We start from the raw sequence: 124,232 nt of genomic DNA on the forward strand, positions 1-124,232 counted from the left end.
ATACGTAATTTTCTCAGTGGTGAATTAGAAACTTAATTTACTTAAGTTTTGAATAGATAAAGATGAGTAGTGAGCCATGTTCAATAATGATAATAGTGTTCTACAAATATCAACCGAACATGTTTGAGTCTGCAAACATTTGACTTCCGTTTGGTAAAAATAAGAATAAAATATTTGTTTCCGATAAAAAGACTTCAGAAAATAGGGTGGGTAGATCAGGATTTTATTATATTTTACATTTTATTTATTTTTAATTACTCCAACCTAAAGACAAGATACTCATTGGACACAATACTTATGTACCAGTTGATGAGGTGTAAAAAATAATAATTTAGAAATAGACAAATACAATATGTAGACTGTACAAACATAGGGTTTAATAACAACATTGCAACAAAGTTACATTAATCTTATAAGTTTTCCAAAACTTTCCAAGACATCACCATGATGTTTGCCTTTCAGTTTCTTTGCAATATGGAACTTAAATTTAATTTCAATTTACACTAATATAAGGAATACTACTTCCTGATATACAGTGAGTTGTGGATATTCCACTTACCCACAGAATTAACAGGTGGATGGGTTTTTCTGTGTAAAACACAATATTCTTAGCAAGCAAAAGACACCCTAGTCCAAGGACCAAGAGCTAGCAAAAGACTACCTAGTCTAAGGACCAAGAGCTAGCAAAAGACTCCCTAGTCTAATGACCAAGAGCTAGCACAAGGCTCCCTAGTCTAAGGACCAAGAGCTAGCAAAAGACTCCCTAGTCCAAGGACCAAGAACTAGCACAAGACTCCCTAGTCCAAGAGCTAGCAAAGACTCCCTAATCCAATGACCAAGAGCTAGCAAAAGACTCCCTAGTCCAAGGACTAAGAGCTAGCACAAGACTCCCTAGTCCAAGGACCAAGAGCTAGCAAAAGACTCCCTAGTCTAAGGACCAAGAGCTAGCAAAAGACTCCCTAGTCTAAGGACCAAGAGCTTGCACATTAATATTCTTTAAAGACAAATGTATACATCTCTGAACTCAGGGTGCTGAATGTAGAATGCAGCCATTTGACCCTTATTTTTTGACTGAAATATAGACTTTTGACCCCAAGATTTTGAATTTTTGTAGCATTTGTGGTTGTAATTTTAATCTGCCAGGGTACAACTGTACCCATTACTTGCAAGTGATACACATTGGTTTATATGAAAATCCTTCAAGATAAAAAGAAATTTAAAATTACAATTGTCCTTTTACTGCTTGGACTCCCTAAGTTGTTCGTAACCATAGGCAACTTTCAACACTGTACTTTCATCAAAGTGTTTTCCAATGATCATCATGCCAACAGGAAGAGGTTTGTATTGAGAGTATCCCACGTTGATTGTGAGAGCCGGATGACCTGTAACATTAGTTGCCCAGGTATTGGATCCCATACTATGACATGAAAAGAGCAGTTCTATAAAATATAAGAGATTTGTACAGTTAACTTATGTACAAGAAAATCATAATTGATGACTCTGTGTCTCGCAGTGTCATGGAAGAAATATCAGCTCTGGTTTGCGAGAATAAATCTAGATCTTGATATGCAGAATTGAAAACGTGATAAATCTCATGCAAGACTTTACTCCAGTTACTATTAAATCTTGGAGTAATTTTTGAAAAATGTCTGCAGATTCAGGGGAAGCACAAAAATAATCCTCTCTATTTTACTGAAGACAACTGTAGAGTTAATCATGAACAAGGAAATGACATCTAAATAAAAAGAAAATACTAAATAAAAAGAACAGTAACTGCCATAAATAGTAGACTGAGTGACAGGTTTGTTGACAATTAAAAAAAAATAATTTGCATTATCACACCACTTTAGACAAACTGTACTGACCAGAAAAATTTTTTTTTTCCTAACCAGAGAAGAATAGAAGTTATTCTGGATACACTGGTAAAGAAACTAAACAACCAAAACAAATGTTTTATCTATCACAAATTTTTTGATTTACTACATGCTCACTGCTCCCTGTGTTTAAACACTCATCATACCACATGCTCACTGCTCCCTGTGTTTAAACTCTCATAATACCTTTCAATGACGAGTCCTTAGATGGAAAATTGGCAGGTGGATGTGGAATGGTAGGCATCACAAGAACATCAAATCTCTCAAGTGCTTGGTTGTATTCTTTTGTTAGCACACTGGCCAAGTTTCGACATTTTGCATAAATTCCAAAGCCACATTCACGTTCCAGATATTCAGCATGAAGTAATTGAGACTGAAAAGTTGAAATGAAATCAACAAAGAAGTGATAGTAAGATTGGCTAGATAAAAAGAATCTGGATCATTGGCGTAAACCACAGCCTCTTTTACGACACTGTTGAAGACGCACTGACAAGATTCGCAGTGTCGTGGAAGAAATATCAGCTCTGGTTTGCGAGAATAAATCTAGATCTTGATATGCAGAATTGAAAACGTGATAAAACTCTTATTTTTTCTTACATATTTCATATTCCACTGATGGTAATAAACATTCAGAGATGTAATACTGATATTCTGCAATGAGATGAAATGTGTCTATGGCAAGGATATTCCCTGAACAATGAATGACGGACAAGTTTCAATCTGGTGTTTCTAAGCAGTTATATTTAATATATGTGATGTAAAATCATGAAGTGACTCGCCAGAACCCAAGGGGATAAAAATGTCTTTATTTCCTGGAGTGGTGTTCTACTTTAATCATTATTACACAATAGTTTTAAGTATAAAGTATTCGCCAGTCTGATTATTGTCCAATTATTAGGAAACCCACCTTGACAGTAAACGGTAAAGTACTGCCTCGTTTCTCAAAAGTTTTAAACATTGCTTCTACCAAACTAGTTGGTTGATATCCTTTGTTGCCAACGGAAACACCTGATATACAACCAAATTTAAATTAGTGTTGTGATTGACTGATCAAGGGAAACATCTAAAACAGTCAATTTTAAAGCAGTGTTGGAGTGAAGTTTTCAAATGATTGTTTGTTCTGCAGCAGTTCATAACTTGAACATGTCTTGCTATGAAAACCAAACTCGTAATGAAGTGTGTGTGTGTGTGTGTGTGTGTGTGTGTGTGTGATGGGGGGGGGGGGGGGGCACATCATACAACTATATATAAAAACCAACCTCAACATCAGCCGGAACTTGTAATGAACAATTAGAGATCTGTATGTAATGATTCGTATCTGTCAATAAACCATTAACACAACATCCTGACATCTGTATCAGATGACTACTGAACTCTGTGAGAGCCACATACTCATTCATATTAACCCTTTCAGGACTAGAAACTTTCCCGCCAAAATGTTTGAACAAAAATTCTTGTTTCTCTGTAATTTTTGCAAAAAGATCAACTTTATTTTAGACCAGAATTCAAGAAAGATTACTTCCCAATGAAGTAATATTCTTAAATTTTAGAAAATGTTCTTACAATCAAGTTTCTATTTATTCCAATGTCGTCTCTAGGAATGAAAGGGTTAACTAGATCTTGTAAATGTGTTTTTATAAACTAATTTACAAACCTGTCATAAATGGAGTCTTCATTCCGCCTGCCAGGATTCCATTTGCTATGACTTCACTCACTGAAAGAGATATTCAAATTCCATCTTGTAAGTTATAGGGTAACGTAAGTGTATAACATAAAGCATTCATGAGCTTTCAAGAATTGATTTTATCAGTTTACTTGATGCTTGATTCTATGAAAGAGAAATTACTACGCTGGTAATTGAGCCTTCGGTTTTCTAAGACAGACACAAACTCAAAACCATTGTTGCAACATGTTGATACAACAGTGATAAGATATTGAATGGACATTGTTTTAACTACATACACATGTACAGATTTATTGCTGTTCAAAATTAGTTAAAACCAAATTTATATGCCATTAAAATGATGAAAACATTATCGAGAGCTTCTGACTAGAATCTCAAGCCTCTTTCATTTACAGACACTACAGTGTGTAGATGAGACATTTTGAATTCATTATGCCATAATCTGGTTACCAGAAAAACAAAAGATCAGAGAGTTTGACCACTAGGAACACTTTTCAGAAGCAGCCTTTGTACCGCAAATGCAGATAGGGACTGACAACAAGTTTGCTTTCATCAATTACCTTTATGCATTGGTATTGAAGTCATTTCTACTGTAGCACCAATCTTAGTTAATTGACTCACAGCTTCTTTCACCTTCTTATCAACACCACTCTCATCAGATACAGGGGTATCAAAGCCTTCTACTACAACACCAATCTTTACACCAGTCAAATCTTTTGATAACTGAAAAACATAAAGTGACCCTATTTCTTTTAAAGTTTCATTACTTTTTCATAGCAACAACAGGTCGGTCAATTAAAAAATCAAAAAGTAAACAAAATAAAAAATCATTTTCTTCATGTTTCTCTACCTTTTCTTTTCCTTTACCGGATTCCTAGTCACAACAACCCCTTTCCCAGCTTCTCTATACACTTGGTATGTTCTCAGACCCAAGTCTTCAATAACTACCATCATGACTGTAGATGACATTGAGTCTACACACTTGCTTACTATTGCCAGAGAGGGCAGGTGTAAAAAAAAAATTATTTTGATGTCAGGCCTGAAAATTTGAGTCGGTCAGGTAATGAAAAACAGCAAAATGCAGAGTCACCCTTACATAAGAAACATTACAACTCATTATGCCATGGGCCAGTTATCAAAAAAACAAAAGATTGCATAGTTTGGCCACTAGGTGCGCTGTTCAAAAACAGACTTTAGACCACAAGTGAGGGCCATAATCATAATAATAGTTGAGTACCATAGTCTGATTAGTCACCTTTGAAAAAAAATTATCATTTCTCAGAGTTTCAAGATAACAGCTGATGGCAAATTAAACCAGTTACAAATGTTCGCTAGATTTACTCCAAACCAAGTAATATTCAAGTACTTCGGACAGTTTTAGACTAACATTCATGACTGCATCATAATACTGCCATGTGCTTTAACAGCCATCATTTTTCGTACTTTGTCTTGGAGAAGCACAGAAATTTTGAACTTTTACTCAGGACAAGTCATGTTGTCAAGGCTTTAATATACAATCTTGTTATCTTACCTGTTTAGTATATTCTGGTACTGTAATACCATGTCTCTGCCGGGGGTCTAAATCATCATCATATCCTGCAAGCACCTGAAAATATGAATTACAAAAAATATTAGTAAATTTTCATCTTCCAGACATTTCACAAACAAGTCTTCATCAAAGACATTGACCCCCCACCCCCCAACATATTATTTGATGTTTACTGAGTTTTGTTGAAATTATTATAATTACGAAATTATACGGTATGAAATTAGCCTATGTGTATTTGAGACAGAGGTGGACACGGACGGTTGGAACCCAACGTAGTAGCTTGTCTTGTGACCAACAGCTGTTTGTCACTCAGTTCTCTTCTTCGACTCAAAGCAACAAGCCCCTTACATCACTTGTATTCAAAGACTAATTTTTACTAATTACCAGACTGGTATATTGTGTTCATGTACAAGACGGAATTTTAGTCACCACTTATTTTTACTAATTACCAGATTATCATATTGTGTTCATGTACAAGAGTGCATTTTAGTCACTACTTATTTAGGCGTTTTATTTTTCCAGCAAAATAAGCGAAAATAAGTTTTTAGCGAAAATTTCCATGTTTACAGTAATATCTAGTACTTTGTTACATGTACTTTAAATATAACAGAAATCATAACTTCTCACCTCCAACATTAGAGCACAATCATAGGCATTCCGAGTAATGGGTCCAACATGATCTAATGTGTCCTCAATAGACAGGATACCAGTGTACGGTACCAAACCCCATGTTGGTTTCAAACCTACCAAACCACATGCAGCAGCTGGGTTACGTATGGAGCCACCTTGATCACAACCTAATGCCATGTCAACAGCTCCAGATGCCACCTGTAAATATCACATGATATTAAAAGTCAATTTAAATATTAAATTAGACAGGTTTGTATGATGTATTTACGTGTACATGTGTTCTATACGTGTAGCTTCATAGTCATATAACACCCTGCATTGTTGTAACCCCTTTAGTGTTCAGTACGCTTGCAAAAACAGCATGACAGGAACAAGCCATTAGCCAAGCAAGTGGACTTGTTATCAAAGAGTACCAATATTTACAAATGTGATGATGGGCTCTTACATAACACAAGTAAACAGCTGTAAGATCATTTCTCAGGAGTAAATCAAATGAGGCAAAGCTATTCTCTGTGTTATATCAGTTGTTATCAATTTTATTAGGCTATTATAAGTAATGCTGCAAACAGCTTAAGAGATGCAAACAAAGTTTATGACACCCGAGTTCACCAGGCAAACTCTCGGGATTGTAGCACTTGGACCGCGAATGGCTTGAGACTGTCACGGGAAAGTCATTTCTACCAACCCTTCATCATTGCGACCCCTTCAGTGTTTATACGCTTGCGAAAACAGGAAAGTCGTTTCTACCAACCCTGCATCATTCCGACCCCCTTCAGAATAGAGCTATAAATATTGACAAATCTGGTTCCAAGAGTCCTTCTGTACACTGTGAGATGTTTTATCACGTCACCTTACCAAGACTGCACTTCCACTACTGGAGCCTCCAGCCATTCTCTCTTCATCATGTGGGTTTGTTACCACGCCATTGACAGATGTGAAACTACCACCAGATACACATAAATTCTCACATGTTGATTTACCAATGATACAACCACCTGAAAAGTTTACCAAAATCAATTGACCAAACCAACCAATCAATCAATAATCAATCAACCAAATGATCAATAATGATCAATAATAAATTTACTGTGTTACTTTGATGTTTTACTCATGGAACATGACATTTTACACACACTCTGACTTCAAATGCAACAGAAAATACACAGTCTCTGTGCCATTATAGGTCCATGCCACTACCAGGGTTAGCAATTGTAAAGCATTGTGAGGACAGTGTTGTACTAAAAATAATATCACAATAACATTAAACTTAAATGTACATGTTATGGATTTGACTATATAATGTGAAATCTGCTTTGAACACTACGTTATCTTCAAACATTACGTCGAGTCAATCTCGTTACTCAAGGCATTAAAGGTGGTTCAACCCCATGCTGGGTGAGGCGCAAACGGCGCATGTCAGTTAGTAATCCATCACAAATTGACAGACTGTCGTCAACGCTCATTAATATTCATTGTTACAGCTGGACTGATACGATATGCAAATGTCCAACCGAACTCAACCTCCAGTCTGCTTAAACTAAAATCATGTGGGGGACGTGACAACGTCATCATGTTTATATGAACGCTGTAACCCGAGGAGCACAGAATTCTATGTAAGAGTAGCGACATTGACTAGACGTAATGTGTGAAGACAACATAGTGTAAAATCAGAATACGGCCGTCAGGAACTTTTACAAATATCTTATAAGCTAGATGCAGCTAAATTTGCCTGTACCTGCGTCCAATATCCTTGTAACAACAGTGGCATCGTAATCCGGTGTATAGCCATCAAAGAGGTGACTACCATTACGTAATGGTACACCAGCTACAGGTATGTTGTCTTTAATGGCTATAGTTTTACCAACAAGTTTACCAGAAGTGGCACCTTGTATATCACAACGCCAACACCTGGGGAAAGAAATCTACATTTTACTAACAAGTTTACCAGATGTGGCACCTTGTATATCACAACGCCAACACCTGGGGAAAGAAATCTACAGTTTTACCAACAAGTTTACCAGAAGTGGCACCTTGTATATCACAACGCCAACACCTGGGGAAAGAAATCTATAGCTTTAACAATAAATTTACATATTACACTAAAAGTTAGCAAATCCCATTATTTAAATACTATTGATGCGTTGTCTTGACAACAGTAAATGTTATTTATATATGCTTACCATCCATTTTTGGGGTTTTCTGTCGGATTTGGTGGATAACCTGATGTTCTTGGATATCTCTGAGGTAGTTTAGGTTCTGGTAATTGTTTAAGTACATCATACGTGTCTAATGTTGAACAGACCGCATCTGTGGATACAAAATGTATGTAGTGGGAAGAATGTCATGTCAAGTGAAATGTAAATTTACAAAGTACAGTCCAAATTAAACGAATATTAAAAGTGCACACATTGTTTGTATTTATTTATTTATTTATTTATTTATTTATTTATTTATTTATTTATGTACGTACGTACGTACATACGTACGTACGTACGTACGTACGTACGTACGTACGTATGCATGCATGTCTGTGTGTGTATGCATACACGTATGTATGTATGTATGTATGTATGTATGTATGTCTGTCTGTCTGTATGTATGTATGTATGTCTGTGTGTGTATGTATATATGTATGTCTGTCTGTCTGTCTGTGTGTATGCATATATGTAAGTATGTATGTATGTATGTATGTATGTCTGTCTGTCTGTGTATGTATGTGTGTATGTATGTATGTATGTATGTATGTATGTATGTATGTATGTATGTATGTATGTATGTATGTATGTATGTATGTATGTATGTATGTATGTATGTATGTATGTATGTATGTATGTATGTATGTATGTATGTGTTCTACACTATGTTCTGTTCAATGAACTTTACCTTGGTACTCTTTCAATTCACTTTCTTCAATCGTAAAACCAATTCTTTTGGCCATTTGACTCAATTCATCACATGAGGGCGCCCTAACAGCAGAACCCCATTTGCGACCTGTTAAATTGAACAAATAAAAGGTGATATATATAGTCATACCCTAAAAAAGTTCTGTTCATGAAAATAAACCTAAATTAAACAATTCTAGTAAAACGTCAATGCATACCTACCACACAATCTGATTAAAATCCGATGTAGATGTTGACTAATTGTTCATTGTTATTTTACATCGGTATGCTTGAATTGACCTTCGTATTACACGCTTGTGTTTTGGTCCTAATACGTAGAGGAGGCGTATCAGGACCAAAACATTATGTAACAGAAGGTAAATTCAAGCAAAAATACTGATATAAAATATCAACAAACGATTAGCCGACATCTACATCAGATTTTAATCAGATTGGTCGACCCTACCTCATGTATTACAACTGTCTTCTGGTCTTGTTATCATAAAATTGTTTCATGTATCGATAATTCAAATACATACCCCAATCGTCATCCATATGACCTCTTTAACATAATTTATTATGCCATACATAATTTCAATGAGCAAGATCCATTAGTGTACATAAAACTGGGCTGTTCAAATTTTATTGACAATTAAGTCACCCTCAAGTCATGTTGACCCTCAGGGGTCATATTCAAGACTAGAGAACTGGAGAAGAAAGTTAATAATTGCTAACTATACCTTTTCTTTTTACATTTGCTGCCATCTTGAATCTCCTACTGGTTTAAACAAAAGTTTTAATGCATCAGAACTCAGAAATCTGAGATCGAGGGACAATGTCAGAATCGAGTCCCAACTTACTCCATTGCAAACTGGACTACATTTTCATTAGAGAGACATCATAGAGAATGAATATATACATGTATAGTAACTCACTGCTTGAAATTAACTTTTTTCTATGGTAGTTCCAGTGGGCTACCAATTTCCGAAATTAGTTGCCCAGGATGGAGACCACTGAGTATAATCCACATTATTCCTGAACTAAAAACAGAGTTCCTCTATTCAAAATTGGTTTCTTATTAAAATACTTTCATGTTTGTAAATCTTCCATCCTTTACATCATCACATAATTAGTGGTAGCCTGAATGGGCTATCTGCAGCTGCAAATATTACACTATGATGGTAGTATGTGGATTATATAACTGTTAAATTTCAAGCCCCGGCTGTAGACCAGGAGGCTACAACTCCTTCGAATTCACAGCAGTATGGATAGGTGTTGCAGGTTGATTTATCAGAAATGACTATGATATAAAGTTGTTGTTACAAACGTGTATGAATTTCGCATTTCACTTGAGCACCCCCCACCCCACCACCACCATATAAATGATATATTCGACAATATCTGCTGAGTACACTTTCGTTTATCCACGTGTTGAATATAATGTTTACAAGTAAGATTACACAATTTTCTGGTTTGACCAATTACAATACTCACTGGAATCATCCGCTTTCAAGATAACACTATCATATATTTCCAATTCCTGGATGGATTCATAGCTAAGTTCAATAAAAGTTTTGCTTGGAATGTACGAGGAGACCCCCTAGCGGCGAGTATCTAGAAATTTATACATCAAGGGCGAATGCATAATCTGGCCGTTGGTGGCGTCCTACGCTTGCATTCCTAATAGACATCAATGGCACTCGACACAAATCGATGGGCTCTTTCTCATGTGTATATTTTTATCGGTGGTGAAATAGAAACTTAATTTATATAAATTTGAATAAATAAAGATGAGTAGTGAGCCTTGTTTAATAATAATAATGTTTAACACATCAACCGAACATGTTTTAGTCTGCAAACATTTGTCACTTAAATATGATTAATTAATGTACAAAATATAATTAATATACACATTAAAATAATTATTTGCAATGGATTGTGCATAACACACACAGACACACGCATGCACATGCAAACAAACGCAGATACATTGTTTAACGCTTATATATAAAAACTATTTTGTTTCCTATTATCTGCATGTATAATGTGGTGTGTGTGTCACATAGAGTTGGAGTTGATAGGCTTCAAGGTCTTTATCCTACAAACATCTGTAAATATTATCATTGTAGAGGTTGTATAACACTACATTTAAACACAAAGCCAAACAAAAGTCTGATCCTTATACACTGATTTATTTACAATGTTTAAACATCTCAAATATTGAAATAACAATTTGTCATATTCCAGACGTGACTGATGAAGGTCTAAAAACCATTTTGTGCATTTTGTAATGAACATGAATCGGGTCAGTCATCACTGTGTCATTGCAATGCAGTTGAATATGGGTGATCTGGGGATAAATGTTGGATCTGAGCAAGGGTTAACATACCGTTAAATATTGCCAGCTGTGATCATTTTGAACAGATGGCAATAATGTATTGAAGAATTGAAAGTATTTGATATCGCTAGACATTATTTGTTTGACCTTTGACATTTATTTTTTGTATATTCCCCGAGCTTTCAAATTACTAAAATCTCACAGATTCTGTGTCGCTCCTTTCGCCCGTGCTTCACACTTACTAGGCAACCCAAACCGGAACATAAAATGTGTATGATACGCAGTTTTCGGCAACACTTCGATATTTCTGTTGAAAGTGTTCACCTATTAGCTGTATTGAAATTGTTTACCAACAGGAATATTTGGAAAAAGAATCTAAAACCAGTGATCTTTCTCAAAGATAAGTCAAATGGAAACCAATGAAACGAGTATAGTTTCCATTTGTTTACATTTTATTAAAAAAACAACATATTTTATAAAAATACTTTATTCAAGTAGAATGTGAACAAAGCTGGCTGTGTTAAGCAATTCAACCACACTCTATACACACTTACCCCCATCAAGTTCTGACAACCACAACTACCATCATCACCCCCACCACCAGTAACCCCCATGCTGAATTTGACTTCCTTGGTAAAAATAAAAATAAAATATTTGTTTCCGATAACAAGACTTCAGAAAATAGGGTAGGTAGATCAGGATTTTATTTTATTTTACATCTTATTTATTTTTACTTTCTTCGACCCAAAGACAAGATACTCGTTGGTCACAATACTTCTGTACCAGTTGATGAGGTGTAAAAAAATAATAATTCAGAAGTAGACAAACACAATATGTAGACTGTACAAACATAGGATTTACTAGCAACATTGCAACAAAGTTACATTAATCTTATAGGTTTTCCAAAACTTTCCAAGACATCATCAAGATTATTTACCTTTCAGTTTCTTTACAATATGGAACTTAAATTTAATTTCAATTTACACTAATATAAGGAATACTACTTCCTGATATCCAGTGAGTTGTGGATATTCCACTTACCCATAGAATTATCAGGGTTTTTTTTATTTGCTTGTGATTCTCTCCAGAGAATCTGTGCAAATAATATTCTTAGATAGCAAAAGACTCCCTAGTCCAAGGACCGAGAGCTAGCACAAGACTCCCTAGTACAAGGACCAAGAGCTTGCAAAAGACTCCCTAGTCCAAGGACCAAGAGTTAGCACAAGACTCCCTAGTCCAAGGACCAAGAGCTAGCAAAAGACTCCTTAGTCCAAGGACCTAGAGCTAGCAAAAGACTCCCTAGTCCAAGGACCAAGAGCTAGCAAAAGACTCCCTAGTCCAAGGACCAAGAGCTAGCAAAAGACTCCCTAGTCTAAGGACCAATAGCTAGCAAAAGACTCCCTAGTTCAAGGACCAAGAGCTAGCACAAGACTCCCTAGTTCAAGGGCCAAGAGCTGGCACAAGACTCCCTAGTTCAAGGACCAAGAGCTTGCAAAAAACTCCCTAGTCAAAGGACCAAGAGCTAGCAAAAGACTCCCTAGTCCAAGGACCAAGAGCTAGCAAAAGACTCCCTAGTCTAAGGACCGAGAGCTAGCAAAAGACTCCCTAGTCCAAGGACCAAGAGCTAGCAAAAGACTCCCTAGTCTAAGGACCAAGAGCTAGCACATCAATATTCTTTAAAGACAAATGTATACATCTTTTGACCCTTATTTTTTGACCTCAAGATTTTGAATTTTTGTAGTGTTTGTGGTTGTAATTTTAATCTGCCAGGGTTCATCTGTACCCATTACCCATTCAAGTTACTCCCAACTCCCCCCTCCAAGATTATTTGCAAGTTGTGGTTTATATAAAAATCTTTCAAGATCCAAGAAATCTAAAAATAACAATTGTCCTATTATTTCTTGGACTCCCTAAGTTGTTCATAACTATAGGCAACTTTCAACACTGTGCTTTCATCAAAGTGTTTTCCAATGATCATCATGCCAACAGGCAGTGCATCTGGCAATGTAGAGTATCCCACGTTGATTGTGAGAGCGGGATGACCTGTGACATTAGTTGCCTGGGTATTGGCTCCAATACTGTGACATGACAAGCGCAGTTCTATAAAATATAAGAGATTTGTACAGTTAACTTATGTACAAGAAAATTATAATTGATGAATTCATGTAGAGCATGCAAGACGTTATTCCAGTTATTATTAAACCTTGGAGTAATTTTTGAAAAAAAGTTTGCAGATCCGAGGGAAACACAAAACTAACCTCCCCTACTTCAGTGAAGAGCAGAGCCAATCATGAACAAGCAAATGACATCTGCCCCACATACACACTTACTCTAAAGTACTAAATAAAAAGAACTGTAACTGAGTGACAGGTTTGTTGAGATTTATAAAAAAAAAAAAAAAAAAAAAAAAAAAAAAATTCACATTGCCGCACCACTTTAGACAAAATGAATTGACCAGAAACAATTCTTTTTTTTTTGCCTAATCAGAGAAGAATAGAAGTTACTCTTTACTTGTTTAATTAGACAGGAAAAGAAACTAAACAATTGAAAAATTAGTTTTTTCTATCACAACTTTTTTGATTTACCACATGCTCTCTGCTCCCTGTGTTAAAACCCTCAAAATACCTTTCAATGACGAGTCTTTAGATGGAAACTTGGCAGGTGGATGTGGAATGGTAGGCATCACAAGAACATCAAATCTCTCAAGTGCTTGGTTGTATTCTTTTGTCAGCACACTGGCCAAGTTTCGACATTTTGCATAAATTCCAAAGCCACATTCACGTTCCAGACATTCAGCATGAAGTAATTGAGTCTGAAAAGTTGAAATGAATCAACAAATTGAAAGTAAGATTGGTTAGATAGAATCCCCGTCGTAAACCACCGCCTCTTTTACGACAGTGTCGAAAACAGAATGTCAATATACACAGTGTAGTGGAAGAAATATCAGCTTGAGTGTGTGAAAATAAATCTAGATTGTGATACGCAGAATTTAAAACATGTGATAAATGTCTTATTTTTTCTTACATATTTCATCTTCTACTGATGTTAATAAACATTTAGAGATGTAATACTGATATTCTAGCACAAGACAAAATGTGTCTATGGCAAGGATATTCACTGAACAATGAATGATGAACAAGTTTCAATTTGGTATTCTGAAAAATCATGAAATGACTCTCCAGAACCAACAGAAGATAAAAATGTCTTTATTTCCTAGAATGGTGTTCTATTTTAATCACCATAACACTATAGTTTTGCTATAAGGCCTAATAAAAAAAAATCATGTTCCGATTACGCTCAATTTTAGAATAGGTAGCTTTTTTATTTTATTTTATTTTTATTTCTTCAATTGTGAATGTCAATTTCAGGTAGTTATGTGTTTTCCAAATGGTCTCTGTGAAATTAGTTTCTTCTCATCAGAACATTATAGAATCAAGCCATTTGCTAAGGAAGTGGGGTTTCTTATCTTTCTTATCACTGAATAATGTTTGTTGGCAATATTTACAAATGTGATAAAGCACTATTACATAACACATCAGGCAAAGCTACGCTCAATATCTAAGTGTGAAGCCCCTAATGTCATATCAGTTGTTATCAGTTTTACTGACCCATTATCAGTGACATTGCAAATAGCTTTAGAGATGTAAATAAGTTTTATGACACCCGACTTGCTGGCTCACCAAGTCGGGAAAGTTGCACTTGAACTGCTAATGCAAAGAATCTGTCATGTGTACAGCCATTACAGATTGGGAAGAACAGTTTTATATTGTCCTTTTAAGTTGATTTCAGTTTCCATGTCCAATATTTCTGGCAAGACTTTGCAATTTTTATGATTTTATTAATTTTTTCCTTGAATATGTAAAAAAAAAAAGTTTAGGGTCGGCAGTGAAACACTAGGTGGGGGTCAGGTAACCAGAACAGGGCCTAAAAGAAAATATGAAATTTTTCCCAGTCTGATTATTGTCCAATTATTAGGAAACCCACCTTGACAGTAAACGGTAAAGCACTGCCTCGTTTCTCAAAAGATTTAAACATTGCTTCTACCAAACTAGTTGGTTGATATCCTTTGTTGCCAACGGAAACACCTGAAACACAGTCAAATAAGTGTTATGATTGAATGATCAAGGGAAACACTGAAATATAGTCAATTTTAAAGCAGTGTTGTAATCAAGTGACCAAAACAATTTGCTGTTCTATTTAAGTGTAGTAGTTGCCCTATTCACAAATATGTCTTGCTATGAAAACCAAACCAGTAACGAAGTGTTTGCATATGTGTGTGCATGTGTATGTGTGTGTGTGTGTGTGTGTGTGGGGGGGGGGAGGGGGTGGGGGAATGGTACATAATACAACAAGTATAAAAACCAAACTCAACATCGACCGGAACTTTTATGAACAATTAGAGATCTGTATGTTATGCTTTGTATTTATCAACAGACAATTAACGTGACATCTGTGTCAGATGACTACAGTAACTGCACTTTGAGAGAGAGCCACATACTCATTCATATTAGCCTGGATGCCAACATTGTTTCTAACTAAACCAAAGTTCCTCAATCAGCACAAAAAATTGTTCATCCACTCAGTGAACCCCAGCTGTTATAGTGATGTAAACAGTGTATAAGTAGTATACTGAGCTGACAAATGTACCATATATGGACATTACATAACTGCCCCAATAAACACTAACTTTATGAGGGACACGTAATTGATTAACAAAGACATGATGGTAATGACTGTGTGGGTGGCTGTGGATAAATTTTAAATTGCATCTCATGCATCTTATGACTTCTCGAACAACGACTTTGACTATACAGTGAGTGAAAGTGTAAATGGTAACGATACTGTATAGGAACTACACTGTGTAAGTGGAGGTGTAAATGGTAACGATACTGTATAAGAACTAGACTGTGAGTGGAGGTGTAAATGGTAATGATACTGTATATGAACTAGACTATGTGAGTGGAGGTGTAAATGGTAACAATACTGTATAAGAACTAGACTATGTGAGTGGAGGTGTAAATGGTAACAATACTGTATAAGAACTAGACTATGTGAGTGGAGGTGTAAATGGTAACAATACTGTATAAGAACTAGACTACATTCATATTAACTAGATCTTGTAAATGTGTTTTTATTGACTAATTTTCAAACCTGTCATAAACGGAGTCTTCATTCCACCTGTGATGATCCCACGTGCTATGAGTTTACTCACTGAAAGAGATATTTAAATTCCATCTTATAGGGATTCAAATCAGTTGTTTACCTTCCCTGTTTGTAACAGGTTCTGTTCATCCATGGTCTGAAGTCGGCCGTTGTAACATCGATCTCTGTGACGAGTAATTTGATTGGATCAACTAATGGATAAACTTAACAAAACTACATACACATGTACAGATTTATTTTTGTTCAAAACCAATTTTATGCAATTAGAATCATGAAAACATTATCGAGACGTTCTGACTAGAATCTCTAGCCTTTTTTCATTTACTGACACTAGTATGTAGATGAGACATTTCGAATTCATTATGCTATAATCTGGTTATCAGAAAAACAAAAGATTGTACAGTTTGACCACTAGGGGCACTGTTTAGAAGCGCTGAGTCTTTGTTCCACAAAAAGGCAGATAGGGACTGAATACAAGTTTGCTTTCATCAATTACCTTTATGCATTGGTATTGAAGTCATCTCTACTGTAGCACCAATCTTAGTTAATTGACTCACAGCTTCTTTCACCTTCGTATCAACACTGCTGTCAGATACAGGGGTATTAAAGCCTTCTTCTACAACACCAATCTTGATACCTGTCAAATCTTTTGATAACTGAAAAACAAAATTAGACTCACCCTATTTTTAAAAATGTTTCTCATTTGGCCAAAAAAAAAAAGAATTCTTTCTGGTCAGCATGCGCATCACTCAAATACCCTTACTAGAGAGGGTGCTGTTCCACAAAATGTTAAGGGCAGGTGAAAATTTGAGTTGGTCAAGTAATGTGAAACAGAAAAAAAATAGAGTCACTCAAAAATCACAACTCATTATACAATAAAAACAAAAGATTGTGTAGCTTGGCCACTGGGAGCGCTGTTCAGAAGCAGCCTTTGGACCAAAGGAAAGGCCATAATCATGATACTATAGTTGCGTACCATAGTCACCTTTGCAAAAAAGAAATCATAATTTCCCAAGAGTTTCAAGATAACAGCTGATGGCAAATTAAACCAGTTAAAAAATTCTGCCAGATTTACTTCAAACCAAGTAATTAATACTCAGATATTTTAAATGTTACAGAAAATGTTCATGACTGAATCATGAAATGCTATGTGCTTTAACAGCCATTATTTTCCTATTTTGTCTTAGAGAAGCACAGAAATTTTGAACAAATCATGTTGTCAAAGATTTAATATACAATCTTGTTATCTTACCTGTTTAGTATATTCTGGTACTGTAATACCATGTCTCTGCCGGGGGTCTAAATCATCATCATATCCTGCAAGCACCTGAAAATATGAATTACAAACATTTTTTTTTGTAAATTTTCATCTTCCCCAATATTTCATAAACAAGTCTTCACCGAAGGCATAGCCCCCCCCCCTTCCCCAACATATTATTTGATGTTTACTGAAAGTTTGGTCGAAATTAGCCCATATGTATTTGAGATAGAGGTGGACATGGACAGACAGATGGACAGATAGACAGATGGACAGATGGGACCCAACATAGCAGTCCCCATTGGCTTTCGACGTTTGGGGCTAAGTACACTTGTGACCAAAACCTGTTTGTCACTCAATTTGTTTCTTCAACTCAAAATTACAAGCCCCTTACGACACTTATATTCTACTTTTCTGAAAGAAAAGAAAAATTGGGGAATACTGTAAACCTAGATATTTTTACAACTTGAAATTTTGCAATTTTTCAGTCTTTTAGCAAGTTTTCAAAGACTAACTTTCACTACTTAGCAGACTGGTACTAGTATATTGTATTCATGTACAAGAAGGCATTTTAGTCAATATTTATTTTTACTAATTACTTGACTGGTATATTGTATTCATGTACAAGAAGGCATTTTAGTCACTACTTATTTTTACTAATTACCAGCAGACTGGTACATTGTGTCCATGTACAAGAAGGCATTTTAGTCACTACTTATTTTTACTAATTACTTGACTGGTACATTGTATTCATGTACAAGAAGGTATTTTAGTCACTACTTATTTTTACTAAATACCAGACTGGTATATTGTGTTCATGTACAAGGCGGCATTTTAGCCACTACTTATGTTTTACTAATTACCAGACTGGTACATTGTGTTTATGTACAAGAAGGCATTTTATTCACTACTTATTTTTACTAAATACCAGACTGGTACATTGTGTTCATGTACAAGAAGGCATTTTAGTCACTACTTATTTTTACTAATTACCAGACTGGTACATTGTGTTCATGTACAAGAAGGCATTTTATTCACTACTTATTTTTACTAAATACCAGACTGGTACATTGTGTTCATGTACAAGAAGGCATTTTAGTCACTATTTATTTTTACTAATTACCAGACTGGTACATTGTGTTCATGTACAAGAAGGCATTTTAGTCACTACTTATTTTTACTAATTACCAGACTGGTACATTGTGTTCATGTACAAGAAGGTATTTTAGTCACTATTTATTTTTACTAATTACCAGACTGGTACATGTGTGTTCATGTACAAGAAGGCATTTTAGTCACTACTAATTTTTACTAATTACCAGACTGGTACATTGTGTTCATGTACAAGAAGGCATTTAGACACTACTTATTTTAACTAATTACCAGACTGGTACATTGTGTTCATGTACAAGAAGGCATTTTAGTCACTACATATTTTTACTAATTACCAGACTGGTACATTGTGTTCATGTACAAGAAGGCATTTTAGTCACTACTTATTTTAACTAATTACCAGACTGGTACATTGTGTTCATGTACAAGAAGGCATTTTAGTCACTACTTATTTTCACTAATTACCAGACTGGTACATTGTGTTCATGTACAAGAAGGCATTTTAGTCACTACTTATTTTTACTAATTACCAGACTGGTACATTGTGTTCATGTACAAGAAGGCATTTCAGCCACTACTTATTTTAACTAATTACCAGACTGGTACATTGTGTTCATGTACAAGAAGGCATTTTAGTCACTACTTATTTTAACTAATTACCAGACTGGTACATTGTGTTCATGTACAAGAAGGCATTTTAGTCACTACTTATGTTTTACTAATTACCAGACTTGTACATTGTGTTCATTTACAAGAAGGTATTTTAGTCACTACTTATTTTTTAATTTTATCTTTTCAACGAAATATGTAAAACTTTACAGATTTACACTACTATCTAATGACCTACTATTAGCACTTTACTACATGTCCTTTAGTATATAACATAAATCCTAACTTCTCACCTCCAACATTAGAGCACAATCATAGACATTCCGAGTGATAGGTCCAACATGATCTAATGTCTCCTCCATAGACAGGATACCAGTGTACGGTACCAAACCCCATGTTGGTTTCAAACCTACCAAACCACATGCAGCAGCTGGCATACGTATGGAGCCACCTTGATCACAACCTAATGCCAAGTCAACAGCTCCAGATGCCACCTGTAAATATCACATGATATTAAAAGTCCAAGTAAAATATTAATGTATGGTTGTCTTCTGAACTTAAACCTTATAGTACCTTTATTAATTGTCATCATTCTCAAAAATGACGGAGTGTTTGTGGGGTTCTCTAACCATTATGTAATCTGATAATGGTGAAAGATACATTCACTTTGACTTATTTTTTGAACACGGCAGAACCAGTGACTTAGACACACATTATCGTCACATAGACATGTGTTGTCATGACATAGACATGCATTGTTGTGATGTAGAACGACCAGAGTATATATTCCATATTTTTTGTTCAACTTGGCTCATGCATGGTATAATACATTTAACAGTTCAATATACTCACTGAAATGCAATGAAAGTTGATATTTTTTGAAACACCTGAACAATTGCAGAAAATGGCTGATGTCCAGTGATTATACATCACTTTCCATTGCACCAGTGAGCTAGGGAGTCTTGTATTATGTTAATTTCTTATGCCTACAAGAGACTATCCCTGGAACAGAAGACCTGCAAGCACACCGTGACAAAGACTCCCTAATTCAGTGTACAATTGTGCAAACAGAATGATCAATGCGAACAGATCAAATTTATTGTTCAGATAATTTCAGACTCAGTGCTTCATTGCATTAGGTTGTACTCTTTCCATATGATGATCTCGAGAAGAAAAAAATGGAGAATAAAAAATGGAAAACGCCGGTTTTTGAAATCGTCTAAACAGCTGAACATAAATCACATGACAAGACTGATGTCATCATTTGGCTATTTGTTATGCTTACGAAAGACGGGAAAGTGATTTCTACCAACCCTGCATCATTGCGACCCCCTTCAGAAAAGAGCTATAAAAAATAACAAATCTCAGTGGTTCAAAGAGGAGTTCTATACAATGTGAGATGTTTTATCACATCACCTTACCAAGACTGCACTTCCGCTACTGGAGCCTCCAGCCATTCTCTCTTCATCATGTGGGTTTGTTACCACGCCATTGACAGATGTGAAACTACCACCAGAAAAACATAAATTCTCACATGTTGATTTACCAATGATACAACCACCTGAAAAGTTTACCAAAATCAATCAATCAATCAATCAATCAATCAATCAATCAATCAATCAATCAATCAATCAATTAAATAAATTTAACTGAAGGGTGACTTTGACGTTTCACTCATGGCATATTTTGTACACTCTCAGACTTCAAATACAAGAGAAAGTATAAATGGCCCTTGTGCCATTTTAGGTCTATGCCAGGGTCAATAATTTAAAGTATTTTGGTGACAAAGTTCTATACACTTCATGCATTTGCTTGAATGAAGTGAGCCAAGGAAAGACTTCATGCAAAGACAAAGTAGGTAAAAACAACGAAATACAACTGGTACAAAACAACAATGGGTGCCTATGATGTTGAGTCACAGTACCCTTTTATCAGTTTATTTATATCTGTGGAGGTTATAATATAACACAACAGTTGTACTTGATTGTTATAGTATTCTAATCAGCAAACTAGAGTTATTGGAATCCTGGCTGTGGTTTTTTATACTTTGATAAGTTACTGCCACTTATGGTACATACATGTATGTCTTTGCATGAAACTTCTTTTATTCACACAAGCAAGCAAATGCACCGGTGTTTTTTCATGGGTTGTAATTAACACACGGGTTGTATTAAACTAACATTAACAATTTGAATGCAGCTAAATTTGCTTGTACCTGCGTCCAATATCCTTGTAACAACAGTAGCATCGTAATCCGGTGTATAGCCATCAAAGAGGTGACTACCATTACGTAACGGTACACCAGCTACAGGTATGTTATCTTTAATGGCTACAGTTTTACCAACAAGTTTACCAGAATTGGCACCTTTTATATCACAACGCCAACACCTGGGGGAAAAAATCTACAGTTTTACTAACAAGTTTATCAGACGTAGCACCTTGTAATCACAATGCCAACACCATGAGAATGAAATAAGTTCATGACAACTATAATACATTGGTAGTTGCAAGGGGCATTGTTCATGGTTGCTATACATACATATGTGTTTCCCTTGCAATGCTTATTCACTTGACTACCCCTAAATGGTGATAATACCCACAACTCTCTTTATCATTATTTTCTGGGAGAACCCTGGAAATATTTGCATATATATTTAAAGTGTACGACATTATAGGAAATTTTTATTTTATTTTATTTTTTTTATCAATCCTTCATTCATTAGTCAATTTTCCGATTCCAAGATGCATTGCGCGAGAAGACGTCACTTATGTTGTTACATTTAGTCTTGTTTTGTCTTTATTACGTTTGAAATAACATTTTCATCAGAAAATGATGGTAAGACATGTTGACCTCTTTAATTATGGGTGATTTTATAGAACAAAGAGTGAACGCCATCGATGACGGAGTGGGATTTTATGGGTAAACCCAGGGTACCGTCATGTGACAACCATCCCCCTGAGTAGCATGTGCAAACCTCTCCACGCATACAGAATACATGGCATTGTATGGAGAGACGCGCAATGCATCTTGGAACCGGCAACAGGTCTATTGTCATATCAGACACCAGAATTTGAAGCTAAAGTCATACAGAATGACAAAATATCTGAATAAATAAGTACATGATAAATAACTTAATAAGATAGTGAAGTGAAAATAACTAAATAGTCATAAATAAATTATTTGTTTCTTTCGCGAAATTGAAATGCTAAATAAAGATACATGGCAAGATTTCTTTATGTGTGTGTTATATTTGGTCTTCATGAGTGTTACAAATTTGTCATAGTGTGTCTATAATAAATTGCTGGGATGAATTGCTGTCTTATGTCTGTGTATCAATCAATCAATCAATCAATCAATCAATCAATCAATCAATCAATCAATCAATCAATCAAGAGAATTTGTATAGCGCCAAATCCAATACGACGTAATGTGCTATGGCTCTGAGCAGGAACAATCATTGATCAATGTAAAAAGTTAAAGAAACCTCTTGCAAACAGATATGTCTTGATGTCCTTCTTGAATTTATCGACAGTTGACGAAGAACGAAGTTCAAGTGGTATACTGTTCCATAAGACTTGCGCTGCTCGCGAGAACGCACACTCACCGTATGACTTTGTATGACTACGGGGTACATGAAATAGACTTTTGTTAATTGAGCAAAGTGAACGAGATGCAGGTTTAGTATATAGGGACAACAGAGTAAGAAGAGGTGGTATTCGTCTTCAAGTGCTGTTTTACAATGTTCACAGAATCTCTGGTCTTTCTGTGTTTTACATATCTTGCCTGTTTCTATGTGCAGATTATAAGTAGAAATTCTGAATTTACAAAATACATTTCGTAGATGCGATCTGTCTGTATTTGATAAATAGCTCTCCATGCCAAGGGACGTAACGTCTTAAATGTAAGTGTTGGACTCTATCTATCAGTGCATCAATATACGTTGTGAAAATATGTTATAAGAAATACATGTTTGTCTCTGACCCCTGCAGGAAATATATGCATACTTATCAGATTAAGGACACAGTCTACCCCTGATTTTAATAAATGTACTGCGTCATCTACTTTTACGGGTAATGTAAGTGATGTAAAATCATGAAATGACTCTCCATAACCAAAAGTTTACAAAAGTGCCTTATTTCCTTCAGTGCATGGCTTCTCTTTTTTAATACCAATCATAAAACACCGTCTAAATCTTCAAGTTGATCAGCCACCATCGACCTTGCAGAGAATTACATGGTACGACTCTAAAAGTTAGCAAATCCCATGATTTAAAAACTACTGATGCGTTGCCTTGACAACAGTAAATGTTATTCAAATATACTTACCATCCATTATTTGGGTTTTCTGTCGGATTCGGTGGAAATCCTGATGTTCTTGGATATCTCTGAGGTAGTTTAGGTTCTGGTAGTTGTTTCAGTACATCATACGTGTCTAATGTTGAACAGACTGCATCTGTGGATACAAAATTTATGCAGTGAGAAGAATGTCATGTCAAGTGAAATGAGAATTTACAAAGTACAGTCCAAATTAAATGACTTTTGAAAAGTGCATGTATTGCTTGTATTTCAGTCTTTCTTTCCTTCTTTTTTCTTTCTTTACTTACATGTATATGTCTGTCTGTCTGTCTGTCTGTCTATGTGTGTGTATGTGTGTATGTATGTATGTATGTATGTATGTATGTATGTATGTATGTATGTATGTATGTATGTCTGTCTATATGTGTTTGTATGTGTATATATGTATGTATGTATGTATGTATGTATGTATGTATGTATGTATGTATGTATGTATGTATGTATGTATGTATGTATGGACATGTGTGTGTGTGTGTGTCTGTGTGTGTATGTATGTATGTATGTATATATGTATGTATATATGTATGTATGTATGTATGTATGCATGTATGTATGGACATGTGTGTGTGTGTGTGTGTGTGTGTGTGTGTGTGTGTGTGTGTGTGTGTGTGTGTGTGTGTGTGTTTGAAAAAACAAAAATACCAAGAGATACCATGATGGTATATACAACAAACTTGCGGACTTTCTAAATACTTCTATCCAGGTTAACCACCTGAAGATTGCCGATGAAGTTTCAATTTTTATTGTATAATTCAGTTGTACTACGTACACCATACCTTGGTACTCTTTCAATTCACTTTCTTCAATCGTAAAACCAATTTTTTTGGCCATTTGACTCAGTTCATCACACGAGGGCGCCCTAACAGTGGAACCCCATCTGTGACCTGTTAAATTCAACAATAAAAGGAACTATGTATTTCATATATACTTATGAAAAAAAAGTCATACCCTAAAAAGGCTATGTTCATAAAATAAACCAAGATCAGATAATTCTAGTACAATGTTAATGTCAATGCTTATCACATAGATTACAATATTGTCTTCTGGTATTATTACGATAAAATTGTTTTATAAAATTAAAAATCCAAAATAAATATCCTAATTTTCATCCATATTGCCTCTTTCAACTAACTATATGCCTCACATCTTTAATAGTTCAATGATAAAGATTTAGTGTACATAAAAGTTAAAACTTTATTCAAATTTTATCACCCTCAAACCATGTTGACCTCAGGACGGTTCATATTAAAACTGGAGAAGAAAGTGAATATTAATTACTATTAAAGTTTACCTTTTGTTTTTTCACTTGCTGCCATCTTGAATCAACTACAGGTTTAAAACAAAGAAAACTTTTGATGCATTAGAACTCTGCGATACATGATATCTGAAGTGTCATTTGAACTGTATGACTCATGAGATCGAGGGACAACGTCAGAATCGCGTCCGGACTTAATTATGCACGCGAGTCAATGTAATGCCCAAGGGACCCCACCTCGGGCGATACGCGACAAATGTGGGGGATTAGACCGTGTTTGTCATGAAACAATGCCCGAGGGGGTGGGGCAATTGCTTCATATTGACCTCCCTAGTCATTTTCACGGACGTAAAAGAGACTTGGTTGTGTGTCAGTCAGAATTTTTGAATGCCCCACCCATTAGGGGTGGGGAAATGTTGGGAGTTTTACTTGTTTTAGGTGGGGATTTTCCAGAATGTCTTGCCCCAGGGGGTGGGGCATTTGACAAATTTTATAAGACTAATTTCCAAATCCCCCACTATGCCCCGAGGTGGGGGTGGGGGTGGGGGGTTGACATTAACTCGTGCATTAATCCGTCTACAAGCGCTAAGTAGGACCATATTTTATGTAGTTGCGTCCTACGCTTGACAACTTGCTGCCATCTCATCTATGCTTTACGTAAACATTGCATCTCTTGTTTGTATTAAGTAAACAATGAAGTAATGAGTGTTACGAACGTTTGGAGTGTACACTCAATGCTACACAAAAGAATAGCCCTAACACTCGACTGGACCAAATACATGTATTACCTATTTTCCCTACTTTGCATATCAAAGATTATAGTCTATGGATAATTTAAAAAACCTGGTAACTGCACGCATACAGATGATACTAGTAACTATAGAATAGACTACTAGTACTACAAATACAACTCCTTCACTGCAGTATGAATGTGTCACAGATTGAATTACCGGAAATTGGTTTGTTTTGATAAACTCTTGGTGTTACCATTGATGTTACAAACGTGTAAGAATTTCACTCTCGTACCAAACACTCATATCATGCAACATTCGACAATATCTGCTGTGTACACTGCCGTTATCCACGTGTTGAATGTTTAAAAGTGAGATTACACAATTTTCTGGTTTGCCCAAAATACAATACTCACTGTATCGTGCACTTTCAAGAGAATCCTTTTCAGCTGCCAGCCAGCCGCACTTCTAAGTAACTTGTACAACTTACAAGGCCAAGGAAAGTGAAAGGATAGCCCCCAGCGGCGAATATTTCGATTTGCAAACGCAGAACTGGTCGTTTGTGGCGCTACGCTTGATAACTTGCTGCCATCTCATCTATACTTTACGTAAACGGCATCTCTTGTTTGTATTAAGTAAACAATGAAGTATTTATGAGTGTTACGAACGTTTGGAGTGTACACTCAATGCTATACACAAAAGAATAGCACTCACACTCTGGACCAAATATTACGTATTTTCCCTACTTTGCATATCAAGGATAAGATCATTAAAAAAAACCCTGGAACTACACGCATACAGATGATAACACACCTGCACATGATATCAAACACACCTGGTAACTATGCACGCGATATCAAACACACCTGGTAACTATGCACGCGATATCAAACACACCTGGTAACTATATGTACATGATATTAAACACACCTGGTAACTATATGCACACGATATCAAACACACCTAGTAACTATGCACACGATATCAAACACACCTGGTAACTATGCACACGATATCAAACACACCTGGTAACTATGCACATGATATCAAACACACCTGGTAACTATGCACATGATATCAAACACACCTGGTAACTATGCAAAAAACAAATTAAGGAAATGCAACTTATCTAAAACAAATTAGGGGTAGACCATTCGATATCCTGGGGAAGGCTTGGAAGATTGGTGGAGAGTTATTTTTTTCCCCACCTGCTTGCCTGTGAATTATTCAGTGTTTTTTTCCATTGGTCCGACAAAAAGTCAGTGACCCCCGTGAATAAAGTTTCATAGCATCTGACAGTAAGCTGTAGAGAGAAGAGCTTTGAGACTGGGATATGTCCACCTATTGTGTGAGTGTGTCTGAATGGGGAGGTGGGGGGTTTCTAGGTGATCTCCCCCTAGAAGCTCTGGAGGATTTTTACTCAAAAAAACCAATTTTCAGGCTATTCACAGACACTTTCAGACAATAATTTGCAAGCTTTACAAGACGGCTCTAACATGTAAAAAGCAACTACATAAGGTTGAAACATTTTTGAAATAAAGTTTCATAGCATCTTGACAATAAGAGGTGGAGGAAAGAACTTTGATTAGACTGGGACATGTCTACCTCTTATGGGGGGGTCCTAGGGGGTCTCCCCCTAGAAGCTCTGGAGGATTTTTACTCTCAAAGCCAATTTTCAGGCTATTCACAGACACTTTCAGACAATAATTTGCAAGCTTTACAAGACAGCTCTAACATGTAAAAAGCAACTACATAAGGTTGAAACATTATTTAAATAAAGTTTCATAGCATCTTGACAGTAAGAGGTGGGGGAAAGAACTTTGATTTGAGACTGAAACATGTGTACATCTTATGGGGTCCTAGAAACTTTTGAAGTTTTTTAAACCAATTTTGGTGAATCTTATTGATGGTTTAACGAATGAGTGGCCTCTGGGGTGATGGAGTCCAGGGGGTTTCCCCCTGGCAGATCTGCAGTTTGTTGTTTCTATTTAGGCAATTTTTAGGTTATTCATAGCCTCCAAGCTTCGAAAAGCTGAAGTAAATAGAACTTTTTAGATATGTGTAACATTGGTATAGGGGCATTGATATTGCATGTACAGTAAAGTCACTGATGTGTTAGAGCACTATAGGCGGTAATACCTAGTGTACAATAGAAACTTGAATTTGAGTTGTAGTGTCCGAAATAGGAAGTATATTCATACTGAAGAGAATAGAATGAAGAACTTTGACTTGTGGACATCTCCCTTTCAAATTACATGCACACACACACACACACATACATTGGTATAACGTTAGTTCCCTTACTGGAGTAAACACACACACACACAATCATTGGTATAACATTAGCTCATTAGTGCCCTTACTGGAGTAAACACACACACACACACACACACACACAAGCATTGGTATAACAGTTCCCTTACTGGAGTAAACACACAAATGGTCAAGACTTCAAAGTTCAATTGGTGACTGTTTTTTTTTATTTCAAGGCACACACAGACAAGTCAAAAACTCTTCCAGTGTCAAAGGTCACAGTTCAAAGCTGAAAGTATCTAAGTACATACAAAAAGACCAAAATAATGTTCAATAATTCTATTAGCTGATAAGTTCTCAGTTTTACATTTTATCCCAGTAACTGTATATTATTTTAAAAGAATTCTACCAATATAAATCATTGTGTAGTTTGTTTTTATTTTTCCCTATCCATTCTACATTTTTAGCAGCCCCTTGTCTGTTACTTTATAGGCTGCCATCACTTCTAACTATAGCAGTACCCATCTATCGCTATGAGGTGGGCATTTGTTTGTACACAAATTACGACAAGTTGGGCAAAAACAGGATTATTATTTCTTTAGAGACTGAGTTTACAACCATCACTTCCAACTTCCGATGTCTGCATACCGGTTTTGTTTCTGTTTACGTGTATCTCAAATTTTGAGAGCAAGTGTAGTTAATTACACATCTAGAAGCAAGCTAGGGAGTTATTGAGGTTATGTTAGGAATATGGATATGACTGGACTCCCTAGTTTAACCCAAATTTATATATAAGAACTTCGCGAGCAAGTGCAGAACAATGGACTGACTGTATAATAATTACACATTTAGAAGAAGCAAGCTAGGGAGTTATTAAGGTTATGCCAGGAATATGGCTATAACTAGACTCCCTACTATAACCCCAATTTGTTTCTAGCAAAATTTTGCGAGCAAGTGTACAGGTATTTAAGAGGCCTGACTCTATAAAAATTAGACATCTGGAAACAGGCTAGGGAGTTATTGAGGTATGGCAGGGCTAGTGAATAGTGCCAGACTCCCTAAGATTATCCAAATTTGTATCTATTCTATTGGCCACAAGAGGGCACTGTTCTACACTGGCTCCAGTTGACTTTCAGGGAGGGAATTTATAAGATGTATTCTTATGAGTGTCTCATAAATATTCATATATGTTAATTTTGATATATGTTCATCGGCAGCTATTGGTTATTATTAATCCATAGAACTCCATCCTAAGTCTCAGAATACCTGTCTTACTTCCAAGTACACAGTTCAGATATATTCCAGAAGTTTTCCAGTCATTTTCCAGAAATTTTAGATTCATTGCATGTCATTTTCCAGGAGCAATTTTCTATACCTCTGTTATTTCTTTTAATTTTGATGACAAGTCTACTTGTCATGAGGTAAGAATTTGTAACAATTTTCATCATCACGAAAATGTCATTTTCCAGTAGCATCCAGGAGTATATTACATTTTTTAAAGACTTTCCATGAGTGGTGAGCAGTTTAGAGAGTTCCATGGATTTTCCAGGATTAGTGTAAAATTCCATGAGTTTCACAGATTATCCAGGTGTGTGAAATTCCAGGATTTTCAATAGATATGTTGTGAATCTGCGAAACTGTAATATTGCCATTAATTGTCGTACGACCACAGTTTGCCACTTCTTGTCTTTGCGCGTCCTGTACGCGGTTTCTCCTGTGTCTGCGTTTGTGGCACACGAACACTTCTACGAGTCACTCTCCTTGTTCGCTGTTCAGTGGCAGCTTCTGGTACTGGAGATATGAAGTTGATTGGGCTGTCAGATGGCAGGGCAACTGGCCTACGAGACCTGTATGACATCAGAATCAAAATACAGAGTGAATACAGAGAAATATATATTAAAGCATATTCACTAAGGTTTGGGAACCCTGGTAACAGAAATTGGGAAACATGGTGAAACTGACATAGTTTCCAATACACTGTACCATAATTTCGGGGAACCCCTCTAAAATGACTGGGGAATTCAGGAAGATTTTAAAATCTGCCTCACCATTTCTTCACCTTAGGGCACGAACTAAGATCATACATTTGTGAATGGATATTTTTACTGCATATTACAACTGCCAACACCAGACCGTTGACGAACGCAACCTGTTACAAACAAGGATAGTAAACAACTGAATTGGACTAATAACACTTGGCACAGCATGTTGGCACAGCAGAGACTTGTATTACATTTCATGGTTTGATAAGAACAGTTTTATGGCTTCTTTGCATGTATATGAAATCGCTAAGGGAAATTCAGATTTGTTTGTGAATGTGAACTATTACATAAAGAGGCCATACAACTGTTCTTATCAAACGATGGAACGTAATACTTGTCTCTCTGTATTTCCATCATGCTGTGACAAGAGTTCTTAATCCAATCCATTTGTTTACTTTCCGTGGTTCCGTTTGTCAACAGTCTGATGTCAGCAGTTGTATCCCTAGTAGTAAAAACTGCTCAGAAATCTGTTGCTACGGTTTTATCTGGTTTTAATTATTCAATTGTACAAAGTAATACTTTTAATGTTTGTCAGTTTGTCTATTTGTACTTTCGATGAAGTTTTGAGAAAAAAGACTGTATTTATCATGTAGTCCTATCGTTTCAATTATTGTGTCAAATATGATTTTGTCTCAGAGTATATTGTGGAATGTTTTGTGTAAGAGGATTTTTTAACTTCCTCCATTGTATATATTATTCTTTTCTTTACTTTCATTTAATTCTATATCTGGATAATTTTTTGTCTGAAATAAAAAACATAAATAATAATAATAATAAAAGAAATATGACCTATTTTCTAATACAATGATCTTGTAACCATACCAACAATATCAACTAGAAATTACAATGAGTAACACTGAAGTGAAGCACTTTCTCTATGTGCTACACTCATTTATAGCATTCATATTACAATGAGTAACACTGAAGTAAAGCACTTTCTCTATGTGCTACACTCATTTATAGCATTCATATCAAGTGTAAAAGTATACTGTTTCTATTGGTTTATTTACAAGCCTAGCATGTGGCCTTTCTAATGTGGTCAATTAGCAACTGAAACAGTATACTGTTACACTTGATATGGATGCTATAAACGATTGTGGTGTACTATTCAAAAAATGCTTTACTTTGGTGTTATGGGTTGTATTAGCAAATGAAACAGCATACTTTTACACTTGATGTGGATGCTATAAACGATTGTAGTACATACAGAAAATGCTTTACTTTGGTGTTATGGGTTGTAATGAAAACTACTATTGTTACCTGGTAACTCTTTTTGTTGTTGGAGCTGTACTTTTTCGTTCCCGTTTTGGAGGTTCGGTAGTTTTGGGTATCAGACGAGGTGATGCATCCGAAGCCAATGATTGGTCGGGTGTTAACAGCTGTTTCTGTTTCCTTCTCATTTGTGAGCGTGTCAATGGTGGTGAAAAGACAAACCTAGGAGTGGCAGTGCTGGGTGTTGGTGTTGGTGGCGCTGTAACACAAAGAGGACAATTATGGCATATTGTGATCGGTCAAAGGATTTGGTCTCAGTGCAGTTGGTGTCGAAAATAGCATCCTGTCTCAGAACGTTACTCAACATAAATAAGACTCCAAAATCAATTACATTCCCACTGTGTTCACACAATAAAACTGCTCCTATCTATCTACTAAAACAACAACTGTGGCAATAACAATTTCCAAGAAGGCAGAATAAGATTGTAGTTTGGTGCACACAAATTAAAAAAAAAACAAACTATTTTTTCACATTTTGGCGCAATTTTATTTCGGCCGATAAATAATGTTTTATAACAGTGTACTCATGGCCACACAACAGTACGTGTAAATGTCTTTGTTGTACTTTAGTACAAGTAGCAATTCACCATTGAATGTGGTTAAATTTTTATGCACATTTATTTTGGCACAAAATTTGTTTCAGCTCATTAACATAAATAAGGTTAAGAGCTAAAATGCATACTACAAACCAGAAAGACTAGAATTTCAATTATGTGGCACAATGTTTTTTACATCTTATACAACATTCTTTGTTACAAAAAAATACTGGCACTGATAGCACACACACACACACACACACACACACACACGCGAAACGTTATATTTTATGTGAATGCAAATAAACATCTGTTTTTGAATCGTCCCTTTTTTCATCCGACAGTGATGTTGCTTTGTGTTCATTCACAGTTAGATACAATGTATCATTTCTATGGTTGTGCGCTATCAGTGTCTGTATTTTCTTTCTGTAATTCATAAAAAAAAAATATTGTATGACACCTAAAAATCATCCCTAAACTGAAATGCTATAGTCGCTCTAGTTTAGTAGTATGTTCACAGTACTACTACATGCAATCGACACACTGTGATTACTATCCATACCTTCATCTTGTGGCTTTGTGACTGTCATAGGTTCTGAGAAGGTGAACGACATCGGTTCGTCTTCCGAATCATCAGCTCTCTGTTTTATTGCCACGTCTTCTGAACTTGAGGCCGTACCTAAATCACTTGTGTATACAGAATCCGAGGTTGCAGCATATACTGAATCCGACGTTGCAGCGTATCCTGTAGCTGACGATGCAGCTGAGTCAGAGACTTCTTTGATAGGAGTGTCTACAGAGGGCGCTATTGTAGTGTCCTCAATAGATGGGGAGGGTTCCTTCACAATTGGCTTCACTTCAGTATCTGCTTTCTCTCTCTTATCAACACACTTCCGTTGTCTTTGTGTTCTGTTTGTAGATTTAAGTGACGCTTTGAATGCATCGGCAAATGAAGGAGTCCGTGTGTCCATTGGTTGCCTCATTGCCAAACCAGGTGTGGTTTGAACACCTGTTTCATTCACAACACTCTCAGACGGTATGCCTGGGGGTGATGGTGATCTTCGTAATGGTGTTACTATGGGAATACTCTCATCTTCTGGTTCTGTTGCTATGGGCAACTGGGGATATATAGATGAGGTCTGTGTTGCTATGGTAGGAATTTGTGGTGTACTTTCGTCTGGTACAATCTCTTCAGCAACCATATCTTCTGGTAGTTTTTCTTCTCCTGGTTCTATTTCTGGTTCTGGTTGTGTTTCTGGTTCTGGTTCTATTTCTGGTTCTGGTTCAACATCAGGTTCTACGACAGAAACTAATTTAACAGATTCCATGGCCGATTCCTGAGCTTCTCTCTGTTCTGTGATATTAAAAGTGTCTCCTTCCACAAACTCTTTTTCTGGAGACGGCTCCTTGACAGCAGATGGTTGCATCACAGCACACACGTTAATTTCTTCCTGACCTATCTCAGTGGGTTGCTGTACTGCCAGTGAACCATCCATCACTGTCAAACCCATCGTCGGTTCATCATCTTGGCTCAAACCAACACCTTGTTCTTTGTCTGGGGATGGCTCCTTGTCGAGTACCGTCACTTCTTCTGATGCCCGTACCCTCTCTGGTGTTTGTTCTATCTGAGGTGATGTAAACAATCGTTGTGGTAAAACTTCAGGTTCTAACGACTCTCTCTCCTCTCTAGCATCTGTTTCCATGGAGACATCATCATCAATAACTTCAACCATGATAGCTTCCCCTACAAATAAACAAAAGGAATTACGATGTAGTACACTTTTTAGAAAGTATATGGGACCATGCGAGTATTAAATTTTAATACATTCTCCACCAGGTATGAATGCCCCGCCCCATACATGTTATTGCTATACAGCTTCTTTGTGTTATTACTATGGAAAATGTGCTATGGGCAAACAAAAACTACTACTATGGAAAATGTGCTATGGGCAAACTAATATTATCATTATGCAAAATGTGCTGTCAGCTGGATATGGCACTTCCTGTTTATACTGTACTAAAAACTGTATAATTTGATAAGTCAATATGTGACACATTAATGAACAAGTCATTGAAAATGACATAGTCCCCGCTATGATTGGGTTTTAAGGAACTGGCAGTTTATGTTGTCATTTTCAAACCTGGTTAATGTTGTTTGGCCTCATATGATTGTTTTTGATATCACTACTCTGTTCAAGCATGTCTGAGTTATGGCTTTGGACATGAAAACTGCGCCAACAAAATGGCTGCCAGGCAGCCATATCGGATTGTATCACGTCGAAAATGGATATGCACATGTATGTCACAGAACACTGTCCTAATAGCAACTTTGAATGAGATCTGTTCAAGCATGTCTGAGTTATGGCTTTGGACATGGAAAATTTGAAAACAAAATGGCTGCCAGGCAGCCATATTGGATCGTATCACGACAACAAGGAATATGCACATGTATGTCATAGAACACTGTCCTATTACCAACTTTGAATGAGATCTGTTCAAGCATGTCTGAGTTATGGCTTTGGACATGGCAAATTCACAAACAAAATGGCTGCCAGGCAGCCATATTGGATCGTATCAAGACAACAATGAATATGCACATGAATGTCATATAACACTGTCCTAATAGCAACTCTGAATGAGATCTGTTCACGCATGTCTGAGTTATAGTTTTGGACAGGGAAAATTCGCAAACAAAATGGCTGCTAGGCGGCCATATTGGAACGTATCATAAAACAAATTGACGTGCATATGTATGTCATAGTATGTTGCCCCTGTACTAAGTTTGAAAAAAATCAGTCCAGGCATCTCCAAGAAACGGCTGTAGATGGATGGACGCACAGACAGACGGAACCCAATCCATAAGTCCCTGTTCGGACTTCGTCCGGCGGGGACTAATAAACAAACAAAACAAACACACAAACAACAACAACAAGTGGTTGATACGGTGCCACTATACCACTAGAGGGTGCTGATTCCTGGACCTGTTCATTACCTTTACTTCTTTGTTCAACGGCATCTTCTTCCTCCATCTGTTCCAGCACTAGTTTAGAGCTGTTGTCAGTGCGATGGAAATCAAACGTGATTTCATCATCAACTGCCATTATTTCATGACTATCATCCAATCTCAGTTCCAATGACTCATCACCACTCTCATTCTTAGCCAATGGGCTTTCAGCTTGCTCAGAGTCTTTATCCAATGAGATTTCTTCTTGTATACTTTCTTCAACCAATGGCATTTCTGCTTCATCGGATACACCAGGAATAACACTAAAATGGCAAAATATGAGAGGGGATTTTTTTTTTTGAAATTCCAAAAACTTATCCATGGTGATGATAGCAAAAGGAAACACTTCCAAATAATTAACCATTTCAGCCTAGAAAAATTTGCAACACCCTGCCTGGACTGTTGATGACTAGCATTGAAATTCAGAGGTTAGAAATACTCACAGATCTCATGGAGAGACAAACCTATAATTAACTACTGGCACCCAAATTATAAAACAAAATGTTTTACCTGATTTCTTCATCTGGAGATGGCGTGACATCTTTAGTACCTTCAGCAAATCTAATATGTCTTGGTGACTCTACTTTCTCAGGCTCTGCCAAACCTTTATGTTTCAAACAAGTGAAGAAAATATTTAGGAAAATTATGGCCACGAAAATCCCATTCTTTTGTCACATGATTACAGTGATGAGTCATGTGACCAACTCAGAATATCAGACTGGTCAACTAGTCCACAGGTGTGGATGAGAGCTTTAGTTTTGCTTTCACTAAAACACCAATTGTGTGTAGAGTTTCAAAATTTTATTAAAGTTTTATGTTGAAAATCACAAATTAGGTTTTTGAGATCAGAATGGCAATAAACTGTCACTTAGGAAAGGCAACAAGAAGGTGCTATGTATGTGTTATTACTTGGAAGATAATGAATTCAAAGTTGTGTGCACAAGTTAACAAGGATATGAATTTATCAAAGTTTTTGCTTGAAGGGTAACTAGAGTGAGACTGGTTTTACTATGCAACATTTCTCCTCATGCTTATGAAGTCCAGTAAAGTCATTTTGACCGACCCTGCAGCATACAACCTCTCAAATATAAAGTTACAGAGCTCGTCTACTAGCAGGATTTGACAATTGTTTAGAGTTATTTTCAAAGAAGTTGCACAGAGCAGGGTCACACACACACACACACACACACACACACACACACACACACTCTCTCTCTCTCTCTTTGTCTGTTCCTGTCTGTCTATCCCTGTCTGTCACTCTCTCTTTGTCTGTCTGTCTGTCTGTATGTCTGTCTGTCTGTGTCTGTCTCACCCTCTCCCTGTCTCTCTCTCTTTCTCACTCTCTCTCGCTCTCTCCCCCCTCCCCCTCTCTCTTTCTCACTCTCTCTCACACCCCCTCCCCCCCCCCCCTCTCTCTCTCTCTCTCTCTCTCTCTCTCTCTCTCTCTCTCTCTCTCTCTCTCTCTCTCTCTCTCTCTCTCTCTCTCTCTCTCTCTCTCTCTCTCTCTCTCTCTCTCTCTCTCTCTCTCACTCACTATATTTTACTGTCTTGAAGTCAACAAAAACTTGCAAAATGTGACAGCAACTGAGGCTCTAACGGAGAAATTGCATAACAATGAAAAATGGTAACATGGAGTGACAAAGTAATGATACTAACCAAAAGTGATTCTTTTAGGTTTAGCTTGCAATTTAGGTGGTGTTTCCAGTTTGAGATTCCCAGCAAAGCCAACTACAAGAATAAAAGTCAGTGCACGATGTTCAGATTGAGATGTAGTGTGTGTCATTACATAATGTAGCAGTGATTACGTACACCTGTGTGAACATGTAGTATTTGCACAGCAGAGCAATAATGAAACCGTTATTGCATACCAGTATGTAAATGATATGCAAATGAGTGCATGACAGTTCCTTGCACACAAAATGTGTGACCACAGAGTTCTTGATCCAGTGTGCATGGATACTAGTGGTATTCCAATATTTGCACGACAGAGCAAGTATTGCATACCAATATGAAATATATGGTTAATTGATGTACACAACCACAGTTACAACAACTAAATGTATACAGTGCTAGTATTCAACACTCACCAGATAACTGTTTTGGTTTCATTTGTGCACCATCTATCTTTGGGCTAGAGGGTCTTTGTGTTTCTTTGGCTGGGCTAGGGGATCTGCGTATCGTCTTCTTTACTTTTAGAATAGACTGCGGTGTTTGCTGTGGTATGGCTTTCTCAGCTCTCCTGAAACTTCCCACAGTTCTCTGCAATAACAACACACAACAGTAGTGCAATGATTGGCAATATTAAGGTAGATTGTGCCTTGCAAACCAAATTCTTGAATTCTCTCCAAACTATGCCATATGGGAAGTTTGTTCTTGGCCCTTTTGAAATAATAAAAGAAATTTTGGGTCCACCATCTTGTTTTCAACGAAACTGAATATTTTCTATTTTCATAGAGTTAGCACAGTCATCGGCAGCCATATTGGATTCTTAATTTTGATAAAATTTGATCTTTATTTAAAAAATATGGAGTTTTTTTTATTTTAAATTTAACTGGGAAAACTTGGCCCAGAACAATAGAATGATCCTATGTAATTCTCATGATTTCACTGATAGGATAACACTAACATGATAACCTGGGATTGAAACCCTGGCCTTTAAGTCTCCACTGATAAGATAACACTAATGTGAGAACCTGGGATTGAAACCCTGGCCATTATATCAATATAAGCATCACAGTGTTTAACTATCCCACAATGAATGAAATAATATTCTTAACTTGTGACATGACTTACTCGTTTTACTGGTGGAGTTTGTAGTAGAGACAGAGCTGCAGCACCACGATAATCTACTGTATGTCTGAAATGGATATCAAAATGAAATCACAAAAAGGTGAATACATCTTACCATCATTTTAATAAAGAAACTGTGATTTAAAAAGTAGTGGACAAAGTAAATCAAATCATATTTGGAAATTGAGGAGTATGTAAGGATCCTGAAATTGACAAAGTGCATGGATATTTGCATATTTGTTGTATGTAAATGATTGATCACTTTGCCATTTTTCACATAGTGCTTGATCGAACATTTTTTGTGCACAGTTTCACACTCAGTTTGCATTTTTTTTACAAAGTGCTCGTCGGGCACTTTTCCGCACACTTACATACCTGAATTGAGATACCACTTTGGCAGAGCGCCCTCTGTGGTTAAAACAGGAAGACACCAGACTCCCTGCATTACTTAATTATGGTCAAACAGAGCATCACCTTTCTAATCTTACATACATAAAGATGTGGCTGATTTTTATCCTAACTCTGCTGACATTGGGGAGTTCGAACCCAGAATGCAATGGTTCAAGGCACACATGTAAACGTCTCGGCCATCGGTGATATTAACTACAAACCTGACATCTAACACTGACTGTCTCAACTTCACAAAATATGACGCAGTGTATCGAGAGTCCAAATTCACATTTTCTTACCTTTTCATTCTATCAATCATAGTTGTAGGTGTTAGTAGATCTGTTACTGTCATCTGATGTGGTGATCCAAATGATTTGTGTTTGGTGGGTGAGGTGACTTTTAACTGCGGGGTGTCTTCAGGGTAGGAGACGGTGGGATATACCAGACTACGATTCTCACTGTTTATGACGTAGATAAAACATGAATTATTGATAAACAGTTCTTTCATATAATTGTTGATAAAAATGTGAAAAAATATTAATTTCTTGCAATTCATCACATACTGAGAAATATGGGATACCAAATTTTGGTACATCATGCACGAGACATTGCAATGCATCAGTGGTGTATAATATTAGTGATGTGACAACACAGCAACTGAAGCACATCTTACCTTGGTATTCCTTTACTCTGTGGAGTAAGCGGTGTACCAACAAACGGTTCTGATTCTGCTATACCCGATGTTATATTTGACAGCCTGTAGGAGACAACAAACACACCAACAAACAAACAAAGTAAGCAACTGTTGTACCATAAACTATTAGGAAAAGTGTAGATAATGTCTGCTGATCATTCACCAAAATACTAGAATCACTTCAAACTTAAAGATCATAAAAGTGTAATGGTAAACTGAATTTCTCTATGAAAGAAAGTCCTGAGTGCTTATACCCTAACAGTGTAAAACAGCTCTCATGAATATTCATGATGCAACTTGAATACATTATTTCTGCTGACTCCCATGATGCAATAGCCAACAGCAAAGATACCCTATAAAGGCACAAGATCAACTTGATGTTTCTCTGAAATCGCAAGTAATTGTAGGTGGTGTAAGATCATGAAATGATTCTCCAGAACCGATAGTTTATGAAAATGACTTCATTTCCTGAGTGGCGTTCCCCTCTAAGTATTAGGTGACATCAACATAACAGCTCTCATATGTATAGTGTATAACTGTCCATGTCTAAGCTTATTAAAAAATTGACACACTTTTGACAACCACGTATCATGATGTGACCCAAGCACACTATACTGTACCTTTTTTTGGTAGGAGTTTCATCTACCCTTGGCCTTGACCTTGCTTCTGAAATCTTGTCTAGTACTGCATTTAGCATTGTGGCATATGAGATGGGTTGACCACTGTGTACTCTGTGTACCACTGTTGATAATGGCTTTGGTCGTATCACTGTATACACAGACAAGAGAAGAAATTTACACTGCTGAAGTCATGTGTGACGTTCACCTATTTTCCGTTCAAGGATTAAATAACAATAGCTAGTCCAATTTTTTCTGTTTAATTTGTTTTTAATGAAATAACTTGAAAAGTTGTTCTAGACACATTTTAAAAAGCTCTTTGAAACCATCACTGGATTGGTGACAACAACTAAATTCTTAGACTTCATTCTCCGTAAGTTTGGCGCCCTCTTGTGACAATTCTTTCTAAAAAGTCAACTGAAAATGGTGCATTGTGGGATAACCATTTTGTTTCAGCAGATCAATAAATTGACAAAGTCTCAAGTAAACTGTATTGAATTGTACTTTCTGTCTGCGTACATCACCAATGGTTGGATAACTGAAATAGTGTTTTACCTTCTCTCCGTGTCACTGTTAGTTGTTTTAGTTTCTGTTCAGGTCCAAACGCCATCTTTCTCTGTACTTGTGGTAGTAGTCTGGCGTAACTGTCAACAATGGCGTTTCTAGCTGACGCTCTATCCCTGGCTCTGCCGTCACTTTCACTCTACAAACACAAACACAATGACCATGATTGATGAACTGTTTACCAAAACGGTAAAATTCACTACAACTAGGCATGAAATAAGTGAACATAGCACAGGCACAAAAATTACTGTTGATGGACTCTAAGTTCATCATTACAGAGGAACACTTTGACTGAAAGAGTCTATTTTTACTTGAAAAATGAAGCGCAATCTTTCACTTATATCTTGTCAGAGGGTGTCACAACAACGTGCAGGTTCATCAGGGGGTGTCACAACAATTGAGCTGGTTCATCAGGGGGTGTCACAACAATGAGCTGGTTCATCAGGGGGTGTTCACAGCAATGAGCTGGTTCATCAGGGGGTGTCACAACAATTGAGCTGGTTCTTCAGGGGGTGTCACAACAATGAGCTGGTATAATTTGAAGGTTGATCCATTTAAGAAAGTCAAACCTAAATCGAGACATAGGCAGCAAAATCTCAGCTTTATCTCTCTGACTTCCGTCATGTATCACAAGGGAGACAATCACATATGACATCATCCCAGTGTTGTACACGACTGATGAACGATGAGAAGTCATCCAAAATTTGGGATTCATTCTCCAAAAAGTTTTTGACTTTTTAAAATTTTGAAATTTTAATTTGACTTCTTGGTTTATCCATTGAATTGTACTGCATTTATGAGACTTTTTTACTGATTGAAACATATATGCATTTCACACATCAGACGATGACGACGACAAATTGGCAGCGAAAATTCAGGATTCGTTACCAAAATATACTCTGTGAGTAGCAATTTTTTTTTCTTTCACTTACCATGAGACTATGTTTTAGACTTTCATTCATCCTGATAGCCTCTACGTATCTAGCTCTCTGTAAGTGATGCATTACTAGTAATTCCTTGGAGTTGGCTTCTGTACTCTCCTTCAAATAACTACTCAGTGCAGACTCCTCTAACTGACTAAACGGCAGTTTCAATAAATTATCCACAGTCTTGGCTAGAATAGAAAAATAAAATCTTGTTGAATTTTTAAACCATGAGTTGGTTTCTGCCAGTGACTCGTACAGAAATTGCTTTGACATACTTTCTTTTACAATACATTTTAAAATGCAGCAGTCGTCAAATTCTCATGTGAACTTTGGGTCCATGCTACAAATCCTAGATAGTAACTAGGGGCAATGAAAAAACACAGAATGGGATGGATAGATGAATGAATGAATTTCGTTTCACCAGATAACTAAACTAAGCTCCACTTTCAAAGAACATACATATGATACAAATATACAAAATGAATACAAAAGAAATACACAATTGTTATCTGATGTGGACCATGGAAAAAGTTCAGCGGAACTAGTCTTGTCCATGGCCTGTAAAATGTTCTAAATTTCAAATCAATAAGAGTTTGCATAGTGATAGCTATGTAACACATAATCAACAAACAAAGCACCTCATCCAGACATGCATATAGGACGACCTTTGAACTCTAAGTTACCTGGTAGCAGTTATCATTTCAAAATGACATCATTGCAATGTTCCAAGAAAGATATCACATGACCAACTTTGCTGAGTTCCAAGAAAGAGATAACATGACTTACTTTGCTGAGCTCCAAGAAAGAGGTGGTGTAGTAATTCTTCAGCGTTGTCTTGGTCTCTGTACTGTCTTTGGAATAGGAAAGCTTCTGCTGTCAGTCTGAAAACCGATATTAAATACAAAATATTATACTTCGTTAATATACTATATACTTTTATGTTCCCAGTCTCATATCAATTTCTTCTTAACATCTACATTTTTCACCCCACTTTAATACATACATACCATACATGCTTTTATCTGATTGTAAGTTTCCCTGTCTGTGTGTGTGTGTGTGTGTGTGTGTGTGTGTGTGTGTGTATCTATCTGTTTGTCTGTCTGTCTGTCTATCGTTAAACTTGAATATTCACCCTTTTGTGAGTAAGACAGTCAGATATAACTTGACATCGTCCAGATTTTCCAACGCAGGTTGTTTTGTTCTGATGTACTGCAAGGCCTTCTCTGAATGTCCCTGGTAAAGGAAGGCTTTTATCACTCGACTGTGTTGCCATGGCGCTAGGGCAGTGGTTATCATTGGGTCTAGTAACATGGTCAGTGCTTCCTGGAAAAACAAAACAAAAGAACATCACAGATTCAAGTCTCGGTAATATGCTTGATAAACTAACACTCTCCTCATCGAATATATATGAAAATTAATATTAAAAACAAAAGAACATCATTGAATCAACTCTAGGTGATATAATTGTTACACTAAACACTCCCCATCAAATAAATATGAAAATTACTATAAAAAACAAAAGAACATTACAGATTCAACTCTAGGTGTCATAATTGTTACACTAAATGTTCTCATCATCAAAACTTACAAAATGTTACTGCAATATACTGTACATGTGCAGTGTCTTATTGGTTTCCGCATGGTTGCATCAAACAGAGCCAATGAACGGTAACATATGGCATGAAACGGACGGTACAGAAGTTCAGAATAAATACTGGAGTGAAATGTGATTGTACACATGTGAATTGAAAGCAGTAATATATACAATGATGTATAAGGATAAGGAATTAAGAGAATTGAACCCTGTTCACGGATGACCATGGGATAAAAACGGTTGCAAAAATCATTTTATCGTTGATTAATTTGGCTTCTACTATAACCCTGAGGGCAGTATTCGAACATTCTGCTGGCAGGATAAAACTCATCACTGATTATTGAGTTTAATTTCTTCATGGTGAAATCGATAAAAATAGATTCAAGGTATAACAACTGACCTCAAAGTGTTTGTGATCCAGTAACCAAAAACCTTGAATTAGTTTGATCACTCTCAAAGGAAGACAAAACGACTTGGGAAACTTCTTCATTCGTTCAACGTCAATGACCTGTTGTAGGAGAAGAAATAAAAGTGACAGAAAATGATAAATAATTGATTTAGGATTTATTTCAAGTTCAATCATTACATGCATAAATTTAAGAAATTGCATGCTTTGTAATTTTATTTGAAAGGGTAGTAAGCTTCAGCAGATTCTTTCCAGCTACTAGCATCAATGGCAATGGCCTGACATCATCAAAAGCTCACCAAATGGCAAAACCAAATGATAGCTATCTTTGTTTGTTTTGCATAACTTCCTACTGTGCTGAATACAGCCTATAACTATCTAACTGTCCTACAAACCCTAAGACAAAGTCCAGAATTTAACAACTTAAAAGTTATCAGTGTTTGCAAACCTTAGCATATACACTAAAAACTTTTCATATTTGATATATAGGGGTAAAGTTCAATGACTAGAATAGCTGACCTGGTCTTGCTTGCTTCCAGCTATATCAAGGAGTAGGTATGTCACTATACAGTGTTCCATCAATAGATCTCCACCCTCCAGTAAGTACATGTCTAGAACGGCCTGAAAATAACAGAATAAATACAACAATGAAATTCTCAAAATTAACTTATGATATGTAGAGTTTGGGGGAAAGTATCGGTTTCTTGTGTTTTAATAAGTTTATGGCACTGGAAAAACTGTTCTAATAAAACCAAAAATGTTTATCAACTTGGTAGATCAAATGACTTGCACCGGTTAAAATGCACAGGCAATTTAAGTTTTTAGCACTGAGCTGATCATACCGCCACCTAGTGGTCAGCTTGAGGTTAACAATACTTTTTTCTTATGTAAACAATTGTAAGTAAAGTTCAAAGGTTAAAAGTCAAAGGTAACAATAATTGTGTCTTACATGTAGACTAGGTGGTGGGTATCTTCCTGTACCACCTTCTTCTTTCAACCACAGACTATACAGTGGTTGTCCCAGCTGTGATACTATGCCATCTATTAGGAGTATATCACTATCACAGGATGGACTAGAATGAAAGAATGACAAAATGAAAGTTCTAGAGGAACAAACGTAAGGCGGATTTAATCTTAGCAGTATTTCATTATGCTCAGGGACCCCAGAAAAGTCCTTTTCAGTAACCCTGTATTGTATCACCTCTCCCAAAATGGATTTTGAAAATTGGCATATCTGACTCGCACGAACAGTTCTGAGGAGAGACAGTTTGTGGAGCTAGTTTTATGAGTAAAATGCAATACTTTGCATCATCAAGTCAAGAGTAGTTGAAACACTGCAATGTTTATAAATGGTACTGCAGTAGGGTTTGATCTTCTGGAAGTGAGTTTCTATGGATAGGGTTGAAATTGAAGGGAGCAGAAAGTGAGCTGCAACTAAGACGTTTTTTGAAACTATTTTGTCAGATATGACTTTAATACATCCTGAAGAGTATTGAATTTCTTGTGGGTAAACATATTTGTGTAACAGTATACACAATATGGTACACACAATATATCCTATCAAATTAATTTTTGGGTCTACACCTAAATATCAGCAACACAATGAATCTCAATTTCAACTTATTACTATAAATATACCACTGATTGACATGTACATTGTCTTACTTTCTGTCTGATTGAAAAAAAAGAAAACCCCGGTTACAACTATTTATACTGGATAATTCTACTAAATAGATAAATAAAAATCTTTACTTATACTGGATAATTCTTTAAGTATATAAACACTTATCTCCGAAGAAGTTCAGTGAGGGGCATCCCTCATGGGTTCAGTGTTAATGCAGGAGGAAACCGGAGTACCCGGAGAAAACCTGTGCTGTTCAGTAGTCAAACTGAACGACACTCTTCTTATTTACAGCGTTGTAAATTTAATCAAACCCTGAATGGGTTCAAACCCCGACTGTAGTGGTAAGAGGCAAGTGGTTTAACCACTCACAAACAAACAACCCTTCAGTGTAGTCATCGATGAGTTGACATAGGATGAGTTCATGTGGGATAAATCAAACTTAGAACAAAGTGATCAGACATCAACTCACCCACATAACCGTTGTAGTTCTCCTCGTCTGTTAGTATAAATTTTTCCAAGACGTGTACAAGGATAACAAAACTGATCGATTTGTACATCAAGGTCATCTAGAAACCAAGAGATAAAAAACAATACTTCACTGATAAAATCAAATGAATTTTTAACAAACAATATAATTGAAATTCATTTTTAGACAAATATTATAAATGAAATTTGAACATTATTTCACAACCATAATATTTCAAGTCTAATATTGTACAACCTATTAAACATTGATGATGTATTTTCAAGATATACTGCCCTCTGTGTCAAGTCCTTGAAATACTTTCTTTTTTCCCCATCATAACAAGTGAAGTTTTCAGATATGCAGACAAAAACATGAGAATCTCACAAAGCCAAACACTGACAAAAATCGCCCTAATTTGCATATAATTTGCATGCAATAATGTTTTCGTTATTGCACTGCAGTGTAAATACCACGACTGGTAGTCTGTTAATACATAAGGTGTAAGTAATCACTGCTACATATGTAATTAATTAATAATTGTCTAAAATGAAACTGTTTACACAGAGGAACTAATCCTACCTGGATATTCTGGTAGTAGATTATTTCTAATAAACCACAGGATAACTTGTAGATGTTGACAGATAAGTGTTACTACATGTAATTTGGTCTCTAGGTCTCTCAATCCTGTCAACAAATGATATATACATGATATTTAGAATTATCTGTACACTATACTCCATATGGCAAGTACCACATGTCAGTAATACCACACACACACACACACACACACACACACACACACACACACACACACACATACACATAGAGCGACAGACAGACAGACAGAATGACTGACAGACAGACAGCAAGACAGACAGACAGACAGACACACACACACACACACACACACACACACACACCCACCAAAACACATACATGCATACAATATTACATACCCACATACTTCTAAACACAGAGATAGACAAACAGATAGACATACCCCTGGTATACATACATACATACATACATACATACATACATACATACATACATACATACATACATACATACATACATACATACATACATACATACATACATACATACATACATACAAACAAACAAACAGAAACACCCCTCTCTGTATTCAACATGCACACTTCCATCTTGTTTTTACTTTACATATACATTTTGATAACCAGTTTAAATTGGAGTCTGTGATTGAGTGGTACTTTGAGCTCACACCCACCACTCAAGAACCTCACACACCTGGCGACCCTTGACCTTTTATCTAGTCATATTTCAACAGCCCTCCTTGAAATTGTCCAAGTATGGGTATAATTTATGGATTTACTTAACTTATACAGAAACCAGAGTTCATATTTTTGTCATTACCCTTTAGATTGGTAGCTGTATTGTAGTTAGAGGGTTTGACGAGGTCAAAGAACTTTGTTCGTTTTCCCACCACACCTATCTTACACATTTGTCTACATCCATCGAACAGAGATATGAAAATCATCATTAAAAGCACAAACTTCATCTAGCTAGTGTTTAGATTTTCCACAAAAAGTGTTCGCGTTCTCAGCAGGTCTGTATTTTCTTTGTTGTTTCAAGCCTATATGATTGCTTGCCAACAATGGAGACAAATCTACATAACAATAGCAGTAAGTTTAAATCACAATAACTAAATTTACATAACAATTGTGTGCATGTGTTATGTAAATTTGGATTCATTGTTATACAGATTTATCTATATTGTTGTTTACTAAATTTCTTGTGTGTCAATCCTTATTTTGAGATGACAGCAGTATTTGGGTCTCAGACCTTTTTTCATTATTTTGCTTAAAAACGCAATCTTCAGGGCCAAGAAACGAGGCTGGACACAATCCAACCGTTATTTATAATACCCTGTACTTTTATTGAATCATAAATAGTTGTAGATGGTGTCTATAATAAAACAATTTTTATGGGGCAAAAAACTATAAAGTCAAAAATCAAAGGTGAAATTCTATGAATTCAGAAAGTAATAAAATAAATGATAAAAAGCTAGGATAAAAACTTTGGGATCTACAGGGGATGTCATTATTATCATTATTGTCCGGTAGCCATTTTGTGTTCCACTACATAGAATTATTTTCCATGTAATTCATGTAGATTGTTGTACATCGTCAAAAAAATGAACAAATATAAAGAAAAAATCCAAAAGAATATCATGCATTCACTGATGTGTCTCATTTAATTTTATGATTCGTGAAAATAAAATATATGATTAGTTTTGATTTTATTCAGGTACTATCAATTAACAATGAATTTTTCCATAAGAGCAGGAAATGAAATAAGTCCCTCATAGTATAACCTGTTCCCCCTTTTTATGAATGGAACATCCCATACAGAATTGAATATAAAACATTTGCTGTTGAACAAACACAGTGAGTGTGCTACACTGATGTGAGTTATTTAATTTGTGTTGGCTTCATTACGTCTAACATTTCATTGTGAACACCGTAAAAACCACTTCACTCTGCTTTACACCTCTGCCACATTAGGCAGCAAATTCTTAATTTCCCAACTAAAGATCTCGTTATTGTGTACGAGTGACGGACATTTTGACACTATGGATCAGTTGGTTCACTGTGGTCTAGATATTGCTGTACATTGTGTAAGTCTATGAAGATAACACAAGACAAGTCTAAAACTGAGTGTAGGTGAGTCATATCTCCTTTTATTTCACAAATTGTTCTAATTTCCTTACGAATATTTTATGCTTCATTTCTGATGACAATTCCAAATTCAATTATTTTTCTCCAAATGTGATGGAATTCAACACACACACACACCTCTTGTCAGATAGCAAAGAAACCATTTCATTCTCTGTCTCAGTCTTTCATTACACAGAAGAGGCAAGCAATGGATACAAATTGAATGTATTCATTTTGGTGCATGAAAAATTTAGCTGACACAATTTTTCACACATTTTTCTCCACTATATTTTGGTGGATGAAAATTATTGAGCATAGTGTGCATCATTTTATGTACGTATGGCTAAAACATTTATCACCAAAATGAATACCTCACAGTACATGGGGATAGGACTTCACTAATGTTGTTTGTAATTTTGATATACCTGACTACATATGTGCAATGAAAGCATTTGTGTAACAAAATTTTATAAATATTCAGGAGAACCGATTTCCTGATTGTGTGTATGCTGTACAGTTGAACATCACAAGACAATCCCTGCTGATATCCATGGTTAGTCTGCTGCAAATCCTTAGACTGACCTCCGTGTCAAATTACTCTATTTCTACCACACAATAAGTAATAAAACTTATATTGATTTTATATCATTACAGTAAATTACTATTATCACCCCATTACATTTTTACAACCACACATCAATTTAAAATCAATAGAGTTATATACTATATGATAGCACCACAAAGGTTTACACACTGCAATATAATTTTCTGTATATTTTCAGATTTTTTCTCTGAAAACATCATTGATCATCTGAGCCAGTGTAATTTATATGTTCAGAATACTAAGAATTTAGAAAGAAAGATATTTAGCAAAGATATTTAGAAAGATATTTATAGCAAGATATTTAGCAAGATATTTATAGCAAGATATTTAGAAAGATATTTAGCAAGATATTTAGCAAGATATTTATAGCAAGATATTTAGTAAGATATTTAGAAAGATATTTAGAAAGATATTTAGTAAGATATTTAGAAAGATATTTAGCAACATATTTAGAAAGATATTTAGTAAGATATTTAGTAAGATATTTAGCAAGATATTTAGAAAGATATTTAGCAAGATATTTAGAAAGATATTTAGCAACATATTTAGAAAGATATCTAGAAAGATATTTAGTAAGATATTTAGAAAGATATCTAGAAAGATATTTAGTAAGATATTTAGAAAGATATTTAGCAAGATATTTAGAAAGATATTTAGCAACATATTTAGAAAGATATTTAGTAAGATATTTAGAAAGATATCTAGAAAGATATTTAGTAAGATATTTAGTAAGATATTTCGAAAGATATTTAGAAAGATATCTAGAAAGATATTTAGCAACATATTTAGAAAGATATCTAGAAAGATATTTAGTAAGATATTTAGTAAGATATTTAGAAAGATATCTAGAAAGATATTTAGTAAGATATTTAGTAAGATATTTCGAAAGATATTTAGAAAGATATCTAGAAAGATATTTAGCAACATATTTAGAAAGATATCTAGAAAGATATTTAGAAAGATATTTAGTAAGATATTTAGAAAGATATTTAGAAAGATATTTCTTGAAAATATGTGATCCATAAAATTTAGGTCAAACATATCCAGTGATTTTGTTAAGGGTGGTAAGTAGATAAAATCTACCTGAGTTCCCCTGTCATTTTACCAGGGTTCCCTACCAGTGTTTTTGTTAAGGGTGGTAAGTAGGTAAAATCTACCTGAGTTCCCCTGTCATTTTACCAGGGTTCCCTACCAGTGTTGTTGTTAAGGGTGGTAAGTAGGTAAAATCTACCTGAGTTCCCCAGTCATTTTACCAGGGTTCCCTACCAGTGTTTTTGTTAAGGGTGGTAAGTAGGTAAAATCTACCTGAGTTCCCCTGTCATTTTACCAAGGTTCCCCACTAATATTATGGTATACTAGAGTATGGGACACTATGCCAGTGTTACCGGATTTCACCTTCCTGTTACCAGGGTTCCCAGTCCTTAGCAAAAACACTGATATCGGACTACACCTTATCAGTATATATAATATTTTGTGAGGATTAAATAGGAATTGATTATAAAATAAACTTTAAATATACATTTAGTAATTGCATTTGATCGGAGAGACAATTAAAATGACACAAACTGTAGAAATGATTCTAGGCTATGACATATTCATAATTATATTTGTGTATTTGAAAGAGTGTCTGAAGAGGTATATTTGCTATGTATGGTTGTTGTTTGACGGAGTGGTTGTCATGACAACAAGCTATTTGAATAAGATGTTCATTAGAAAACTTTTAAAGATGACCTGTATCAAGTGTCTGTGATCAGTGTAAAGATTTACAGGTGAATACAGAATGATGATGTTGTCATTTAAGTTGTCATGGTAACAACAGCACAAGGTTTGACTATAGTAGATGTATAGAGGATTAATAGTGTGAGGTAAAGTAGTTTAGAAATATTTGTGAATGTCTAGTAATCACCAGTATGTGGTGTGTATCATCATCGTTGTCGTCGTTGTCATCGTCGTCAGCGTTGTCGTCATCAACATCGTCATCATCATCATCATCATCATCATCATCACCACCACCACCACCACCACTACCATCATCACTGTCATCACCACATCAAATAAAAAAGCTCAAGTAGCTACAACACTTTGTTCTTGTTCATGAATTGTTTTATCCATTCAAAAATAAACTCAACCTTCCCAGGAATTGATTCAATTCTTCTAATTAGCTGAATTAACCGTCTACCTGTGTTGACTTTATGACAATCTTTAGACAGCATTGTCGTTACACTTAGTATGACAGACTGCTAATACACATGATATTCATGCTAGAGAGAACAAGGTTGACTTTTTCTCAGTACCTGCAATAGTATTTTACCTAATACTAGAGGGTTAAAATAGAACAAGAAGGTTGACTTATTCTCAGTACCTGCAATAATATTTTACCTCATACTAGAGGGTCAAAATAGAACAAGAAGGTTGACTTATTCTCAGTACCTGTAATAGCATTTTACCTCATGCTAGAGGGTCAAAATAGAACAAGAAGGTTGACTTATTCTCAGTACCTGCAATAACATTTTACCTCATGCTAGAGGGTCAAAATAGAACAAGAAGGTTGACTTATTCTCAGTACCTGTAATAGCATTTTACCTCATACTAGAGGGTCAAAATAGAACAAGAAGGTTGACTTATTCTCAGTACCTGTAATAGCATTTTACCTCATGCTAGAGGGTCAAAATAGAACAAGAAGGTTGACTTATTCTCAGTACCTGTAATAGCATTTTACCTCATGCTAGAGGGTCAAAATAGAACAAGAAGGTTGACTTATTCTCAGTACCTACAATAGCATTTTACCTCATGCTAGAGGGTCAAAATAGAACAAGAAGGTTGACTTATTCTCAGTACCTGCAATAGCATTTTACCTCATGCTAGAGGGTCAAAATAGAACAAGAAGGTTGACTTATTCTCAGTACCTGCAATAGCATTTTACCTCATACTAGAGGGTTAAAATAGAACAAGAAGGTTGACTTATTCTCAGTTCCTGCAATAGCATTTTACCTCATGATAGAGGGTCAAAATAGAACAAGAAGGTTGACTTATTCTCAGTTCCTGCAATAACATTTTACTTCATGCTAGAGGGTCAAAATAGAACAAGAAGGTTGACTTATTCTCATGTGCACCTAGAGTACTGTATGTGAAATGCATCAGAGCGGAAATTATGATGTCGACCATGAAATTGAACATTCATTATTTTTATCATGCGCCTAGGGAGTAATATTCTATTTCAGGTACTGAAAATTGAGAATTGATGTTCAAACATCAATGGACATATTTTCTGTAAATAAGAAGGATTCCAACAGTAATTGCCAGTATCAATAAACAATGGATTTGGGTAGGGTGGAAATGACATACATACATCAGGTATTTAAAGAGTCCGTGGAAAGAATGAGATGTCTAGAAATAACATGTCGGAATGTCATCAAACGAGGACAATGATGACAAAATGGCATTCACAATGTCCTTGTTACACCATTATACTTTAATTGTTGGTAAAAGGGCGTTTGTTAGAAGGGTGCAATGTACCATAGAGTGAGGTTATTCTAAATGTACCCAAGACGTTTCCTTATACAGAAATGGTTCCTTTTCATGAAATGTATATTTTACAATCTAAATAACACAGCTGTTGAAGTGACCTACATCAAACACACCACATCACAGGCACACATCAGTGGAGTCTTTGATTTGGTGCGTTGCCATGGGATACACCGCCTGTGTCGACAATACTTTGTTTATGATTCAGTTACAAGCAACATTCACACTTTACTGTACTGGCACTAGTCCAGACATGGTGTGACGAGTGCTCCTTGTTACGTCCTATCAATTCGTCACACTATGACACAGGTGTGTATGCAGTAGTCTTGCTACCGGCGGTGAGTAGATAGACTAGTACCTTCTCTTCAATTTTGATTCCATTTACTGATTTGTAGTAACTATTCAAGTAAAAACGACTGGATTTTTGCCATTATTGGTAAAACTTCAGAAGTAAGTCACAAATTTAAAGATCTAACAAATATCCTGTAGGGTCAACTAGAGGGACAAGGTTTACAGAAATCCTTCAGAACCGTACAGCACATACAAGCTAGATATTTTAGCCACTAGAAAATATTATCATTTTGTCGTTGTCAGTTCTCAGAGAGTTATTTTTACTTGTTACCAGACTGGTACATTGTGTTCATGTACAAGAAGCAGGGCTTGAAATTAACAGTAGTCCTGTGTCCACAGACTACCAATTCTTGTCATGGGGCTACCATAATTTGCAGCTGGTAGCTCATTCAGGCTTCCACTGATTATGCAATGGATGGAAGATTTACAGACATAAAAGTATTTTAATAACAAACATATTTCCAATAGAGGAACTCTGTTTTCAGTTCAGGAATATGGGCTACAGGTCACAATCTCTGGGCTACCACTTCCAGAAATTGGTAGCCCACATGGACTACCAAAGAAAAAAAGTTCATTTCAAGCCTTGAAAAAGGCAGGAAGTACAGTCTAGAATACTAACTATCACCGAAAAAAAAAGGGTTGAAAAAAAAATGACAATGCTAAGTGCAATACTTCTTGCCATACTGTTCCATCTATACATGTGTCCTACATCTTAAAATGATGTAATTACATTTTGACAATGATTTTACAATGTCTTTACAGTAAAGATTAATCGATTCCTTCAAATCACCTTACTGAAAGGGACTTCCGTTATTCTGTTCCATTGCTTAGATCACATTGCAATCACATATAAATCTCCCAGTATGGTGTCTTTGTGCGGTGAAGTCGTTGGAATGCGACTCAAAAGATGGTGTGTCTATGCCTACTTTGCAACACACAATAGCACTAGGTAGAAGTACATACAAATCTCCTTACAAGTCGAACTTATTTAACAGCCGCTGAAAGACGCAGTCACACCCACAACATCAATTACACTGTATATATGCTTGTCGACTTCCAGGCTTTAAAAGTGATCATGATTGAGACTATATAACGGTGGCAAGTCAAATAGGGGAATATTTTGTGGAGTGACGTGCAGTGTGCCCTCTCATGATAGCCACATTTTGTTGTTGTGTGCCAAAACGAGAAAACTTGGATTTCTTGTGAGTCTCCACATAGATACGGGAACACCAAATTTTGGTGTGTCACTAGAAATTGTGTGCGTGAGTGGCACATCAAATTTGCCTAGAGGGCACACTGGTGATGTGATTGGTACACATAGATATCCGGAGAATAATCCCCCATAATCTCAATATCTCCTTAAAGACCCAAAATCCGATCCCAGATTTTCCTATTAGCGGTACTTTATTAATGGAGTCGTAAGGATTACATGGCTCACTCTTTTTTTTCGGGATTAAATTTTTCTACAGCTCTGCCTGACAATTGTTTTTTACACCTAAATGTCATTCTTATCTCAACTAGTCCTTGAAGCGAGGGGAGGGGGAGGGGAAGGGAGGGGGGTCAGATAGGGGATTAACTTGGAGGCATTTCATCAGCTTTAACTCTGTTTATTATATATTGATTTATTTATCATTTGACAACCTAGAGGACACCACACTTGAAACAAAGTCTTTCAAAACAAAATAATTCATATTTTTGTGATAAAACTGACAACTTTGTGAATTGAGGGTCAAAGTCCATTGACACACTTGGCACTCCCAGTGACAAGCTTGTACACTCCCCTAAAAATAATGGTCAAGGCATAAATAATCTACATAACAAAAGAAAACATTAGTATGTAAATTTGATCATTCCATTTTAAAGAAACCAGGGGGGCAGAGGGGTGCATTTTATAACACCATGTTTGGTGGGGTGTCATACTTGCATTTTATACCATAAACTCAAACAAGCATCAGCTACGGGAGGAGTGTACAATTGTAATGAAACTTTAAGAAAATACAAGAACAGTTTCAAATGGTATTTTGATCTTTAGAATCATCTAAAACAAGCTCTGTAAGTATTCACATCTTTATTTTGTCCTTGTTGTAAACATCTGTCTTAAACTATTCTGTGTAATATTCTGCTACCTGATATACACCTATGTATAATCAGCTACTGACAGAATTCTCAAGCTTTCTCATTTATATGCAATGCTGACTTCACAATGCTAGATGCGACCAAATCAATACATATGAGAAATGTATACAAGTTTGAACCAATCTCAGTTATTGCAGTTTTCCCAAAAAAGTTATGGTACGACGTATGGAAATCTGTGTAAATTTTATCAGCTCCAAACCATAACCCTCACGACACTTATTGGGGGTTCTCAACACTTAGCAAATTCACCAATCTCAAATTGTGTACCTTATATTTAGTTTGGATGCCAACGAGGTGTAAATTATTACGATACCGTATAGGGAACCTTGGGGGTGGTACTGGTGACCAGCTCTGGTGGGGTGTGTGGCCAATGCTGGAAACCCCGGGCCCCATTTTAGACCCAGTTTGACCAAAAATCAATATGGTAACCCCATTTTAGACCATTACAGGTTTTCAAAAGATGAAAGTTTAGACCTAAATACATTTTCCTTAGGTGGCAACATTTTGGGACAATTAATGGTAGTTATGATTTGGTAAAGGACAATGGACCATATTTTAGAACAAGCAAAATTGAAAATACTGCAAAGACCCAATTTTAGACTCTTCAGCTCAAAAAACGCAGACCCCATTTTAGACCAAAGGGCTAGAAAACGCACCCCAGAGGGCAGCACATATACATAAATTATACTCAAATAAGGGGAGTAAACCCCCCCCCCCTCCCCGATAGGGACAAGACTACAATCAATATTTCAACTGAACCAAATACAGTGCCCTCAAATTGTGTACCTTATATTCACCTGAAGTAAAATGGTTTAAAAAATCACATACTTCAAGCACGCTGTAATTTTCCGCTCATTTTTCAGTTTGCTCTACAGTCACAGACATGAAGTGTCAGATTCATGACACAGTTAGTGTATTGATATAGCTAACACTTCACAGACATAAATTATGGCATAAATACACAATTATAAATGACTTCACAGTTTCCACTAACACCAATTGAAGATGTTAATGGACCAATTGTTGACTTCAATTCCATTTATACCATGTACAGTCAGCTAACTCTAGGCAACTGTCAAGTATGTTCAATCCTTGTCATAAATTTCTGTTTCCCTGTTATAGTTACGAGGCAAATATTCTGTTATTGAATCTGTTAAATTCTCTGTACCTGAAAATAGAATATTATGCGTATCATAAAAATAATGAACATTGGCTTTCGTGATTAGCACTATAAAGTCCACTCCACATGTTTCACATGTATTACTATAGGCGTGCACGAGAAGTAGTCAATATTCTTCTTGTTCTATTTTGACCCTCTAGCATGAGGAAAAATGTTATTGCAGGTACTGAGAGTAGGTCAACCTTCTTGTTCTATTTTGACCCTCTAGTATGAGGTAAAATACTATTACAGGTACTGAGAATAAGTCAACCTTATTCTGTTTTGACCCTCTTGCATGAGGTAAAATGCTATTGTAGGTACTGAGAATAAGTCAACCTTCTTGTTCTATTTTGACCCTCTAGTATGAGGTAAAATGCTATTACAGGTACTGAGAATAAGTCGACCTTCTTGTTCTATTTTGACCCTCTAGCATGAGGTAAACTGCTATTACAGGTACCTAGAATAAGTCAACCTTCTTGTTCTATTTTGACCCTCTTGTATGAGGTAAAATGTTATTGCAGGTACTGAGAATAAGTCAACCTTCTTGTTCTATTTTGACCCTCTAGTATGAGGTAAAATGCTATTGCAGGTACCAAGAATAAGTCAACCTTCTTGTGCTATTTTGACTCTCTAGCATGAGGTAAAATGTTATTACAGGAACTGAGAATAAGTCCACCTTCTTGTTCTATTTTGACCGTCTAGCATGAGGTAAAATGCTACTGCAGGTACTGAGAATAATCAACCTTCTTGTTCTATTTTGACCCTCTAGCATGAGGTAAAATGCTATTACAGGTACTGAGAATAAGTCAACCTTCTTGTTCTATTTTGACCCTCTAGCATGAGGTAAAATGTTATTACAGGAACTGAGAATAAGTCCACCTTCTTGTTCTATTTTGACCGTCTAGCATGAGGTAAATGCTACTGCAGGTACTGAGAATAATCAACCTTCTTGTTCTATTTTGACCCTCTAGCATGAGGTAAAATGCTATTACAGGTACTGAGAATAAGTCAACCTTCTTGTTCTATTTTGACCCTCTAGCATGAGGTAAAATGCTATTACAGGTACTGAGAATAAGTCAACCTTCTTGTTCTATTTTGACCCTCTAGTATGAGGTAAAATGTTATTACAGGTACTGAGAATAAGTCAACCTTCTTGTTCTATTTTGACCCTCTAGCATGAGGTAAAATGCTGTTGTAGGTACTGAGAATAAGTCAACCTTCTTGTTCTATTTTGACCCTCTAACATGATGTAAAATGCTATTGCAGGTACCTAGAATTTGAGGTGGATCTTTCCGAATATAATAAGCCATGTTCTTTTTCATGGCTCAGAAACTGGATGGTTAATAGAGTTTGTCTTATAAACTGCTGGAACATCACCCACTTGTGTAATCTATCACATTGAAGACTAATAGATTTAGTTTGCGTCTATTTAGTAAACTGACGGCTGGATTACCAGTGTCGTATTGAATTTAAAAAAAACTGACTACCAAGCCGAGAATTTGGAATATGAGCCCCTGTTCAGTAAATGTTGATTCTTTCTTAGGACATTGTCTGTGTATAATGTAAACCTCGTATGTGCAGACTGATATAATGAAAGTGTAAATAAAGTACAGCTGTGCGGTGAAAATACTTGAAAACACTTTTCTTTTTTAGTTTGATGTGTGTGTTCTGACACTCCCTTTCAGTATATAAAATGTCTGCTGACTGGTTTGTTCAAAACAAGGTCACCTGAGTGGCACACAAAGGTCACTTGAGGACATCCTTGATGACATCACAGGTTTACATCAATGATAGAGCCATTGAGCAAACAGGATTCTGGTTGCTATGAGAACACTTTCCATTGTTGGTTGCTATGGTTAAACAGCTTCACATACTCTTGGTATTTCTTAAATATGGAGTGCAGTTACTTAATTTTGTACAAGAAGTGAAGTTGTCTCGACTTAATGTGTCATGAAAAGTGGCAATTCATAATACTGTTTGCTTTTAGTTTTAACGGCCAGGGTTTCAGTCCCAGGTTTTTGCATAAGTGTTTTTTTATCAGCTGAGCCATGAGATTAAATAGGATTTATTCTGTTCCAGACCAACTCTTTCTGTAGCTCTGAAAAAAACTGTTTTTCAAACTTAAATGTTAATCCTAATCTGAGCTGGGCCTTTAGACTCCAATCCATAGAATAAATAAATAAGTAAATAAATAATCTTTATTTACACTGGATAGTTCTTTAAACACTCGTCTCCAAAGAAGGCCAATGAGGGCCATCCCTCATGGGTTCAGTGTTAATGCAGGAGGAAACCAGAGTACCCGGGGAAAACTTGTGTTGTTCGTTAGAGTCAAACTGAACGACACTCTTCTTACTTACAGCGTGGTAAATTTAATCAAACCCTGAATGGGTTCGAACCCTGTCCGTAGTGGTAAGAGGTAAGTGGTTTAACCACTCGGCCACCGACAACCCCAAAGAAGGAAAAGATATACACTGATCCGGTTTTCTTATCTAGCATTCAATGACAAAATGAAAACCAATCTCTCCATTCATGTCTTGACTAGGTGTGTTTATAACTGACAGGCCATATGAAGTCATGTGTAAATCCTTCTAGCAATGACAATAGAAACAAACAATTGAAAGTTTTGATCTAACGGTCTGATGTCGGTAGTTGTACATGTAAAGGTTATGAAGTTGTCATATATCTTATACTCGCCTATTGTGTGATACATGCATACATGATACAGTGACACTGATAAGTGATAGACCACTGAATTTAGCTCAGCTGCAGGGCAGCATAAAATGAACAACAACATATGCACTGCTGAATTCAGATAAACGATGTCACTGCATACAGTGAACACACTGAATTCAGCCCAGCCAAGCGATGTCGCTGCATGAGTGGAGAACTTATACGCATTAGATCAAAGACCACACTTATATACTACCACACTTGACAGCATAGAATTTACAGAACTAATAAACACCTGAGTAACAAAAGAATCACTGTTTTGTAAAGACTTTTACTCATTTATCACACGGTTTGTACAGAACAGGACAGCTATCGGACAGTACATGTTTATGGACTTTAATGCTGTGTGCCATCAATGGTACAAGTTGTTTCCTGAGAAGTTCTGTGTGTGTGATTTCACAGTGTAAACAGAAGGTATTACCCTGGTATTTGAGCCTTCAAGTTTACTAAGGTAGACACAAACTAAAACTATTGTCGTAACATGTTGATACAACTGCATGTGGTGAGCTATTTGAATGGACATTCATAGTCTCAATTGGGAGTTCAAGTTCCAAACTTGCATTGTACTGTTTTGGGACTTCCCATGTTTACACTATGTCGATCGCAGGGTGATTAGAATGGCATAACAGAGGAACTGCTATCACCCACTTGTGTAAACTACCACATTGAAGAAGAATATATTTAGTTTGTGTCCAGTTTTGAAAACCTGAAGGCTGAATTACCAGTGTTGTATCGTACACAGTACAAAGAAAGTATGTCCTCTGTTGACATTCCGTTAGATTTGATAGGATGTTGTTCTCATACTACCGTCACCATGTCATGTTTCTACAATCCATAACATCACATGTAAAATATGACCAAGTTGTTGTAACTGGAACAAATTTTTTCTTGACTTTTTTTATATATTTGTTGGATTTTCCGATGCATATACAGTCATCTAGATCAAACCCTATCAACAAGTTAAAATTTGTTGACAAATAAGTCAGTGGAGGTGTTCTTTTTTACACATGGACATCAAGTCAGTGTACACAAGTACCATCAGCAATGACAGTAAGGAAGTCATTCAGTCACCAAATCATTGATATTAACCTGTATTGTTGTTACTTGAAATTTAATTTTAACACTTAGGTGTGTCATAAAAATAATGATCATTCAATTTCTTGATTGACACTCTGCTCCAAATGCTACACATGTGTTGCTATAGCAATAACCTTTGAACTATAACCTATAACCTTTGTAAAGTCAACCTTCTTGTTCTATTTTGACCCTCTAGCGCGAGGTAAAATGATATTAGAGGTACTGAGAATAAGTCAACCTTCTTGTTCTATTTTGACCCTCTAGCATGAGATAAAATGCTATTACAGGTTTTGAGAATTAGTCAACCTTCTTGTTCTATTTTGGCCATCTAGTATGACATAAAATGCTATTATAGGTACCGAGAATAAGTCAACCTTCTTGTTCTATTTTGACCATCTAGCGCGAGGTAAAATGCTATTACAGGTACTGAGAATAAGTCAACCTTCTTGTTCTATTTTGACTCCCTAGTATGAGATAAAATACTATTACAGGTACCGAGAATTGTAGTGAAATTACAATTTGACTGTGTGGGTTTAGAAATTTGGATTCACTGACTGACTTGTTAGTTGATGTCTTTTTGAACAGTTTCCAAGAGATATTGAACATAAATGTGTAACTGTATATTGAACATAAAGGAAGGTAGTAACAGGTACTAGTAATCCATTGACTGGTCACACCTAGTAATGAAAGATTTACTGAAATTGTACACTCCATTAAATCAGTGATCTCACAGCCTGGTGTCATGACAAACTATTAACTATACTGGTAATCTGTTAATCATGAACTGGTATTTCATAGTGGGTGTAAGTATGTCAAGTTTAGTGGAGTGTATTGGGTCCATTTAACTGTAATGCATGCCGAAATTGTTGTAAAACAGAAAGGTAGCTACAGATAAGAAGTCTGATATACTTTCCAGGACCAGAATAGCCTAGAGTCAAGTCATGTGGGGACTTTGTCTATCACCCCTCCCTAGTAGCCTAGAGTCAAGTCATGTGGGGATTTTGTCTATCACTCCTCCCTAGTAGCCTAGAGTCAAGTCATGTGGGGACTTTGTCTATCATCCCTCCCCAGTAGCCTAGAGTCAAGTCGTATGGGGACTTTGTCTATCACCCCTTCCTAGTAGCCTAGAGTCAAGTCATGTGGGGACTTTGTCTATCACCCCTCCCTAGTAGCCTAGAGTCAAGTCGTATGGGGACTTTGTCTATCATCCCTCCCCAGTAGCCTAGAGTCAAGTCATGTGGGGACTTTGTCTATCACCCCTTCTCAGTAGCCTAGAGTCAAGTCATGTGGGGACTTTGTCTATCATCCCTCCCCAGTAGCCTAGAGTCAAGTCATGTGGGGACTTTGTCTATCACCCTTCCCTAGTAGCCTAGAGTCAAGTCGTATGGGGACTTTGTCTATCACTCCTCCCTAGTAACTTAGAGTTAAGTCATTTGGGGACTTTGTCTATCACTCCTTCCTCGTAACTTAGAGTTAAGGTATGTGTGGATTTTGGCAGCCATCCTCTGGGGAGGGGGCGATACACAAAGTCCACACAGGCTAGGTCCAGTACAAAGAAACACTGTATAGTGCATACAAAATATATCTCCAAACTGGAAGTAGAAAAACATGGACTGAAATCAAAGATGGTTACATTGCCAGGCTGTTGGCATGGTGATGAACATCCTGGACGTCACAAGAAGGGAATGTATCGATTCTAAATGTCAGAGAAAATGTACCAAGTGAATTATTAGCTTTGTCACAATCAGTACATAGATGGCGGCATTATACTCTCATAGTGACATTGGTACATAGCTTGGTAACGGCGGAATGTGTATCGGACAAACAAAATGAACAACATACAGATACCGAACACAGACGAAATCAACGCAATGCTGATTAGAAACTATAGAATTCGAATACACGTGCAAAATTAATAAACATGAAATTAATCAAGTGGTAAAACTTTGATAGTCTTAGGGAGCCCTAAACACACAGATTTCTTATTTACTGAAGAGTTATGTAGGCTTAAATTGTAGTCAGTGTGGTTTGCAGTAAGACAGGTCTATCCATTGGTATTTGGAAATGAACAATAATCGATTCTCTGTACCGGGATATCTGGTAGGTCTGAAAACCATGGTAGCAAATTATTTTTTTTTTCTGTTAATTTTAGTTTTGGTTTTGCTAAATGTTTGTGTTAGTGCACTTGTGAAGGAGTGTACATGATGATTGCTGAGTGTTCAAACTATGCATCCACAAATTTATAATTTGACGAATGACGGAAATGAGCCGACTGGTGATTCATAGTTTTTCTACAGAGACCACAAACCAATACATACAATACCGTCATTGCATAGTAGACAGGTATTTCAATGAACTTGAACTGTTGAACCATTTCCAGTTAAGAATTACACTTTTTATTCATCAAAGTCAACAGAAATATTGGAAAGTTACAGTTAGCAGGCAAAAACCCAAAATCTGTTCTTTTCTACTTGAGATGAAATGGCATGAAATGTCTATTAAAGTGGTCATATGGATGAGAATTTGGTATTTATTTTGAATTTTGAATTGATAAATTAATTTTATCATGGCTTCCTACTTGAAAAATCATTGTGAAACAATATTGACAAAGTCTGTGTTTGTAACTCAATGAATTGGACAAGAAGTAATAAATGTGAAAAAAGTTGAAAAATGTGTAAAAAGTTTGTTATTGTACGTACAATAACAAACTTTTTACACATTTTTCAGCTTTTTGCTGAAAAATGAGTTACAAACACAGAATTTGTCAACGTTGTTTCACATTGATTTTTCAAGTAGGAAGCCATTTCAGAATTTTTTATAAATTTATATTTGCATATTAGAGTTTTTTTTTTTTGTAAAGGCTTTTAGATCCTAAAATAAGAGAAGTAAAGATTTTAAAGATTCCTATCACTGGGTGTTATAAGATTTTTTGAAGCAGACATGCACTGCAGTGTATGAGAAACTGAGATGAAGCTAAAAATGTGATTGCGCCATCTAGTGACCAACAGTATTATCTTGAAAGGGAAGTGGCTGAAACTAAAATAAATTCATCAAGAAGGGTGTTTAAGTCTAAGTTCTGGGTAGTTTCATTTCCATAGTTACACCACTGCAATAGATATCATGAATATGAAAAAAAAAGTAACCTCCATTGAAATATTTGAAAGTTGAATTCAAGTACACACAACTGTAGTCTGTTAGGTATGCCATGTTAGGGCGCCCTCACACATTGGTCAACCCATTTCAGATAGGTAGAGCAGACTGGAGAGGGCGGAGTGATACGATGTGATGTATCTTACATTCTAATACTGCTTCAATTGTTTATTTTCCTACTAATAAACAACATGATTACTTAACTGTTCCTACATCTTGTATATTTGGGTTGGAAATTGTCTGTTTTTTTTTCTAAATGTCAGAGAAAATGTATCAAGTGAATTATTAGCTTTGTCACAATCAGTGCATAGATGGCGGCATTATACTCTTAGAGTGACATTGGTACATAACTTGGTAACGATGGAATGTGTATCGGACAAACGAAATGAACAGCATACAGATACCGAACACAGACGAAATCAACGCAATGCTGATTAGAAACTATAGAATTCAAATACACGTGCAAATTTAATAAACATGAAATTAATCAAGTGGTAAAACTTTGATAGTCTTAGGGAGCCCTAAACACACAGATTTCTTATTTACAGAAGAGTTATGTAGGCTTAAATTGTAGTCAGGATGGTCTGCGGTAAGACAGGTCTATCCATTGGTATTTGGAAATGAACAATAATCGATTCTCTGTACCGGTATATCTGGTAGGTCTGAAAACCATGGTAGCAAATTATTTTTTTTTCTCTCTCTTAATTTTAGTTTTTGTTTTGCTAAATGTTTGTGTTATTGTACTTGTGATGGAGTGTACATGATGATTGCTGAGAGCCTGAGTGTTCAAACTATGCATCCACAAATTTATAATTTGACGAACGGCGGAAATAAGCCGACTGGTGATTCATAGTTTTTCTACAGAGACCACAAACCAATACACACAGTACCGTCATTGAATAGTAGACGGGTATTTCAACGAACTTGAACTGTTGAACCATTTCCAGTTAAGAATTACACTTTTTATTCATCAAAATCAACAGAAATATAGGAAAGTTACAGTTAGCAGGCAAAAACCCAAAATCTGTTCTTTTCTGCTTGAGATGAAATGATATGTCTATTAAAGGGGTCATATGGATGAGAATTTGGTATTAATTTTGAATTTTAAATTGATAAATTAATTTTATCATGGCTTCCTACTTGAAAAATCATTGTGAAACAATATTGACAAAGTCTGTGTTTGTAACTCAATGAATTGGACAAGAAGTAATAAACGTGAAAAAAGTTGAAAAATGTATAAAAAGTTTGTTATTGTATGTACAATAACAAACTTTTTACACATTTTTCAGCTTTTTGCTGAAAAATGAGTTACAAACACAGAATTTGTCAACGTTGTTTCACATTGATTTTTCAAGTAGGAAGCCATGTCAGAATTTTTTATAAATTAAAAATCAAAAATAAATACCAAATCCTCGTCCATATGTCCACTTCAAAGGAGCTTTTGTATTATCATATATAAAGTTATGGTGTCGTATTTATACAAGAATTACATCGGCTTAATTTGTATTTAGTCTAGTGATCTGTGGGAGGTGGGTCTTTACCTTGGTATTTTCAAATGATCAATAATAGATTTTCTATTTACAAAAAGATTTAGGGCAAAAGAAAAAGAAGAAAAGAATTGTTTCTGGTCTGGATATTTTGTCTAAAGTGGTGCAACGATTTTTTCTTTTCTTTTTTGTTCTCACCAAACCTGTTACTTATTCTACTACATGTATTTATGTCACATTACTATTACTTTTATTTAGTACTTTAGAGCACGTGTGTATGTGGGGTAGATGTCATTTTCTTGTTCATGATTGGCTCTGTAGTTGTCTTCACTGAAGTAGGGAGGGTTATTTTTTTGTTTCCCCACAGATAATTGAACTATTTACACATGGACATCAATTCAGTGTACACAGTACCACTATTGACTAGTAGACAGGCAATTCAGCTAATCAGAATAATTGGCGGGTGTGGGGAAAACATAGAAAAGATATAGTTACTTGTTCTTTAACGATGTATTTTGTAAATCTGGAATCTATTTTTCCTGGGTGAATCCAGGGACAAAACAACAAGAAATATCCGACTTGTGTAATGTATAAAGTCAAAATTGAACTTTAAATTTGTACAATGCATTTTATTCACGTGTAAAGTCATGGCATTTATCAACAGTCTGGGGGATATGAATGGTATCTTTGGTTTGTTAGATATTTGCTTACAGTGGTATGTGTGATACAATATAATGAAGCATTGTGTACAAAATGTACAAGAGATCAAATTTTATATGGTGGTTTCTGAACTCTGAGCATAAATTATTCATCAAGTTATATTTCAGCTATACTGAACAAACAATTTATACTCGTTGAGTTCAGAACAACAAAACGACACGATTCCGGTGTAACGACACAAACGTTTTCGGTACGACAAATTGTGTTTTGGAGACATCACAATTTTGGTTCTTATTCGAAATTTCAAACAGTGACATGTATTGATTGTAAGACTTACAGCATTGGGAACATTTTTAGCCGTATTGCATGTTGCTATGTTAGAAGTGACAATGGCAACAGTACGACAGGTAAAAAGTATACTTGGGTGAATTGAATTGTAGTTTCTTTGTTGTTTTCACACAACAGACAACATACAGCTAAAACTTTGACAGTCGTTAGATGGATAATTAGTTATAAGAATAATCACCTGTGTTTGTTCGGACGTTAAGTAGGTAAAAATATACTGGAGTTCGCCAGGTGTTTCACCCGGGTTCCCCATCAAATGGAGTGCAAAGTGTAGAAATATATGCTAATTTGACCTGATTTCTCCCCTCTGTTAAGTGTGACCAGGGTTACCAAACCTTAGCATATACACTGACCATTGTTAATTTTCTGTTGTTTTCTTTCAGCAGGTATTCTGGAGAGTTGTCGTCATGGTGATGAAATACACAGAGCTGAGTTGTCGGCCATCTTGTGAGAAACAATATTAGTTTCATGATATATGCTGCAATTCGGACATAAGTTTTTACATTATCATAAAACAGCTGGATGTCTGTGTTACAACTATACAACCAGGAATTTCAAATTTTGACATTACATTGGAGCACATTCTTCAGGGATATTTTCGCACTTAATGAGTCTGATACTACTTTTTGAGATGGGTAACAATGTACAGAATACCATCATGACAGCATGTGGATTTCACAGCCTAGCAATACTGCCCTCAGTGTTCATTTTTGTAACACTCTTTGTTTCTGCCACAACTGCTACATGTCCAACATCATGTACCTGTAATGCCACTAGTGATGCTGTAGTAGTGAACTGCCAAAGTCAGAACCTGACCTCAATTCCTACGTCACTGCCTGCAAACACCACCCATCTATATTTACGTGATAATCACATCACAAATCTGCAGAACCTGAAGACTTATACGGCTTCGCTTGTTGTTCTTGATCTCAGCTGGAACAGAGTGAGAGATATCCCAATGGGGATTTTTAAACCTGGTTTATCCGATTCCAATCTTGTGTTACTAGATTTGAGCTACAACAGTCTGCAATCAATCCCTGAACATTCGTTTGCCTACTTACATAATTTGAAAATACTGGATCTAAGCGGTAACCGAATTGAATTGATACTAACGAAATCTTTCAACGACCTCTCAAATATTCATGAGCTGCGTCTCCATGACAACAAGATCTCCTGGACTAATATGGCATTTACGGGGATGACGACGTTACAAGTTCTTGATCTGAGTACAAATGCAGTATTCGGGATAACCGTTAATATATTTGAAGATCTGTACAATCTGACTAAGCTTTCACTGCAACGAAACGTCATTTCAACAGTGGGCGAGGACGCCTTTCACTCACTCGCGAACCTAGCAACAGTAGATCTTAGCTATAATCCATTCACTGAGCTGCCAAGAACATTGTTTGATGAACTCCATAATTTAGAGTATCTACAAATGAGTGCCGACAGTCTTGTTCCTACGGCAACTGTCGCAGCGAAACAAAACTACGAAAACCAATGGTTTGAGGCCATCATTAGGTTGGGAAAGACTTTACAAGACAACTCCTATTTCAGAAATGAGAATGGGAATTTCACTCAACAGAAAGTTGGAATTAAGTTTATCGAAAATATCAACACTATTACCACACATAAAGCTGTATCAAATACAGAATTCGTGACGGAGGACACGTCTCGTGGTTTGATACGACATCATGCTAAATTTTATGACAAATCTTTAACGGATGGTAATTAATACAAACACACTGTATATTTGAATAATACTGTGCGACAATTATTTTAATGTTCGAGAAATAACGAGTATTGTTCCACAAAAAGTACAATCTGATGAACTAATGTCAGAGATTCTGGTTGATTTTCTTCTTAAAGTTGACAGTTTAATCATAGGATTTTTGTAATACAATCCCGTGTTCTCTGCTTTAGTATTTTCTTATAAGTGGCGGCATAAAGATTAAAATTTTGGAATTCGTTATGTTTAGTATTCACAGACTTACAAATGTGAGATTTACTCTGCAGGGACATAAAGTAGTAAAACTAATAACCTGAATTTGGGACTTCATTCACAACTGCATTTTTGTCATAGATCACATACCAAAGTCATCCAATATTAGCATAGCCTTCATTTATTCCAATCATTTAGCAGCAACCCTGAACTTTAACCCTGGAAACCCTCCTTATCTAAGAAACTAAATACACTTTAATACATAATCAAATGGAATTTTGTGTCAGACACAAAAGATATGTCGACTCTAAACCCCCCTTTGTACCTAACATAAATTTAACCCGACTCAGAGTGGACATTAACTGTTCACATTTTTTTTTATGTTACGTAAGACTAGAGTCGATTCACAGTCGACTAAACTAGCTCAGTGAGAACTCCCTAAGTTATGATGCACAGAATTGCAGCACTCCGTCGATCAGACCAGGCTAAATTTTGTACAAAGACATACACCTACTTTGCTACATTTATATGTTATCAATTTGTTTGCAGCAGTTTATGTCTCATACTCTGAACGGAAACACTGTAAAAACCCTTCACAGCTGACGATAAATATCATTTTTACAAAATTTGGTCCAGCTATAATTCCAATGCTCCATAACTCGTATTTTATCATTTCAAAATTTGTTTTTTGTTTTAAGTTGTGGTTGGGCCAAAATCTTAGTTCAATTACCATGACTACCTTTTTAACAATTTTGTGAAAATGTAAAATTTGTAACAAGCTTTAAAGCCACTAAGCAGCTGATCGTAAACTCATTTACACATGTGGTCATTAACTTTTTCAAATATTATGTTATACATATTTGCACAGTGTTTGATGTGTCATGTACGCATAGCATATTAGTAACTTTGAAGTACACATTTTTGCATTTTTTCCTGTTAATGTTAACAAGTTTGAATATCAAATGTAAATTTTTTTTTTTTAAATAATAAAATGTGGTTTGGAATAATTATTCGTGTATTTCTTATTTTTCTTTGCATATTAGAGTTTTTTTGTAAAGGTTTCTAGATCCTAAAATGGGAGAAGTAAATTACTTTTTAAAGATTCCAATCGCTGGGTGTTATAACATGTTTTGATTCATGGCAAGCAAACATGCACCTGCAGTGTATGAAATTAAGCTTAAAATGTGATGGCGCCCTCTTGTGACCAACAGTAATATCTTGAAACGGAACTGGAACTAAAAATAATTCAAGGATGTTTTTCCATAGTTATGCCACTGCACTAGATACCATGTCCAGGAATGTGAAAAAAAAAGTAACCTCCATTGAAATATTTGAAAGTTGAATTCAAATACACACAACTGTAGTCTGTTAGGTATGCCATGTTAGGGCGCCCTCACACATTGGTCAACCCATTTCAGATAGATAGAGCAGGCCGATGTGGGCAGAGCAATACAACATATCTAATACAACTGCTTCAATTGTTTAATTTCCTTCTAATAAACAACATGATTACATGCCTGTTCCTACATCTTGTTTATTTGGGGTTGGAAGTTGCCTGGTTTTTTTTTTTTTTAATGTCACATGCTATGTATTACAGGGAAACACTACTCCTGGAAATAGAGACATTTTCATAAACTATGGGTTCTAGAGAATCATTTCATGATTTTACATCACCTACAATTACTTGCGATTTCAGAGAAACATCAAGTTGCTTTCATGCCTTTTAATATAGGGTATCCCTGCTATGGGCTATTGCATCATGGGAGTTTGCACAAATAACGTAATCAACGGTTGAACAGTGAATATTCATAACTGTTTTACACTGAAGTGTATAGCATTTCTGTACTCATGAATATTCAGTGTGCAACCACTGTCATACATTTCTGCTGACTGATTCATTTCATGTTTTTTATATCATTTATGTAACTCATGGTTGCCAACAAACACCTCAATGAAACTTGTTCCTCATCCATTGTTCATAGGAGGTCATTGCTATGGACACATAATGCCTCATGAATGGGGGTCACCAGATATGCATATGTAATAGCAGAAAATGAATATTCATGATTGTTTTGATTAGGGAGTAAGAACTTTGAGTCATGAATATTTATATGGACTAAAAAAAAATTTTGTTATTAGTATCAGACTTTATTCAAACTTGAAAGACTGTTGAGCCAAAGACTTTTCTCACACAGTTTTCAGATAAAACGAACAAAAGCAACATGGCCAACAATACATTTGCAGTTGAATGAATTCAGAAACACTTTTGAGCTACTTGTATTCACAAAACCAAGCATGATTAGCCAACAAAAAATGGAGCATTGACGGACAAAAGATAAACACAACCCCAACAGCACAACACGTTAACCCATCGGCATTCAACTGTAAACAGTAGACCAGTTTTTAATTTCACCATGTATGACATCAGCATGAAAACACCAGAATCAAAGGTAGTAGTGTTAAGTTTCATCTTGGTTTACAAATACCAAATTACTTGATACCTGTATTGTATGATACAGCAGTGGCAATCGAGGTTTCGACTCACTAAGATAGACACAAACTAAAACTACTGTTATTCGATGTGGTAGATTACACAAGTGGCACCTTGGTTGTGTGGATATAATCACCTAATTGTAAGATAGTGTAAACAAATTTGAAGTCCCCAAAATGTACACCTCAAAATCATGGAAGTCATCAGAAATGCCACCCTATTGTGAGTACATACAACTAAATCAATGTTCATTCAACAGCTTATCACAAGGAATCTGATTAAAATCTAATGCGATGAAAGCGGCTAGATGTCTTTATTTACCTCTATTTCCATTGTTTTGTGACGTTTGTTTTGTTCTGAGCTTTCACCACATTAGATTTTTGATCAGACTATATCACAATGTTCCAGCAATAGTTTTAGTTTATGTCTATCTTATTCTTAGTTGGCCGAAACCTCTACTGCCACTGTTGTATCATTTACCCAGGCAGCGTTTACCAAAGCTTTGTTTGATAATATATAACTTTGTGTTACACTGGATTGGAGATTGTTTAACTGTTAAATGGTAAATTATGAGATTGTCTCTTTCCTAACAATGGCTGGTCTATAAATAATTTTGATGACAGATAACAAGGTAGGGTTTCTACTTGTTCAAAATATTTCTTTCCATATACAAAGTTTTGTGTAGTTTCTCTCTTTGTGTTTCACAGTGGTTGTCTGTTTGTTTGCATCTCTGCCAGTGTTTGTGTCTGTCTGTCTGTCTGTCTGTCTGTCTGTCTGTCTGTCTGCCTCTCTGTCTGTCTCTCTCTATCTCTCTCTCTCTATCATCAATATTTACTTATTTTTTATCATAGCGGATAACAGCTGTGAGTTGTGGAACTCTGCTATTCAAAAGGGATTTTATCTTCACGAAATCCTTACAGAAAACACAGATTATTCTGGACTATACTAGTCTAGAGGCTATCCATGTTCTGAATGCTTCCCCACAAAGATTCAAATCTACAGATAGCCTCTAGACATGGACTACATATTTGTCATACCTTTACAGCCACTAGTCACTACATACTGGGTATGTAAGCCTAAACCGGACATAAAGACAGTGACAGATATCCCTATTTTAAATTCTAGTTTACATCTGATAAAGAAAACTTTATGTGCTACAGGGGCTATAAGGCCATTTTTGAGAGTATTAGTACACTTTTTCTGTCTGGACTACAGTAATAAGATTCTTCATGAAAGAAATATTTTGCTGTAGTTTTTTTTTTAAATACATGTAGTGGAGTTTTAGGGACGGTATTTGTGAAACGCTAGTCAAAAAACAGATTGGGAAGTGTCGGCTCAATGAAAACAGCTGCCAACAACGCTTAAACCTTTGATGTTATTCCATGAGAATGTTTACTATGTTGAGTACCTAATAAAGTGATGACCCAGGATTGAAGCATAGGCCTTTAAGCCTTTGAAGGTCATGTCATTACAGTAACAAAGTAAGTGGATGTTGTTCCTTCTGGACATAAAGAATTTGAAGATTTTCAAATTGAAAGGGATTAAGCCAAGTGTGTGACATGAATATAAATCATGTTGTCATCCATTGTAAGAAAGATGAACTGAAAGGTTTCTGAAAACTTGGGGGGCAAATAAACAGGAAATGTGTATTGTAATGTGTGACCTTTCAACTTTGCATCATTAGCATATGACATCACAAATATGCAAATGAGTATACTTGTGAGTGACAGTTTGTAGAAAATGGTGACATGTGAAGTGTGTGAAAACAGAAGAAGGTTACTACAGAAGCCAGGTGTGACACGAAATGTCAAACCCCTGTCTAAAATGCCTTTATAACTGTTCAAACAAAACCAGAAGGTGATTTTAAATGACATTGAAGACATGCATCGGCTTCAACATTATACAAGGTTTTTACGTAAGTATTTTCATTCGAGGAAAAAACCTCACAGACGCCATTTTTGCAACTTTAAAGGGACATAGTCTGCAACTTGTAAGTATTTTTTGTCATTTTTGTTTCTAAATAAAATGTTATTTAAATTTTACCCTTCACTGTCACTTGTTTTACATGATTATTAGTAATCACTGGCAAAACTCCCACCATTTTAACCGCTGCTTTGTCATACTTTATTCTCAAAATGATGAAATTCTAAGTCTTTTATATTAAACTGCATTATCACAGCAGTTTATACAGTAAGAGTTTTGCCAATGGCTGCTGGTTTTTAGACAAGTGATAGTGAATGATAAAATATTACAAACATTTTTGGAAACAAAAATAACGAAAAATACTCAAAGAGTTGCTGAACATGTGCCTTTAATGTATCACACAACATCTGTAATTACAAATTACTGTGTAGTCTGCTGAATGTTATTTTTGCCTATCTTTGACAAAATATCACAACATTTTGACAAAACTTAATGTTTTTTTCTTTGTGCTGGTTTGGTATAGTCTAGGGACTAGCTACAAGAATGTCTTGAACAAGATTGTAAATGTGTGTAGTAAAGTAGTGGGCGAAAAGCAGACTAATCTGAATGAATTATTTACATCTCATGTACAGAATAAAAGCTAGGAAAATGATAAATGAAAAAGACCTTGTTTAATATGTCTCAACACTTTGAACTTCTGCCATCAGGGAGACAATTTCGCGTCCCAAAATTCAGAACTACTCAGAACCAAATCAAAATTTTATGCTCACTTCAATCAGAATATTAAACCAAACTAGATGATTTTAAATTTTTTAGAAAGATTTTTACTCTAAATTGCTTTATTTTATCAATATACAGAGGTCTACGCAGGGTAATATTTAGAAGATTGTCATGGTAATTTGTAGTGTGTATTTAATTTTGGGAGTCTTTTAAAGTTCGTATTTCGTTTTTTAAGACATAAACTATGTGTATATTTTTAAATTGTATCTTTATTTATATTTCAATATGTCTTTAATGTATGGAACCATGTCACTGTAATTTATCTTAAGAGCGATAATAAAAGTTTTCTTGTATCTTGTTTTGTGTTTAACAAGAAATTCATTTCAGTGACAATTTTCTGTTCTCAGACTGTAACACCATACCACAGTAATCTCAACCTACGGTACACCATGTCATGAGATGTAACTAGGTCATGCTAACCATAACACTGACAAGTATTCAAATAGAATATTCAATCATCTCTACCTGCTGTGTTTGTTAATTTTGAAAACGATATCTAATCGCTCTCTGAATAAATTTAATTTTTATTTCAAAGCATAAATACCCTACTACATAAATACTCAGGGGCCACATAAAAAATAAAAATTGTTTCTCAAAACCAGATGTGCAATTTGTGTACTTCTTTTTCAATATTTGAGTTAGAGTCAGTTGCTACTTTGAATGTAAACTTAATTTTTTATTTATCATGACATGTTTCCTACAAATACGGCTCTGGTAGTCCGACCCTCGTTTTTTTTAGATAGATGCAAACTAAATCTATTGTTCTTCAATGTGGTAGTTTACACAAGTGTTGTGCGATTCTAATCACCCTGTGATCAACATAGTGTAAACATTGGAAGTCCCAAAACAACACTGCAAGTTCATGTAACACTAAATAAACAAGTTTTCAGAGACGCCTCCCTACTGAGACTATAATTAAACCAACGGCTAGTCAATAGCTAATCAATGTTGTATCAAAATGTTGTGACAATAGTTTTAGTTTGTGTCTACCATAGAAAACCAAATGTTTAACTACCAGGATAATAAAATAGTTACAAAAACACCAAACAATTTGAAATTTGACAACGCAGTCTATTGTTCGCTTTTCAACAAAATCTTGTACCTTTATCATATAATGATACACTAAACGACAGAAAACTTGCCATTTGCGGACCAAAGCTACGGAACTCAATTCCTGGAGAACTAACGATGACAGCTGACATTGAATGTCTGGAACGCGAACTAAAAAGTCACCTTTTTAAACAATATTATATAACTGTACTGATGTAGCACCATGTGCGTTTTACTAAGATGTCATTTTAGCCTTTTTTGTAATTATTGTAACTAGTTTGTTGATTTTAGCTCGTTTTGTCCGATTGCTTTACCATTCTTTTTAAATCTATTGTACGTATGGTTCTTTTGAAATATCAAAAAATTAGAAAAGGTGCTTTAGAAAATAAATAAATAAACTTCAACTTTTACTGTGAAAGACTCAGTTCTGGTCGATTTACGTAACCACTCGCTACCCAAATAAGCATAAACAACAAACAGGTTCTTTCTGGTTAGATCTTTTAATGTCACGTCATTTTGGTACAACTTTGCAATCTTTTTATTTGCTTTGTTTTTCTAAGTATTCACTACTGGAACACTTTGTGTCAGACTATGAGTTATAGCCCCTTTTCAGCCACATTACCAGCACAATGGATCGACCTTATAATGAGAAACAGTTGGGTCAAACCATTGTTCCATGAATGAAGGGGTGCTGGCATAGAAATGTTAGAAATTTATTTACACGTTCCAGAAATTCATTTGTGACTTGAATAATGATAAACACAGACCGATACTTTCATAAAATAAAATAAACTGAAAAAGATATGTACACAACTTCACTCGTTTCTCAAAAAATTCCTATAATACACACTGTACATTGCCTGGAATACAACAATGTGACCTTTGACCTTGTTTAATACAACTACCTGACCTTTGAACTAGCTTCTTACCACATACCAGACCTCCCCTAGGCATAGATAAATATGGGGATTTGTTGAAAACACAACTCATCAGAAGGCCCTTTAACTTACTGATAATTTCTCCACTTTCCATTTTCATGTCTTTACACCTCCATCTCATTTGGTATACAAATACAAATATCAAATAACTTATGTAGTCTGCTGCTTTCACAGGGACAGTTAGGAAGTGAAATGAAAAGCATGAGATGTTTTAGCTACCTTTGAACAGTAGACTGTTGGATTTGTGAAGTAAACATCCAGACATGACTGCTTCTCACATCACAGCTCAACTAAAGGTAAATTACTAGTTCAAAATTCTTATTTTTCTGTAACTTTTTCACACATGTTAACTAAATTTCGGACAGAAACCATGCGTATATGATGACAATACTCAAAAATCATTTCCAAATAACTGTTAACAGTTACATTGTTAAATTTATGTTCAATTCTCATGTGTCACATTAATGTCTAATTTTCATGTATACATGTAAATTTATGTTCAATTCTCATGTGTCACATTAATGTCTAATTTTCATTTATACATGGTTAAATTTATGTTCAATTGTCATGTGTCACATTAATGTCTAATTTTCATGTATACATGTACATTTATGTTCAATTCTCATGTGTCACATTAATGTCTAATTTTCATGTATACATGGTTAAATTTATGTTCAATTGTCATGTGTCACATTAATGTCTAATTTTCATGTATACATGGTTAATAATAATGTTTGATTATATTTGGTGGAACTGGTATTTGATAATGACACTACCCCAGTAGTTTTATTTCTATAATGTTAGTTCTGCTTTTTTTTTTTATAGATTAATTCATGTTGATATTACTGCGGAAAACATACTATCGGAAAACTGAGATAGATATTAACTAAATGTATTGTTGATGGATGTAGTAGATTGCCATATAGTTGTGCATTGGTTTTTGGGAATAAAATCCTTTTGTAATCAAGACAGCATAAATACTGAATGACGTTGAACGTGTGACCACTTTAGAAAATCTTGCTCTCAGAAATGTTACCCACCAGTGTGTAATTGATAATAATGCAAATTTTTAATGCACCGTTTCTCCTGAGAGCTCAAGACCCCATCGACACAGTGCTGTTTTCAAATGAAAGGGAAAATGCAACTGTTTTGTTGTGTTTGCATCTATAATTTACACACAGAAAACAAAAATACACAAGAAAATGATAATTTTCTAAGCATAATTACATCAACTTTCATTGATAACTTATATCAACATGTTACAACAACAGTGGATGATTTATTTGCAGTATTTACACACAGACACTAAGGCAAGCCAATATCATCATAAAAAATTTCAAATCATTGGTGTTTTTAATGTGCATTTTGGTGTAGACAACAGGTGTAAACACAACAAAATATTTGCGTTTTCGTTTAAAATGCTATTGCATAGATCTAAAGCATGAGGGTCCGTATTTTCAAAGCATGTTGCTCAGACAATATAGTAACCATAGTGATTTTATTACCAAGTGAAAATGTCAAAAAAACGATAGGAAATGAACTATATTCATTATTATAATCTCCATAGTGGTCTATTTACAAGTAAATGAAGTCTAAATCCTACAATACTATAAATACTGCACAGCCGGTATCAAATCAATGCTCCGAACAGCAAGATACCATAACAATAAATATTTTCATATTTCATCTGCAGAAAATGAGTACCAAAACAGACTACTGTAAGTCTTCAATTAATTTTGTACCTAAGTGGGCTTCTTCAAGAAGTTTACCTAATAAAATATCAAACAATTTACATATGGATATTTTTCACAAAAATATGTCAATTTGGAAGGTTCAGTACAAATGGTATTGATTTCATCATGGTCTGTTATGCTACTTATATATATGAATTTGTGGAGTTTTGTAACCTTTGGGAACAGTTACCATGGTAACTGTAATAACTACAATATTTAGCTATGAAATATAACATGACATCTATCAAGTAAAACCCCACAGGAGTACATCAATGTATTATATCTTGTTACTAGATACAAAGTTCAACAAGATAAATGAATGGAATTATCATTTACTTAACCCCTTCAATACTGAAAACATTCCCGCTAAAATTGTGTGGACAAAATTCTTGTTTTATGTAAGTTTTTGGCATATATCAACTTCATTTTAGACTGGGATTAAAGAAATGTTACTTCCTAATAAAGTAATATTATTGTAATTATGAAAATATTCATATAAATTGGGTCCCCATATTATTTAAAACTTGTCTCTAATCATGAAAGGGTTAAACCTATTGTGGATTAAAAAAATAGACAATGACAGATGTAAGTCCTTCATGATGATGAAGGGGACGATGAGGACTGTACTATTTTCTCCTAGCCTGTTTCCATGGAAACTGATCATACTTTTCTCTTGGGCAAAGATTCATTTAATAGAAAACAGGGTTTATTATTAAAAGGACACAGGCTAAGCCATTCATTTATTCATTTGTTCATTCATTCATTCATTTAGCTTTACTACAGATAACGACATTGATTCTATTCAAAATACAGTTCAATTTTTCAGGTAGTCATAAAACACAGTCAGATACAGGATTGATTCTATTCAAACTGCAGACTTACATTGTAGTTTTCAATAGCTATACAACAGTCACACACAATAATTGATTTCGTTACTGTAACAGCTGTTCAAAATTCAGTTTTTTCCAGAAAAAATAATGGAATATTCCTAGCTTACTAGTGATTTAATATTTTATTAACATATATATGTGAAATATCCATACAAGTGACACAGTTTATTTTTTTAAATGTTTTTCTCACCGTAATTAACACCTTTAAATGATAGGAGAGTTGGTCAGTTAAAAATAATTTTACTATAAAAAGTATGTGTGTATGTGTGTGTGTGTGTGTGTGTGTGTATGTGTATGTGTATGTGTGTGTGTGTGTGTGTGCGTGCATGTGTGTATGTGTGCATGTGTATGCGTGTGTGTGTATGTGTGTGTGTATGTGTGTGTGTACCGTGTGTGTATGTGTATATGTGTATGTATGTATGTGTGTGTGTATGTGCTTGTACCGTATGTGTATGTGTGTGTGCATGTATGTGTATGTGTATGTATGTGTGTGTGTATGTATGTGTATGTGTATGTATGTGTGTGTGTATGTGTGTGTGCGTATGTGCGTGTATGTGCGTTTGTATGTGTGTGTGTGTGTGTGTACATATTGGTGATATTTTCTGTTCAGAATAATACTGTTAATAGTCTAGGTGACTTGGGGGTGTATAATTTTTTCCCCTAGTTTGTTTCCATGGCAACTGATCATACTCTGCCAATGACAATGAAAGTGAGAAGGAAACTATGAACCCTTTGTTTTATAAAAGGTGCCACATTTGAACGATAACAATAATTTTGTCTGGCACATTGTGATTTGAGATTGAAGTAACTAACAGAATTAGATTTAGAATTTGTAAAGTCATGTTTAGTAATCTCATCATCCACAAAAGTTTTATTTATAAGCAGTCATTTTGTAAACAAATACAGAATACGTCATATCCCAGTTATCAGAAAGACAAAAGATTTCCTGGTTTGACCACCGAGGTGCTCTTTGCAGGCCATTTTGGGACAAGAAGTTCAGGTCAGAGTATTGTAGCACAAAAGACAACAGATGTAAAGTTATCACTTATTTTCTGTATTTTGTTCCGCTGTACTTTTTCCAAGCAACTACAAACTGTGAAGCTCCTGGGTGAAAAAAAAGGTTCGATTTTTTTCACTGTTTCTTTCATTGCCCTATAATCAGAGGGCATGACGAAAATTATAGCCCTTAGCACTTTGCAAATATCTGAGGGTATCTTGTGATGCCTTCAGCTTACCTGTGAGATGGCCTGAAATTCAAATTCAGTAACTGAAATATTGCGCTTTCGTTCTTATTGCATTGGAAACTGGAAGTGGGAAGTGTTAGTGTTAGATTTTTATTGACTGATGAAACAAACAAGTCATGAAAGGGCGTTCAATACATTTTCATACGACAAACATTTCCATAGCTCCGACCAAAAAAATACCTATATTGTGATCCCCTAAGTTACTTCTTAAGAGTTTGTGATTCCTTAGGTTACTGCTTTAAAAGCATTTGGCCAAAGCCAGTCACACGGCATATATATTCATGCACAAGATTTGGATAACACTGCATGCACCTGTCTTGATGCTGTAGTTAATATTACGTAAACACGATCTGCAAGTAAGTAGTAACTGTGTGTTATGTTTTTAGTGAACGTTGAACGTTCAAATTATCTGTGTTCAAATTCACTGCTAACCGCACTAGATAAGAGAGATACTAAATAATCATCGAGAGTACTGAAACATCTCCACTTCAGACTAAAGGTAGGTTTGAACCCTTTTAGAAGTATTAAATGTCACATCTTATGTCATCTACAGTAAACAGAATTCAATGCAGTTACTTACGGACTCAAAAGGTGAGGGGTGTCAATTTCACTTAGTGTTGAAGCTAAACACACATTACATAGCGCAGATAAAAGCAATGTATTCCTTTCAATGAAATCATAGACAGTGGAGAGAAACATTGTTTAATAAGAGATATTTCTTATGATTAAATATATTAACGAACAGTTTTCTGTAGACATATATTCTCATTTTTCAGTATTTCTTTATAGCTAGATTTAATAACTGTAAGCCATATACTTTTGTGTTATTTTCATCAAAATGAGATTAAATATAGATTAAAATTCTGTGCCTAATTATGTGTCATATCACATTAGATCTTATCTCACTGATAAACCTGCTCTTTGTGCACTAAGGACTACTATACATTCACTGTGCCCTTTAACTTCAGTAAATTTACCACACCACTGACGCACACAATTTCTAATGGCGCACCAAAATTTGGTGTTCCCCTATCTCTTGCTATGTTTTGACTCACAAGGAGTCCCAGTTTGTATCATTTTGACTCACAACAACAACATTTGGCTATAATTAGTGGGCACACTGTACACATCCTGAAATCTAAAGCTAAATCACATGATGATCATGACTGTATATTTTACTAGCCTATATGTAGTCTTGAACTTGAAGGACTATCGCTACAGCACTATTTTAGCTATCCTGATGGAGGAGTGAAAATTCAACGAATCAAAATAGCAGTTAGGACAGCTGAAATAGTGTAGTATGTGTTAGTCCTTCAAGACTACAGGTGGGTAGTCTAGCACTATCCAAGCACTCATGTAACCCCCTCAGGCCTCCCCCTCCCCAGAGCATACACACTGACACTCCCTACTCACCACAGGTTTATATAATATTTAATTTACTTCCATACACTCTCCAAGTACAAACACACTACCAATAGTAACACACACATACAAACATCACAAACCCCCCCTGCAACCCCGTTCCCCCATCCCCAGAGTACACACACTGACACTTGCTACTCATCAGAGATTTCTCTAATACTAGTACAGCTACTTCGATACACTTACCCAACACAAGCACGTCACCTAACTTAACAATAGTAACACATTTCCCACGTACAGAAACACCGAACTAGTAAAAATCACTATACAAGAACTTAATGCGTAAATTACTGACAATTTCCTAGCCTTAGAATCTTGTTCAATAACGTATTCACTGACATAAAACAGGATACGGTTTACATTCAAACTCTCACAAAAGCTGTTTTTTACCAGATGGGACTAATTTAGAAACTCAATTGATTCATTCCAATTTGTCAATTGTGCAAACAGAATACATACATTTATGTACCTTTGTATTTGTCACCGAAATTAAACAAACGCAAGCAATGATTGACAAACAGAATACATACATTTAAAGATTTATGTGTATTTGAATTTTTTTCCAAAATTAAACACACAGAAGGAATGATTGACAGCCAGAAACAGTATATTATAAATGGATTTTTTTTGCTTAAAAATAAGTTTTTATGCTAATTGATTTGCATACACGTCATTGATTTTAACAGTTTATCGATATTAGTTTCCATGACAACAACTTGATGATTGAAATGAAAGTAGTAACTTGATGGCATTTTGTTCACATGCTGCCATGCAATGAGAATGACTAAATTGTATAACTGGAACCTGAAGTCTTTGTGCATATTGTCTTGTATTATTTAGCACTGCTACAATGTAATATTCAATCTTATAAATAAAGTGACAGTTTCAACTCTGATGAAAGGACTAAGAGGAATTCTACGCTGCGAATAAATGAATATTTATAATCCCTGATTTGCATAAACTGTTTTTAATTAAGACATTCAGATTTGTAAGTTTTTTAATACATTCTTGCCGAACATAATATTAATCATTTAAAACTGTATTAAGGTAATGTTTAATTAAGCGGCGGGGCATGACGTCTCATTAGCTCTGTTAGAGCTATTTGTCATGTCCTTCACTATTGTAACTTTAGTGTATGTAAATGTATCTTTAGCATTCATACATTAGTGAAAATAAAGCAAACAATACAATACAAAATTCTTGTTTATAACATGATCAAATCACATACAGCTTACACTTGGGTGACAAGAATATTCTCATTAATAATTGGTGAACTGCAAATATCATGTCTTGATATCTGTTTACATTATTTGGATCAACATATCTTATCAAATACACACAAGGTTTACTTCTATTTGTTCATATCACATGAGTGTATGTACAACCAGTGAAAAAACACTGGTGCATTTACTTGAGTGACGTGAGCCAAGGAAAGACTTCATGCAAAGACAAAATTAGGTAAAAACAACAATGCAACTGATACAAACATAACAGGGAGTGCCTATCATGTAGGGTCACGCAATGTTTTTATCAGTTTGTTTATATCTGTGGAAGTTATAATGTAACAGTAACATGCATATTCAATTGTTATAACATGTAGCATTCTATCGGTAAACAGAGTTACGGGATCTGATCTCCTCTTGTGTATATACTTTGATAAGTTACAGACACTAACTACAAATGTATATCTTTATATGAACCTTGTCTCATTCCTGCTTACTACAATCAAGCAAATGCACCAGTGTTTTTTCACAGGTTGTATATTCACTATTTGTCTTGAAAACCAGAGTAATATATTTCAGTCCTCAATATTTACTTGGAATGTATCCTTGAATGTGTTCATCTGGTTGGAAAAATCACAGTCATAAATAGCTCTTGTTGCATGACTAAGGGTTAATGCTACACCTGTTTGGGTTGGCAGGCTTCGTTAAATTTCCATTTGCTGGATTTACTGTTGGGCAGTACTTAGTACATGTATGTGACTGGAATCCATGCTGTCCTGTTCTAGGTATGTTACAAAGAAGACATTCCATAACATTGACATTAGCTTAGGCTCTCACTGTGGTTGATACAAAGCGCTATGTTCGAAAAGAGCTCGATCGCAGACAACAATGTTATCGTTATTGTTTGGTTGTTCTTTTTCTTTCAATTTCAACGTTGAGTGTTATATTGTAAGACGGATTCTGATTGGCTACTCGTAAGTAAAAGATTGGGTTTGGGAAAACCTATGGTACTGTGTCAGATGTATGTAACGAGTGCTCACAAAAGAACAAATGACAGTAAACGTAACAGCCAAAATGAAACTGCGCGTGTACACTACATCGGATTTTAATCAGATTGATTCAACACCTGCTAATAATACTTTTGACATTTGCCCACCTGTTATGTCCCTTTAAATTAAACTCATATTACAATTTCAAATAGTAATGGCTGATCCCACTTGGATAAGTTAAAGTCATCATGTAAAATCTTTCCCTTTGTCATATAGCCCAGAGACTTGTCTGTTTTCAACATATTTGGCTTGTCTGGTGAATGACATTTTCAAGACTGAGACAGTCACAGCAAGTCTCTGGGTTAGGCTGATCATACAGCTCTAATCTCAGTCATATCACATGATTAGCGATGCCACTGATGTCATCTGACACTGCGGAATAGATTTAAAACCTAGAAGAGTTCGCAGCCTGTTTTATGGCTGATGCTTCTCATGAAAGTAAAATATTAAATTCAAATGTCGAAGCAAATATACCACTGAGATTTGGCTCAAAAACCATCATTCAGCAGAATAAGTTACAGCCAGATAACTTTGTTTCTACGCTAAAGTGATTGTTAATGTTGAGAGGACAAAGCTGAAATCAACCAAGTGAAAGATCTATGCTATTTCAGAGGCAGAAATTCAGATGAAGTCAGAATTGGATTTTACTCAAATGTACAAGCGTTTGTTAACGATCACTTTTCTTTTGTTTCAGATTAATTATTCATGATGACACTCAGGTCAGAGTTCAAATATGTTGGGCTGTATCTCCTCATTTTCCAGTGGTTTATAACAAGTTGTATGCCGTGTCCACCACAGTGTTCCTGTGATATGACATCCCAAGTCAAATTGGTTAACTGTAGTAATCAGGGAATGAACACTATCCCGGGAAATGTTCCTGGCGCGACAACGATCCTGAACTTGTCAGAAAATGTTATCACAGAAATCCTTCAAGATGAATTAAACTTACTTTCGAAGCTGGAAACCATCGATTTTAGTGAAAACATTCTTGATAATATAGAAGAAGGTTCGTTGACAGATACTCTGATAAACGCCGATTTTAGCCACAATAAGTTAGCCACTCTGTCATCAATGGTGTTCCAAGATAGCATAAATTTACAAACTCTGGACATTAGCACAAACCAACTCACTTCCCTGGCAACGTCCCTGTTTTTTGGCCTGACTGACTTAAGAATACTAAATCTCCATGGCAACAGCATAAACAGTCTACATGATGAGTTGTTCAGCTCTCTTACATCACTAGAAGTTTTAGATTTGAGTGCTAACGAAATATTAATGTTAGAGAAAAAAACATTACTAAGCCTGCAAAATTTATCTCAACTAAGATTTGAACACAACAGATTAGTGATATTAGCAGCCGACATTTTTAAAAATTTGCAAAACCTGACACTTCTAGATTTAAGCTTCAATGATATTGAAGTTGTTGAAGACTTAGCGTTCAATGGGTTAGTTAATTTGAAAATTTTGAATCTCAATGGCAACCGACTCACTAGTTACAATAACTGTTTCAAGGTCCCCAACAGCCTCTTCCCAGGACTTTTAAATCTTCAAGAGTTACGTATTAACAGTAATGAAGTGTCGTCAATTGGAAATTACGTTTTCGAGAACTTAGAAAGCCTCACACTCTTGGACATAAGCGGCAATGGAATGTCGCAGCTTGAGAGGTACTCATTTACAGGATTAAAATCCATGGAAACGCTTTACCTGAGTTACAACAGTTTCGTACAACTGCCGAGACACATTTTTGATGAGTTAGGGAGTCTGATGTATCTGGAACTAGGAACTACAGATCTGATGATGATTGCCGACAATTCCGATGAGGATGACAATAACCAATGGATTGAAGTGATAAGAAAAATGCGGAAAGTTATTTCACCTGGAGATTACAGTGAACGAATCACATTTGCAGAAAAAGTTGGAATTCAATACTCAGAACTTTGACCTCTGACCTTAGCTAATAAGCTGACCTCTGACCTTTGGTTGCTGATATGACTTCCCCAATTTTGTCTTTGATTTGACCTCCGACCTTATCTAGTCACTGAAATGACTATGGCCTTTGTCACTGAACTGACCCGAGAGCAAAACTTGATGCATATAAAATTAACTAAAGTTATTTTATTATTTATTTAACAAATTTAATACATGAATTTATATTTCAGCATTTTTCCTCTGAAGTTTCATTGATGGATAATTCTGTCTCCATTAATGATACAAAATACACCACTGAGGGCGCTCTTCACACTGAATCGCTATCAAACAGAATACTAACTGCCCATTTACTGTCAACCATCTACTTTTTTAAAACAGACACATGTGCTAAATAATTTATGAAGAATAAATGTTGCTTAAAAAAAGTAAATTTCTTTGACTGGTGTTAGTTAATTTGTCATGAAAATACTAGTATAACACTATGGTCCCTTTTTCTATTGAAACCAGCCACATTCAATACATTGAAGAGTATGAGAGTCCGTTTACAGGTGATGACTTTGCAACACTATTCAATGCAAATTTTATCTTGTGAGCATAATTTTAATGACCCATGTACTGTCAGGTATGATTGCCAATCACTGTACATATGTTACATTTTCATTCAAGTTGTTAAAAAGTAGCCAAGTTTTCCATGCCAACTGGCATGCAAGCATATGTACACTTATATATTCACACATACATACATACATACATACATACATACATACGTACGTACATACATACATACATACATACATACACACACACACACACACACACACACATACATACATACACACATACAGATACACATACATACATACATACATACATACATACATACATACATACATACACACACACACATACATACATACATACATACATACATACACACATACAGATACACATACATACATACATACATACATACATACACACATACATACATACATACATACATACATACATACACACATACAGATACACATACATACATACATACATACATACATACACACACACAGATACACATACATATATTACAATACAGACACATAAACACACACACACGGTGACACATGTGTACACACACATACATACATACATACATACATACGTGCATGTCTGCACACACACATTCATGCATGCATACACACACACACACACAAACACACACACACACACACACACACACACACACACATATACACACAAACACTTACAAGTTACATACAAAACCATCATCACTATAGTCCACACAACTTACCTTGTTCAGTGGTGGTCCCTGATTGGTCCAACAATGCCTGGAAAATGAGCACCATATGACTCAAATGCACTGCATGCTGGTTACATAATGACAAGGTCTGCTTGTCAAGGTGAGTGCCATACCCATCATACAGTGGTGTACATATTCTGTCCAGAGATTCCTTGATAGTGGCTACCTTATTCCAAGCCCAATCCAAGATAGACCGTAGAGTACATCCGGAAGGAAATCCTAGAATGGAAAAGTTCAAAAATTCAGCGTGATGAATGGGATATTCTTTTTGCTATAATTTTTACACATCTGGCCAGACTACATAATATGCATTATTACTATGGAAACAAGTTAGTGATGACGAAATCAGACACAGACAAAAATATTGTTGTTGATTGTGGTAAATTATACAAATGGGTGATAGTGGTGGTGCCTTGCTGATGTGGATCTAGGGCTTGAAATTAACTTTTTTCTTTGGTAGTCAGAGTGAGCTACCAATTTCTGAAAGTGGTAGCCCAAGGATTGTGACCTGTAGTCCCATATTCCTGAACTGAAAACAGATTTCCTCTATTGGAAATATGTGTGTTATAAAAATACTTTATGTCTGTAAATCTTCCATCCTTTAAATCATTGCATAATCTGTGCTCGCCTGAGTGGGCTACCAGCTACAAATTATGGTAGCCCCATGACAAGAATTGGTAGTCTGCGGACACAGGACTACTGCTAATTTTGAGCCCTGCTATAATCACCCTGTAATCAAGAAAGTGTACATATTGGTAGTCCTGTAAATATTCTGAGTTCCTGCTAAAGTTAGAAATAAGGTTGAATTGCTACTTGATGAAACTAGTCTAGATGCTATCTGTGGCTTCAAATCTCTTCTCACATCTAGCTCAATGAGGTCCTTAGATAAAATTTCAAATTCACATGACAAGCAATCCACTCAGTCATTAACATCATGTCTTTGTTAATCACCATGCACATTTTTTATAGAGAGGTCAAAGGTTATCAAAAATAAGTCGCTATTAATGGTCGCCAATTACTGTGTTTACTTTGTGAGAAAATAAAATATTGTCCATTTCGTGAAAAACAAGACAGTGAACCCCCAATTTTCTTTTATTATTTAAAATAAAAATGTATAATATTTCATATGGCAAAGTTTTGAAAGATTTGGATAACTTTGATTTTTTCGGGAAATTAGTGCCTGTCTATCCTTACCTCCTTCACTCCACTGTTGAATACATGATATGATCAGGCCAAGCATGGTGTTTTCTAGGGCCACAGTAAGTAAAGAATCACGCTGAAGTTGCTATGGAAACCAAAAAATACAACAAAATGTTAGCCCATAAAATAAATACTAAACAAGTAAACAAACAAACAAACAAACAAATAACAAAAGCAAGGAAATATTGTAGAATTATGGAAAATTTACTACAGTAGAAATGTTACATGTGTTCAGTTTCAATGGTCAACCATATTTATTAAGGTCTACAATCAATGAAGTAATGTGAACAAAAACTTGAGAAAAATAACATCTGTCCAATTAGTGTAAAGTAATAAACCACAGTGGGTGAGTGCGACCAGTTCTACGCCATCAACAAGCTAGGTTGTTTGAATTTCGTGTTCACTCTTTATAATACAGATCTGGTTGCACCCACCCAACACACTTTATTACTTGCCATGGTGGCGCTCTACTTCCTGTCTGTGTATACCTTGGGGGTATACATGGTATAGGTTACTCAGTTTAATCATAGAGCACTGCTGCTTTCCTCGATGTCTGAACAATACGAAAAACATCCCTGAATTACACTTCTACAGAATACCAAGGGACAAAGCTCTTAATAAACAGTACTATGAGGTGATGATGATGATGATGATGATGATGATGATTTCCTGTTTGCAGTCTGCAGTTTACTTATCTATGTTTTTTGTTGATATTTCTTTTTTTTGGATGTGGCATTATCAAACATGTTTGAATATTGAAACTTAACGCAATTATAATTGCCGCTGTACTTCTGTTGACATCTACAAACAACGATAACTTGATACAACTTACCACTGGTGTTGTAGTTATAGATTGATCTAAAGTCCTAGGTAGAAGTCCTGCCATCCAACATTGACTGAAATATTCCTGTGGTTCCCATAGAATGACAGGGCCAAGTTTACACATATCAGCCATGACCTAAAAAAACATCAAAAAAAAGTTATTTGTTTGTTTGTTTTCTTTCCGGTTTTACAGTACAAGATGCTAACATGCCAAGTACACCTTGCTTTTTGATCACATTGTACATTCCTTTTTACTGTAAAACTGCATCTTTTCAAAATACAAACCTTGTTAAAACAAAAGCATTGGGCCATTATCTGAGTGAGGGCGCTAACATTGCTCAATACTGTTTAAAAGTTAACCTTAACTTTCGTGGTGAATTCAATTTTTTTTTTTTTTTTTTTTTTTTTTTTGAGAATGCTAAATACATTCACAGCTATCATTATCTTACAACATTTATTGTAACATCATATATAATACTGAATTTCTCTGATTGGTAACAAAATTTGAGAAATTCAATCGACTACAGCAAGTTTACTGTAACATTTGAGTGACTTATTTCAGTCAAAACAACTGATACTGTTCACTGCATATTTGATCGTCAGCTATGCAAACTCACTCATGATTGGCTAATTCTACATATAACAAGAGTTTAAAGTATTTTTCCCCCAATCAAAATCTGTCTTTCAAGTGACTATAGTTTATCTTACCTGTCTCTGAACTCCAAGGAATTCTGACCTAACTACCCCAGTCTCCATCACACAACAGGCCTTAAAACTAGAGGCTGATGGGTAAAAATGTTGTTCTGGGGCTGGGGTAATACAAGATTTGAATTTGGATATTCTATGAGGATCAACATATACATCCTGTGAAAGACAAAAAGTATAGAATTAATAAATAAGTTTTATGTGATCAAATTTCACAATTTTTTGTATGTACTTCATCCCCCCCCCAAAAAAAAACAACAAAAAAAACACACAAAAAAACCCCACATCATTGTGCCCTCTAAGCCAATCTGACGCACCCCTGCCTGACACATACAATATCTAGTGACACATCAAAATTTGGTGTCCCCTATCTCTTACAATATGGTGACTCACAAGAAATGCCAGATTTTATCATTTTGACTCACAACAACACAATTTGACTATCATTAGAGGGTACACTGCTACACACTCAAAATACATAAAAATAAACAACAGCAACAGCAACAACAACAACAGTACAAACAGCAGCAGCAGCAGCAACAGTATGAAGAAAAGTCAAAAACAGACGTTTCTCACTGGTTTCAGTAATGTCTGGTAAAATTAACTATGCAATTTCAAGGTTTTGCACAAAAAGGCGATCAACCAGAAGTGCTTTTGGTGCAAATATATTCCAAACAAACTTTTGGGGAAGGAAAGCAATCAAAAGAGAATGAGCCATGTATCATATATTTTAAAACATATCATATTTTTGTATCTCCACTCACCAACAAGACATCAGGTGCAGCTGCCTCCATGACAGAATCCAAAGTGTAGAATGATAGATATGAACACATTTCATTGGGTTCCTGAGACTGCCTACAAATTGAAAACAACATTTGAAATTGTCATACTACCTTGGCAACCAAGTTTTCGGTTTACTCATAGAGACACAAAGTGTTTTTTGATGTGGTAGATTTCACAAATACCTCGGTTGCCAGAGTAGTATATCAACATGTCACAACAATAGTTTTAGTTTGTGTCTATCTATTTTGTTCCATTTCTAGTATCTATACAAAATCAAATCATCTTTTTTATTCTAGGCATTCTCTAATATGTTAAAATCAAGGTTAACAAATACAAAAAAAAACCAAGTTTATTTTTTCTATATTTACCTTACAGACACTGGCATTTGAGCATGATACCATCTGTTCAAATCAAAAAGTGCCAAAAAACAACTGGTTTGTGATCCTTGGCCTGCAGATGGCGCTTCCCATGCAAATAATGCTTGACTGAGATCTGTTCTGTTAACAACTGCAAAACAGATCAATAATACAACAAAAAGATCCATAGGTTAATGCACAGAAATGAAATTTGGTAGAGTTGGGTTACGTTGTAAAATTTATTACCATGACAACTATCAGTGTTCGAAATTAACTTTTTTCCTTGGTAGTCCCATTGGGTTACCAACTTCAGAAATTCAGAAATGTCTGCTTTTTAAAACATGTTTCTCAAATTTCAAAATTTCATAATGACTGTAATGTTTATTGTTAAGTCAATAGATTTTCCAGGAGTTTATCACATTTTTCCAGGACTTTCCAGGAGAACCAACAAGTCCTTTGAAATTCCATGTTTTTCCATGTCTTTCCAGAAGTTTCCAGAGTGAATGAATCCTGATTATAATGTATATTACTTGTCACTAATGGAAATAATATTTTCTCTTGCCGTCACACCCCACCCCACTACTTTCCAGAGGTGGGGGTGGGGCAGGAGAGAGAACGACTTACCATGATCTCCCAATGTAGAATCTTCATGTTTCATTCTATCTGGTGAGAATTCATTGACCAACGTAGAACAAGTAAATAAACGACTTCCGACAGAAGTCTTTCTTTCGAGATTGTAAATGTCAGAGGTCAAATCATGTTTGAATTTAGGACTACAGTCTTCAAGAGTCTGAGAAAAAAAAGGAGAAAAAATAAACAAGTTGTCAGAAAAGTGTGTAGTTACTAGTGACAGTGACTGAAATAAAGACCACCAACACCGTGGTATGGATCTCAACAATCTAAAACTGATGCTTCATGTGGGCTATTTCTATCAAAAAGTCAACGTCAAATCCTGGAATGACAGTGCTAAATCACAATGCTGTACCAACAATATCCTTTTCAACAATGCTGCCAGAACAGCTGACAATTCCCCTCAGTACACAAGATACAAGCAGAGTGGACATTAATCTAAGGTTACATGACTCACCCCCTCTATCAGATTTTTAAATGCAATCAACAAGTAAAATAAGTTAAGTATATTTATACCTTGTATAAGTAGCCATGGTAATCATGGTTCTCTCTCTCTTCAAACGTTAGTTGAAATAAATATAGTGATACAGGAATATCTTGACTGTAAAAAAACGAATAGTAGATGTTAAGGAACTGTCATTGAGGTCACATTCGACTACGAATGGCTCAACATTGCAAATTAGTATTGTTTCGCATCGCAGATGCAAAATGAATTAGTGTTTCATTCACCGTCGAGAACTGACAACTTGGAGGTTTGTCGAGAATTTGAATGGAGAAGGTTCAACATAACAAACGTATAAAGAACTAACGTTTCAGAGACATTCTGACATGATCATTCTATTTGGAGAACTAACAACAGTCGAGTAACTTCTTTTCAACCTAAAAACCTTCAAGTTGTGAGTTGGAAGAAATTAGTTGTGAGTGCAAAACGGAGAGTGTCAAACATTGCAAACGTAAAAAAAATTGTTGTTTCAGAGACATTCAGATATGATTATTCCAAATTGAAAACTCACATCTCTTGACTAATTTCTTTCAACCAAAAACCTTCAAGTTGTGAGTTCGAAGAAATTAGTTGGGAGTGCCAACAGAGAGTGTCGAACATCAAATGTAAAACAGAATGATAGTTTCAGAGAGATTCTGACAAGACCATCATCACTGAGAACTCACAACTTGAAGATATTTTGGTTGGTACAAAAAAGAAAAGTGTGGAAATGAAATGGCAAACATAAATTGAACTATTTGTGTGAGAACACATACTGACCTTGACTCCGTACAGACTGGTCCTTTAGACAACCACAGATAGCAACAATATCTTGGATCATCATCTGGTTCTTGGTATGCAAAGTGTGTAACTGGTGATGAATTATTCTCAAGGGGACTGGCATATCTGTAGAAATACATCATTACATTATACACTATTACATTTTATTGCAGTGTTATGGCCCTGCCCTGTTGTTGGTTCAAGGATGCACCATAATTTTCTATACATGTTACTTTTTTTGTATTCTGTTTGTGCAGAGAGGTTTGCAATCTGAAAGTTCCAGTTGTTGGTTCACTGTTGTAACCACTCACTTCCCACAACTCGCTAACTCACTAGAGGTTAAGGCATACTATATATAAGTGGAAACAACGACTGATTTTCACACTAGGGGGTTTGATACTCATGGTGTTGTTGTCAACTGACTGTACCCTGCGTTTACTAGTAAAATCCTTCTCTCTGTCATTCCTGGCATTAAATCTTTATTCTATAAACTCACTCACAATTAAAGAGGTCAATATGTCTTTCTGTCATTTAATGATGATCAAGTTATTGTTATTCCAAGTGTGATAAAGACAATGAAAAATCATCACATAAGCAATGCCTTCTCACATATTCCATCTTGGAATGAGAGGATCACATATTCTCCCCCTTTTGGCTGATGAAGGGAAATACAAGCACCACCCTGTAGCGAAACATCATGGATTCCATGCTAGATGCAATCAATAGATGAAACTCCAGCATCTGCGTATTTCGACTTATGGCTAACTAGTAGTTATACTCACTCTAGGATAGGTCCAATCAGACTCCAAAGCTGAAAACAGCCAAAACTGAAACCTATCACCAAGCTCCCTGTCTGTTTGATAAATTTCAATGCTGTAATGGATACTTCTGATGCATAATAACTACGGATCGTGTTCCCATTTGGTTCTCGGAAATCATAAGAACTTCTCTTGTGGCAGTGTTCTGTAGTGGTGTAACAAATTTACAATACAAGGTACATATATCAGGATGTACGTAAACAATACAAGACAAAAACTGGCATTATATTTTTTCAAAACTAAAACCATTAGCTCTTCCTTTTTGTCACAACTGTACAGATTTCCAAAAGTAAGCTTTGATTTCTTGAGGAATGGTTGTCTGTCTATTTAGTCAAAGTTATAACTGCATTGGCATGAAATTGTTATTGAATTGTCAAACTGTCAAAAAGTACCCAATTGAATTCTGGGTACCTGCAATAGCTTTTTAAAAAATTACCTCATGCTAGAGGGTCAAAATAGAATAAGAAGGTTGACTTATTTTCACGCGCACCTAGAGTAATACATGTGAAACACGTGGAGCGGAAGTTATGGTGTTGACGAGGAAATCAAATGTTCGTAATTTTTATGATGTGCCTTGGCAGTAATATTCTATTTCAGGTACCGAGAATTCAGGACCAGTGTGAAAGTGACTGACATTGTGACATGAATTATTGCATGGATTTCATGTGAATGTTCTCCATCAAACTACATTGGAAGAGATCCTGTGTATTTAATAATACAGATAGAAAATGGTAAACCCCATAAAAACTTATTATTTTTTTTAGTTTGATGCTAAAAAAAATAACTAGGTTTGTGATGATGAGACACCACTGCCTTTTAGACTTTCAAAGAACACACACAACATCCCTTGTTTAACTTACCATCTACAAGGAGAGCTAAGTGTTCTCCTCGCCTCACAGCCTGAATCCTTTTTTCTTCAACACCTTGTGTCTTGGAGGAGATGAGGAGTAACTTAGAAGGATAAGTCTCATCAGAAAGTTTACCATCTTCATCAAGTCTCAAGTCTATCAAATAGACATAGCCTTGGTCTGTACCCACGGCAACCATCCCAAAGAATAGATGTAGCTGAGATGATAGTAGATAGTTTGGGGCTCTGATTCCACCCACGTTGGTTATAGGTTCTATTGTTGATACCTATAGAAATAGTAAACAGAATATAAGAAGTGAAGTCGTGATAGTGTAATGGTTATGTGTGGCTGGCTCTGAATCTGCAAGCTGCTGGTTTGAGCCTTGGCACTACCATTTCTCTCTAAATGGCTGAAGTCTTTGACGAGATTTGAACCACAATAGGCCATTCCAGGCTGCAAACAGGAAATTGCAAATACAGCACCCTCGCTCAAATTGGGGTATCATCACCTCATAGTACTGTTACTTAGGAGCTCTGTCCCTTGGTATTCTGTAAATCAGGGATGTTTTTTTGTATTGTTCAGACATCGAGGAAAGCAGCAGTGCTCTATGATTAAACTGAGTAACCTAAACCATGTATACCCCAAGGTACACACATACAGGAAGTAGAGCGCCACCATGGCAAATTTTGGAAAGGCCTATTGTGCCCAGTCTTACGGCTTTGTCATCATTACTAGTTATCAAAGCAGCTTACCTTATATGGTATTGTGATGGCTGCGGTAACCTTGGAGATGTAAGGGTTGAAGACACACAGCATTCCACCAGATCTACACTTCAATCCTACAAGTAATCTAACCGATGATCGCCTAGATGACATCTGATTTAGACGATATTCTCTGACACATGATATGGTCATAGTGCTGTCTTTGTTAAAACACCAAGCAGTTTGGCGGACACCATTGGCTGTGTGTATGACTTCTAAGGTCTGACCTCGCACTAACCATGCCCATTTACCATCTACGATAAAAATGTAAGAAATATTCCTGGTGAACATACTTTATTTTGTTATCTAAACTGAACACAGTACATGTAGGAAACAAATCTTCTTGTCTCTGAAGTGTATAAGTGCCAGTGTTTTTAAGGGTGGTAAGCAGGTAAAACTTACCTGAGTTCCCTTGTCACTTTACCGAGATTCCCCACCAAAATGATGTTACAATATATGGGAACTAGGCAAATTTTACAGAGATGTTCTTATCTCCTGCAATGGTGTTCATCTTTAATTTATAGAAAAAGTTGCTAAATGTAATCACGCTTGACCTAGTACACAGTTAGCCATGTTTCTCAATGTAGAGACATTTTTAGTCAATTTTTGACAAACATTAGATTAATGTAAGTTGTAACACTACAAAACCGATACAGAGTCACAACTACAGACAATGACCCAGCCTTTACAAGGGGTAGGACACTTTGAATTCATGTTGAAGCTAAGTGAGACAAAAGACATTGATTTCATTCACTTTCACTTCTCAGTTTGCATTTGTCATGACACAGTTAGCATCAATGCGAGCTTAGGTGGAATTATGTATGAGACTTACTAGGCACTTGTTTTCCCTAGGGGGTATTTGTTTGTACACAACTTTAAAGTACAAGTTGGGGAAAAGGGGATTAATATGTTACAAAGCAGTGTTTTTGTGAAGGGTGGTATACAGTAGGTAAAATCTACCTGAGTTCCACTGTCATTTTACCAAAGTTCCCCACCAAAATTATGGTACTGGAAATAATATACCAGTTTTCACCCCTTTATGTTACCAGGGTTACCGGGGTTCCCATCCCTCACCAAAAACATGGACAACTATTATTTAAAGAATGAAAACCAAATAAAAGAAGACAGACTGAAAAACAATATAACTTGATTACTTTACTGTTAGTGTTACACAAAAACTTAGTTCATGGTTGTGAATATTGCCCTTACCATTACATACTCCTCCAAAGATAGTGTCATTGCCATCATCACTGATATCACTTTCCAATGCTTTGACACTTGCAGCGTTATAAGCTGACAAGCCAGAAGTAAAGTTTGGAATCTGTTCACGCTTCATCATTTGTGGTTGCCAGGCAACTAATTTTGATCTGAAAAACAACATGTTGTATTTAGTAAAAAAGAAAAAATCCTCAAGTAAAAGATGTTTAGAACTCTAGATTTACTTGTTCATTATATGCCATGAGCTAAGTCAGCTTTCAAATGAATATTAATCTCAACCCTAGAGTCTTCATTCCTACCTCGATCTATACAAAGTGGATAATGCATGTATTAATCACACAGGAATGGGAGCAAAAACTTACACAAGGGTGACTGTGGTATTAAGATCAAAGGAAGTGATCAAGGATAGGCATTGGAAAAAGGGAAAATTGTAAATGTAATATTACAATTGTAGCAGTATAGAGCATATATGATAAAACTTGTAGTATTATTGTCTTGGCTGAAACCACGTGTGCATTGTGCATTGATCATTTGATGCGAGTTTACCAAGGCACAGGAATCAGGAAGTGATTGGATCACAGTTCACATGGGTAATTCTTTCCAATTACACCATATCGGGGGGACATGATCGTCCCGTGCGGCGTGAACATTAACAGTTCCTGTAACTTGACAGCTGCGTGCATTATGTGCATATTGAAAATGTAGATTGCAAGGCAACACAACACCTACAAACTCGCCGGGTACATCGACCCAACCTCATCTACAGCTCACGCTTTTCACACGAAACGATGTCCTTTATTAATCTTCAGCATAAAAAGTGGTATGACAGGTAACACATACACTTACCTAGATCAAAAGACTGTCGTGAAAACCGTATAATTTCTATTTAGACATCGCGGGAACATCAACTTTGAATGTACGGCGCCATGTTGCACGCGGAAGTTACGTCCTGCGCAGAGCTATGCGCAGGTCACGCGCCCTCATATTTTTTCTGAAAATTTGTTTTCCCACAAGGGTTACCGATTACCTTCGCTAACACTTTATATCAACTAGATTTATTAATAAATATTTATGAAAATGTCTTGCTGGTATAACGTTTGTGATTTATATATATATTAAACACATCTTCCTTATCTATCACTAATCAAACTTTTAACCAATCAAAGACGATTTTATATCATGCATAATATCTTCAGTAGATTACTCATTATTGGTCAGTTCATGTCAACAAACTTATCTGGGCGCTTCGCCCGGCGACTACTGAAACCTAGCTGAAGACAATCGAAGGCAGGAGAGGCTTATCTTCTTTCTACAATTTCCGGGAACTTTTTACCCTTTATCTTCGCCTTCCGTGTTTGAAACGTAACATACTTGTATGTACTACAGCCAAAAAAAATCATAAACAAGTAGAAAGTTGGTCTTTGGTAGTACATGGTGGAGGCCTGTCCTGTGAACTTCAACTTGTAAATTTGGGTGGTGAAATATGTAACGAAATAAACACGTCGAACTTACTGGTTTTACTCTCCAAGTTACGAAGAATTTTGGACATTCAACACCGCAGACAGGTACCATGATATCCGGGATGTAAAGGATAAGACGGTGTGACAATCACAGAAAAAATGGAAAAGAAACTTGAAGGTAAGTGAAATAACAGTTTTTATTTCGAAATAGTAAAAACGTATAAACTCACCCCGCGGGTACGGTACGCGGTAGTGAAAATGTTCGTGACAGTGCAGTCTACAAGATCGCCATATATAGTCATGCTATTTTGCATATATGAATATTTATGATCGAATCGTTCCTAGGGAGATGTCTTTAATTTAACCAATCACAGCTGTAAAATAATATTCAGTGTTCTATGAAGCATGTAAATAACGTGATTATTGACATTACCATACAAAAACAATTGTAGAAATTACAAATATTGAGAGAAAATTACAAAATGTACACAAAATATTCTCCTACATCTTATTGGTCAATTGACAAATGATTGACAGTTAACGCTCCCGATCGATGAAATGATAGTCACTGAGCTCGAGCTTACAATAGCAGACGACACTTTTAAAGATAAGGTTCAACAATGCAAACGCATCAATCTTTGTCAAGCCTTGCAGCAATTATTTTAGCCTTTTTATTTTTAATTAGCATTATTGTGATCGTTGTGTTTGTTGGCCATGGCCCACAGAAGAAATGTAAAAACCCGTTCCATGAAAGGTGGAATAGAGGTTCTGAGGGTGAGAAAACCGGGGTTGAAATAGCGAAATATGTACGGAAGGACTTTCGCAATGCCTTCGCTAGACTTGGAGTTCACAGGACAGCTAGTATCTGCACCAACTGCCTTCGTATGGCTGCAATGCGACGGGAATTTACGCAGCACTTCAATAATGTTGCGGAGCGGAAAGTTCAGGTATGTACAAAAGAGGTTGTTTTTTATAACTCTGAGGGCGATGTATATAATGACCTCTCACGTTTGACCGATGACCTTGTGCTTCCAAGTTGCTGAACGACATAGCCTTTGTTGTGAACTGATAATATGTTGATACAGTTGATATCTGGATCCCACTTGCAATTTGCAGTCTGTCTCTGTGTTGTAACATACATGTAGTCAGAAATTTTCTTTGTACTGACCGAGCCTCGTCTCGTGCGGGATCCGGAGCAGTCCTGTTTGACGACCGTGGACGGGACACAACTCTGACAAATAACAAATGTAGTGACTAGTCCTGCTTGTAATAATTGTGAACACTGACAAGAAACATTACAGACACTGTCAGAATTGAGTCCCGACTTATTCCGGTTGCAGGACTAACAAATTCAATGTCTCTAAACACGGAGCTGAGAACGAAAGGGACAATGTCAGCATTGAATCTCGACTTTCAAGTCTGCAAGCAGGACGATGCAGCTGAGCAAACTAAGTTTACTTCTATATTCGTTGGAGCTTTTTTTGTAATGATGATTTGCTCGTGTAACAGTAAATCAAATATGTATTATAGTTCTATAGACTTATGTTGACAGTCAGTGTATAGTTAGCAAGTGTAAAAACTTTATTGATGATCACTACATTTGTAGTTGTTTGACGACTCGTTTAATAATTGGAGACGCGGGGTGACACACCTACGAGTGGTATGTACTATTTTGTGTATTTCATTTGTGTGATATTTGGAATTGCTTTCTTCACAGGCTGATCGCAAACGAAAGGAGACCCATGAAGAATCTCCAGCTACATGTATAGACATCGACTATATTCATGATATTACACAGTCACAGGTTAGTCATGATATAATTGGCTAAGTAAGGTCAGGCCGTTTACATTATATAAACAGCTAGAAATCCACATGTAGATTACAGGACATGCCTGTAACAGACCTCCTGCACCTCCTAAAACAGGGTATGTGAAAAAAGTGATGTTATATAGGGTCTATAAATCTGGTAAGATTTCATAGCTGTACTAATAGACATGTGACAGCTAGCATATTAGATGTAAAATTATGACTATTGTGATCTGTTTGAAAAATTTCATGTACAAATGCAGTTACATGGTCTGTACATTTCTGTACATCTTCTCAGAGATGTTTTCACAGTATGAGTGATGTAACTGGTCTGTTGATATAAGTATGTATACTTATCAGTTTGTATTATCTAAGAATATGTACCAAACGATATATTAATGTTTTAATTATAAACAGTGAAATGTTGATAAAATAAGATCTGCTAATACACTTGTATACACAATCCATGTATACAGTTATATCAACACAGATACAGCAACATGTAGAAAAAACATTATACTCTAATAGAAAATGATCCATCCTTGATTTTTCAGTAGACTTTTGAATAACAATGACTATGTACATGTGTGTGGGAGTGCATAACACCCCAAAACGAATATTTAGATTTGAAATGAGTTACTAGTACTTTTGTTTTAAAATACTAATACCCAACTAGCAGTAATTGTTAATTTCACTAATCCCATACTTCCAGTATCCAATTATCCATAGAGTGCATATATATTTCTTGATTCTCACTAAATTCCCAATTCATGGGTTGATTTTTGCTGTATGATTTATTTAGTGTCCAAGCAAAGGATGTTCATCTATCCCAGGTCATATTACTCGTACAACACTCCAAAACCAAGCTATAGCTACGGTAACTCCAATTGATAGTCACACAAAGGTAAGATGCTATTTGTGTTGCATATTATTTAATATGTTACTTTATTGGCAATGGTAAAAATTTTAAAATTATACGAAATTTACATGATACAGTACACATTTGCTGAACATGTTCACAACAGTATTATATGTTGTTCTTATAATTGTAAAATTGAATAAATGAAATCTATGTAGTGTTTTTAAGTACTGCATTTATGATTGACGATGTACATTGTGTACTTCATTATTATGGATGGCTGATATAATATGCATGTATTTGTAACATCATGATATTAACAAATTCAATGAATTTTTTTTTTAAGTATAATGGTGTTGCAGATACAACTGTCGTATTTCTGAAGCAGCAAGAGGTGGTACACTTTGTCCTGAAACAAAGGCAAGTCACAGTTACTGCTGTACATTGCATATTTTATTTTAACGAGTAAGCTCAGTTGGCAGGATCACGCTTGTTCGTATTCAGGGGATGTGGGTTCGACTCCTACATCCCTATATGTCTCACTTGTCTCTCCTCATTTTTCATTACATACATACATACATACATACATACATACATGTATAATCTTGAAGGACTGGTTTATGTAATTAGTTCCAATGTATACATGAGCGAAAGATACACTGATATGAAAGCGATTACATGACATAAAAATGACATGAATATACCAATTTTCCATCACTTGAACATGTAACCTGTAACACATGTAACATGTAGCACATAGTCAGTAGACCGATTCAATAACATCATACATTTTGGTGTACACAGTACTACAGGCAATGATACCAAGCTATATCATTAAATGAAATGAAAGTATGCAACTTCTAGAGATTTAACAGTTTTGTATTTTACACTTATTTCAGATACCAGAATATGCTAACATGTACAACCTTGATGTTGTAGGCGAATACCAGCAACTAATTAGTGAGCTGAAAGATCAGGTAAAGTCCCTAATACAGGATGTAGATGAGTTAAGTGAAGAAGTGACTACTCTTAGAAATGAAAATAAGGACCTGTTAGAAGATAAAAATAAACTAGAAGATGACAAGGATGAATTACAAAAGAAATTAGACAATATGTATGAAACACAAAAACAGAGGATTGAGGCAGTCAAACAAATAGGTTTCATAGAAAATAAGAATGCCTATGAAGAAACAACAAAACTGACCAGGGATAAAGATAGAAGGAGCTTAGATAATCTAATAGATGTCAATTTAGTCAGTCACATAAATTCTAGAAATCCTGTTGTTGTCGCATTTATAAATGCAATAACAGCTAAACAGACAGAAAGTGGGATTGGTTTAATAGGGAATAGTGAATCAGTTAAAATAGAATTAAATGTGTAAATTGTGTAATTAAGTAATGCCACTGACATCTGTAGTGTATGTAATCACAGCCATCCAAAGGTTGAAAATAGAATTAAATGTGTAAATTGTGGTAACTTTGGTTTGAAAAGAAAGAGTAAAAAAGGTGTGGATACAAAGACATACAGGACAAAAAGCACTTGTGATGATAATACAATTTTATTTCATGAGTATACTGGCCACACAGTGACTAATGAGGGAGGTACCCAACGGGTAGTAATGAAATATGAAGGAAAATCCCCAGACACTGAAAATGTACTTAACCAAGTTAGGAAGGCCAATATTAGTCTTGTAGACCCTATGTTTGTAAACCCATCTTCTCTGGAAGCTATTGTAATAATTCTTAGGGCAATAGGGAAACATGCAGGGATTCATAAATACTGCAACGGTAAAGGAAAGAGGGAATGGACCATTGTAAGATGTGATGGCTTACCCCAGCACATCATAAGAATAAGCTATTCATAAGTATGGGGATGAGTTTGATTGGGTGGTTCTTCGCACTGGTCCAGGTCATGAAGAAATGAATATAATAAGATCTTTTGCAGAAATGTATTGGGAAATTATCTATTCAGAGTTTGGGAAGACACAGGGTTTTGTGACTGAGAAGGCTCAGCTTTTCTTTAAGAGATGTGGGGACCACCATCAAAGTTTTGATAATTTCTGTAAATTCCATTAAGCTATCTATCAAGAGTTACTTTGGCCATATACGTGTGAGTCTCAAGTTCCATCACCTTATGACTTTTGGAATGGATAAGAAACAAAAGTAGTGATGAAACGATACAGTTTGTTTGGACAACAATGCTGCAACATTGCCTTGGAATTCATTTGTTCAGGAAGGGGGTCCGAAACAATGATACTAAACTTTTCAGAGCAGGGAGACAATTATTTTCTCCAGTTTGGTTTGGACGTTGTCACCCAAAATACCAGGAAATAGAGTCATGGGATGAGTATGATAGATTGTGTTGGCCAGAGGCCCTAAGGGAGGTATTAGAACAATATGAATCTGTTTCTAGATCTGGAAAGCCAAATAAACACCAGGGTTTGGACTTTGTCCTTGAAGAATATAATAAATCAATCAAATCATGGATAGTGGGGACTCCTGACTATACTAAGTGGGAAAGGGTCATTCGCAACCATCACAGTCTTGTATGTCTCCGTAACACCACATTGATGGCACTAGGAATGAGAGTTGACAATTCATTTGATCGCAATCTTCCTCCATATGAAAACGATCTTGTTAACTTCAAAGTGGTGTTAAGGTCCAAGGCATATCTTACACCTAACCCAGGTAGAACAATTACCAATATTCATGGGGAGGATCTTGACATTGGTTTGCTAGATTTTAATAGCGAGGCAGGTATGAGAAGAATGAGATTTGTCACTCAGTATCTATGGGCCTCTAAGTTCCCTCAGAGAAGAGAACACGTCCCTGTAATTTTTGTTACTAAAGAAGAAAGGGCAAAATATAACAAACTAGAATCTAAATCTGTGGCACAATTAAAGTGTGAAATGCAATCCTACTTGTCAGTGATGTCTCCAGAAAGAAGAATAGAGTGGGATAGTAAAGTAACTAGACTGAGTAAAAGTAGGGTTGTTAAATCAACATGGTTAAAACCTGTCACAGAAATCCAGGATGCAATAATTAATGAAGTGGGGGAAAGTGATGGTAATGTAGATGGTATTTCTGAGGATGACAAGTGAGACAAATATTTGTTAAAGTGAAGATTAAAATTATCCAGTGAAAATGTAACTATTTTGATGCTACAATGTGAAGTGTATCTTTTCATGATTACAAATATATATGTATAGACTCTGATAGTTTAAAAGATTAAAGTAGAAAAATTAAATTTAGATTACATTAGAGTTGGTTTCTATAATATTTAATGCTAGATGTAAGTTTCACTGTTTATCTCAGCAATAACATTTTTGCATTGTCTTTTTCAGGTATGGTGTTTGGGGTTCCACCTTTCATATACGAATCATAAATCTAAACATGGCTGATTTGGAGTAATTAATTCATAGAAATAATGAACTGTCAAGTTGCTCTCTACATCTTTATACAAATATACCAAAGTCAAAACAAGACAAATGTCACTGTAGTACAAATTAACACATGACACTGTGTTGAATAATTTTGTTGTTGGTGTAGGTCTGAAATACCATTATTAAAATAATTGGATTGTTTTTAACATTTTCTGTCCATTTTATATTTGTAGACAACAAATAAGCATGAGGGCAAATTGACATTTCATGTAAAATTTCAAATTGAAATTGTCCAGTTATTAATGGTAATGATGCATACATGTTTTTATAAAACACACACACACACACACACACACACACACACACACACACATACACACACACACACACACATGCATGCATGCACACAATACATCTATTCAAGTAATTGGTCGAGTAGATAGCATATTCAGTAAGGAGTCAGTTTTTTTTTTATCTGTAGCTTGTTTCACACATTTTTGGAGTTTTTATATATCCAACTGATTCTGGTAGTACCTTACAGCACTCCTACTGAAGGCTTACATACATGTTCATACTATGCATTGTATGTGTGTATGTATGTATGTATGTATGTATGTATGTATGTATGTAATACTTGTAAATGTTTCAATTCAGAAGTTTTATTTGAAAATAAAATTCATTGTACATCATAATTCATCGTCTGTCATTTTCATTCCCTTATAGATACATGCTTGCTTAGACATAATTTGATTGCAAGTTTGACTAGAAATAACGCCCAATTGTCCATCTTACCATCCCTTACCACTCAACCATCTACCCATCAATACCTATTTAGCCCAAACTACATTCCCCAAAATAGTAAATAATGACAAACCAGTAGTTAATTGTGACAACTGTGTATATAAACAGTTGAAGGTCTTAACACTACAAACAAGGAGTATGTGTAAAAAGAAATTAAGACATCAATTACAGTGTCCTTGCTAGTATTTCTAGTTTTCTCAGACCAGAGATAAAATATTGAATTAATGAAATAAGTGACACAAGTAATATATTGTGCAAGTGACATCAAAAAAGACAATTTATTGTTTGTCTTTTTGATATCATGTTAGAAAGGTGATGATGATCCCATCACACCAAAAAAATGAGAAATAAAGTAGTCTGTGACAAAAGTTATATCAATCAACATAATAGGGGTATCAAAAGTACAATGACATGTTTTGCAAATTAAGTATATTGCCAAGTAGTGCTTCGGATTTGTTTTAGAAACAGCTGTAAGTTGAAAGACCAAAGCATATCTCTTGTTAAATTAGAAATCATCATTAACACACCCACCTTAATTTTACACACATAACCAACCATTGAATCATAGAAATACATCACATGACCAAGGTTTGCCTGAAGTCAAAAACATGTACGTAATGGTCTGTCAAACAAGTGATGATTCCCCCCCCCCCTCCACGCCAAAACCAACGACATCAGCAAACACGAACTAGCTACAGTATAGTCTCTGTATGTCACAACGATAACGTAATACTATACACATATGTGTTGTATCCTAATCAGCGTTTACTCAATAGCACAATGGTGACGGTAATCTGTGTAGTTTACCTACCTGTGATGTATTAAAATCAAAATTCAAACTTCGAACTCTACACTAAGTTAACATTTTGTGAATGTGCACAGAACAGCTTTCATAACACCATGAAACGATGTAATTCACATTTGTACACACACACACACACATCACGCATTGATTACGGTAGTTCTCTTTTTGGAGGGTGTGTGGCCCTGAAAAGGGCCGTTTTGATTTGGTTTGGTGTCTAGGGGAACAAGACAGGAAAACCCTGGTTCAGGACTATGTCCTTTGCCCGAGTGACGTCCTCTGTCTTCACCATGAAGCCGGCCGTACACATCTGAACTTTACCATACCGCCGAGAATGGAAGAAACAACGGCCCTTTGGCTTCAAATAATACCGTCCATTTGAAGCTAGACGTGCATCAATCACTTTTGATAGTAACTGAGCAGCGTCTCTCTTCAAATGGCCGAGTACTTTTGGATGTTGTTCCATTCCATTCTCGACGATACCGCAAGCATTCGGATCATGCACGTTATTCAATTCATGGATGATGTTGTATCCTCTCCCTGGCGTTAGTTCCCCCGAATAATGGTGCATTCCCACAGCAATTACGTTTCTGATGATGACTTTCGGCATCGTGATTAAAACTTTGTTGTGGTTTTGCTCTGGTTCAGCAGACGATAAGAAAAACAAAAGTAAGCGCGCCTATTTGCATAACCTATGACCCAAACTTTCTGTGACGCTGATTGGTTAAAATGAAGAGTAGAACGTACTACTTAATATTCATGACTAATTCCTTATATGGCGATCGACTTGACTGCAGTGTGCGTGTGTGCATATATCTGAGTGCAGTGGTTTCAGTTTTTGGATGAATTGCACGGTTCACGTAAATTCACTCATTGTGTATGAATGTGACCATAAACGGAACTGTGATTACCGAGTCTGACACGGGTACGTTAGGTGTTTCCGAGGTAGAACTTGAAGTGTCAGACCGCCTTTGTTGGTCACTTACGTCCATTGACCACAATACCGAACAATTCACATTGTTAGTAAATGTTTTCATTCTTTTGTGTTTGTATGATGTTCTATTTACTGAAAGATCTACCCACACAACTGTTTGTAATCCCTTTGTCAAACGCTGCCACTGGTTTGCATGGGTTTAGCATGTTGAGAAAAACACTAACCCAGAGACTTGTGATTGTTAGCATAGTGTTACTACTAGTAGAGAGATTCTTGAGATAGTCACACCGAGACAAGCCTCTAGGCTAAGCCTTGGCTGACGATATGGCTTGACTTACCACAACACTGTCTCGACAAACAACATTGTGAAGCCAGATAGCTAAATTTCTGGGCTACTAAAAACATTACCCAATACAAATAGTCATTAGGTCAAAACGAACTAGTTCTTACTTGCCCAAGGCGAAAGAAGAGGCCATATTTTTACAATTCTTACTGACTCAACACAGACAGTAACATAACAAACGTTAATGGTTTCAGTCACAGTTGCTTGTAGGCTGTGATTATACTAAACACAACCAGTTCTATCAGATATTGCCAAATCGTCTGTCACATTTATATTTTAATCACAAACTAAGTGTATTCGGACAACATGCAAAATATAAGCAAATGTATAATTATTCAAATTTCATGCATGCTAAGTTGCAGTTACCCAGACTCTCACCACTGGGGCGCTTCTACGAGACCACCCAGACGAGAGTCTGGGAAACCATGTTTCAACTGCCCCTTGCTAGGAGTTTCACAGTACATTTTTTCCAAGTCATAAAAAATGGGCTTACAATATTGTACTCTATGTATTCAAAAAATAAAAAGTTTATATTTGTATATTACACATAGTTTCTGTAATGTATGATGAAGCTAACAATCTTGTAAACAAAACTTAACAAATTGTTAATGTTATATTAAAATTTCAATATAAAAAAAAAAATTGATATGAGTGTGTAAATTATCGATAATAATAAAATGTTTTTGAATACAAAACATAATAGTATATTCACAGCCCACAAGTGACTGTGGGTATACACATAGTAAAATTGTGGTGTTGAAAGGAGGACTGCTAGTATATTTAATTTACTATGACATCAAGTGAACATAAAAATCAAATGCTGGTGAATGAACAAACAAATTTGAGGCCAGGAAATCACTTTAACCTATGGGCTATGTTTGTTTCCTTAACTGAATTTATATAATTTATGATTAGATAGTGAATGTCAGAGTTCAAACTTAGTGGGTTTTTAAAGTGATTGTATTTAATCTAGTTTCCAGGTACTTAAATAATCCATGGCAACACCCATGTATAGTAGTACTAGACATTCAATGGCTTCACATAAACTGACAGTTACCGTGGTTACAAAAGAAGAAGGAAAGATGCATATTTGTGTTGCGTTGTTTCCTTTTCTGCGCACCTATTATTCAATTTTTGAATTTATATGATTGATGTTTGACTTCCTCATGCATTTTTAATAGCAAAGGGGAAATTCACTAGCAGCTGTATGTATTTTTCCAGATGAGGCTAAGACAAATAATTTGTGCAGGTCCTATAGTTACTTGACCCAACCTTTTCTTGCAAACCAAAGTTTCATGTGGTATGCGAAAAAAAACGCCTCATGCTAGTTAGCTTTGCTGAATTGTCACTTGATAATTTATTTTCTATTAAATGTCAGCTCTGTCAGACTGAGCAGTAATATTTATTGAGTCAGTCTTATGTAATTGACAAGGACATGTCATCAAAAGTAAATTATGAAGTCATTTCTAAACTCAGTATGACATTTTTTGGTCCAAATGCCAGTCAGGCCAGCATAACAGTCTAAAAGTAGACAAAAGTCCAATCTGATTAAATTTTAAATCTGATGGGTGAAAGCAGCTAGATGTCTTTATTTAGTTCTATATCCATCACATTGTGTCGTTTTGTTTTGTTTTTGTTGCTGCTCTCCCACATAATCACCCGGAACAAAGTGATGGAAACAGAGGTAAATAAAGACATCTAGCCGCTTTGATCATGGTTCACCATATCAGATTGTAATCAGATTGCTTACTGGAAAATGCCATGTTATCATATAGGATATCTGATATTAATGAATAAAATATCATAACTTATAATCATGGTTGATATTTGTGGTCAGTTATATGTAAATATCACACATTCCTGTGTAGGCACAGAACAAAGAATTCCACACCTTTCAGTGACATAGTTGTCAGATAGGTATAACACAACTTTGATACACACCTGAATTCATAAACAAGTTACTATAATTAATTTTATGGGCATTACAAATGTTTTAGTCTAATGCTATCTTTCATCGAATCATTCAGATTTCACGTTGGCATCCAGACTACAAACTTTTGTATGAAGTAAAAGAAATATTAAAATGTTGTTATTACAAAAAAATTTCAGATAATGTAATTCAAACTTTTGTAACAAAAACAAGTGAAGGTTAAGTGCAGATAATTTTTCAGATATATTTATGAATTATAGCATAAACAATCTGATGTATGTGAAAGATAATGATAAATATTTTTTTTTAAATGAATACAGAAAAAAAAACTAAAATGAAATTATATTCGGTGTTTGTGTAGATTTTTAATTTGTTAAGTTACTAGTATCATGCTATACAATCCAAGGAAGTATGACTGTGGTAGTCTAGTTCCTGACTACCGTATTCCGATTCTGTGTTATCTTCACACATTACGTCTAATCAGTGTTGTTACTCTAGGCGTTACATGTGGTTCAACCCCATGCTGGGTGAAGCGCAAACGGCGTATCATGTCAGTGGTAATTCATCACAAATTGACAGGCTGTCGTCATCGCTCATTAATATTCATTGGTACAACTGGACTGATATGATATGCAAATGTCCAATCGAACTCCACCTCCAGTCTGTTTAAACTAAAATCATGGGGACATATATATATATATATATATATATATATATATATGTATATATATATATTTTTTTTAAATATAAAATGCTAAAGTGAACAATATATACATTTGTATAATATACATGTATATATATATATATACTATATTATAGAAATAATCTATTATTTCGGTAGTACACAGGCCTGTATATACATATATGTACATGTTTATCCATGATTTTAAAATATTTCAATTACCCATGCATATCTTTCTTTCTTTCTTTCTTTCATTCTTTCTTTCTTTCTTTCTTCTTTAGTTCTTTATTTTTTATTTATTTCTTTGCAACACAGTTCCTGGGCTCCCAGTGATTTGTGTAATCGACCACATCCAACAACAATAACAATTTTACTTGTTAACTATTCAAGTAACCCAAAACCTGGGTTTCCACAGTAGTATGTAGCTTACAGACTTGTCTGTGAGACATGAATGTTGATTGTTTATGTGTCCAAGCAAATGGCATTGTCAAGTCACATAGCTAAAGTGAGCTATAGTAAATGGTCAAATATTTTATGGAAATACGTTTAAAGTGGCCATATGGATGAGGATTGGGTATTTATTTTGGATTTTTAATTTATAAAACAATTTTATCATGGCTTTCTACTTGAAAAGTTAATGTAAAACAACATTGACAATTCGGTGTTCGTAACTCAATACATTGCAAAAAGCTCAAATATGTGTAAAATGTTTGTTATTGTACGTACAATAACAAACATTTTACATATTTTATTAATCTCTGTGAATTTGTTGAGTTACAAACACAGACTTTAATAGTCAATGTTGTTTCATGTTGATTTTTCAAGTAGGAAGCCATGATAAAATTGAAATTAAAAATCCAAAATAAATACAAAATCCTCATCCACATGGCCACTTTAAAGCTGGAATCTTTAAGAGTGAGAGATTCGAAGAGACACAAATGATAAATTTAAGAGTTTACATGAGTTAGATATGAAATGACAGGAACTTGCTCCCAGTGAGGTTGAATTTGAAACCGTTTATTTCTGCTTTTCGGTCCTGCACAAAGGACATTCATCAAGAATAGATACAAGAAGTTCAGTACTGCTGGCCACGCTGAACAAAAGTGGAACCAACATATTAGTTTACTCAATGACATCATTGTGAAATCATCACAGCTACGCTTCTGAGCTAAAGTAAGTTAGGTTCAGCTGGTTTGTAGAAACGATTTCAAATTATAATCCTGAAAAGTTGAGAGATTTCAAGTAAGATAAGTATAGTATCAGACTACACTTTACATGTAATTACATTTTTCTAATCTCTCTCTATTATGTACATAGATACCATCAAAGTAGACTTTGTGAGTTAAGATTTAGGTACATGTGTAACTTGAGATTAGTATCACCCACGCAATTTGTCACCATTTTAAAGCAGAAGTCAAAACATTCGTCACCCTACAAGTAACACAGATTCATTGCATTATGTACAGAATACTAGTATTTTGTGCCATAGAAGATTTCAAGAACTTTTGAACCAGGTTTTTCACTGACAATGCTAAACATTTTTTTACGTATTCGAGAAAAAAGTCTCACAAAAAATAGTGGATGTGGAAACTGACATCAACTTAAAAGACAATATAAAACTGTTCTTCCAATCTGCAATGGCTATACATCTAATGAGAAGCAACCAATAACACAGAGACCTTTTGGAAAACAACAGAAAACATAACTACCTGAACTAGACACACATATGCAGTGTATGGGGGGGAAAATCTACCTACCCAACCCATTCTGAAATTGAGCGTAACCGGAACCACAGTTTTTTTTTCAGGCCTTACACTTACAGAATGTAAGTTTAGATTGGTTTCACCCATGCAATTCACTACCATCAGCATTAATTTTGAAAACATGGACTGTACCAGTAGTATTAGTATGCTGACTATCTTCTTTGTTTTGAATATTATTCAAATCTTGAGTGAATGTCATGAATTTTACTATTACACAAATAAGTATTGGAAAATAAAACAAGTTCAATAACAATGAAATGATATAAATTTATGTTCACCTGTTTGGTGTTATTTCTATTTGAGCATTGTAAGATAAAAGAATGACTTCAAGGTCGTTGTCTGTTCAAAATCTAAAAAATGTTTCTAATATGTGATAGGATAAAGATAATTATTACATAACATGTACATGATACCGAACAGCCTTTTCCTGTTGTCAAGGTATGAAATTAGTTTCAGATTCATATTGACATAATAGGATGAACATATAATGTGAACTTGACACAGAACCACACTTTCCTGCTGCTAAGGTATGAAATTAGCTTCAGATTCAGATTGGCACGAAACTTTGTTGAGAATATAATTCCAGTGCTGTCACTGACTGGTCTATCTGGCCAGTACTTGGTTTGATAACAACATACCTCACTGTCCTGTTGTTAGAAAAGGATTTACATGTTGTAACAGAGATTATGATTATAGTTAACAGACTTTGATCTGACTATAATCAAGAAAAAAAGAAACAAGGTCAGACACACTCCAGACACTTTAGGGGACTTGCTGCCAGCGCCAAGATAGATTGCATGCCCTGGGGTGGTTCCAGTGTTCAGCTCTGGTAGGGATGTGGCCAGTGCTGCATGCTGGAAACCCCAGGTTCCATTTTAGACCCATTTTGACCAAAAATCAATACCCCATTTTAGACCATTACAGGTTTTTAAAAGATGAAAGTTTAGACCTAAATACATTTTCCTTAGGAGGCAACATTTTGGGGCAATTAATGGCAGTTATGGTTTGGTAAAGGACAATGGACCACATTTTAGACCAAGCAAAATAAAAAATAATGCAAAGTGGACCCCGTTTTCGACTCTTCAGCTCGAAAAAAATCCACCTCATTTTAGACAAAGGGATAGAAAATAATGCATCCCAAAAAGGCAAATATACGTATACTCAAATAAGGGGAGTAGCGCCCCCACCCCAACCCCACGCCACCCCACCACCACCATATGTATACCAACTACACTAAGGAGTGTAGACCTTTTACCATTTATGTGTACATACCAGCATGTGAAAAATGATGTAATAGTGCACTAAATATATAATAAAACTTTAAAGTCTGGAGACATATTTGTTTATTGAACTCTTATAAATGTGACATGTTAGGGAACCTGTACAGGTGAGAAATACCACACTCTAGAGCAAAACAGTATAAAGCCATAATAAAATATTATGATTTATGCATCTCTCTCTCTCTGTCGCAAGTACTGTTAATATTTGTCAATCCTGGATACCCTTGTCTAGTTCCTATACAGTATCAGTATCGATACCATTTGCCACTCACAGTTAAAAACCATGTTACTATTGTTAGCATCCAGACTACCGGTAATTATCCATGCCATGATGTTTGTCATAATGCACATGTTACCCTTTACCTTTTCATGGAATGTAAAGAAAATGTTTTATTTTTAGAATGCCTCATACTACAAAATGAAAATCTCAGTATAGAAGTTAGAGAGAGTAAGTCATTAATTATATCTAACAAAACAGTTTTCAAAAGATGTCCCAGTTGCAGCTAGTGCAGCTTTTTAAAAAAAAAGGGTTACGGTAACTGTTACAGAATATACTAGTTGATTTTATACAAATAATTGTCATTTTTAACGACTTGCAAATTGACCCTGAAATCAACCCGCAGTTAGGCCTGTCGACCCGCAAAATAACGATATTGGTACTAGTTTAAATATACAGTGCTCTTGTAGCAGCTAAAACAACACAGATAGAATACATATTCACAGTTAACAGTTCAAGCATTGTTACTGCTGTCCGTTTCACTTTCATTTGTATAAACCAAGTAGCTATAGATAATTGTTACAAACATATACACAGATATATATACAGTTATTAAATGTCAACTTGCAAAGTTGAGACATCAATAAATAAATAAAATGTTTTCATTCTAGTGTATACATCTGTAGTCCATCTGTCAGCCATACATGTTACTCAGACATTTCAACAGACAGTACAATACAGACTTGTCTACTAATATACTATAGTCTGGCATTGTTGTCGTTGTGATGGGTGAATAGTTTAAGTTCCCAGCTTGAAATCTGCAGGTTGCAGGATCGAAGGATCAAGGCTTGTTGCTGCCGTTGTATCTGAGTGGCTGAAGTCCTTACGCAAGATTTTAACCATGACTGTGCCTCAGTCCACCCAGCTGTAAAATTGGGGACCTGGTAGGATAGAGGTTGCAATGTAAATGCTTTAATCCTATGTGCTTATAAAGGCTGCAATGGATTGTATGCGCCCCAGGGAGTTGAGGAAGTATAAAGGGCCATTGTGCCGCTATAGATCCATGCCAGGGGTAATTATTGTAAAGTGCTTTGAGCACAAAGTGGGAAAATGTTATATCAAAACTAACATTATTATTGTACTTTGTTATGGATATCTACTTCTTAAAGTTTAAATCATACCTGACATTTTAAGGACAAATTTGTCGTTTAAAATATTTTTATATTTCTTCCGGTTAGTTTAATGCAGTCCATGGTTTTTGCTAACTGTTTCATGTATGAACACTTCGATATTATTATTCCCCAATATTTTTCTTCTTTCAGCCATTGAAGGAAAATATGAGTGACCTAAGGGGCCCCTTGTCACTATGATTCGCTAGACAAAAAATTGTAACAACCCCTTAGGTCATGAGTATTGTCCTGAATGAAGATAAATATTGGGGAATAATATAATTATCGCCAGTAATATTTTTCAAAATCAGGGAAAGTAATGGCAATTTTAAGCGTTTTGACTCATATTTTGAACACAGCAGAATGAATGACATAGACATGCGTTGTCGTGATGTAGAATGACCAGAGTATATATTCCATATTTTTTGTTGAACCTGGCTCATGTATGTGTTAAGTTTCTGTCTCATGTGAGTTACCACTGGTAACTAACAACGCTTGCTTTATACTGGTGTTTGTTATTTCCAGACAATGTCTTTTATTTTTGAAAGGTTATTTCCGTGTGTATTCAAGATACTCCCTTGAGTATATTTCTCAAGTAGGTACATAAAAAAGGTTCATTGAAGTCAGTACTCAATACATGGAATGGTTCACTACAGTACTGCAGTGATGTTTTGGGTGTTTTTTGGCTGTTGGATTCATTATAGCTGAATACACTCAAACTCTTTTCCAAAATAAGTCCTACAAACATACTTGAAGAGTTGTCGTATTTTTTTATATTCAGCTGTTGAGAAAGGTGTCAACAACAGTGGATACAGCAGGTCAAAGGTCAAACAGATGAGCTATTTACATAAAGAGTTTACTATCCCTTGCACTACCAAATTAAATTGTGCCTGACACGTCCTAACTTGCTATTGTGCCAAAATGTTCATGCACCAAAATAACTTGCATATACAGTACTTTACACAGAATAGTTCACCAAAGTACTTACATCATACATCACGGAATGGTTCAATTCCCCCGGGGTCAATTCCCAACTCACCTTTGAGCTCATCCTCGCAAACCACAGCCTCTTTTTACGGCACCGTCCAAAACATGCTGTTATTTCGCAGTGTTGCGGGAAAAATAATAGCTCTAGTTTGCAAGAATGTGTCAAGCTGTTTACTTCTGTTTCATGTAGAACACAGGCAACTAATAAAGTTTGCCTTGATGTTGTTATTTGTTATATAAGCAATGTTTTTACTTATTTTTAAAAAATTATTTCCGTGTCTATATATTATAAGACTCCCTGAGAGCAAATTTCTATAATATTTGTACATAAAGTAAATGCAAATAAACTAAACTGAAAGCTAGACAGTTGATCCAGTAGACATAAATGTTTTTGTAGGTTTTTTTTGTTTTTTTTTGCCAAGCTCATTGACAATTATCATCCCAATACTGCCCTCCCCCTGTGATAATGTGAGAATTATTTTGCCAGTATGTGGAATTATTTTGGAGATATGCCTAGCCTGTCATTAGAGCGTGCTCTAATGAAACATTATTTTTTATTTGGTGAAAATGTTGAAAAACTAGCTTCTTCATGGCTCGGACTAAGGATAAGGCCCTTTGTAGGTGAACCAATTTATTTTTTTAGGCATCATATAAATGCCATTGTTACTCTCAGAGGGAGACACTATAAATTGGCTTGGCGGGCATACTGACATGCCATGCTATAGTCAACATATGTTGACTATGTTTGTTATGTGTGTGTACTCGCATGTTTTTGAAAGTATGTTGTGATTTGCTCAATCTAAGGTCAGAGGTCAAATGAAGCAAACAGGTGTGTATTCACATAGTTATTAAAGTTTCAAGTACTTGTCAATAGTGGTTTTTGACCTTGATGAGTCCATTCAACTCTATCTATCAAGTGTAATTATCAGCAATTGAAAACATATGTTAACTTATGCTCAAAACTTGTCAACTGAGAAATTAACTTGTCCAGTCAATTAAGGTTTTTCGAGGTCGCAGAGCTGTGGTGAATAGTTAGGTGTGGAAGTGTGTGGTGTTGATATTAACTGCTCTATGGTAAAGTCATGTCTTTGGTAGTCTTGTCCTGATACACGTAAATCAGATACAGTAATAGTTACGATTAACGCTTCCGCTCATTAAACCAAATTGGTGCATACCCAGACTGTGTTAATGAAAGCGGGTTGAAGGTTGATGATAACTGCTACAGTTGAGTCTTGTGTTAGCTAAATTTTGAACTTTTACCACAATATTTATTTTGTGGAAGTGGGTGGGGTTGATGTTAAACTGTTACTTACTTACTTTATGTTACTTGCTGGAATTTTGAACTTTTATATTTATTTTGTGGAAGTGGGTTGGGTTGATGCGGTTATTTCTTGTGTCATTCTCTGGAATTTTAAAACTTTCCTTTTTATGGAGGTTGATGTAACATGTGTTGGGGAAGTTATACTTTGTTATTCTCTGAAAACTGACAACTTTAATATTTACATAATGAAAGTTGGTGAGGTTGACTTGAAATACCAGCAGTCAGGAATTTACTGATTGTTTATCTGTGAAAAATGAACTTTAATATTTACAATGTAAAGGTGGAGATAGTGACTCAATCAGTAACACCTAATAAAAAATATGTGTGGTTCCATGTTGAGGACCTCCATAGAATGACTTGTGTGCCTTCCAAAAGTCTATACTTCTATACTTCTGCGGTATATCCATGGAAGGTTGTAGACAAAACCAGGGCTGTCATGATTATGTTCTGATGGCTCATAGCTTCATACACAAACTTACACGGACAAGCTATTTACACTTGCTTGATCACACTGCCACCAGGCTTTAACACCTGTCATATACAGACTAGAAATTACATTATCTTGGTGGCCTAGCTGTCCTTTTTCTCCTTGAAATGGAGCATGGTCCCCAGACTAAGGAATCTATGCTATCTAGTTCAGCACTGAGTTTCCATAATTACTTATTGTTGCACACATTAATTAGTTTCTGACTTAGGTATGATTATTATAACATTATATTAAATATTTTTATACCAGGTATATATATAACCTTTGATAAACTGTTTGTAGTAATATATTTTGTATTTTAAGCTCTAAAGAGTTCATTGACAAATGCAACGATTTGAGAATAGCAGTTTGTATCACTCAAGTGTAACCATGGTAACAGAATGTGCCATGTTTCATGTCACACATTGAATCATAATTCTGGAAAACTACATGTATGGTAGAATAAAATTTTGGTAGACTTACCTTCATACCACTCTTTATAATAATATAAAAAAAAGACACTGAAAAGATGGTGGATTTTCTTGAAGAGAAACTTGTGAAGTTTTAGCATTTACAGTTTGCTAATTGTCCCCAAGAGGTACTTTTTTGTGAATGTGGAAAATTTGCTCTTTAAAACTATACATTGTCACAAACTAGACTAAGATATGTCATGTTGTTCAGCCCTATCAGACTTCTTAACCACAACTGCTGGCTGATAGCATGGCACAAATTACAGACTAGTTCATGACATGACTGAACAAATTTTGCAATTTATTTGGGACGAATAAAGATTATTGTTACAATAGACCAGTCTGTTTTGGTTCCTTTTTCAATTAAAAAATAACATATATTGTACAGTACTTTGCCAGTAAATATTTAGAGAAATTAAACACTGTCAAAATCTGGCAGCATCTCAAATAAAGTGAAGAGCATAAAATTTGAATCATTTGAAAAATTCCAAGTTATAACCCTGGACTTATCCTGTTGGTCTTGGTGTATTACGTACACCACTGAAAAAGGAAGGTGTGTTCCTGGAAATATGCACTTGAGTTGTTTGTTTGTTTACACCTGTGTTACCTGAAGGTTATGAAAAGTGAGATGCAAAGGTCATTGCAATATGATCTGATTTTAACTTTGTAGATTGCTTGCTGTAGTTTGAATCCAATAGCCGATTTCTCGGTTCCAAGATGCATTGCGCAAAAAAACGTCACGTTACATTTAGTCATGTTTTGTCTTTATATTACATTTGAAATAACATTTTTATTGTGAAATGATGGAAAGACATGTTGACCGCTTTGATTACGAGTGATTTTATAGAACAAAGGCTAAACGTCATCAGTGACAGAGAGGGCTTTTACGAGCAGGGTACGGTCAGGTGACAACCATCCCCTTGAGTAGCGTGTGCAAACCCCTCAGCGTGTACACAGTACAATTTGTATGGAAAGACGCGCAATACATCTTGGAACCAGCAACAGGTCTTATTTCAACTTTACAGATCACCTTCTGCTGTTAGAGCTTGGAACACTGAACTCGATCTGGCTATGCTCTGTTGAACATCCATCCAGGGGTAACTTGAGGTTATATCGGGGATGTCAAATCAATTTCCAGGACAGGGTTACACGTATAACATGCCGGCACAGTGAGGTAATGGGGAGACTGCAGATTGAATGTCAGATGCACTAGAAGTTAAAGCTGCCGTCCGTGAGATTCTGAAGTGGTATTTCTGTTTCGGAAACAGATCATTGCTCTAAGTCGTTAACTTGGCAAAGTTTAGACGTGTACTTTGCTGCCTAAAGTTGACTACGTAACAGCTGTAGTACTCTCAAATGACATTAACACCATGCTTAAGATTCTATACTTTCTTACAAATCGGTCCACGATGGGATTAAAATGATTCAGTCATTTCAAGTTTTGTTTTTGTTTTCATGCAGTTGGTGCACAAACAACATATTACATTGTTTGGTCACTTTAATAACAATATGTTTGTTTCAAACAACATTATGTCCATTTCAATCAACAATATGTTTATTTCAAACAACGTTATGTTTATTTCAAACAACTTTATGTTCGCCAAAAATACCATCACCTTTTTTTTGTGCGTTAAAAAATGTTTATCATCTATCTAGTGACCGTCTGATGAAATACATATACCTAGTCCAAGGTTTATAGGCTAAGAGTTCATTTCATTTTTGTATGCGTCAAAATAAGGATTACGTTCTTACTAAAAATGGAATTAAAAGAGGCAATGCTATTTTTAAACTAAAACAGAGGGATTACATTTCTTGTGCGTCAGTTTTAAAAGGACACAGCCCCTAGTGTCAGTTGGAACCTGATACTGTCGTCATTTGTTTCTGAGTGGCTAAAGTCCTTGGGCAAGATTTGAACCACCAGTGTGCCTTCAACTCAGCTGTATAATTGGGGACCTGGTAGGATAGAGGTTGCAATGTGAATGCTGTAATCCTGAACCTGGTAGGATAGAGGTTGCTATGTGAATGCTTTAAACCTATGCGCTTATAAAGGCTACAATGGATGTTATGCTTCCCAGGTAGTTGAGGTATAAAGGTTGCTGTGCCATTTTAGGTCCATGCTTGGGAGGGGTAATTGTACAGTGCTTTGTACAGTGCTTTGAACAATGAGGAAATAGATGAAAAAGTCACTTTATCATTATTTAATCAGTAAATAATGATAAAGGGACTTTTTAAAATCAAATTAAAAAAATTAATTTAAATTTTTAATTAAATTAATGAAATAAATGTGTAAAATCTGCTAATAATACTAGGATAAGGATGGGAATGAATTCTAAACTAAAAGAAGTAGTCAAACAGATGTCGTGAGTTGAAATACATTAAAAGAATGAATAAATAATCACTGGGGACCACAAACATCTGTATAACTTATTCTGTCTACGGGTACAATTATCCGTACTAAAACTTGGAGATATGACCTAGTTTGTGGTGAGATTGTCTGACGTCATCCCTAAACGATTCCAAGTCATACTGTTCATAGACTGATTCACTTCCTGGCCTCCTTTTGGTTTTCATCAATACAAACCCTTTACTGGAAGTGATGATGGTGAAAACTCTAATTGTGCTGAAGTAGGGCACTAGAAGTCTCATTCACTAGCTAAATCAAATAATTTAAAGAGGTGATTTGCAAAGAAATTGAAGATTAAAAGTTCTTTAAAATAATACTGACTCAATTTATATGTTAAGAGGGTAATGTTAAGGTATTTCAAAGATGTACTAATGTGTGGAGTGAACTTAGTTTGGATACCAACGTGGTCTCTAAGTGAATGGAGGTGTAAATCGTAACGATACTGTATAGGAACTAGACTATTGATAAGTAGAATACAGTGTTCTACTTGTTACATGTAAGGAGAATACTATTACGCATAATTATAAAATTAAGTGAACTCCCAAATATGGTATCAAAAGTTTGTCTAGAGACTAAGTGTTTGAAGTGAATCTGAAGATCTATATTGGAGGTAAAGAGATCTTCTTAGCCTTAGATGACACACAAAGTTTAGTTGTGAATTGTGTTCAGTTTGTATACATGTATCTTAAATAGTTGTAAATTTTGTGGAATATCTATTGTTCTTTAGCAAGTATGGATTGATAGTGATCAAACAATTGAATTTCCATGACAGTTTAAAATGTACATAGATGTGATATAACTTACATTACACTGGTTTGAAATGTAATATAACTTGTATTACACTGCTTTGAAATGTAATATAACTTATATTACACTGGTTTGAAATGTAATATAACTTATATTACACTGGTTTGAAATGTAATATAACTTATATTACACTGGTTTGAAATGTAATATAACTTATATTACACTGGTTTGAAATGTATTGACTTCTCTTCTATGGGAACCTTGTGTATTAATTCTGATTAAACAAATGAATTTCTTTAACAGTTTTTCCCAGTCAGTTGAAAATATACACTGACGTAACACAGTGTCTTAAATTTTAACAGGTTTGGAATGTATCAAATTCTCTTCTGTGGGAAACTATTTAGTCTAAAACTTGCATGCAACATCACACATTAAAAGACCTTAAAAAAACTTAGATGATGGTCCATTGAGAAAGGAAAATATGCTCTCATATCTGGTAACTGTTCCTTTTAGAAGTTATACTAACCACTGTAATGGTAGTCAGTAGTTTTGATTTCAGGTTGGGCTGTATTTCATAGCATTGAAAGAATGTTTGAGTTGTTGAATGAAAAGACAAATGGATTTAGTTTATTTTGAGAGCGTTTTGTACATTTTAAAGTAATTGAAGCAAATAGGGTGGGTTATGCTTGTTGTACTTTGTGGTGTAGAGTTAGAAACAGGTAAAAGAAAATCCTGTCAATGAAACAATTACGGTGGGTTATGCTTGTGTGGTACTTTTTGTGGTGTAGATTTTAATAGGGACTTGTAAGTAAAAAAAATCCTGTCGTTGAAGTAGTTTGGATGGGTTATGTTTGTCGTACTTTGTGGTATAGAGCCTTAGGGACAAGTAAAAAAATCTCGCCATTGAAACAATTATGGTGGTTTATGCTTGTACTTTGTGGTGTAGAGTTGGAGGCAAGTTAGAAATTCAAGACATTTAGGCAGTTTAGATGGTTATGCTTGTGGTACTTTGTGGTGTAAATTTAGGCTTAGAGACAAACACAAAGCCCAACACAAAAAAAAAGCCTGACATGTACGTCATTCGACAGCTTATCAGAGTGTTACGTATCGGCTTTGTAAGTCAACCTTGGAGTAACTGACAGGTATTTGTACTGGACAGTAGTAGCATATGTACACCTAGACTTTTTCAAGTCAACAGTATTGTGTTAATTGCAGTCGAGTGAACAAATTATACTGATCATAATATCTGTGTGCTTTAATTTGTCTTTGTACAGATAGCGTATGTGTGTGTGAAGCTGCAAAGTACTGTACACTCTAGACTGTAAGATATGTTTCGTTGTTCAGCCCTATCAGACTTCTTAACCCTTTCACCACCGATTCCCAGTATTGCAGGAACACACAACACAATCGACTGCTGGTTGGTCGTGTAGCATGAATGTCTATATCTTACAGACTATGTACACTTGTCACATTCAAGTCTGTGAAATTCTCCTAATTGTTTCTAGGAACTAAAGTATGTGAGCCTCGGGCATTAAATGTCTTTTGTGAGATATATCCACAGATCTGTGGAGTTACATGTATTGCAAAGTCTTATAGACTTATTCAAGTCTACAAATCATCACTGATAGACTTAAACAATCATTGAAAATAATTCTAGTAATTTCACATTCTTGCAAGCCAATTTTTCTGCTGATGCAACAAAAAATAATGTTCTGGCTTAAACCTTAGACTAGAAAAAGATTGTATTTAGGATATGGATTTTCAAGTGGCCTGAGAGAAAGCTTGTATTATTTCCAATGAACTTTATTTAGATCTGCTTTTTATTTGTATTTTGTGAGATAGTCTAGTGCCCAGGTATCCATGATACCCTGTCCTCTCTTCAACCGAGATCTTGAGATTTGATGCCACAGATAGCACTAGACTACTTTTGAGATAACCATGTGTGTGGAACTGTTGCAAAGTCCTGTTGGCTGCCACTTGTCAAGTCAATGTAGGATTCTTCGATATTGTATTCCAATGAACATATCTAGATATAATGTGTGAGCTTAGCTTCCATTGTCTTTGGAAGATAGAAGGGGTTGGCTTGATTGGAATATATAGAGTGAGAATTTATTTTTTTATACCTATATCAAAAATGTACAAGCTAGTACAAGTAATACAAATAAGTACAGGTGCACATGAGATCTAATATTACTTTGGAACAGTTTTGTTTATATACAATTTATTTCAATGTAAATATGATATGTGAATAGTATCTGGATATATACAATTCAACAAACATTACTCAGCTTAGAAATAAACATATATAACAAAGAACTATTCAATCCCAGGTTTTTGTGTTAGTGTTATCTTATCACAGCCATTAGGATCACATTATTTTCAGAATCAACTTTTTGGCACTACTGTCAGACAACTGTTCCTCACACCTAGATTTTGATCTTACAGTAATCTGAACTAGATCTTTAAAGAAATGTTTGTAAGGTCAAAGAAAAAAAAAGAATTAGTTCTGGTCAGGAGAGTCTGTCTAAAAATTTAAATAGTGTGACAGTGCTTTTTTTTTTTTTTTTTCTTTTTTTTAAAATAATACTCAACAAACCTGTCACTCAGTCTACTATTTATGGTAGTTACTGTTCTTTTTATTTACTACTTTCATTTACTTGTTCATGATTGGCTGTGCAGTTGTCTTCACTGAAGTAGGGAGGTTATTTTTGTGTTTCCCCATGGATCTGCAGACTGCATGGGCTGGACAAACACAAAAATAAAGACCGTATTTAAGTGATGCACACACTGACCAGCAAAAATTCTCTTTTTTTTGGCCTAAGAATACATTTTTCTTGTACATATACACCCCCCCCCCCCCCCCCCCCAAGATATAAATAAAAAAACGTACATTATACATTGCGGACTTTAATTTTAATAACAACTTTGTTACACAAAATAGACACAACTTTCACATTACATTTTCATTACACCAAAGGAGCGTGACTTCTATAGAAAGTTTCAAACTTGAGATTATTTTTTGTTTACCACTGCTGCCATCCTAGTAGTCAGTTAGGTCACAATTGAAAATGTAAGTATGTGTACAATCTCCTTCACTGTTTACACTTCATTGAAAACGTGTTTGACTACACAAAATAGTTAACATAACTACTTGTAATCCAAGGTTAAGAAGTAAATAACACGTTACATCATCTAGTTTGGAACACATCAAAACAAATATGTGCCAGATAGATCCAATAAGGTTTGTACCATTCTAGAGATGCTGTCCATTGAGTTTGAATCTGAAGATCTCTTTACCCAATCAGATCTTCAGATTCAAATCTAAAGATGCCCAATCAGATTTTCAGATTCAAATCTGAAGATATCTTTACCCAATCAGATCTTCAGATTCAAACCCTATGGATAGTCTCTAGACTATGTTTGTCCTGACTGAGGTCACTTTTATAGCCTGGATGACAATTTTGCGACTTTTCAAAATTTTCTGTTACATGAGGGGAGAGGGGTGGGGGTAGCAAAGAATCTAGGCTATCTTGGCTGACATACATCTATTCTATACCTCAGGACTTTGCTATCTGGCTCATCATTATTAGCCCAGATTGAGTTTTGGATATCTGGATCGACATATGGCCCAGAGATTTGGCTATCTGGCGTGACATATTACATTATGTATATATACATATACAAATATATTATACCCAGTGTACTCTAGTGTCAAGCCTATCTGATCACTGGGCTATGTGGGGAAGACTGCACTGGTACTAGATCATGTATTTGGCCTCCTTCATTCCAAAGTGGATTGAGAGGTAATCGACCTTGGAATCAGATATATTGAACTTCACATATCTCACAAAGTGTAATATTGCAATGTATTCACAGATACATGTATATACATGTGTGGGATGATGTTGTTTTGTAGATTCCATTGTTACAACCTAGAATTCCAGTCAGCTCAAAAGTACAATGAACCCTGAACTACAAGAATTCACCTGTGATAGATTCTGAAGAGAGCTGTTTATGTCTATATCTTGGTATTTTAACTCGCTGCCAACGTTAAGAAATTCTATAGTGTTGAACTAGAATACCCAAATGTATCATGTAAGGGAAGGGTCGAACCTCTTGTCATAATGATGTAGATCGATGGTAGTAGAGTCAGTATGGCGCAGTGCCTTTATAAGAACTCTTGCGGTGAATAAAAACAAACCTACATTCCCTTGTAGTGAGAAAATGTAGAGCACCAAAACAAAGGTGAAATTCTTGAAATTATCTGAGTTACATCCAAAATAAAATGAATATATGTGTGGGCGTTTCACTTGGCATATCTCTCAGTTTCTCAAGTAAAGTTAGGATTCCTGTGGGTTCTATAGAAAGATGTGAAATACGGTTAGGAAGCATTCCCAGGTGAAATCTGTGATGTTGAGGTCAGTAACATTTGATATACGTCATTTCTGGCTCATTGGTAGAATTTTTTCACGCTTTTAGAGAGAAATTTATAGAGATCGACCAATTTGAAACCAGATTCACTATTTAAAAAGTGTGACCAGTAGCCTACAACTTGTACGTTCTGAATACCATAGAATATTTCATTTCGTGAAATTCTAAGATTTTGTTTTATTTTTACTTCAAAACAAAAAGCCATGTCTTGCATAGTCAAGAATTAGATTCACTTCAAGTTCAAGTAATCTGTATATTATCAGTATACCTTTTATTTCAAGGAATATTAGGTAAATATATATCAAAATAAATTCAAATCGGAAAAAAAGGTAACATATATAGAATACCAATTAACTTGCAAAGTATTTTCTATGAATCCTGTTGTACTATAGTATTACAATTAAAAAAAAAATGGATTTTAAGATTCTTAGCTTGTCTATCTAGTAGAGATTGTCTAGTAGAGATAACTGGGTACCAAGTGAAATAAATTTAGTGTCTTGGTAATCTTACAAGAAAGTCTGTATTGAGTTGATCTTGGGCAGAATGTTATATATGTATATCCATGGATTTTAAGATTCTTAGGTTGTCTACCCAATGTCTTAGGTTGTCGTAGCAACGTAAATAAATCTTGGGGGTTGGTAATCTTTACAGGAAATTCTGTACTGAGACGAAGTGCAGTAATCAGCTTGGCCACATGTACATATTCATGGATATAAAGATATCAGTCTTAGGCGCTGTCTAGAGAGAATCTGTTCTGAGATGTAGTATATGTTCGTCATCAGCTTGACCACTTTTATATATCCATGGATTTAAAAGATTACTCTTAGGCCGTCTAGAGAGAACGGGTACCAGCTTAACAAATCTAGGGTCTTGGTAAACATTACAGGAAGTTCGTCTGTTCTGAGACTCGGCTGTGATCTTTGCTAAAGTAAAGTTATAGTTTGAACCTTGGCTTGATTCACATTGAGTACAGGAAATAGTAAGCCACGTTCTACAAACACTGTCATCTCCCCCCATCCCAGTCAGAGACTGTCACCAATCTCCCCTAAACTGCACCGACAACAGGAAACCATTTGGGCGGGCTTTTCTTGCTATAGTAAACACTGTACATGGTCTGTTAGTGACATAAATGGAAAAAAGAAAATTGAGAGCATGTCTGGCAAAGCATTTGAAGGGCAGTCTGTGAAACCAAGGACATGGAAACCTTACGTACTTGTCACTCACTGAGTGACGGCATGTCTCAATGTTGCAGCTCATTGCCACAGAACAAAAGTTATGTGCAAAAATGGTGTGCCCGTTGAAAAAAGTAGAAGGAAACCCAGGTGATGATGTCACAGCGATGAGTCATAGGAACTATAAAGTAAGAGTTTCCCCACAGAATGTAGGTTTAGAAGTTAAAACATCACTCTCCACTGCCCACAATGAGGAAGACGTTGGCAACTACGCTAAAAGGTAAGATACATTGCAAGTTGCAACATGGTCAGTGTTGACAGCCTTCTGGGTCTTTCATCACCTATTTATTCCCGGCCTCAAATGTATGTGTCCAGGATAATGAGATTCTTCATATTTTTCCCTTAGTAAATTTTTCAATAACTTGTCAGGTAACAGGAAAAACTGAAATTTTCATACCAAAATTAAGTAACATGAAATGAAAATGGTGAAAGAATAATCTGCATCTAATATCAAAAATTTCAAAATAATTTTCAAATTAATAAGATCCACAAAGATAAATGATTTTTTCTGTGAAATATGATTCTAAATCCTGGGCTTTTTACAGTTATGCTAATTCTAATGTGTATCCCCTGAGGTACTTTTTACTTTCAGAGTCAAAAAAGTACTGTTAGTGTTTAGAATAATCGCACCAAAAATCTTTGCTTGGTGGCAAACACTTTGCATGGATATAATAAATAATGCTATTGTAGATAAGGGATATAAGTTTCTCCATACTTGGTACTGATTGAAACATAGCAGTGTACTGTATCTCCTTGAGATTGATGCAATTTGATCACTCTTCATCACTTGGACAGTGAAATATCTATTAGTCACTTTATAGAGCAGTATATTTGGAAGGATCTCATAGCAATTTGTCTGCTACAACTT

The 124,232-nt window shown here is 35.5% G+C and overlaps 6 protein-coding genes across 8 annotated transcripts; 3 read left to right on the forward strand and 3 right to left on the reverse strand.

Annotated features, from left to right (window-relative positions):
- Positions 1 to 1,236: 1,236 nt before the first annotated feature.
- Positions 1,237 to 9,384, reverse strand: LOC144451241 (amidase-like). Its single transcript, XM_078142042.1, has 12 exons — positions 9,360 to 9,384; positions 8,621 to 8,728; positions 7,918 to 8,044; positions 7,473 to 7,645; positions 6,593 to 6,732; positions 5,735 to 5,935; positions 5,090 to 5,164; positions 4,119 to 4,281; positions 3,529 to 3,588; positions 2,782 to 2,882; positions 2,061 to 2,247; positions 1,237 to 1,439 (listed from the first exon to the last, which is right to left on the reverse strand). The coding sequence occupies exons 1-12, from the start codon at positions 9,382 to 9,384 to the stop codon at positions 1,237 to 1,239; spliced, it is 1,563 nt and encodes a 520-aa protein (XP_077998168.1).
- A 3,383-nt stretch (positions 9,385 to 12,767) lies between these two features.
- Positions 12,768 to 25,927, reverse strand: LOC144451242 (amidase-like). Its single transcript, XM_078142043.1, has 13 exons — positions 25,859 to 25,927; positions 24,748 to 24,782; positions 24,233 to 24,340; positions 23,427 to 23,553; positions 21,316 to 21,488; positions 20,522 to 20,661; positions 19,394 to 19,594; positions 17,373 to 17,447; positions 16,617 to 16,776; positions 16,109 to 16,168; positions 14,942 to 15,042; positions 13,583 to 13,769; positions 12,768 to 13,057 (listed from the first exon to the last, which is right to left on the reverse strand). Exons 2-13 carry the CDS (start codon positions 24,770 to 24,772, stop codon positions 12,852 to 12,854), a joined length of 1,563 nt encoding a protein of 520 aa, XP_077998169.1. The 5' UTR covers positions 24,773 to 24,782; positions 25,859 to 25,927; the 3' UTR covers positions 12,768 to 12,851.
- Positions 25,928 to 27,918: 1,991 nt separating this feature from the next.
- On the reverse strand, positions 27,919 to 94,811 carry LOC144451346 (protein ELYS-like). The gene is made up of 34 exons (XM_078142156.1): positions 94,724 to 94,811; positions 93,869 to 94,026; positions 92,651 to 92,913; positions 91,911 to 92,184; positions 91,015 to 91,195; positions 90,233 to 90,358; positions 89,488 to 89,572; positions 88,966 to 89,131; positions 88,354 to 88,492; positions 87,967 to 88,057; positions 87,206 to 87,361; positions 86,508 to 86,633; positions 85,670 to 85,760; positions 84,467 to 84,694; positions 45,200 to 45,304; positions 44,624 to 44,720; positions 43,480 to 43,603; positions 43,050 to 43,151; positions 42,525 to 42,632; positions 41,663 to 41,853; positions 41,317 to 41,411; positions 40,537 to 40,718; positions 39,596 to 39,743; positions 39,044 to 39,191; positions 38,403 to 38,486; positions 38,029 to 38,187; positions 37,343 to 37,406; positions 36,637 to 36,808; positions 36,206 to 36,277; positions 35,060 to 35,144; positions 34,538 to 34,812; positions 32,108 to 33,289; positions 30,998 to 31,208; positions 27,919 to 29,542 (listed from the first exon to the last, which is right to left on the reverse strand). Exons 2-34 carry the CDS (start codon positions 93,996 to 93,998, stop codon positions 29,347 to 29,349), a joined length of 5,856 nt encoding a protein of 1,951 aa, XP_077998282.1. The 5' UTR covers positions 93,999 to 94,026; positions 94,724 to 94,811; the 3' UTR covers positions 27,919 to 29,346.
- LOC144451566 (uncharacterized) lies at positions 47,308 to 67,304 on the forward strand. 2 transcript variants are annotated; one of them, XM_078142444.1, is made up of 2 exons: positions 47,308 to 47,325; positions 64,930 to 67,304. In XM_078142444.1, the coding sequence occupies exon 2, from the start codon at positions 65,151 to 65,153 to the stop codon at positions 66,276 to 66,278; it is 1,128 nt and encodes a 375-aa protein (XP_077998570.1). In that variant the 5' UTR covers positions 47,308 to 47,325; positions 64,930 to 65,150; the 3' UTR covers positions 66,279 to 67,304. The 2 variants fall into 2 exon arrangements, with proteins under 2 accessions (XP_077998570.1, XP_077998569.1); XM_078142443.1 differs by lacking the exon at positions 47,308 to 47,325 and adding an exon at positions 51,686 to 51,786.
- On the forward strand, positions 70,707 to 83,442 carry LOC144451611 (uncharacterized). 2 transcript variants are annotated; one of them, XM_078142499.1, is made up of 3 exons: positions 70,707 to 70,891; positions 73,842 to 73,963; positions 81,923 to 83,442. In XM_078142499.1, the coding sequence occupies exon 3, from the start codon at positions 81,934 to 81,936 to the stop codon at positions 83,167 to 83,169; it is 1,236 nt and encodes a 411-aa protein (XP_077998625.1). In that variant the 5' UTR covers positions 70,707 to 70,891; positions 73,842 to 73,963; positions 81,923 to 81,933; the 3' UTR covers positions 83,170 to 83,442. The 2 variants fall into 2 exon arrangements, with proteins under 2 accessions (XP_077998625.1, XP_077998626.1); XM_078142500.1 differs by lacking the exons at positions 70,707 to 70,891; positions 73,842 to 73,963 and adding an exon at positions 80,808 to 80,964.
- A 1,398-nt stretch (positions 94,812 to 96,209) lies between the features above and the next one.
- LOC144451625 (uncharacterized) lies at positions 96,210 to 101,558 on the forward strand. The gene is made up of 6 exons (XM_078142519.1): positions 96,210 to 96,284; positions 97,055 to 97,141; positions 97,946 to 98,047; positions 98,349 to 98,422; positions 98,902 to 98,979; positions 101,347 to 101,558. Exons 1-5 carry the CDS (start codon positions 96,222 to 96,224, stop codon positions 98,939 to 98,941), a joined length of 366 nt encoding a protein of 121 aa, XP_077998645.1. The 5' UTR covers positions 96,210 to 96,221; the 3' UTR covers positions 98,942 to 98,979; positions 101,347 to 101,558.
- The last annotated feature ends 22,674 nt before the right edge of the window (positions 101,559 to 124,232 follow it).

This window comes from Glandiceps talaboti, chromosome 21 (genome assembly GCF_964340395.1).
Source record: "Glandiceps talaboti chromosome 21, keGlaTala1.1, whole genome shotgun sequence".
NCBI lineage: Eukaryota > Metazoa > Hemichordata > Enteropneusta > Spengelidae > Glandiceps > Glandiceps talaboti.

Bases quoted from the DNA above. Each gene is read 5' to 3' on its own strand.
- LOC144451241 (XM_078142042.1), bottom strand. From the start codon at position 9,384: ATGGCAGCAAATGTAAAAAGAAAAG. The intron at 8,045-8,620 runs GTAAAGTTCATT...TTGTATCCACAG, and splicing joins TGAATTGAAAGAGTACCAAG to ATGCGGTCTGTTCAACATTA. The intron at 5,165-5,734 runs GTGAGAAGTTAT...TCATATTTTCAG, and splicing joins ATTGTGCTCTAATGTTGGAG to GTGCTTGCAGGATATGATGA.
- LOC144451242 (XM_078142043.1), bottom strand. From the start codon at position 24,772: ATGGCAGCAAGTGAAAAAACAAAAG. The intron at 19,595-20,521 runs GTAAGGTGATGT...TGATATTTACAG, and splicing joins GTAGCGGAAGTGCAGTCTTG to GTGGCATCTGGAGCTGTTGA. The intron at 13,770-14,941 runs GTGGGTTTCCTA...TCAACTTTTCAG, and splicing joins CTTTACCGTTTACTGTCAAG to ACTCAATTACTTCATGCTGA.
- LOC144451566 (XM_078142444.1), top strand. From the start codon at position 65,151: ATGAGTCTGATACTACTTTTTGAGATGGGTAACAATGTACAGAATACC.
- LOC144451611 (XM_078142499.1), top strand. From the start codon at position 81,934: ATGATGACACTCAGGTCAGAGTTCAAATATGTTGGGCTGTATCTCCTC.
- LOC144451346 (XM_078142156.1), bottom strand. From the start codon at position 93,998: ATGATGAAGCGTGAACAGATTCCAAACTTTACTTCTGGCTTGTCAGCT. The intron at 43,604-44,623 runs GTGAGTTGATGT...CTTTCATTCTAG, and splicing joins GAACTACAACGGTTATGTGG to TCCATCCTGTGATAGTGATA. The intron at 41,412-41,662 runs GTGAATATTCAA...ATCGGTTTTCAG, and splicing joins ACTGTCTTACTCACAAAAGG to ACTGACAGCAGAAGCTTTCC.
- LOC144451625 (XM_078142519.1), top strand. From the start codon at position 96,222: ATGGCTGCAATGCGACGGGAATTTACGCAGCACTTCAATAATGTTGCG. The intron at 97,142-97,945 runs GTTAGTCATGAT...TGATTTATTTAG, and splicing joins ATGATATTACACAGTCACAG to TGTCCAAGCAAAGGATGTTC. The intron at 98,423-98,901 runs GCAAGTCACAGT...CACTTATTTCAG, and splicing joins CACTTTGTCCTGAAACAAAG to ATACCAGAATATGCTAACAT.